Source organism: Sphaeramia orbicularis, chromosome 1 (genome assembly GCF_902148855.1).
Source record: "Sphaeramia orbicularis chromosome 1, fSphaOr1.1, whole genome shotgun sequence".
NCBI classification, from domain to species: Eukaryota; Metazoa; Chordata; class Actinopteri; order Kurtiformes; family Apogonidae; genus Sphaeramia; species Sphaeramia orbicularis.
The window spans coordinates 55,959,115-56,090,396 of NC_043957.1; the positions used below are offsets into that span (position 1 = coordinate 55,959,115).

Sequence of the window (131,282 nt, forward strand, 5' to 3'; positions counted from 1 at the left end):
CTGTGTTTTGAAGTAGATCTTGTAGCTCTGACACAAATATTCCTTTTGAGTCAAACCCATTCTCTCATTAATTCTTGAATTTCACATTTTGACCCAAGGCGGTGTCTTGGAAAGTTCAGCCAACCAGCATTTTTGACTTGATTTTTCTTTATCGGTGACTCTCATGTGGTAAAATTTCATTACTTTTATTCTGGAAGCATTTTCCTTGTAGACCAGTGATATTGGTCTGTCTATTAGGGATGTAATGATACCACTTTTTTCCAGACTGAGTACCAGTACTTACATTTGAGTACTTGCCGATACCAAGTACCGATACGAGTACTTAATAATCCCATTCCAGATTAAATTTTGGTGGGGATCAGGGGTGGGGGGGCCACTGATCTGCATTGGCGGAGGTCTGCGCTCTACGAGTGCTTTTCTAGAAAAGACAGCGCAGACCTCCGCCAATGCAGATCAGTGCCCCCACCCCTGATCACCACCAAAATGTAATCATTTGTTCCTTGTGCTAGTATCAACATTTCCTGAAATTTTCATCCTTAATCCGTCCATAACTTTTTGAGTTATCTTGCACACAGACAGACATGGGGGGGTTGCTTGTCTTATATCGTTGTGTTTACAGTTTGCCTTCAGTAGGCTTACAGTCCTTATGTTGACAGTGTTACTAATTAAAGTTCCTTATTTTAATTTAGTCGTCTTCTGCTTCTTTGTGTTGAATCATATTTTGAATATGATAAGAATTTATGTTCATGTACAGTATATATCCTGTGTATATCAATGCTCTTATTTCATATATCGGCCAATATATCGAGTATCGGCCGTTATATCGGATATTGACCGATATATCTGATATCGACTTTTTTTTGCCCCCAGTATCGGAATCGGCATCGGCCCCAAAAATCCCATATCGGTCGGGCTCTAGCCTAAACATCCAGATAAATATGCACGATACTTTACATACAGAAGGTTTGATGATTTTCAAATTGAAATAAACCCATAGTTCAATGTAATGGTACGTTTCATTTGGTTGCTTGTTGATTGTGTCAAATCCCCTTTATTAAAATCACATTTAAGGTTACTTGTAGCTATTTTACTAGAGTGAAATGGTATGATATTAACATCTACCAGTAAATGCCACATACATGAAACTATATGCTTTTATTAATTTACTACTTACAGAGGCGTGAAACAATATCATATTACCTATCTTTATATTCAGTTGTGTTATTTATTTATTTTTTTTCTGTCTCTTACAGGTTTAATTTACTAGAAAACAGATTCTTATTTACACATCCGCATATAAAAAGCATCAATTTACAGGCTGTGGATTTAATTGAATTAATTCAATTTAACTGAATCACAAAGTGGATTAAATTTGCAAAGAAACTTTTCAAATCCATTAAACTTGCAATGAAAGTTACCACTAGAATTTAGGGTATAGATGAGTTTCTTTACACGTGAATGGGGAAGTCAGGTTCTATCACAAATTTTCACTCTAGACACAAATATGCCAAGTAAATATAGATGTGCATCAGTCTTTCAACTTCAGATTGGACATCCCAGGATGCATTTTAATGGAAAATCTGAACATGGCCATAGTAGTTTGTAGTTTGTTTTTTTTTTACTAAGATGCATGTTGTAATTGTACATGAGGTTAAAAATTAAAGTGACATCTACCAAATTGCTCAACCTGTGAGATGTAATTGTAAAACATTTGCTAAAATTCTAATAGGCTGAGTAGAGATGTTTATAGAGTCAGTGACTTCATCCCTAAAACTAAACGTTTTCACTTCTAAAGGCATTCACCCCATTGTTGATACAGAAACATTCTTTGTTCAGCTCGACGCAGCACAGATTCTAATGGTTATTTTCAGACAATGCATGACATAAAAAACTGTCGTTACCCTTCAGCTGACAAGCATAGCTGTAAAGAGAGTCACCGGTGGATTGATTGGTATTCGGGCCACATACTGCACATGCGATATGTAGTAATGCTGAACTGCACATAAAAGCACAACACATGATTTAGCTGAACCTACTCCCTGCAGCAGAGCTGGTAAAGAGTTTATGTCAAGATAATCCCTTGTGCGGTTTTGAATATGAAAGCCAATACTTTCCAACCCAGAACTAAAGAGGTTTGTTAATGATATCATACATATACAGAAAGCTCTGGCATCAGGGTTATTTTATTAGTTATGGATGGATGTAACCTGTTGTATGTTTTTATAACAGGTGTTTCTTTTTGTCCGTCAAACAACTTTTCACACCAGAAGTCAGCCGTCTCAGAGTGAATGACCAAAGAGCACCTAGAGATCACCCATGTTGGAACAGAGGCAAAGGAATGTAAGGTCACCGAGGTCAGGTACATGAGGGGCTGTTCACTGTTTACATCATAATCTGGAGCTGACTTGTCCTCAGTTGATTTTCTCCGTGTCTGATCATCTGATCTGGATGTTTGAAACTGTGGGTGTACAGACTTTTTCCTCTTTTTCTAAGGTTGAAGTTCTGATGCCCTGTTTCTTATCTGCAATGAAAAGGAGCAAAGATGTAAGCAAACTGTATATAAGAAGTAGAAGTAGCCACCAGGCCTGTAACGGTACACAAAAAAGAAAAGAGCTATAAGAATCATGTATAATGTTAATTTCAGGGAACATACAAATGAGTTTGTTAAATCAGGATTGTTTAAGTTTAAAGAGTTGGTTGAATTAAGGACATAGCTGATTGTGTTTAGAGCAAGAAACAGACTTTTGCCTGCAAACTTGCAGAGATTATTTGTTTTAGTATCACAGGATGAAGAACATAGAAGGAGGTTTAATTTTAAACAGCAAAGGGTGCGGACTAACGTGAAGAAAATGTGTATTTCTGTTGTGGGTGTCAGGATGTGGAATTCTTTGGCAGTGGAAGAGAAGAGCTACACAAATATTTTTCAGTTGAAGAGGTTGTATAGGGAAAGAATAGAGAAGCTTTATGAAAGCATGTAATGACATAATTCAATTTATGGATGTTGGATTTATTTTATTTGCATTGACTATCAGGTAAACCGTTTACTGTAATAACTGTAATGGCAATGTATCTGATGTAAGCAGATGTTTCAAGAAAGGGGCAGGTATTAGAAGTTTTCTTCATCCTGCTCCTTTCCAATCATTTAGATTGGAATGAATGAATAAAATGAAATGAAATAAAATAAAATGAAAATTTTCGGTTCGGTACATTTTCGGTTTTGAAAGCCACGGTTCGTTTTTTTTTTCAGTTTGGTACGGGAAGAAAGAAAACCCCTCAAAATGTCTGTAATACATTTATGAATTTTGAACAGTTTTCCCCCAATTTTTGGAAATAACAGAATATAGAAAAACTGGAATAATATAATTCTGCTGCTATTAATCAAATATAAAATAAAATAAATTATTAATATTGCTAATGTATTGCACTTTTCCCTGACACGTAGTTTTGAACAAACAACAAAAATCTAATCACAGTTCTGTCAGTTCACATTCTGCATGAAAATAACAAAAAAAATTCCACATGAAGTGCAACATTAACAAGAGGACAAACTAGTATTCTGTTTAAACAAACTGAAGAGCAACACTGACAACAAAATTAACCAAATTGTTTATTTTAGGACAGAGAACAAACTGCTTAGGCCACTTTGTGTACTTGTGTGTGTGTGTGTGTGTGTGTGTGCAGGGTGCGATTTGTCAAAAACACAGAGGAGGGGATGGTTTGTTGTTTTCTTTTTTGTTTTAGTTGGTCGGAGCTGGGGGGGGGGGGGGGGGGGGGCATAACTAATGTAACTAACGCTGGTGTGAAACGAAAGTGAAACTTTACATACTTTCAACGTCCAACTCCTGGGTTTTATTCCTCTATTATACAGTGTGTGTGAGAGAGAGAGAGACAGACAGACAGAGCTAGTGTAAGTGTTTTAGAACTACCGTAGTTCCTAGGGGCCAAACAATGTCCGTCTTATCAGCGTCTCTTTCCTCGTCTGTCACCGGGACCTTAAGTGATCTCAAACAGGACTGTAATGATGGTGGAGGGTCTTCAGTCTCTTCCTTCCAGGTTCACATCATATTTGTTTTTTTTTTAACCTTATATCAGCTGCTTTTTCATATTTCGGGTCAATGTGCGCTCCTTCAATATGTCTGTGTGAAACTTGCATGGATTTAAAGTTCCGCATTGAACAACATCTTTTGTTCCTTTTTCTTTTTCTCCACATACTGTGCCGTTTCAGTACAGCTGTGTACCGAACCGAACAGGTGTGTACTGAAACGGTTTGGTTCAGTTCGGTATGTGTACTGTTACAGGCCTAGTAGCCACCGTGACATCAGCCACTGATTCTTTAACAGTTATTTTGATGCCGTTAATTTGCATTCTGGTCATTACCGTGTTAGAATTTCCCATATTTCAGCATGAGGAGTTATGTGTGAATGATGGTAAACGCAACCAAACAAGTAAAATGTCAATCACACGTGCCAATCATAGCTCAACATGCACACCTCAAAAACTGTTCTTTAACCTGTGATCATGGGAACAGAGAAAAAAACAAAAATAGAGATCAACCAGATTATTAGAGGTCCAAATAAAACAAAGGAGACCAAAGTGATAAAAAAAAAAAAAACAGTTTTTAGAGACTAGGTAAGTGTAAGTTTTTGGAAACCAAGGTTTTTTTGGAGCCACCCCCATTGGCCATCAGCATTATTGCAACTTTAAGATACTTCTGCATGGCTTTCATTCTAAGACCCCTCCCCCTTTGTACACAATACACATAAGAAATACAAAATGAAAATAATGTGAAAGGTGCAACATGACAAAATCCTGTAAAAAAGCATAAAACAAGGGCATTTCAAGACCTGGACATTGTCACATTTACAGCAGTGAAGAAGTCATGTAGTCACCTCTGAGGCTCCATGATAACATTAAAAGGTATCTGATATGATGAGACATTTGTTGGAGGAATGTTCATTTCTGTCTCTGAGGTTTATGTGGTAAATCAAACATAAACCCATCCCTCTTTCTGTGGTTTTGTAATTTTTTTAAGGCGATTTGAAGCCCTCACATGCAAGATAAAAATACACTGTAAAAAATGACAGTAGAATTAACATCAAAAAGTTGTAAAATTGCAGCATAAAAAAACTGTGTGACAATACAATGCAAAGTTGTTTATTTGAAAATATTTTTGTGTTAACGATTAAATCAAATATAGCTGTAGTTTTTACAGGAAGAGTATGTGAACAAAACCAGATCTGTATGTAGAAATTATATATTTCTATTGTTTTTAGAAAATAAAGCTGTAAATTGAAAAACAATGTGGTGCTGTTTAAATTGTAAGACCATAATGTTGAAATAATGGCCAATTTGCTTTTTTTTTTTTTTTTTATAAAAAAGTTATAAAAAAGTAAACATTTAACAATTTAACATTTTAAACTTGTAAATTAATGGGTTGGTAGAGTTGGTGGAGTGACTCTTCTAATAACCAATGAATCCTGGCTCCTACTGTCCATATGTCAAAGTGTCCATGGAAGACACTGAACCCTAAATTGCTCCCAGTAGGACCTGGTGGCTTTGGAAAGTGCTTTGAACACCATGAAGGAGTATGAAATGGGCTAAATAAGTGCAGTCCATTTACTGTTCAAAATGTTAAATCAACATGTTACTCCATAAACATGTTTACAGTTGGATGTGTTTTTTACAGTGTTGTTCTGGTAACCACAGCTGCCAGTTTTTTTCCGTAAAAACAACAGGAGTTTTTTTTTACAGTGTACATGGCTGCAGTTTGTTTTGAAGTACATTTTTTAAAAGTTTTTGATGGATAAGAATGTGAGCCCAGCCCCCGATAACTGATGGTTAGTTAACAGCCCTGCCAACGCCCCTGGAGCCTGACATTTATCTAATTCAAATTGTTTCCTGCCTCTCCACGTCGCCCTCATGTCGTGCGACAGCGACATCTTCTCAGCTCTCAGAAAGAGCAACACGACAACTCAGAACAGGTTCGGTTGCATTCCCCATTTGCAGTCATAGCAGAAATGATCAGACGGTTAGAACACAGCGGCCTGCAACGCCCTGATAGGAGGTAACGATATTATTAATCGCTGTCAACAACACCTTCGTCAGCAGCCACATCCAGATGGGAGGGGAAGTGTAATGTCTGTGTGGTGTGGCATACTTTGTGTATGAGTGTACGTTTAATTATTAAAAGAAGCATTCCCTCTTCCCTGCTTTACTGCCCTATGGTGAATACAGGGCATTTCCTCTTATACCTTTCCCACTCTGTATTTCTATCTACACTGTAAAAAAAAAGGGTTTTGGGGCTTTGTAAATACAAACTATGGAAATCAGTTATATTGTTATCAACAGTAATAGTTAGCCAGTGAAATCTGTTCTGACTGGTTCAATTCTACCTATTTGTTAACAGTAACAATTGCTAATTAAAATAATAGAATTAAATCTACCCCATAATATTGTAATGTGTTGGAGGAGCAGCTGGGGGGAGTTGCCCAGCATGCATTGGGACAAACTAGTTGGGACAGTTTTAATGTGTTTTACAGTGTTCTGAGTTGATAAGAAGTGTTCTTTTTATATACAGCACAGTTATGGTATTTGACTGTTTTTATTAGTGTTTTTGTTGAAAGAATATTTCTGTTGAGTTGCATGTTCCTGCACCATGAGCTAAGGTGCTTCTTTGTTTCATATTCTCTGTAATGGTGTTCAATTAATGATGGGACTTTTGGCTTTTTGAAGGGAGCTGTTCAATCAGGAGCCGTTCTAAAGACTGGCTCTTTTAAGTTTTTTGCATTATTTTGGAACACCAATGTTTTAATGACTAAATAGGATACCTGTGATGATTGACATTCCATTTTAAAGGTGTTTAACTGGCGCGGCAGTTAATATTGTCGTACCATAAAAAGAATAGTTAGTTCAAATGTGCAGGCTAAATACTTGAAATGAGAGGTGACATTAGACAAATGATGGAATTTGACAAAAAATATCACGGTACATTATGTGGACTAGTCTGTAGCCTAAAAATGAAGAAGAAAATAAAACATTTTCTTATGAAATAACATTTTATTCTCCTCAAAACAAGAACAATAAATGTGTGTAAACATACAGAAAAAATTGCACAAAACTCAACAGTGATTAGTCAGTGCAGTTACTTAATTACCTGAACTATAGTGCAGTTCTCAAGTTGCATGCCCATCTTTTCTTTCTGAAAAGTGCATCCAAATACTCCTCCTTTTTCTTTGGCTCATTACTCACAGGTGGTCACTCACTCACTCTCAAACTTTTCTATGCTCACCTCAAGCTTCAAACTGTTGTTTTTTTTGCTAACTTCTTGCCATGAGACATGTGCAGTGCACTCTTTTTTTTCTGCTGGAACATTCTCCTCCTGCCCAATGCCTCCTCAGTGACACTAAATTGACAAGCAATCGGACACTCCCTCCTTAAAAAAAAAAATAAATAAAAAGAACGGCTCTTTACAAAGACTCGGTTCCCATCATTCATTTCAAAGAGCCGTTCAAAAGATTTGATTCGTTCGTGAACTTCACATCACTCGTGATTTGCTGGACGTATAGAAGAGAAACTGCAACAAAAGTGTTGATCTCATCATGCTAGTATTGATCCAATACCAATACACACACACCTTAGTATTGATACTATCAATATTTAGATTGATCCTCCCTGCCTTAAATTAAGTAGATGAACTTATTCCTATTAACAATTGAGAGTTATTATTACTCTCTTTTTAGGAGTAATTTGTTGTATTGGGATATGTTGGGTAGATTTTACCTCATTTCTTTTAGTGTGTTATAGCTGTTAAATTTAGCCACATTTTACTCAAAATATGGGGTAAAATCTACCCAACCAAAATGAGTGCAAATTGTTACCTCACTTTAATTGAATAGATTCTAAAGGTTTGTTTTTACAGTGTCCACATCTTTTCCAACCACAATGATGACTGAAAACCACAAACTGTCAGCAAAACCACATGAGAAAGGCAGCTGGCTGCTCCTCCTCTATTTTTTTCCCCAGAGAAAAGAATACAAGTCTAGACAGACACGTTGTTTGTACAGTGATTGTAACAGACTGAAGTACAGATCGCCTCATATGCATTAATAATCCCCATATCCTGCCTCTCAGCGAAGCACATGTTTACCAAGCAGAGGAGTCACCTGGTATGCAAATCCTGTCATATATTATTTGCACAGTCACCACAGTGTGTCTTTGAAGGCAAAGTACACAGAAGCATGTCTTCAAACCCTAGTTAAAGACCACAGTGTAATGAAAAAGTTCATTGATTCCACCAGTGAACATTGGGAGGTTAGGCTTATGGTAGGTTGTGTTTTACCATTTGTTAAATAGAATAGAATAGAATAGAATAGAATAGAATAGAATTGTCAGGCCTTAAGTTTTGGCATCCTTGTTTAACTATGAGTTATTTAGAAAATATCAACAACTGTTCTTCAATTTCCGACAGAAAAAGGCGGGGATAATCTGCAAAGCGAGGGTAAACACTGTCACTGCCAAAACCTTTTGCCATGATCATAGATATTGGCCACGCACTTGTTCTGATTTGGCTTTAATCCTCGCTAAAAATCCTAGCTCTAAAGAGGACGTATTGAAAGGTTCTAAAACAGGGGTCTCAAACATGTGGCCCGGGGGCCAAATGCGGCCCGCCAAAGGTTCCAATCCGGCCTGTGGGATGAATTTGCAAAGTGCAAAAATTCCACAGTCAAAGCTGTTGAACTCATTTTAGTTCAGGCTCCACATACAGACCAATATGATCTACAGTCAAATAATAACAGTAGAATAACCTACAAGAAATAATGACTCCATATTTTCTTCTCAGTTATATGTGACAAAAATATTACATTATGTCTATAAATAATGACAACTTCGAATTTTCGTCTTTGTTTTAGAGCAAAAAAACCCATTAAATTATGAAAATATTTACATTTACAAACTGTCCTGTAACAATATAATGTGAATAACCTGAACAAATATGAACAACCTGAAATGTCTAAAGAATATTAAGCACAATTTTAACTCTTTTCTGCCTGTTACTAAGTGTTTAGTGTCTTTGTAGATCTGATCCATAATGCACATGTAGAAATGATAAGTTGAGGAATAATTGTTAAAATTGCACTGATTTTTCTTAAGAAATTTCAGTTTTTTCAGGTTATTCACATCTTTTTTGATTGAATAGTTTATAAAAGTAAATATTTTCATAATTTAATGGGTTTTTTTTTGCACTAAAACAGAGACAAAAATTTGGAGTTGTCATTATTTATAGGTTATTATGCTATTATTTTACTGGTCGGGCCCACTTTAGATCAAATCGGGCTGAATGTGGCCCCTGAAAGAAAATGAGTTTTGGAGCTCTGTTCTAAAAGATGAAGAACAGAGAGATGAGAGGGGTCAAATGTGATGATGGACAATCTTCAATTTAGAAGGAGCACAAGAGTTTGCTTCGCACACCAAAAGCCAGTGGAAATATCCTTGAATACAGTTGACGCTTGAGTATAGAGTAAGTTAAAAGTTAATCAGAAATTTGCATGAGCACCAGTCTGTCACATCATAAAATACAGCAGCATCTTAAAAGCGGAACTACGTAACGTTTTTACCTTAATGAAACAGCTTCAAAATAATTGTGATGGTCAAATGGCATGGTAGGGGGAGAATGGAAGTGCTCTGCTTGCTCACTAGGGTCTCTTGGGCCAAATCTCTGCCACCATCCTGGTGGCCTAGATCTCGTCTCTCACGAGGAACGTCACGGTTTACAGCACTACAATACAAACACACCCCCAGCCAGGTATCGCTGGCTAGCTGTAAACACAAGTCAGCCATGCTTTCATTTCACAGACGTTTACCATAACAGAGCCAGCAGGGAAAAGGAAGAGGTGGCCGTTGACAGAAGGTGAAAGAAGAAAAAGAGAGTGAGTGACCAAACGAGGAACAAGACAAGAGTCTGCCTTGGTTGAGGTTTACAGAATGGAGAGAGCTGACAGAAAAAGAAGTATGTAAAACGGATGCAGACTTGGTGTTGTTGCTGTTGCACCTGCAAGTATCGCTCAGATAAATTCTCTGTACTCTATGTCAGGGGTGTCAAATTTAATTTAGTTCAGCTCCACATTCAGCTAAATTTGATCTGCAGTGGGCCAAACCAGTAAAATAATAACATAATAATATTTAAATAATGTCAACTCCAAATTTTTCTCTGTGTTTTAGAGCGAAAAAAGTAAATTTGCATTATGAAAAGGTTTACATCTACAAACTATCCTTTCAAAAGATATGAAATGACATGAACAAACTGAAAAAATAAGTGTAATTTTAACAATATTATACCTCAGTTTATCATTTACACATGTACATTATAACGTACAGATCACAGTGGATCTACAAATACACAAAACATTTTATAACAGGCAGAATATTATTAAGACATTTCAGGTTGTTCATATTTGTTCAGGTTATTAACATTGTTTGTGAAATTATACTTTGGTTTAGTGTAAATACATGAAAATATTTACATTTACAAAGAGACAAATTTGAAGTTGTCATTATTTATGTTATTATGATAGTATTTGACTGGTCCTGCCCACTTGAGATTGAATTGGTCTGAATGTGGAACCTGAACTAAAAGGATTGTTAATATCTTCAGTATAATTTTTGCTGGATTAGACCCTTTGGTGGGCCGGATTTGGACCCAGGCCGCATATTTGACACCTGTGCTCTATGTATTCCAACGTATTTGATCACTATTTTTCGCCTTCTTGTTGCGGGCTTTATTGAAAACAGTTGCACGTGGTCAGTGGGTTAAGTTTGGATTTTACACCAGTGAATATGTACTCTAATCTTGTAGAGTTCCACTTTAAATGAATAAAAGATGGCTGGCATATCCCATGTTGCTAGATGCCAGTTTCCTCTTCTTATCTCTTCTAAACTTATTCTTTTGAATTTGTGGTAGGAGGGTCGAGGAGTTAAAGCAAGGATCAGAGGAGCTACAACTTGAGAACTGATGTGATTGTGTGCTACTCTACACAGTCACGAGGCACTTATCCTGCAGTACAGTCATATTGCCACAGTTGGCACTGTTTGAAAAGTTACATTCTTCAATCAATCAGTCAGGTTTTTTCCAACCCAGTCTCGTATCAAAATATGAAATACCTATGCTTGTCCACAGTACAAAACGTATCAGTCTCACAATTAAGGCCTGAAAATTCTAACATGTTCACGTTTTTTTTATCCTATTCTTTTCCATTGGCCTGCGTCCGAGTCATGTGACTTTCAAGATTCAGGCCGTAAGTACAAAAAACATGGTGGACATTTTTCTCAAATTTAGTGAAAAAAATCAATATTTTGAGTTATTTTCTGCATAAAAATGCATTTTGGTTACATTTCTAGTGAGAAATATATATTTGATTTTCATAACATTCTCTCAGTGAATGTACATAATCACTCGCTTGCTCGTTGTTCTGAAGATTTTCCAGATGTCGCCAGAATAACGTGAAACTGTTCTGTAGTTAAGTTGGTAAGGACGCCGCTATCACTTAGCATAGCCGTGGCCGCACATTTCGCTCCGTCTGACGGATCAAACCCTCCCTCGCCTGCTGCATGTGTTGTATCTACAGGCCAGTGGAAAAGAATAGGATAAAAACGTGAACATGTTACAATTTTCCGGCTCTAAATGTGAGACTGATACATTTTGTACTATGGACAAACTTAGTTATTTCACATTTTGATATAAGACTGGGTTGGTTTTTTCATATAGCGCCACATCATAACAAAAGTTATCTCACGACATTTTACGTTTAGAGCTGGTCTAAACCAGACTCTTAAACCAGGAATACTCTCTGGCAGTTGTGAGAAAAAACTTCCCTTTAAAAGGCAGAAACCTTGAGCAGACCCCGACTCTTGGTGGATGGTTATCTACCTTGACCAGCTGGAGTTAAAGAGAGAGAGTTAAAAGATGAGAGAGAGAGTCAGAGACATTGGTTAGATTAAAATACATTAATGGCTAAAACTTTAGTGTGGCTCAGTGCCACTCCCTGCCCATTACATGAGGAATTTTCTAGGTTACAGTTTATTTTTGATAGTGGGCTATTTGATTTGAACCTTTAAATATTCAAGGGCCTTAAATGCCACACCCCTAGTTGACCCAAACATACTTACATTACATATCATAACACCTAAAATATTTTCATTATATCTCAGATTTCCGCTGTCTTCTGGTTGTGGTATGCATGTGAAAATCCACACATAAAGTGTCCGGTGCTGAAAAACAATATGTAGCCAAAATAACCAAGGAATTGTGCAAGGCACATACAAATATTTAGAAAATGGAGCTTTTAACCCAGACAGTGAGACACTACTATGCAAGAGGGTTATTTCACAATGGTCATGTGACTTCATAGCGGTGTAAAAGGCCAGTGATTTCACATAAATTATAGCTGTGTAACCTGTCATTAAAGCACCACTGGAACACACACAACTCCAGAGTGTGTCCGCATGAACATTCTCTGCACAGTTTGTGTTGCTGGCTGTTTGAAAGCAGCTCAGTAATCCAGGATCAGAGAGTACAAAGGGCCTCAGAGTGTTGGTGATGTAAGCACTGTGTCCAGTGCCTACCCTGCTGCTCGCTCCCAAACACTACCTGGGGGGCGCGAGAGGTGGGAAAGGGAGGACCTTCCCTGTCTTGGCTGATCCCAGAGGATAACATCAGGACAGCATCAGGGTAAATGAAGGTGGTCAGCTGATGACCTGAGACACGGGACACCAGGGAATAGGAGAAAACCCTGACCACTGCATGGTAGAGGAATGTGGCTAAGCTGTGGGGAGTGGTGGACTGGCTCTGTGTGACGAGGCAAACAGACCGAGGGACTTTTGCCTGTTATTGTACTTTCTTGGACGGCCACACTGCCTCAGGTGAGTATCACTAGGTAAACATTTACCTAGTCAACACCTCTTCTGGTGTGTGATCTCAAGGGGTGTCTAACTCTCACTTTATGTGTGTCTGTTCTGCATAAAACATAGTAAGTTTGTCAGTCAGTTAGCGCCGTCTGTAAAATTTGTGACTACTGCAGCTTCTGTCATCTCATTTGCCTGCATGAAAATCTCAGCTGGCTGTGCACACTCAGGTTTCCATGAGCATGCTGCAGAACTCCGGTCAAACCATGGAGGGCCTGAATGCCCGTCTGAAGGGCTTCTTGGAACAGGTGAAACGGCTGCAGGAGACCAACATGCGACTGGAGGCTCAGATCGCCGACTGGGCTGACAGGACCAGCTCACGCTCCCAGGACTGGACCCAGCAGGAGCAGATGGTGAAGGAGCTCCGTGCACAGGTCAGGATCATTTTTATTGGATTTTGAGCTTTATGGTTTGTGGACAAAGGGCATGGTTTGAACTGCAGTAAAATTTCCATTTTGACTTAGTGATTATGCCTATTTCAATGTTCATTTGGCTGTTAGAGAACAGCAACAGGTGTGTGAAGTCAAACAGTGTGACTACAGTCAACAAACAGTCAAGGACTTAGACCCACATGCACCATCATGTGAACTGCATGGATTATATGTTCTGTTAAAGAGCCAGTCTTTACAGCCAGTAGTTGGTTTAAATAACTCTTTCAGTCATGTAAGCTCCTGTGAAATCAAATATGATCTTCAAGTGTTTTTATTTGATACACACATCATCACATGGAACTACACATCACACAATCACACTTTGTGATGGCTCGGAAAATGTTTACTATTTATGTGTCCAATGATACGCTTTCTTAATTTTTTCCCGTTTATGAGCTAGCAAGCAGTTATAGAAAGTAGAAAGCCCTATTTGCATCATGACAGCATTTACTGCGGTGGCCCAGAGGTACAACAGCCCCAAAAAATATCCACTATAAGAAAAAAAAGAACAGTCCAAAAAATTATCCACTACAAGAAAGAAAGAGAACAGCCCAAAAAATTATCCACTACAAGAAAGAAAGAGAACAGCCCAAAAAATTATCCACTACAAGAAAGAAAGAGAACAGCCCAAAAAATTATCCACTACAAGAAAGAAAGAGAACAGCCCAAAAAATTATCCATTTAAGAAAAAAATGTGAGCAGCCCAAAAAATTATCCACTATAAGAAAAAAAAGAGAACAGCCCCAAAATGTATCCACTATATGAAAAAAAAGAGAACAGTCCAAAAAATTATCCACTATAAGAAAAAAATCCCCATCATCCACCTTTTCAATTAGGGGGCACTGTTTACCCGAAAGGTCACTTGCTTCAAAATTAAGGCCACCACAAAAAAACAAAAGCATAGGCTGAAAAATTTTAAGGCCTTCAGCTAATGTGGCTAGTGCTAACAAAGTAACCCACCGGCAGTGGAGTTTGTTGCGCTAAAAATAAAGTTATTTTAAAAATATATAGTGGATAATTTTTTGGGCTGTTGTCTTTTTTTCTTATAGTGGATAATTTTTTGGGCTGTTGTCTTTTTTTTCTTATAGTGGATAATTTTTTTGGGCTGTTGTCTTTTTTTTCTTATAGTGGATAATTTTTTGGGCTGTTGTCTTTTTTTTCTTATAGTGGATAATTTTTTGGGCTGTTGTCTTTTTTTTTCTTATACTGGATAATTTTTTTGGGCTGTTGTCTTTTTTTTCTTACAGTGGATAATTTTTTGGGCTGTACTCTTTTTTTTCTTATAGTGGATAATTTTTGGGGGAGTTCTCTTTTTTTATAGTGGATAATTTTTGGGGCTAGTGGATAATTTTTTGGGCTGTTGCACCTCTGGGCCACCGTAATTTACACATATGAAGTGTGTTGTAATAAAGCAAAACTTTACATACCAAGAAAGTCATGGCTTGTGGCAAAGATATAAAGAAACATCTAGTTTAGTGTTCAACAGCCCAATGGACAGCATCTTTCATCCCACGTGACATCTTCAGTGATTCTAAACAGATCATGGACAGTGACAGTTATGATGACGTTACCTCTGTGACTTTCAGCTGTGTAGGCTTCATATTTTTATAATTTCACAGTTTGATACTTCATCAATGTTACAACAAACTGTGACGTTCTTTACTTGTAAAAATATCTCTCAAACTGACAAACATGATGTAAATGATGTCAGAATTCAAAAAGTATCAAAAAATGACCTGTCTCTTATCACTGACTTAATACAACCCTTTTTCTGAAATGAGGTCCCATGGGATGAAACCACAAGGGGTGGGGCTTTGCCTCTACAGGATAACATCTTGGTCTTTTCAGGATGTGAGCTTGGTACTTGGTACCATGTTTTAATGTTACTATTTAATGAGGTTGCTTACACCTTCCAAATGTTTACACCTGTAAGATTACATTTTGAACAACAGTGTTGAGTTGCCAGGACATGGAATGTTTACTTCTGGTAACTGGTAAATGCAGGTTGACAATAATGTACTTAGTAGCACACTGAGAGGGGCCAGCTGAGGTGGCTCGGGCATTTGTTTCGGATGCCTCCTGGATGCCTCCCTGGGGAGGTGTTCCGGGCATGTCCCACCGGGACGAGACCTCGGGGAAGACCTAGGACACGTTGGAGAGACTATGTCTCTCGGCTGGCCTGGGGACGCCTCGGGGTCCCCCCGGAAGAGCTGGAGGAGGAGTCTGGGAGAGGGAAGTCTGGGCATCCCTGCTTAGACTGTTGCCCCCGCAACCCGGCCCCGGAAGAAGCAGAAGATATTGGATGGATGGATGGTACTCAGTAGCATCAGTTTTCATAGTGATCATTGTTAGATACCATTGCATAGTGATCGTGCATCTTTCCACCTTTTTACAGTATAATTAAACAAGACAAACTCAAGCATGGGGCACTTTTGTTCACTTCAGAAAAAACTAAAGCTGAAGGACAGTGAAAGTCAGACAAAAGGTCGTACATTCCTCAATTCCGCATTTATCTCTAGCAGGTTAGACTACTGTAATGGCCTTCTCACTGGACTCTCTAAACGACCTGTAAGACAGCTGCAGTCCATCAAGAACGCGGAACTTGGGTCCTGACTAGAACCAGGAAGTACGACCATATTAGTCCTGTGCTCAGGTCTGTGCACTGGCTTCCTGTGGCTCAGAGAATAGACTTTAAAACAGCTCTACTTGTTTATAAGTCTGTCCATGGTCTAGCACCAAAGTACATCTGTGACATGTTGGTCCCATATGAACCATCTCAGACCCTGAGAACCTCAGGAACAGGTCTTTTGCTGGTGCCCAGAGTCAGGACTAAACAGGGTGAGGCTGCGTTTCAGTTCTGTGCAGCTAAACTCTGGAACAGTCTTCCTGATGATGTGAGACAGACCTCTACTGTGACAGTGTTTAAGTCCAGGCTGAAAACAGCTGTTCAACTGTGCATACAACAACTGAAAGAGTTCTATCTGCACTCTCCTCTTTTACTTTGTTTTAATTGATTATTATTTATGTTTTATTGATTATGTTTTAATGGTAATTGTGTGTTTTTAACCTGTCTCTTTTCCATTTCTGTAAAGCACTGTGAAATGCCCTGTGTATGAATTGTGCTATACAAATAAATCTGCCTTGCCAAGTTTGATTTCCTGAAGCTCCAAGGAGAAGATGATTCTTTCCATTACAATGATTTCAGAGATGATATCACACCAGTCTTCCATGGATGGAGTTGTCTGGTACTCAGATTGTACAAACAGTGAGCTATTAAAGTGACAGGTAACAGAGTAGAACTGTGTCATTAGAGCTGGACTGGAGCCACAGAGACTGAGTGAAAATGCAGGATGCCTGTCTTACACACCGCACGAACGTGGAGATCTTTATCTGTACTTTCTGTACTTTAAGGGCCATTCCGCTCCGTTGACCATTAACACCAACTGGAATGGTGATCTCACATGACCAGTCTCTGTGATTTCTAACTGCTGTTTCACTTGTAAGTCTCTTTATGCGTAGGTGTCGCTGACAATTTAATGACTCCTCTGTTTTTCGTTGCCAAGCTTGTTGCACAGCGCATCATCCAGCGGATGTTTGGCTGTTGTTCCCATGACTATGACAGGCAGAAGAGCAGACTCTGCAACTTTCATTGTTCACTGATCCAGAAAATGTTTTCATTTCAGTCCGGTGGATTACTTTGTAAGTAAAGTAAAGTAAAGTAAATTTTATTTATAGAGCACTTTTCACAGACAGAGTCACAAAGTGCTTTATCAATTCAAATCAGAATCAAATTAAGTTTACAGAGACCCAACAGAATCCTTCAGGAGCAAACACTTGTGATTGGTGACAGTGGCGAGGAAAAACTTCCCTTTAACGGCAGAAACCTCGAGCAGACCCAGACTCCTGAAGGATGGCTGTCTGCCTTGACCAGCTGGGGTTAAAGAGAGAGAGAGAGAGTAAAGGAGGAGAAAAGAGAGAGCGATAGAGATATAGAGAGACTGGGGGGGGGGGGGGGGGGATGACACATGGAGTACGTTATGATGAATACATAGAGTGTAATCAGTCTGTGGTGGTCCTGGGTCAGGTGGGAGACTAAAAAGCCTTTGCTATTTGTCTTCCTAATAACTGCTTCATATTACTATATTCACATTTACAACACAGACACAAGAAAAATAATCAGGTGCTGAGACTCTAACGGCATGAGTAGACCAGTCATCTTTCAGGGTTTTAAACTTAAGGAGATGTAATGAAAGGCTGAGATAAGCATATTATCATGTTTAGGTGCTGGATGTTGTGGAATATTCCATGTTGTCTTGAGTTTTCCTCCAACATGGGTGTGTCTTGTTCTGCATATGGCAAAACAAAGGAACAGGGTGTGTACGTAGCCATAATGTACCAGTAAACAAGCTTTGTACGATCTATTCTTCAAAAGTCAAAGGTTCTTGAAGTTTTGCCAATAACTAATCACTCAGTGTCACATGACATCAGAAATGTAGTTTTTTTCTGTGTTAGTTCTTTTCAAATGAATGCTGACTAGAAATACAGTAGTGTGCTGTTTGGGCCTAAATATGTTTTCTATACTCCATATAAACATGTCTAGATATTTGTGGAAAATAGCACTAATTGACATTTTTGGAACAAACAAGACAGAGAGGAGAGAACATAGACCATTTTCTCTGTTCTAAACTCTAAAAAAGTTCTATATCTTTTTTTATATAAATCAGATCAGATTAAATGAAATCACCTCAATCCAAGTTAATTTCAGTGAAAAAAAAAAAAAAATTTAGATACTTAATTTCAGTGCAAAAAAAAAATCTGATACTTAATTTCAGTGCAAAAACAATTCAGATACTTAACTTAAGTGCAAAAAAATTCAGTGCTAGAAATGCAATGGCTTTCATAATTCAAAATCTGATGAAACAGATTTACTTCTATATTATACACACACAGTACCTAATATACAGTAACTCATTTCAAGGAAAATGTTTTCGTCATAAGGAAGAGAAGACTTGTTAGAACATGCAAATCTGACATTTATATTTGTCAAGAGGAAATTGTGGAAAGACTGGATTTGAATAGAAATGCCTGCTCTCATTTATTAGGTTTAATGGGGCAGTGGGGACACTGGTTTTGTGAGATGTAACATATGAAAGAGGACAAATGTGGTAGTGACATTAGTAGTAAATATAGTGAAGTTGTTGGTTTCAGCGTAACAGCAGTTTTACAAGTTAGGTTTTAGATCTTTCCAAGGCAGAGATTTTGTCAATACTGTGCTAGATATCATGATACTGAATAAGCCACTTAAAGCCTGAAGTATTCTGACTTTGTTCGAAGTTTCAACCACATTTCTACAGCACAGCATTTTGACGTAATGTGGCTCTAACAATGTCTTCCATTTGGAATTTTGCTTAGTTGTTTTCGTGTTTCATTTTCATTGTTAGTCAAATTGCTAAGAAGCATCATAGCACACTATTCCTGAATTTTTCAGGCGTTTTGCGTTGTTTCTTCAAATTTGTATGAAGGAAATGAAAAAGTGTTCTGAATATTATCATGTTTTATAAAAACTCAACTCAGGCTCCTATTTTACCTTTAATAGAAATGTGACCATAAAACTAAAAAAAAGCTGAAAATGTGCATGTTGTTGAAAATTCTGTGATGTGATCTCATGTTACTTTATTGCATACTCTACATTCATGTGTGTTTTTGCCAGGTTGGTAAACTACTGATGGAGAATGCCCAGCTGGCATTACAGTCTGACAGCATGAAGTCCAAAGCTGCTGCCATCCAGGCCAGGTCAGCTGCATTTCCTGTCATTTTCCTGAAAATTCTCATGTACATCACTTGAAAATCAATAAAGTGTATACCTTATTAATTAGTGTTTTAGTCTTAACCCTTTCATGCATTAATTGTGAGAACCTTTGTCAAGATTTTTTTCTTCAGTGTTTTTATTCCTCCTTAGGCATGAAAAAAATGCGATCGAGTTTTTTTTTTCCTGTGGAGTTACAAAAATATCCATACATTTAATTTTTGAAGTAAAGAAACATGTTTAAAACCCAATATCAGAGAGTGATATGAAAACAATGAAATAAAAACATGTTTAATGCTGCTAATCTGATGTCTTCTCACATTTTAACTCTTTCAGTGCCATGGGCCGATTAAATCGGCTTTACGAATACAACCTTTAAAGTGCCACGGGCCGATCAGATCGGCTTTGGAGAACACGCCATATTTGTGTACAAACAAACCATCCACCCCCATTTCTTTCTCACATTTCGATGACGTTCTTTCAAATCTTCTTGCAAATTACGATCAATAATGAATCGGCTGCGTCCGGTGCGTTTTGAATCTAAGTAGCAATCGGTCGGATGTTACCGAGCGGTTTTTGACCAAGGAAGAGCTCGTGTTTCGTTTTCTGCTTGGGAAATTTCATGAATGAATTTATGAATGAAATCATATGCAAATTAGATGGTCATTTTGTAGTAATATCGTAAACACAGCGATCTGTCAAAACAGTCCCATCTGCTAGAAAATGAGTTCTGATGACGATTCAGACTTCGATTATAAAAACGACGCGAAATACTGAAGAATGGCCAAATTCTGTGGCACTTTTAAGGCTTATTAGCCCCTTAACTGTCTGGCACCGAAAGAGTTAACATATTCTAATGCTATTAATTCCTCACTTCATTGAGATAATGTGCAAAAAAAAACCCTTCTTGTCTAATAAATAACAATTGATTTACACTCAAACATGTTAGTGCAGGTCAGGTTTATCAAGAACAGCAAAGTAACAGTAATGGTCTGAATGTCAGTGTATGAGATGATGCGTAAGTGTTCACTGTGTTGGCTGATATGGAACTAAAACAACAAAACCCATTAATATACAAGAGAACAGCTGGAGAAGAACTGTCCACTGGAGTGACCACTGTGCATGAAAGGGTTAAAGTCATAACCTAGATGTTGCGTCATACTTTTAATATACATGTGTTCATAGAGGCTGTATTTATAATACTGAAATAGTGAGTCATGCCAGCTTAGACTGTGGTAACATCAGTGCAGACCCATAAAACACTAATATTCTAAGTATGTGTTGAATACATGTCACACACTTCCTGTTTTCATCTCGGTGCAATGGTTTTTCCAGTCCTGTGTTATCTAACTCAGGCCAGTTCCTGCTCCTGTGAGCCAACCTACATACAAATCCAGGCCAGGCTTTGTGCCACGTCAGCACTTTCACTTATGTATTGATGCAGAGTGACACTGAGCCCCCCCCCCCCCCACCTCTAACCACCCCCCCACCACCTACACCTCAGTACTCACTGACACACACATTCTGCCATCAGATAGATCCATTAACCACTGAAGGACAGCTGAAACAAACACACCTGTTCTATTCTTAGCTCCACCTGAGTGTGACTGTGAGACTCAAAACTTATGACACATTTAGGATGTTGCCATGGTCTTTTTTTGTCCCTTTTACCTTGATTTGTACTTTCTGCAGCACACCACCAAACAGTTGTGTCCTCACAGCTACAGTGTTAGCATCACTAAAGTCTGTAGCAGGGGTGTCAAACTCATTTTGGTTCAGGGGCCACATTCAGTCAATGTGATGTCAAATGGGCCGGACCAGTGAAATAATGGACATAATAACCTGTAAAATAATAATCCAGAAGTTTGTCATAATTTTAGTGTGAAAAAGTACAATTATTATAAAAATGTGAATAACCTGAACAATCATGTACAACTAGGGATGTAAACAATTAATCGACTAATGATTAATTGTTGATAAGAATTTGCTCGATTAAATTATTAATTGTCGGTTAATTGCCCTTGTCCACCTGTCCACACCTGTCCGAAGGCTGCCGGTTTGTCCGCGCAGTTACGCCACAGTTGGGATAGCCGGACATGGAACCGGATCATGGCGTTGATGAGTTAGAATGTCTTTATGGTGTCACGGTCTGTGCTGGTGGGACCGGTGGGACCGCCGGCTCCTCCCTCTCCACATCATCACCTCATCACCCATGATCTGACTCACCTGTTGAGCGTTGCGCAGCTGCAGCACATCACCAGGGAGTCTATTTAAGGCTTGGTGCTGCAGCTGCGCGACGCTGCTCCATCTCATCATCTTCAACCGATCCATAACCTGGACCTTTACCCACTCGGACTCTGACTCAGGTTTTATATGTTTCCTTGTTAAAGTTATTTATGTTAATAAATTCGTCGATCTCCCTTCAGCACTGAGCATTTGAGTCCTCTCCTTTCCACCACCGTAACATATGGACATGGTGGAGCCAAACACAGACCGGCCCCTCTGTTTGTGGGAGCGGCACACCCCCGACTAAATACACGCACAAATGTGGGGTGGGTATGAGAACGTTTTCCCTGGAGGTCGGTCTAGTCCATGGTCAGTCAGACAGAAGTTGAAAACATCCCCCAGGCTCCTGGTTCAGCCCACAGGTATGTAATGCGTTTGCTAAGCTTCAGGAGGTGGAGAAAAGATAAATGAGTGAAAAGTTTCACTTTTACTTCTGCGGGGGCATGGACTGCACCGCCACGCTCCCCTATAGTATTATAAGTAGGACGGAAAGTGATGCACACACATGCGCGATTACCATCCAACATGCACGAATCCCCCATGCAGTACTGCGTGGATGTGGCTGAGTAACACCCCACCACCACCACTGGTGAAACGCACACTCGTGAACCCCCCCATTACACACCGCCACGTCACCAGATGAATCCCACAGGAAACACTGACTGTATCCAATGGTCCAATAAATCAGTCATTTAGGAATATGACGTGCTTTTATCATGAAGTACTGAAACAATATTTAGCTTTTATTCTTGTTGACCGTATTAAAAAAGAAATTCAGGTTCTCAGGAAAATCGCCACTTATCAATTAATCGTTAATCGATTGATAAGGTCAACCAACTAATGATTAATGAATTAATCGATAATCTGCATTCCTATGTACAACCTAAAATTACGTAAGAAAATAAGGGGAATTTCAGTCTCAGTTTATTATTAACCCAACTTACAGATCATAGTGGAGCTACAAATGCATAAAACGTTTTGGATCAAGCAGTGTATTGATAAAATTACACATGTTTTTCTTAAGCAATTCCAGATTCTACATATTTGTTTTGGTTATTTATATTTTACTGTGAAAGGATCGCTCAGGAGATCTTCACCTCCCACCTCTGACAGAGCTTTGACCACATCCTGAGGGAGGCCGGGGACATAGAGTCTGAACAGACCATGTTCAGCTCCTCCTCCAGTGCAGCTGTGCAGGATTGTGGCCTCAAGGTCGCTGCTGCTTGTTGTGGCAGCAATCCCCGAACCTGTTGGTGGAAACTAGCGGTAAAGGGTGCCGTCAAGCTGAAGAAGGAGTCCTATAGAGCCTGGCTGGCACTGGGGAGTCCTCATAATTTAATATTAGCTTTTTCACATATAAACCAAGAACAAAATTTGGAATTGACAGTATTTATAAGTTATTTACTGGTATATCACTTGAGATTACATTTGGCTGTATGTGGCGAGTTCGACACCCTTGACGTATAATGTTTTCAATGGACCAGAGTGCACTCTGTGTTGGGCCAGTTTTGGCCCACGGGCCGTATGTTTGGTACCCCTGGTGTATAGCATGTCGGGATGTAACAGTTAGTGGTATAACGATAAACTGCGGTAAAATTGCCAATGATTAGTATTACCGTTTAAATTCTAATTATCATGATAACCGTGTTTGATTACCAAAATTCCAGAGAAAACGCCTGTGTAAAGATCTGCTTTTATGTCAAATATTTGAGTATAGTTTTAATTTATTAAAATTTTAATTATGTATACCTAATATTTGGAACCAATATTCACTTTTAAAGTCTTTGAAAAGACTCATTAAGCATCTTTGTGTTATTTATGCATTACAGTATATCAATTTTTCAAATCGGATTTTTTTTTTTTTTTTTTTTGTCATTTTGTGTTGATATAGTAGGTTAAAGTGAAAAAAAAAAATAGACAGATGATATAGATGAAGTTGTGCTGAAAAAAAAGATACCAAACATGGGTATAGTAAACATTTGTTTATATAGTATATAAAGGCAAAATCAAAAGTACTGAAAAACGGCCAAAATAGGCTCAGACCACTAAGGGTTAATATTTGAATGTTTCTGCAACAGAAAGTACATTATGCCTGTTATTTTATTTTTTATTTTTTTAATACAACTTGGTTAAATTATTTCAGTGTGTGTATTAGTACTTTCTGAACATTTTCAGCACAATTTCAATAATACCGTGATAATAATGATAACCATGAAAATTTTGGTCACAATAACTGTGATATGAAGTTTTCATATCGTTACATCCCCAATAGCATGTGATGTGTTTTTGTTTATATGAGGTTGAAGGCTGTGGTTATGATGAACTATTAAAAGTCCAAGAAGCTTTCAAGTGCAGAAATGGAATATAATATTCAAAATTATGTTTTCAACTGCGTGTATGAAAATGAGATTGTACAGTGTTTTTTTTTTTTTTTTTTTTTTTTTTTTATGTAGAGTCAGTTGGTTATATTTACAGACAGAACAGATCACCATTCAAAGTCCAAAATGTTTCTACAGTAGCTCCAAATAGCCTTCCTTTTCTTCTATCTTCCATTTGATACCAGTGTGAAGAAGAATTCCTTGACCAGACTTAACAATAGATTTAATATCTAAAAACACCAAAATGGGCAAAACAAAGTCCAGAGAATTCTTCCTTTTTGATGCCACTGTAGGTGTTGGTGTGGTATTCAGGTGGTGGTGGTCTGCAACTTTAACACTAGATGTCACCAAATATCACACACTGGACCTTTCACGACTTTCTCCCTTTTATGCATTTATGAAGGTGTTTCTGGCATCACGTATCCTAATGTTCCCTGTTGATGCTGTAGGTGTGAGACAGAGGAGAGGAACACAAGACGTCTGGAGCAGCAGGTGGCGCTGCTCAGAGAGTCCAAGAAGAAGGTGGAGCAGAGCAGTATGACGTTACAGACAGAGCTGAGCCACTCCATGACTGAGCTGCAAGGGCTGCATCAGGAGTTTGAGGTCAGTAAATGTCCTGCATATGCCTTCTTTCATCAGCCTGTTCAACACTCAAGTCCTATGAGACTATGTCGGCACTAGATACTAACGTCATGTGTTCTCTGCAAACATTTGATACTGAACATGCAACTACAGCATTTATGTTAAACTGGGTTCATGCTCAAAATATCACCAAGCATGTGAATTCTAGCTTGTAGTTAATGAAACCTTATGCCCTCATTGGGCATTTTTGTATGTTTTCTCAACTTTTTTTCATTTGGTGATCATATTGGCTGTGTTGCAGCTTGTAATAATAATAATAATAATTATTATTATTATTATTATAATAATAATCATCATCATCATCATCATACTATTATAATGGACATTGTGTGTCCGGTGCGTGTCCTGTGTTTGTCCCGTGTTTGTTCGATTGATGTCCCAATGTTGCAGCACAGGACGGCGTTTGTACGGGTTTCTCTCAGCCTTCACAGGCCCGATCGCTGCCAAACTCGTCAAATGAATAGAAACATTACCTGGCTATCTACTAGGCACAATTCTATGTCCGTTTTCAAATGTTGAGAAGTATTCTGGACGATTTTATCCATCCTGGCTCGCTCAGCCAGGCACGAGAAATGTAACATTCGCGGACGACTCGAGTCTTTTGAATGGCTCTTTTAAGTGAACAATAAGAACCGATTCTTTGTGAGCTGTTCTTATATTCAAATTGCCCACACTGCCTTCATGTGTACCCCATGAGTCTGAGTTGTCCGCGCTGCCTTCACCTGAACGACTAATGACATCTCCGAGTTTGAGTTGTCCCAGCACACCCCATTTACCTGAACGCAGCTATGTGCGCAGCTAATTTAGGAGAGGACTTACACTATATTGCCAAAAGTATTCCCTCACCTGCCTTGACTCGCATATGAATTTCAGTGCCATCCCATTCCTAGTCTATGGGTTCAATATGACGTGGCTCCACCCTTTGCAGCTATAACAGCTTCAGCTCTTCTGGGAAGGCTGTCCACAAGGTTTAGGAGTGTGTTCATGGGAATTTTGGACCATTCTTCCAGAAGCGCATTTGTGAGGTCACACACTGATGTTGGACAGAAGGCCTGGCTCTCAGTCTGCGCTCTAATTCATCCCAAAGGTGTTCTATGGGGTTGAGGTCAGGACTGTGTGCAGGCCAGTCCAGTTCATCCACACCAGACTCTGTCATCCATGTCCAAATGGACCTTGCTTTGTGCACTGGTGCACAGTCATGTTGGAAGAGGAAGGGGCCAGCTCCAAACTGTTCCCACAAAGTTGGGAGCATGGAATTGTCCAAAATGTCTTGGTCTGCTGAAGCATTCACAGTTCCTTTCACTGGAACTAAGGGGCCCAGCCCAGCTCCTGAAAAACAACCCCACACCATAATCCCCCCTCCACCAAACTTTACACTTGGCACAATGCGGTCCCACAAGTATCGTTCTCTTGGCGACCACCAAACCCAGACCCGTCCATCAGATTGCCAGATGGAGAAGCATGATTAGTCACTCCAGAGAAGGCGCCTCCACTGCTCTAGAGTCCAGTGGCGGCGTGCTTTACACCACTGCATCCACCGCTTTGCATTGCACTTGGTGATGTATGGCCTGGATACGGCTGCTCGGCCATGGAAACCCATTCCATGAAGCTCTCTGTGCACTGTTCTGGAGCTAATCTGAAGGCCACATGAAGATTGGAGGTCTGTAGCGATTGACTCTGCAGAAAGTTGGCCACCTCTTCGCATTCTGCACCTCAGCATCTGCTGACCCCGCTCCGTCAGTTTACGTGGCCTACCACCGCGTGGCTGAGTTGCTGTCGTTCCCAAACACTTCCACTTTCTTATAATCCAGCTGACAGTTGACTGTGGAATATTTAGGAGCCAGGAAATTTCACGACTGGATTTGTTGCACAGGTGGCATCCTATCACAGTTCCACGCTGGAATTCACTGAGCTCCTGAGAGCGACCCATTCTGTCACAAATGTTTGTAAAAGCAGTCTGCATGCCTAGGTGCTGGATTTTCTACACCTGTGGCCATGGAAGTGACTGGAACACCTGATTCTGATTATTTGGATGGGTGAGCCAATACTTTTGGCAATATAGTGTATATGTGCAGAACAAATAACAGCTGATTCTCTTTTATATTTCCTGCCTGTCTTTCTGCACTTTAATTTTTGTATTTTGCTGCTGTAAACACCGCAATTTCACCATTCAATAAAGTCGTATCTTATCTTAAAAAACTAATACTAGCTTCTTTCTTTAGCATGTTCCACCATTTTCAGACTGTCCTTTGGTCCAGCCGTATGCCTCCTCTGTCTCCTCTCCTCGTTTTCTCCTTTCTGCTGACTTCTCTGTATCTTCATAATTGCTTCTTTTGTATGTGTGCTTTTTCCTCTACATGCACACATATCGCCCATTTACTGATTCATCTTTTTCTCTCACCTCTGCATTGCGTGTACTGTCTCACAACTCCTGCTACAGATACACACAGACACACACACACACACACACACACAACACTTTTTGTAAATTTCCATGTTGAATTCAAGACTATTTTTCTTCAAAACTTTCATCTTTTTTTTTTTTGTCTTGGTACTCCCTTGTTTTTCTCCTCTTACCATCTTTTTTATGTATTCGTGCCTGTCTATCTCCTTCCTTCTCCCCCTCCCTCCCCCTCCTGCTCCCTCTGGTTGGCTGTTTGCAGGCAGCCCGGGCTCTGCAGCGGCAGCGGGCCGAGTCTTGCGATGCTCTGTTAGCGACAGACACAGCAGCAGCAGCAGCAGCATCAGGACCAGGAGGAGGGGTGGAGGAGGATGGCACAGGGATGGAGCTCACCCGGCTCCTCGACCGAATCAGAGCGCAGTGCGACCAGAGCAGACTTCCCAGCCCGAGCGAGAGACGCCTCAGCCTGGGGAACTTCCCGACTCCACTGGTCGGTTCTGTCGGGCCTGGCCGATCTGGAGCCGGAGGAGGAGGAGCAGCAGCGTCCAGAGCAAACGGAGGAGCTCTGGCTGAGGTACGCAGCAGCATCCCTTCTGTTTTTGTCTCCGGAGCCTCTTCACTCTGCCGTCCTCTGTTAGCCTTTTGGCCCTCCGCCAGACCGACACACCCTCAACACCACCTCCAGGCCTTGTAAACACAACACACTCATATTTATGATTAAGTGGACTTACATGGCTGTTAAGACTTAAGACTTACTCTCCATTTCTCTTTCTGTGTTGCAGGTTGTTACATGTATTTGTTTACATGCCTGTGCCTCATTCTCTTTCGATTCACTCTCTTTGCCCGTTCATGTCTCCACTCACTGCTACACAATATTACAGTACAGTATTTCAGCAGTTACTATACTGATCTCCGATTCTCATCAATTATTTATAAGCTGAATTACAACCCTCAACAAGCATTCTCATCTGTTGTCCCAACCTTTTTTTCTATTACTATTTTCGATTGTTACTTCAGTATACAACAGTATAAAACTTGTGTTAATATGGGTTGGTGGTGGTGGTGTGTGTGTGTGTGTGTGGGGGGGGGTGAAATCATGCAGTCTACATAAGTGATCTTTATTTCCCTTAACGTTCCACCCTGCACAATGACTTTGGTCTGGGCTGCAGGCTGCCATGGTGCTAAAAACCTCCCATAAATCACAGCCAGTTGTATGAAATGCTGTGGTTTTTGACAGACCCACTGTGTTTGTCCTAGTTGAAAGGTTGCATAATAATAAGTATGTCATCTGATTCAGATCTAGAATACTTTATCGTGTGTGTATGTGTGTGTGTGTGTGTGTGTGTGTGAGTGTGTGTGTGTGAGAGAGACAGAGAGAGAGAGAGAGAGAGAGAGAGAGAGAGAGCAATGTGTGTAATTAGAATTATTTTATGTTGATGTTGATGTTTATGTTCAGTCATAAGATGGAGAAAATTATTATACAGTGGTGTAGTTTAACCAAGATATAGCATGTATGGTGGATAACAGTAGAAAATTACACATGGAGGGTATGTGAGTTCTCTGATAACAAACCATAGTTAACCCTGTAAAGCCTGAACCATTAAGTCATTGACAGAAAATTCCAGTTCTTTGAAACTGGAGCCTTTATTGGTCTGTCTGAACATCCCAAACCTTTTTTTTTTTTTTTTTTACCTCTGTCAAGGAGGTTATGTTTTTGCCAGCGTTGGTTTGTCTGTCTGTCTGTCCGTGTTCAAAATAACTTGAAAAGTTATAGACAGATTTGGATGAAAATTTCAGGAAATGTTGATACTGGCACAAGGAACAAATGATTAAATTTTGGTGGTGATCGGGGGGGTGGGGGGGGTGACTGCCTTGGCGGAGGTCTGTGCTCTCCGAGTGCTTTTCTAGTCTTGAACTATGTTATTGTCTTATTGTAGCTCTAACCACAACCTTTCCCAATCCTAACCAAGCAGTTTTTGCATCTAAACCAAAGCGAACCTTATCCATGACATCATCAAAGCCTTAATACTGGAATTAGGTAGAATTTGTACAAACTCAACCAACGGTATTTTGTACATGTTGTTCTGAGAGTGAGCACTAATCAGCCTTTTCTGTCATTTTTCTATGAGGACACATTGTCAATAATGACAGAAAGCACCTGCAAATACTTACTAAAATGACTGTTGAGGTGCATCTCGAGGTGAGGAGGATTTTTTAAAAAAATAGTCACTATCATATTCTGTTTTATTTTTACTGATTTATGTGGCTTAAGGAAACACTTTGCTGTTGAATTAGTAATGAAAACAATGGAGTTGCATCTTGAAATTTCAGATCAAGATTTAAAATATAATGGAGAAACAAAATATTCATTTTTACCTCCGCCAAGGAGGTTATGTTTTTGCTGGCGTTGGTTCGTCTGTCTGTCTGTCCGTGTGTGAGATAACTCAAAAAGTTATGGATGGATTTGGATGAAAATTTCAGGAAATGTTGATACTGACACAAGGAACAAATGATAAAATTTTGGTGGTGATTGGGGGGGGCTTTTCTAGTTTCTAATATCAACCTCCATGTATGAGTTTCTATTTTGTATCAAATTTGACACATCGGGTCTCAATGCTCAAATATTATTATTTTTGGAAAAGATAAAAACATAATATAACACAAACATGTCTAACAAATTGGTAATTCCTTTTCAAAATTGGCAAAGTTCTGCCTCCTTCGTCATTAATGACAGTCTTGTAGTGTCACTGGAAAGGCCTCTAGTGGACAAATTCCTCCCCCCCGGTGGATTATCTGTGTATTGCATGTATCTAATTGTATACATCAGGTTTTTCAAGACAAAAAATATCACAGTGATCATGTAGAGCAGGGGTCTCAAACTCATTTTCTTTCAGGAGCCACATTCAGCCCGATTTGATGTCAAGTGGGCCGGACCAGTAAATTAATAATATAATAACCTATAAAGAATGACAACTCCAAATTTTTGTCTGTTTTAGTGCAGAAAAAAACCCACTAAATTATGAAAATGCTTACTTTTATTAACCATCCAAAGAAAAAAGCTATGAATAACCTGAAAAAACTGAAATTTCTCAAGAAAAGTAAGTGTAATTTTAACAATATTCTGCCTCAACTTATCATTTCTACATGTGCATTATGGATCAGATCTACAAAGACACTAAACACTGAGGAACAGGCAGAAAACTGTTAAAATTGTGCTTAATTTTCTTTAGACATTTCAGGTTGTTCATATTTGTTCAGATTATTCACATTTTATTGTTACAGGATAGTTAGCAAATGCAAATATTTTCCTAATTTAATGATATTTTTTGCGCTTTGAAGTTGTCATTATTTATAGGCGTAATGTAATATTATTTTTTTCACATCAAATCGAGACGAAAATATGGAGTCATTCTTTTTTGTCGGTTCTTCTGCTGTTATTATTTGACTGTAGATCATATTGGTCTGTATGTGGAACCTGAACTAAAATGAGTTCCACAGCCTTGACTGTGGAATTTTTGCACTTTGCAAATTCATCCCATGGGCCGAATTGGAACCTTTGGAGGGCCGCATTTGGCCCCCAGGCCCCATGTTTGAGACCCCTGATGTAGAGGGCTTCAAAACTCATGTATCAAATATGATACGTTTGGTGTTATAGGGTTAAAATGGGACCAGAGGACCCAAAAATGATAAACCACCATGGCCTACAGGGGTTGGACAAAATAATGGAAACACCTTAAAAAATCAACAAAATATAATTTAATATGGTGTAGGTCCGCCTTTTGCGGCAATTACAGCCTCAATTCTCCGAGGTATTGATTCATACAACTTGTGAATTGTTTCCAAAGGAATTTTAAGCCATTCTTCAGTTAGAATACCCTCCAACTCTTTTAGAGACAATGGCGGTGGAAATCGATGTCTTACTTGAATCTGTAAAACTGACCATAAATGCTCAATAATGTTGAGGTCTGGGGACTGTGCCGGCCATACGAGATGCTCAACTTCATTAGAATGTTCCTCATGCCATTCTTTAACAATTCTAGCTGTATGGATTGCGGCATTATCATCTTGAGGTGAAGGTGTTTCCATTATTTTGTCCAACCCCTGTAATTCATAACAGCTATAAAACTGTGAAGAAATCCAAATTTGTGCATAAATAAACATTGCGATAGCTCCTAAATCACAGACGGCCCGGCCAGAAAAAGTCCCAAACGCTAATACTTGAAGCTGCAGGAGACTTTTGTCACCAAGTTTTCATGAAATCTGTAAAACCTCAGTCATAGCCTAAGTATCACAAATCTGTAAGTCTGTCTGTGATTATTCACCTGAATCTCTTCCCTCATGGTGAACAATGTCGAAGTGTACTCCACCATAAACAAACCATTTGTTTACAAACAGAGCCGGTAGGCGGCTGCACGAACCTCCGCTTCCCACAATGCATGTCGCGACAAAACTCTGAAGATGCCCACATTACCTGCTGGCTCTGTTTGTAAACAAATGGTTTGTTTATGGTGTTGTACACTTCGAAATTGTTCACCGTAATGCAAGAGATTCAGGTGAGTAATTACGAAAAGACTTACAGACTCATGATACTTAGGATATGACTGAGGTTTTACAGGTTTGATGAAAAATTGGTGACGAAAGTCTCCCGCACCTTTAACCTGTAGCTTTCATTCTAGCGTGCATTTTTGCCCTTGCCTCATTTGGCCTAACTGACCTTCATCATTACCATTCATGACACATAACGTTGCTGAACCCGGACCTGATGAACTAACTCACAGGTGTCAAACATGCGGCTCGGGGGCCAAATCCAGCCCGCCAAAGGGTCCAATCTGGCCCGCGGGATGAATTTGTGAAATGCAAAAATTACACTGAAGATATGAACAATCAGTGGTGTCAAAATCATTTTAATTCAGGTTCCACATACAGACACATACAGTCCAATTAGATTTCAAGTGGGTCAGACCAGTAAAATATTATCATAATAACCTATAGATAATTACAACCCCAAATTTTCTCTTTGTTTTTTGGTATACAAAAGTTAAATGACATGAAAATGTTTACATTACCAAACTATACTTTTACAAAAATGTGAATAACCTGAACAAATATGAACAAACGGAAATGTCTTAAGAAAAGTAAATGCAATTTTACCAATATTCTGCCTGTTACTAAATGTTTTGTGCGATTGTAATGCACATGTGTAAATGATAAACTGATAAAACGAGGCAGAATATTGATAAAAATGCACTTGTTTTTCTTAAGACAGTTCAAGTTGTTCATGTTATTCAAATTTTTAAGGAAACTTTGTAGATGTAAATATTATCATAATGTAATTCTACTTTTTCCACTGTTATTATTTTACTGGTCCGGCCCACTTCAGGTCATATTGGGGTGAATGTGGCTCCTGAACTAACATGAGTTTGACACCCCTGAACTAACTGAACCAACCTCAGATCATAACACTGCTCCCACAGACTTGTACTGTAGACATTAGGCATGATGGGTAATCACTTCATCCACCTCTCTCCTCACTGTGATGCGCCCATCACTCTGGAACAGGATCGACCTGGACTCATCAGACCACATGACCTTTTTCCACTGAAACACAGTCCAATCTTTATGCTCCCTATCAAACTGATGGTTGTTTAAGAAATGAGAAGCTACTGCATTAGAAAGGGTTAAAGAATTTGTTGTAGCTGAAACATTAATCCAGTGTTTTTCAACCTAGGGGTCAGGACCCCACATGGGGTCGCCTGGGATTCAAATGGGGTCACCCGAAATTTCTAGTAATTGAAAATATAAAAAAGGAAAAAACCTGTAAAAAATATACATATGGTGAGTTGACAGAGACAATCCCAATCCATAAAGACATGACAAACTGTGAAGCTGAAACTGAAGCACTGTGGTTCTGTTTATCTGTCAAATGTTCATTGTGGTCAGTTTCAGATGCTGCAGCTCTTTCATAATTCATAGTTTGAGTTCTTGTTTCTTCAGTATTAACTGTCAGCCTTGTAAATCACAGCTGGACTGACTGTACATATCCTGGCCAAGGAAAATCAAATTCTCCCTTTGTGCAGTAATCTACACCTGGATTTACTGCTTCCGTCCATAATAATATACATTATATAGACTAAATGTCATCTAAAATTAATGTTTATTTGCAACATAGTATAGCAAACTATTACATGATCAAAAACTAATTAATTTTAGCAAAAAAGACAGCTCTGTTTTGAATGTCTGGGGTCACCAGAAATTTGTGATGTTAAAATGGGGTCAGGAGTAAAAAGAGGTTGGGAACCATTGCATTAATTGCTTCAGTAATAATTCAATGGAAGGATATGAACTATTTGAGTTAAATCCAGGTGGACTGTTTTTAATTCTGGGGTAATGTATGTTGAATCTGGAAAAAAAGCCATGTTGAAACATAATTAAAGGGACCTTTTCGAGTTATCTTACACTGTTTGAGCCTTTGTTTTGCTTTATGAAAGCCTCTAGAAATGACTGAGATGGAAAGATAAATGGGCAACATCAGTCTCAATAAATATGCCAAATAAATGTCTAAAATATCAGCTGTTGACAAAAGTAATGGTAAAAGTCATATTTTCCTTACTTTGGACATCCTACTTTTAAAATACATAGTACAATGATCTAAAAGCTACAGAGAACACTGACTGTATGTTCTTAGTGGCTCTTACAGCAGGGAATTCCCAAACCTTTTAAGACTCAAAAAGTGAAATTTGTTGTTTCATCAGGACCAAAATATACAAAAACTGTCATCATGAAATGCCATAACTTATTGTCAAATAGTAAAACACTAAATACCATCTGAGATAAACAGACCAGTAGGGCAAAAAAGAAAAAATTACCTCTATTTGAACCAGGCAGATATGCAAACAATTATTCAGATCCTTTACGATTGTAAAAGTAGAACTACTCAATGACAAGTCAAAGCCTTAGGATTATTAGTAAAACAGAAAAAAATGTATAAAACTATAAAAGTGTACTAGTATTAGTACATTAGTATTAGTAGTGTAGTAAAGGTATTCCCCTCAGTGCGATAATACTGTAGAGGTGTACAGTAGCATGAAATATCTATATTTTGGGAAAGCCTAAAGTACAAGTATGTCATACTTGTACTCCAGCACAGTACTTGGGTAAGTAAACATTCCAACCCTGGATTTAGGTAAATTAACTTACATATCATTGCATTTCTAATCAGAGCCGAAATGATTCATCGATTAATCGACTTGAATCAATAAAGAAAATTATTTGATTGCAGTTCTCCTGAACTGAAAGTTTGTTTCCTTAATTTTGCTGCTGTTAAACATCAGTTACACTGTTGTTTTTCACACAGATGCTTATTGTGACGCATATGTCGACAGAATTAACGCAAACAACATGGTGCTTTTCTACACTGGAAGCTTCACTTAGTGCTTTAAACTCACACAGACACAAAAAATATTTGTCTTTATTTTTTCAGTTGTATGTTAGTTCCATCTTAAGTTGTTAGTCAGTTGGATCCAAATGTGTTGAAGACTGCGGTGCACATATTGTTTGTAGATGTCATTTGACTTGTTTGTTGTTGTTTATATCTATAGATATTTTTAATATACTTTTATACTGTTGTTGCCTCTGCCAGGAGGTATTGTGATCGCTTTGCTTTGTGGGTTTGCGTGTTTGTTTGTTAGCGGGATAACTCAAAAAGTTATGGACGGATTTTCATGAAATTTTCAGGAAATGTTGATACTGGCACAAGGAAGAAATTATTAAATTTTGGTGGCGATCGAGGGGGCGTGACAGATCTGTCTTGGCGGAGGTCTGTGCTCTCCGAGTGCTTTTTCTTGTTGTTATTGTTACTTCTATATAGATATTTTTATACATCCTTTTACTTTTATACTTTTAGTGGTTGTTGTTTCAGCTGGTTCTGGAATACACGACAGGTTGTTTGTCATTGTCAGACATTTTTTTCACATTTTTACAGTTTTTTTGCCTATTTATAATGATTTAATCAAATGGAAGAAAATATTCAATAGAGTAGTACAGTGGTTCCCAACCTTTTTTGGCTCATGACCCCATTTTAACATCACAAATTTCTGGCGACCCCAGACATTCAAAATGGAGAATTTTTTTTTTTTTTTTTGTGCAAATTAATTTATTTTTGATCATGTAATAGTTTGCTATACTATGTTGCAAATAAACATTAATTTTAGACAACATTTAGTCTATATAATGTATATTATTATGGACAGAAGCAGTAAATCCAGGTGTAGATTACTGCACAAAGTGAGAATTTGATTTTCCTTGGTCAGGATATGTACAGTCAGTCCAGCTGTGATTTACAAAGCTGACAACTAATACTGAAGAAACAAGAACTCAAACTATGAATTATGAAAGAGCTGCAGCATCTGAAACTGACCACAATGAACATTTGACAGATAAACAGAACCACAGTGCTTCAGTTTCAGCTTCACAGTTTGTCTTTTATGTGTTGAGATTGTCTTTCTCAACTCACCATATGTTTTTTATTTGTAAAGTTTTTATTTTTTTTTATTTTTATCAATTACTAGAAATTTCAGGTGACCCCATTTGAATTCCAGGTGACTCCACATGGGATCCCGACCCCAAGGTTGAATACTATTTCTTAACAATAATTCTTTTTAAATAATGTTGTACCTGAGAGTGAGAAAAATTACACAGATAAGATCTTACATAACTTTTGTTTTAACTGTCATAATATTATCATAATTGTGCTGAGACAGCTTCAGCGCTTCGTTGCACTTGAAGGGGAGGGTGGGACAGTGGGTGTGAAGCGCTGAACAGCTGTGCAGTGTGTACACACAGCTGGAAAAGCTGTGTGTACACAGCAGCCAGGGTGTGGGCTCCGCTGTCTGTTTACTTAATGTGAAATGCACACCAACAGCACAACCTTTGACTGTTTCTCCTTTGACATCGAGCCAGAGGGAAAGATCATTCAGCCACAAGGTGTTTGAGGAAGAAAGCGGATTAGACCAGTTTCACATCAGCCCTGTTTTATAACAATCATGAAACCTGAGAGTTTAGATGCCATCAGCAAATGCACAGTAACACATTTACACGTATTTATCACAGCTACAAAAAAAATCTTGGCAATTTGGAGTTCTTTCTAAATTATTTGTTTATTAGCTGATCTGAATCTGACTTCTCCTACACATGTGAGACTACTACTTATTGTCACCAAGGTTATCGTTTACGAAAACTAACGAAATGACGAAAACTAGAATTGAAAAAACATTTTCGTTAACTGAAACAAATAAAAACTATAAGTAAAAGGAAAAAAATGATAACTAACTGAAACTGTATTGTGTACTTACAAAACTAACTAAAACGTATAAAAATTATGGATAAAATTTCCTTAGTTTTCGTCTTTGTCAATGTCGGATTTATACAAAAGCGATTTATTTCGCTCTAGCAATTTTAGCTGCTGGCACCATATGATATTTTAGGGTCCGTCACTTGTGTTCACTTGTGGTTTCCAGTCGTCTTCTGGTCCCCACTCTACCTGAAATCATGGAGACTAAAGTTGGGAGAAAGCAGCAGAGTCCTGTCTGGGATTTATTTGAATACGACGGTGAAAAAGATAAAAGATATAAAAAAACTAAAACTAAACTAAAACTTTTTTTTTAAATAAAATAAATAAATAAATAAATTTAAAAAAATAAATAAAACTAAGCATTTAGAAAAAAAAGAAAAACTAATAAAAACTAGCAAACCTGCTCTAAAAACTACTTAAAACTAACTGAATTAGAGAAAGAAAAGTCAAAACTAAATACAACTAAACTATAATGAAAAATCCAAAACTATTAGAACCTTGATTGTCACTCGTGTTTGCAGCAAACCGTTTCCATTACGGAATCAGCCCAGATATCATATGTTCTCCCCCAATGGTGGTTTGGGTATATCTGAGACATACATAGTCAGGACACTAAAAATAATGTCGTGGCATCAATTAAACCATCTCCTGAGACCGAAAAATCTGTTTCATTACTATTGACCATTTTTCATCCTGTTGTCACAAATTTGCATCATACCCAAATTTCCACCTATTTTATGTACTATAGTCAAATTAATTATCTCCACTTAATTTACCATCCGCCTGAAAGCAAAAACACAAATAATTTATTTATTTTCTTAAATATACTTGTATATAAATTCAGGCGGTATGGGGATAAAATGTGTCATAGATTCTATTGTATTACTGGTGGTGAAATAGAAAGTGTAAGTGATTCTGTATTAAATAAATAGATGTTTTGTTTTAATTCAATACATCTATATGGTGACACAGTACATAGACCATGTATGAGTGTTATGCTGTTCCTTAAACTAGTGCTGAAATAATAAAATCTTGTAATAAACAGTAAAAGTAGATAGTAACAATATAGAACATTAATATATATACATATTTAACACATGAAGAAACAGCACTACTGTTGTGGCAGTTTCCAAATGAATTTTCTCTCTATTTAACCTTTCTATAGTGATTTACCACCATTTATTATGATATTATCCTCTGTATTTTACATATTTGTTTTCATTGAAAATTAGGTATTTTCCTATATTTAATTTGCTGATCATGTACATCAGTTCATAAAAGCTTGGAATAAAGTTGAGGGTTATATTAGGAAGAGAGAAAACTGAAGAAAAAGTGACTCTTTTTTTTAGCAAAATATCAATAACTGAACAAAAAAACAAGCATCTCCATCCACTGGTATTTTTCAAACTCCATGGGTTTTACTGGTGAATACAAGATGTCAGTGTTTCCATGGTAACTACAGAGCCTCTGAACGTCCAAATGGGTCATATCTGATGACCATAAAAAGATGACAGACTGCATTTTACACCAATTGTTTACATGTAGGGATGTAACGATATGAAAATTTCATATCACGGTTATTGTGACCAAAATTATCACAGTTCTCATTATCATTGCGGTATTGTTGAAATTGTGCTCAAAATGTTCAAAAACTACAAATACACACACTGAAATAATTTAACCAAGTTGTATTTTCAAAACAAAACAAAACAAATAACATAATAGGCACAATGTACCTTCTGTTGCAGAAACATTCAAATATTAACCCTTAGTGGTCTGAGCCTATTTTGGCCGTTTTTCAGTATTTTTGATTTTGCCTTTATATACTATATAAACAAATGTTCACTATACCCATGTTTGGTATCTTTTTTTTCAGCATAACTTCATTTATATCATCTGCATATTATTTTTTCACTTTAACCTACTATAGCAACATAAAAGGACAGAAAACACAAAAAAAATATTTGAAATCCAATTTGAAAAATGTATATAATTTATTGCGTAAATAACACAAAGATGCTTAATGAACCTTTTCAAAGGCTTTAAAAGTGAATATTGGTTCCAAATATTAGGTATATAAAATTAAAATTGTAATAAATTGAAGCTATATTCAAATATCTGACATAAAAGCAGATCTTTACATAGGCGTTTTCTCCGGAAAAGTGCGGTAATCAAACACGGTTATCATGATAATTAGAATTTAAACTATAATACTAACCGTCCGCAATTTTACCGCAGTTTATCGTTATACCGGTAATCGTTACATCCCTATTCACATGTAATGATCAGGTTAGTGGATCAACAGTTTTAAACAGTTTATATTAGTAGATGCTTTTGGTTGCCATTGGTTGTTTGGGTCTTTGAGGATCAAGTAAATAAATAAATCAGAGCTGCAATCATTAATGTCTTCCCAAAAGTACCATGTACTTTAGGTTTAATATCCAGTGTGTGTAATAACCTCTTAGCCTATGTGATATGGGCTCTTGTGTTTGGGCAAGTTACCTGGCTGACAGGGTAATGATGGTGACGATGGTGACGATGGTGATGGTGGTGATGATGGTGGTGGTGTTGGGCTTCTTCTACCTGTGTGTGATAGGCTTCATCTCTCATGCAGGAGGAGGCAGCATGGGCGCAGGTGAGCCTCGGGGGGGCAGCCCTACGGGAGGCACGGGCCGAGCTTGCTGAGGCCAGGAAACAGTGGCATTCCCTGCAGGTGGAGATCGAGACCCTTCATGCACTGGTAAGAAATCATGCACACACATTACAACTCACAAGGCATGTAGTGATCAGCTACTAATTATCCAGCCTGCAAATACCAAACACAAATGTATTTCCTGTTGCATCGTGGTAATGATTGACTAGAAATGTACCGTCAGTCTGAAATGGCTAAAGTGACCAAAAAGAGACACTCTGGAGGAGTTACTCAGGCTATATATTTATGTGGTTGTTTAGTTTTTATCTTCATTTTCTTCAGTTTGGTTTGGTTTTTAACTAGACACAGTAAAATATGAATGTTTTTCACTATAATTCATAATCCTTTTTAATTTTCAATCTAAGCAAACAAAAAAGAGACAATAGGGAAAACTGCCATTGCCAGTGGGAGTGATTTATGTTCAGTGCAGTGATTTGTTTTAGACAAAGAATGATTTGTACTTTCCCGTCAGAGTCTCCATAAGTCTCCAATAACACCAGAAAGAGTTGATTTTCTGTTGAAGTTGAAGTTTTTTGATAAAGAGTCTCTAGAGGGGTCTGAAAAATCACTAAATATACCAACAAAGTGGCTAAGTTGGAAACATTGACTTGTACAGCTTGGCAGACAGAGTGGGTTTTTCATTTTGTGTCATTTAGAGAGAAAATGTGAGTGTTTTAGCGTTTGAGTCACTTTTCAAAAGTTGTTAAAAGTTTCCAAACAAATCTTAAAAGTTGCTAAATTTGTTGTTAGGTCCTTTTTGGAAAAAAGTTGTTAGGGTAGTCTGAAAAGTTAAATCTAGCAGCAAAAGTGTTAAGTTGGCATCAGTGCTTATAGGTCCATTACTGGCACCAAATGGACTTCAGCAGTCCAACTGTAGTTTCATGTTTAAGAACTGAGTTTACAGCATTGATTTGATTTCCTGACATTTTGCTTGTTGGGTGCAGAAGATGCCCAATTCTTATGGGGTTACTAGACAGATGAGAAACCAGAAACTGGTCAAAAATGTATTCTCATTATAAATTCACAAAACACAAGAAGGAAAAACAACCTCAAACAGGTTAATATGCGAAAAATAATGGCAGAAATTAGAGCAGTTCTCATGAGACTGTGGATGGAAGCCAATAACTTTGGGTCCTTCTTTTCTTACCTTTCTTAGTATTTATTTATGTGCCAAATATATGGTAGCTGAAGGACCTAGTTTTTATCATACCTGTGTGTGGTTGGTATTTTTACCTCCACCAGGAGGTATTGTGATCACTTTGCTTTGTGTGTTTGTTTGTTTGTTTGTTAGCAACTTTACGGGAAAACTATTCCAACCATTTTTACCAAACTGTACCCACAGATAGGCCTAGGCCCTGGGACAAACCCATTAAATTTTGGGCCAAGTAGGCCAAAGTTCAAGGTCACAGCAAGGTAACAACATCTCAAATTTTCCTCTCTCATCATTGAGCAATTTTCGAAAATTCATCAAAAATTCAAAACGACTCCAATTAGCCTCCAATTTGATCCACCTGTAGCTTAGAACAATATATTGTATCTGGCACAAAATTGTCCACATCCACTGTGGAATGTGGACTCTGTGGACATTTCAATTCAACATTGAAAATCCCATTTACCACACATTTTTTTATTATAACTCAACAACTGTTAATGGAATTGAATATAATTTGACAGACACATGACTGGTACCAAGCTTCAACTTTTTCCACTGTATGGAACAACCTTGAAACTGCTTAATTTAAGAAGAAATAGTCGATCCACATATGCACACTGTTCAGGGTGCTTGGCGGAGGTTTGCGTTCTCTGAACACTTGGTTTTATTGTGGTATCACTGCTTTAATATTTGTTTATCTGGTCTCTGTATTATATAATATTGTTTTTCATGTATGTGAATCCTTGGGCTCCAGGAGAAAGGCCTGGAGAGCTCTTTGCAGAACACCCAGCGGATGTACTCCAGCCAGCTGCAGGACCTCTCCCAGGTGATCGCCGGACTGGAGAGCGAGCTGGAGCATGTGAGGTGCGGTCTGGCCACGCAGCGCCAACGCCACAGCCAGCTGCTCAACACCAAGATGAGACTAGAGCGAGAGATCTCCACTTACCGACGTCTGCTGGAGCGTGAAGAGGGCAGGTAAAGGCAGCAAGAGGAATGGAAATATTAAGAACCAGGAACCTGTGTAAAAAAAAAAAAAACTGGCCAGGTGTAATTTTTGTGGTTTTATTGACAAGCAGGACAGTAACATTTCATTTGAACGAGCATTCATCTTCCATAACTTATTATAAAGATGATGTCTATAGAGGGTATGCACGTGATGTCACCGCTAGCAAAAATCACCTCGGTTCCGCCCACTGAGTGGCAAAAAGAGGGAGATGAGTGACAGCGTTGGCTTCAATACTGTCTAAAGTGAAGAACAATATTTAATAAAAAATGGGGCAGAGCTGTTGTGAGATTGATTGTATTTTCAGGTTCTTAAAGCAGTGGGAGCTATCGTTTTACAGACACCGAAAGACAAAGAAAAGAGAAGGAGATGGATCCACAAATCCAGGAAACCAAACCTAGATCTGTGGATCCTGTTTGGTGTCAGCTAACATTCATTTATGCTGTATTTTTGGGTCCAATCAGACCTGAAATGACGTATTGTTTTGGCTAACGTTCCTTCTTAGTGCAGCTCTTGGTTTCATGATCAGATCTTTCATGGTTTTCATCTTCATTTTGTGATTCTGAACCTTGTGCTCCTACATGATTAGTAAACTAACTGAAACTGAGGACAACCTAGTTTTTCAAATACGGGGGAACTGGAGAATAAAGCTACGACGGAGTATTAGGACCACATGAGAAAATAAACACACTTGTCACTACAAGTATAAAGTCATAAAATATCGATTTAAAACCCGTAATTTTATGAGAATAAAGTTGAATATATAAAAAATCACAATGTTATGAGAATAAAGTTTTTAAAAAACCCTCATAATTTAACAAAAATGTCATACATTTATGAGATTAAAGTCGTCATATTCCAACAGTAAAGCCATAATATTACAAGAATAATGTGTTAATTTAAAAACAGGTGGTAAAATATCATAATTTCCCAGAATCCAGTGGTGCCCTGCTGGTCCACAGCAGTAGTATCTGTGTTGGATAAAGGACTGGATCTGAACTAGACTCAGTAAATCTGCTCAGTCCCAGTAGATCATGCATATATTCACTGGGGTCAGTCCACGGTCTGCTGGAAATGACCTTTGGATCAGCTGGTTCTGGGCCCTAGTTTTGGACCCTTTGGATCAGGTGGTTCTGGGCCCTAGTTTTGGACCCTTTGGATCAGCTGGTTCTGGGCCCTAGTTTTGGACCCTTTGGATCAGCTGGTTCTGGGCCCTAGTTTTGGACCCTGGTTGTCAGTCCTGATGAAACCATGTATATTAGTTTCAGGTCCAAATAGCGCTGATCCCCTCCCCCCTGGTTCAGGTCTGGATCCTCCATTTGTGTCCACATGTCAGTGTTCATGGACCACTTGTTCTTTGGTAGCTCGTACAGATCCATGTCCAGTCCAACTGTCCTTCATTTAATTTCAGATTTCCCATTTTCCCTTTTCTCTGGCTGTGTTTACTGCTATACTCCATCATGTTGAGCAGGTTGGTTTAAGACACTCAGTCTGACTGAGAGGGGCGTGGTCTGGGGGGGAAGTGACGTATGTGCGTACCCTCTTATTCCTGGTATACAGATGGTCCAGGTGATACATCGAAATAAACTTCACTTCTTCATAAAAGCATCCCACTGGGGTACGCTCGGACAGACTAGGACACTTTTTCATAGATGGCACCACTGATGGAGACAAATAGCCATAATATTACTTTACCACCATAACCAAATTATAGAATAGATCCATAAAAGGACAAGTGGGCATTTGGAGAGAATATAAATGTAGGGTGTAATTCACAAAGTTCCTTCAATCTGTACTTCTAAGTAGAGCTGCAGCTATTGATGATTTTTGTAATCAATTAATCTATTGATTATTTTCTTCAATTTGATTGAACCATTATTTCAATAGATGAAAAAATGGTAAAAAATTACATCTGAAAATGACAAACATCTTGTCCTTTATTCCAGAACCACCTGAAACAACCGCAAAATGTGTAAAAGTAAAAGTAAATATGAAAATATATAGAAATAACAACAATAACAACTAAAAATATCTATAGATATAAACAACAACAAACAAGTAAAATGACATCTACAAACTAGAAGCACTCGGAGAGCGCAGACCTCCGCCAAGGCTGATCAGTGGCCCCCCCCATGGGAACCCCACGCCAAGGAGGTTATGTTTTTACCAGGGTTTGTTTGTTTGTCTGTCTGTTTGTCTGTCTGTCTGTTAGTGTGCAACATAACTCAAAATGTTATGGACAGATTTTGATGAAATTTTCAGGGTTTGTTGGAAATGGGCCCCCCCGTGGGCCCCCCCACCCCCAATCACCACCAAAATTTAATCATTTCTTCCTTATCCCATTTCCAACAAACCCTGAAAATTTCATCAAAATCTGTCCATAACTTTTTGAGTTATGTTGCACACTAACGGACAGACAAACAGACAGACAGACAAACAAACAAACAAACAAACAAACCCTGGCAAAAACATAACCTCCTTGGCGGAGGTAACAATATGTGCACTGTGGTCTTCAACACATTTGGATCCAACTTACAAACAACTTAAGATGGAACTAACATACAAATGAAAAAACATAAGTGCAAATATTTTTAATGTTTGTGTAAAAGGTTAAAAGTTTAAAGAAGTAAGTGATGATTCCAGTGAAGAAAAGTGAGCATATAGACATCTTCTGCCTTTTTGTCCTCATCTCTTCTGAACTATGCTTCATGTTGTTTGTGTTGATCCTGGTTTCAAGTGTGTCACAATAAGCATCCGTGTGAAACACAACAGAGGAACTAATGTTCAGTGAAATTAAGTAAACGAAGGTTCAATTCAGGAAAATTGTTACTTCTAAGCAAATAGTATCATGGTGCATCAGTGCCATTTGCATGAAGCTGTTTCTAATAAAAAAAAAAAAAAAAAAAAAAGAATATTTATATAATTGATTTAAAGACCAGCACAAATTTCCAGATTAACATCTGTTGAAACTCACTCTCTGTATTTTTTATTTATATTATGGGTTTTTTTTTGTTTTGTTTTGTCTTTTTCAAATCTTTGAGTTTATGGGTCTCAAATTATATTTAATTTATGTCTAATTATATCAGGTCTGAGGTTTATCTGACACTCTCAGCTTCTTAAATGTCTGACAGTACTCTCACAGATCAGAGTGCTTTATTTCAGACTTCTCCTCATAAACCTGGGATTTCTAAAAGTCTATCAGTTGCAAGACCTACAATATTAATGATCAGCTGATCCTGACTGATGTGTTCTAAAAGAAGTTCCTGCTGCTGTGTTGCATGGTCCAAAATTAAATTCAGCTGCTGTTTGACACTGTTGTTAGCAGTAGAGGTGTAAGAAAATATGGGTTCTGCAATATATCGCAATATTTCATTTCACAATACTGTATCGATATTAAAAAGTACTGTATCGATATTTTTAGGTAGTTATTCAAATGCAGATATGGTGGAGGTTAATTTTTGTTTTTTTGTTTTTCTTTTTTGTATATATATTTTATTTATTATTATTTAACACTCTTTTATTAAATAATGTTAGTTCCTTTGTTGGAATTGCACAAAAATACTGTTCTGATGTTAATTATGAACTAATGGAATATGAACATTTGAACAGGATCTTAAACTAAATTTAAGTTTTCTGACATAGGGAAATTTTGTGATATAGCATTAGATCCTGTTGTGATCCAATAAAAATGTGTTTAGTATTTGTGCAGATTTCTGGTGTAATTCAATTCTTCAAGGAAATAATCATTTAAAAAAAAGAAACAAACAAAAATTGGCTTTTTAACAGTATCATGATATATTGTGATATATCGTATCGTGATCCTAGCATTGTGATTTGTATCGTATGGCAGATTCTTGCCAGTACACACCCCTAGTGAGTACCAAACAAATTATCAGTACTAATATATTTGCCAAAGCCTGGATACATTTGATGACACCTCAACATTATGAAGTTTCAGACCGGCCTGAATTACATGTATAGCTGAAGCCTATTTAGAGGACATTCAGTAGATAGCAGAATCTGATTAAAGACAAGGAATTTGATGGTTTTGCGCTCTGTAATTTTCACTGTGAAGAGGTCTGTGTGTATGGAGAAAATCCGAACAAGGTCAAATTCCACACTGAACGTTAATTTGCACTAGCATGTCATTAGAGCAGAGTCTGTTGTGAATAGATCCTTAAAATGAAGCAGATTGCTGACATAAATATGGCAAAATACTGGGCGCTGTTACCAGGTGCATTTTATTGTGGATTTAAGCCCGGAATTTGTATTTACTAAAATGCTTTAATTACAATGTACTTAAATTATTTAAGTTTTGGGACATTACTATAAAATGTTAAGTCTATTCTACTAATTTGTAGACATAGTTGAAAGTATGAAAAAGTTTCAGTTGAATGGACTTAAATCACTAAGTTTTAGTCATGACCACACCTTTTTATCTCCACATTGCATTGTGGGTATTGGGCATGTTGTTGAAAATGTGTTCTTTTTCTGTGCAGGGGTTCAGCAGGGTTGTGGTGTTAGTGTTAATTTGGACTTGATGTGTGCATGGTAATGTTTATCGGCCTTTTTGTGTTTGTTTTTGTATTTTTGTAGAGCTGCACCATGAGTCAGAGCCAGAGGAAAAACTATGGTTTACTGTTCGTCTCAGATTGTTCTTGTACAATGAAAATCTTGATGCCTTGCCAAATTGAAAGCACATTCTATACTGGTAAATTACATCAAGTTAACTTCCTGCTAAACTTCCATCCACACCACAATGTATAAAGTTGAATAATTATACTAAGCAGTTTACATTGCAAAAGATTTTAATTTTATTCAACTTGGAATTGAGCAAAATGAACTGATGATATTAAATCTAATGATTATACAAAACAATTGACATTGCAACAAATTTTAAGGTAAATTAACTTGGCATTTAGTGTTTGTACTTAAAATAGCAATTCCATTCAAATCAAACATTTAAGTTTAATACACTCAAGTTTTCATTACTCATTACTTAATTTTTTTAAGGCAACAAATTACCTGAGATTTTTTAAGTAAACTCAATTTATCCGGTCTTACAGTGTATGTGTTTGGTTTCATATCTCAGACCTCATACGACACACATTCTTTTTAGCTATAAGTTACTGAGGTCCTTTGATTGTTTTACTCTTTACAGTAACCATATTGACACAGTTTTAAAAAAAAAAAGGGAATTAGCTTTAGTCTACATACACTAGACATGATATTATATCCTACGATGTTATATAACATCAGCTGACCAGTTGTATATGGTAACACATTGTAATCCCTGATTATCAAAATGTCTGGATTTGTTGCATGTTGTGTGTTATCATGCTTGGTTGAGGAAGTATGATGTGAAATACATAATTTGGGTCGACACGGTGGTGCAGTGGTTAGCACTCGTGCCTCACAGCAAGAAGGTCCTGGGTTCTATTCCAACACCAGTCGATGGGGGTGGAACTTTTCTGTGTGGAGTTTGCATGTTCTCCCCGTGTCTGTGTGGGTTCTGTCCGGGCACTCCAGCTTCCTCCCACCATCCAAAGACATGCACCGATAGGTTAATCCACAGGTGTCAAACATGAGGCCCGGGGGCCAAATCCAGCCCGCCAAAGGGTTCAATCTGGCCCCTGGGATGAATTTGTGAAACACAAAAATTACACTGAAGATATTAACAATCAAGGATGTTAAAATCATTTTAGGTCAATTCAATCTAAAGTGGATCAGACTAGTAAAATATTATTATAATAACCTATAAATAATGAAAACTGCACATTTTCCTTTTTGTTTTAGTGTAAAAAAGTAAAATTAGAAAAAAAGTTACATTTACAGAATATCCTTTTACATAAAATATGAATATCCTGAACAAATATGAACAATCTGAAATGTCTTAAGATAAGTATGTGGAATTTCATACAGTATTCTTAAATCTTTAAGTTGTGATGCACATGTATAAATGATCAACTTAGGCGTAATATTTACCTCGACCAAGGAGGTTATGCTTTTGCCAGGGTTTGTTTGTTTGTCTGTTTGTCTGTCCGTTAGTGTGCAACATAACTCAAAAAGTTATGGACAGATTTTGATGAAATTTTCAGGGTTTGTTGGGAATGGGATAAGGAAGAAATGATTAACTTTTGGGGGTGATCCGGAAGAAATCCTGGATTCTGGGTCACTTTGAAATTTTCGTTAACATTGTGATAAATGGGGCCAAAATTTTCGTTTCCCAATATCTCGCTTAATTATTGACCAAAACTCATGAAATTTCACTCAGGAATTGACAATGGGGTCCTCTATCACATTTCAAAGGCTGATCCGGATCTGATCCAGGAGGCGGATTTTATCTCAATTTATATAAAAAATGGGGGTGCCCTTACTTTTTGGCCTACTGTGCCTTTAATATTAAAGGTAGAAATTTCTGACAAGCGCCATCGTGTAGCTCAGTCAGTTCCGCATCGGGAGTATGCCACCGGATTTCATGTAGCTTTAATACTTAAGGAGCTAGATCCAGAAGAAAACCGCCATTATGAGAAATGTGATTTTCGTGAATAACTACTGAACTAATAAGGACATAATTATGAATCCAGTTGCTAATGGTATGTTTTCATGGTCAAGGAATCTTAAAATATAGGTCAAATAAATATGGGACTAATATTTATGGTGGAAATCACAATATGGGGGAATTGTGCAAATCTCATGCAATTTGACTCAGGGATTTACAATGGGGTGTTCTATCAAATGGCAAAGACTGATCCGGATCTTTCAAAAAGTTATGGACAGATTTGGATGAAAATTTCAGGAAATATTGATACTGGCACAAGGAACAAATGATTACATTTTGGTGGTGATCGGGGGGGGGGGGGGGGGCACTGACCTGCCTTGGCGGAGGTCTGCGCTCTGAGTGCTTTTCTAGTGTTAACATTGCACTGTTTTTAAGAAGAACAGAATTTTCAGGTTGTTCATATTTGTTCATGTTATGTTCAAGTACGATTCATAGGTGTAAACATTTTCATTACAGAATTTAACTTTTTTCACTCAAAAACATAGAGAAAACTTTGGAGTCGACATTGTTTATAAGTTCTTATCCTATTATTTATATTATTTTACTGGTCTGGCCCACTTCAGACCATATTAGGCTGTATGTGGCCCCTGAACTAGAATGACTTTGACACCCCTGGTTAATCTAAATTGCCCATAGGTGTGAATGTGAGAGTGACTGTCTCTATTTGTCAGCCCTGTGATGAACTGGCGTCATGTCCAAGGTGTACCCCGCCCTCACCTGCAAGGATAGGAATAGGCTCCAGCGACCCCCTTGACCCTAGTGAGAATAAAGCAGGTTCAGAAAATGAATGAATGAATGAATGAATACACCATTTGATTGTGGTGGGAAGTAAGAAAGGCATCATGACTGCTACAAGTCATAAATACCCAATAGTTTCATGCTTTTGTAAAATCATGAATGTAAACAGAAACTAAAAAGGGAAAAAAAAAACCTTTCAAACACAAATATTTGAATATAGCCTGCATTCAAAAGGTAGATTTTACACACAAACACTCTCATTCACTGATGTGAATATGGCAGACATCTCTTCCTCAGCACTTGACGACAAAGTACACAAATCTAGCTTAATGTTAATTATTGTCTTTATACATCTGTCAAACATCTAATTTCCTGTGCTTACTTTTCAGTTTAGTCTAAGCCTAGTATTCTGTCATGGATTATGTGGAATTTATTTGGATCGAAACTGAAAATGACACTATAATTGCAGATTGAGAAATGCCCCAGGGAGTGACATGTAATATAATAGTGGATGGTAAACACTCACAGACTCCAACACCTTTCCTGTGTATTTTTCCAATTTTGAGCTTCTTTATTATTAGAGAATATTTTGTTCCTTTGACACAGTGGTTCTCAATCTTTTTCTGTCGCGCCCCCCTTTGGAGCATGAAAAATTTCCAAGCCCCCCTCAACCCCAACAACATTGTACCTGTAGTGCAATTATAACTTTTATTGAAAGAAACATCAGTATCGTTAGAATACTTTTTGCTTTTCCTTGAATCATTTGTTGTGCAAATTAAAAATAACTTCGATTTTTGATTGAACAATATAAATGACCTCAACAAAACAGCTCCCTGAGACATTATTTTTCCAGTTAAAAATAGGAAATGTGTAATTATCTTACAACTATGACAATAAGGTACATTTTTTTGTAGAACAACAAACAAATTTTGGTAACAAAGATGAACATTTTAACAATATCAGTGGTTGCCATGAGCCTGTTTCCGTTGCACATCTCAGAACATTAAAGTGCAATCTGTACAAACTGTGCAAAACCAGAAACATTGCACATTTTTCTTCTCCAGTCCAATCCTTGCCCATTGTCCAAACCTAAACTCTTAGTCTAGTCTAGTGACAGATCACTATGGCAGTAGATTTGTTTCTTGTATGTCCCTAAAATGGTTCCAGGGTGCTCCAACGCTAAAACGTTAGTTCCACCTGATACATGTTCTAACCTGAAGAAAAAAAAACAAAACACCTAGGAATGATCCCATGCCCCCCCTGGAAAGCCTTTGCGCCCCCCCGGTGTTTGAGAAACACTGCTTTGACATGACCTTAAATTAAGTTAATTTGAGTCCTGAACTTCTAATCTTACATCAAGCTCCTTTACAATGTAACTCCTTTGCTGATTCAACCATATCATTTTGATTTAATAGTGGGATGGCAGCTCACTTTTATGACTCTAGTGCTGACAGAGTTGCGTGCTGCCTTCAGTTTTCCTCACTCCTTTACTGTCCTGATGCTTTTCATTCAGATGATTTGGCTTTGACTGATGCCATTGATGCAAGGACAGCCTTGGCAGCTGATATTTGTATTGTTTGTTCATGTTTGAGAAAGGTGGTGGCAGAATGGGAAGCAAACTCAGACTCAAAGGGCTGTTTCAGGAGAGCATCCTCTTACGGTGCCAAAGAAACTGGACCAGCAGCAAACAAAAAAACACACAAAGATTTTGAAATTGAGGATCTCTTCAAATTAACTGAACAAAATATAATGTATATGCTGAAGATTCAGTGCACAATACACTGAATGTCATTAAAGTTTATCAAAGAGTCATTACAGATGTTTAAAGGGTTACTTCAGACTTTTTTTTAAAGTGGGGTTGTATTAGCTTCTTCCCCAATATTCCCTTAATCCAGTGTTTTTCAACCTTGGGGTCAGGATCCCACGTGGGGTCGCCTGGAATTCAAATGGGGTCGCCTGAAATTTCTAGTAATTGATCAAAATAAAAACTAGAAAAGCACTCAGAGAGCGCAGACCTCCGCCAAGGCTGATCAGTGCCCCCCCCCCCCCCCCCCCCCCGTGGGCCCCCCCCACACCAAGGAGGTTATGTTTTTGCCAGGGTTTGTTTGTTTGTTTGTCTGTCTGTTTGTCTGTCCGTTAGTGTGCAACATAACTCAAAAAGTTATGGACAGATTTGGATGAAATTTTCAGGGTTTGTTGGAAATGGGCCCCCCCGTGGGCCCCCCCACCCCCGATCACCACCAAAATTTAATCATTTCTTCCTTATCCCATTTCCAACAAACCCTGAAAATTTCATCCAAATCTGTCCATAACTTTTTGAGTTATGTTGCACACTAACGGACAGACAAACAGACAGACAAACAAACAAACAAACAAACAAACCCTGGCAAAAACATAACCTCCTTGGCGGAGGTAATAAAAACTTACTAATAAAAAAATATATGGTGAGTTGAGAGAGACGATCACAATCCATAACAGACATGACGAACTCTGAGTCTGAAACTGCAGCACTGTGGTTCTGTTTATCTGTCAAATGTTCACTGTGGTCAGTTTCAGATGCTGCAGCTCTTTCATAATTCATAGTTTCAGTTCTTGTTTGTTCAGTATTAATTGTCAGCCTTGTAAATCCAAGCTGGACTGACTGTACATATCCTGACCAAGGAAAATCAAATTCTCCCTTTGTGCAGTAATCTACACCTGGATTTTCTGCCTCCATCCACAATAATATACATTATATAGACTAAATGTCATCTAACATTAACATTTATTTGCAACATAGTATAGAAAACTATTACATGATCAAAAACAAATTCATGCGGCCCGGGGGCCAAAACTGGCTTGCCAAAGGTCCCAGTCTGGCCCGTGAGACGAATTTACAAAGTGCAAAATGCCAAAATTACCCAGAAGATATTAACAGTCAAGGGCATCAAACTGAAACATAACAGCATAATAACCTAGAAATAATGACTCCAAATGTTCTTCTTGGTTTAATGTGAGAAAAATAATATGATATCATGCCTCTAAATAATGGCAACACCATTTTTTTTCTCTTTGATTTATTGCAAAGAACATTAAACTGTGATATCCTTTAACAATGAAATGTCAATAACCTGAACAAATATGAAAAACCTGGAATGTCTAAAGAAAAATAAGTGCAATTTTAACAATATTCTGCCTGTTTTGTGTCTTGGTAGATCTGATCTGTACTGCGCATGTAGAAATCATAAGTTGAGGCATAATACTGATAAAATTGTACTTATTTTTCTTCTGAAATTTCAGTTTTTTCCAGTTATTCACATCTTTTTTGTTTCGGATAGAAATAGTTTCATCATTTAATGTTATTTTTTGCATCTAAAAAGTTTGGAGTTGTCATTATTTATAGGCTATTATGCTATTATTTGACTGGTCCGGCCCACTGGAGGTCAAATTGGGCTGAATGTGGCCTCTGAAAAAAAATGAGTTTGACACCCCTGTTCTAAAATATATGTTCCATTCACTTTACATATGTTTTTTTGTTGTTGTTGTATTTTTTATATTTACTCCTTGGCTTATTTATTTATTTATTTTGTCACTTACAGGTAAAGAACCAAATATGGTAACCTCATTGATTTTTGTTTTCTACATAACAACAAAACATTATGAAAAATGTCACAAAAGTAATTAAGTCTCGTTATGACCTCCAATAACACACTAAGGTTGAAATTTTGAATTTCCGAGTATTTCTATGAGTGACCCATAAAGGGTTAATATTTGTTGAACTTTAATATTTTTTCAACTTGCTTTGTCAGATAGCCAAAGTGAGACCTGTTATAACCCCTTTAGCCCTGTCGGCCCACCTGCCGGCTGAAAAAATTATATTAATATTCATCTATTATAAAAATATAATAAATCAGGACAATGAATGTTTTTTTCAACTTTTGCTCAAAGTTCAGACCCTAATGTTAATAAAACTAAAAGTGTATTTTAGTGCAAACTTTAATATTCAAACATGATTTTTAATCTTTGTGGGGTGAAATTTACGCTATTAAAAATCTCCGACACAAACAATTAATTTATGCATATCATCGTCAATCCAACTGAAAAAAAAAAACAGGCGAGGATAAAAAATTCTAATTTCTCTTTTAGTTTGTTACAGTTTACTCAGGCATAATAATAGATACAATATTTTAGACAATGGGAATAGATTCTGTGAGGTCTCTAAATGTCCATAGACACCAAGAACATCCATATGAACCTTATTATTATGAAATGTAATTCTTCATTTACTTTGGGTATGTCTGTTTAGGCGTTTTTCCCCTGAAAATATGGCCAGGGTTAAACAGGTTAATGCTCTCTTCAAAACCACCTGATACCTTTGTCAAATACAGTACTTGTACCTCACAGAGCATGGGAGTTTCTAGTCTGCTGGGGCTTCATCGATTTGATTGTTTTAGTTATTCCATGCAGTAGCAAAAAAATACATGACTGAAGCAGAAATAGGAAAGGTCTGTCTGACAACAAGGTAAAGCAGTGAAAACATTCTAAATATAGTGTGCACCTAAACACAGAGAGATTTTTATGTCGATGTGTCTTTGGCACATATATAAATACTCCCAGACATTTTTACTTAATAGATTTTTTAATCTTCAGCAACTTCTGTCTGCAAACTGACTATTATGTACTGCAGGTAACACACTGACTGGGTTTAAGTACGTCATACAGTCCATTCAGATTCTGTCAGTGGAGCTTATCATTGTAGATAACCATCGCTCAACACACTGCCATGTGAACTGCTGTAGCACCCACTCCTTTGTTTAGGACTACGGGTTTTTGTGTTGTCTTTCGCCCCTTTCTTAAATCACCCATACCACACTGTACAGTCTTAGAAGATCCTGACAACTTGTCACAGCTAGTTGAAATTATTTGATAATTGCTATACTATTTACTAGGGATGTAATGATTACCAGTATAACGATAAACAGCAGTAAAATTGCAGACGTTTAGTATTACCATTTAAATTCTAATTATCATGATAACCGTGTTTAACTACCACACTTTTAGGGGAAAAAACGCTTATGTACAGCTATGCTTTTATGTCAAATGTTTGACTAGTTTTAATTTTTTACAATTTTGATTTTCTATACCTAATATTCGGAACCAATATTCACTTTTAAAGTCTTTGAAAAGGTTCGTTAAGCATCTTTGGGCTATTTATGCAATAAAGTATATATATTTTTCAAATCGGATTTTGTATTTACCTCCGCCAAGGAGGTTATGTTTTTGCCAGGGTTTGTTTGTCTGTCTGTTTGTCTGTCCGTTAGTGTGCAACATAACTCAAAAAGTTTTGGACAGATTTTGATGAAATTTTCAGGGTTTGTTGGAAATGGGATAAGGAAGAAATGATTAATTTTTGGGGGTGATTCGGAAGAAATCCTGGATTCTGGATCACTTTGAAATTTTCGTTAACATTGTGGTAAATGGGGCCAAAATTTTCGTTTCCCAATATCTTGCTTAATTATTGACCAAAACTCATGAAATTTAACTCAGGAATTGACAATGGGGTCCTCTATCACATTTCAAAGGCTGATCCGGATCTGATCCAGAAGGCGGATTTTATTTTAAAAAATAAATGTAGGATTTGTATCACCGATTATGTGGGGAATTTTTGCGCTTGGCGGAGGTCTGTGCTCTCCGAGTGCTTTTCTAGTTTTTTTGTGTTTTCATAGGCAGATGATATAGATGAAGTTGTGTTGAAAAAAAAAGATACCAGACATGGGTATGGTAAACATTTCTGTATATAGTATATAAAGGCAAAATCAAAAGACCTGAAAAACGGCCAAAATGGACTCAGACCACTAAGGGTTAATACTTGAATGTTTCTGCAACAGAAAGTGCATTGTGCCTATTATTTTATTTGTTTTTTTTTGTTTGTTTTTTTTAATACAGCTTGGTTAAATTATTTCAGTGTGTGTATTAGTACTTTCTGAACATTTTGAGCACAATTTCAATAATACCACGATAATAATGATAACGGTGATAATTTTGGTCACAATAACCGTGATATGAAATTTTCATATCGTTACATCCATATTATCTACTAGTAGAACTGGTTTTAGGTCCGATCCCACCCAGCAGTTCCAGCCAAGGATGGTCCAGGCTTCACAGCTATTAAAGCATATTTGACAGACAGAACATCACAAACAATGCAGAAGATTAAGAGTTTAGTTTGTGAAGGAATTCCAGTGATGGAAAAAAGGTGACTCAGTGTTATCTGATGTGGGGTTGTACTCAACAGTACTATTGTCAAGGGATAATGGAGGTGGGGTCGGACGCCACCGCCCTGACAGAGGTGGTCGGTTGGACCCAGAGATATTTAGCTAGTGATGTTAACTTGAGGATTTAGGAAAATAAGTTTATCTGTGACATTTCACCATCTTATGTTTAAAGGTGCAGGAGACTTTTGTGAGCAATTTTTCATCAGATCTGTCAAACCTCAGTCATAGTCTAAGTATCACGAATCTGTAAGTCTTTCTGTGATTACTCACCGGAATCTCTTGCATTATGGTGAACAATTTCGAAGTGCCATCCACTATAAACAAAATGTGTGTTTACGTTCAGAGCCAGAAGGGAACCACCTGTAATGTATAATATTTAACCACTGCTGAAGCACTTCTGGTTAGATGCAAACTCCATTTTGTTGCTTTGTACTTGTGACATGTGCAATGACAATAAAGTTGAATCTAATCTAATCTAATCTAATCTAATCAATTATTGGTAGCTGCAGCCCTAAAATAAAGCATTTTACATTTTTCATATCAAGTCTGTTATAAAACCACTAGTTCTATATTTTTACCTTTTCAGTTTTTATTCTTTTCACATTCAGTAAACTTTTAAACCAGATTGAAGACCGTTGTACATCCTTGTGTCCACAGGTACATGAGCCGTAACGGGCAGCCGATGACTCTGCTGCCCTGGAAGCCTCCTGTGGTGGAAGTGAAGGAGAACGGCTTTGAGAACGGCCTCAGTGACCCTGCCCTCACTCCGGACGAACCCAAGTCAGAGCCACTGCCTGAAATACCTTCACTTCTCCCATCAGACAACGGGCTAAAGAAGAGTTATGTACTGCACAGACAGCAGAGCCTGGTGATCCTCACAGGTAACACATACGACAAGGTTCAAGGTCTGAGTGGCATTTTAGTGACATTAACGGCAAAAATTCAGGTTCTTGGTTATGGACTGAAAATATATCAATTTAGGGTCAAATTTTCCCAGGAATCTGAATCTGAAATCATTTATGAACAATCTTTTGTGGTTTTCTAATCACTGAGCCTTTATTGACACAAGGCTGAAACAAAAAAATATGAGGCGGATCCTTTTACCTCCGCTGCTTTGTCTTTATGGACTTGAGTCGCCTGAGTGTGATATGCTTTCTTCTGTTCGTCTGTGAGCTTTGAATCTTCCCCAGGAGGCCTTCCTCCACCCCTGGATGGCTTTGGTCTGGGCATCTTAGCCCTATTCAGTCAGTCTGAAATTAAAAACTAGAAAAGCACTCGGAGAGCGCAGACCTCCGCCAAGCGCGAAAATTCCCCACATAATCGGTGATACAAATCCTACATTTATTTTTTAAAATAAAATCCGCCTTCTGGATCAGATCCGGATCAGCCTTTGAAATGTGATAGAGGACCCCATTGTCAATTCCTGAGTGAAATTTCATGAGTTTTGGTCAATAATTAAGCGAGATATTGGGAAACGAAAATTTTGGCCCCATTTACCACAATGTTAACGAAAATTTCAAAGTGATCCAGAATCCAGGATTTCTTCCGGATCACCCCCAAAAGTTAATCATTTCTTCCTTATCCCATTTCCAACAAACCCTGAAAATTTCATCAAAATCTGTCCATAACTTTTTGAGTTATGTTGCACACTAACAGACAGACAAACAAACAGACAGACAAACAAACCCTGGCAAAAACATAACCTCCTTGGCGGAGGTAAAAATACATCAATCAGGCAATTTTTTATTTTTTATTTTTTTGGTGGTGCAGTGGTTAGCACTCGTGCCGCACAGCAAGAAGGTCCTGGGTTCGATTCCAACACCAGTCGACGGTGGGTGGGACCTTTCTGTGTGGAGTTTGCATGTTCTCCCCGTGTCTGCGTGGGTTCTCTCCGGGTACTCCGGCTTCCTCCCACCATCCAAACACATGCACTGATAGGTTAATTGGTTAATCTAAATTGCCTATAGGTGTGAATGTGAGAGTGATTGTTTGTCTCTATATGTTCAGCCCTGTGATGAACTGGCAACTTGTCCAGGGTGTACCCCGCCTTCGCCTCTATGTAGCTGGGATAGACTCCAAGCGACCCCCGTGACCCTAGTGAGGATAAAGCGGGTTCAGAAAATGAATGAATGAATATCAATTAGGCATTACTCCATAACATGTGTAAGAGTTGTTTTATTAGTTTAACTCAGTGTTTCCCGGGGGGGTGCGGAGGCGTGCCAGGGGGGGCATGGGATCTCTCCTGAGTGGTTGTTTTTTTTTCTCCTTCAGGTTAGAACGTGTAGCAGGTGGAACTAATATGGAGCACCCTGGACTCATTTTAGGGACGTACAACAAACAAATCCACTGCCATGGTGATCTGTCACTAGACCAAGAGTTTAGGTTTGGAGAATGGACAAGGATTTGACTGGAAAAGAAATATGTGCGATGTTTGTGTTTTTGCACAGTTTGTACAGTTTGCACTTTAATGTTCTGAGATGTGCAATACAAACAGGCTCATTGCAGCCACTGATATTGTTAAAATGTCCGTCTTTATTACCAAAATTTGTTTGTTGTTCTAAAAAAAGTAACTTTATTGTCATAGTTGTAAGATAATTGCGCATTTCCAATTTTTATTTGGAAAAATATTGTCTCGGAGCAGTCTTGTTAAGTTTATTTGTATTGTTCAAGCAAAAATCTAAGTTACTTTTAAGTTGAACGACAAATTATTCAAGGAAAAGCAAAAAGTAATGTGACAATATTGACGTTTCTTTCAATAAAAGTTATAATTGCACCACTGTTACAATGTTGCTGGGGTTGGGGGGGCCTGGAGATTTTTCATCCTCCAAAGGGGGGCCCGACAGAAAAAGATTGAGAACTGCTGGTTTAACTATAAACTGATATATAGAAGTCTTCCTGAAATGATTCTGGCTGGTTAACCCTTTCAAGCATTAATTATGAGAACCTTAATCAAGATTTTTTTTCCTGAGTGTTTTTATTCCTCTTTAGGCATGAAAAAAAAACAATGTGATTGAATTTTTTTTTTTAAATCAACCTGTTTTTCATGGAGTTACAAAAATGTCCACTCAGCTACACCATGAATTTTATTTTTGAAGCAAAGAAACATGTATTTAAAATCGAATATCATAAAGTGATATGAAAACAGTGAAATGAAACCACGTTTAATGCAGCTAATCTGATGTTTTCTCACATTTGAACATATTCTAATACTAGTTATTACTCACTTCATGGAGATTATATGCAAAAAATAAATATAAAAAATTGATTTCCACTCAAGAACCAACCAAGAACAGCAAAGTTACAATAATGGAATGAATTGCAGTTTATGAGATGATGCATAAGTGTCCACTGTGTTGGTTGATATGGAACTAAAACAACAAAACCCATAAATATACAAGATTAAAGCTGCAGCGTAACTGTCCACTGTAGTGACCTCTATGCATGAAAGGGTTAAGTTGGCTTCACCATTGACAGAGTGAGTCAAAATCGAACAAATTGGTGGGCAGTTTCAAAAACGAATATGAAAATTTGGTTGTAAAAAAAAAACTTGATCTCACGTTAGGAAAGTAAATGGGCCTAAATAATATAAACTAATTGTAGCCCATGTAGGTGGGCAGAATTGATTACATTTTGGAGGCTAGATATTGAAAATTGAGTGAATGCAAGTTTTTTTTTTACAATGGTAGGTATTTTTTTCACAAACTAAAAACTGATGGGGGTAGGGTTAGTAAAAGTAATGATTTGACTGATTTAATATTAGAATAGACTTAATTGTTGGGTAATGTTTTGTTCACAACAGAAAAAGAAAGAGAATGGTGTATAATACATACAGATTTATGATAATATCAACTCTACATAAAGAATTATACGTCAAATTCTTACCTAGAAGCCCAAAAAATCCAAACTAAATTGTCCCAGGACGTCTTCTGAGGAACCGGCTGATCTGACGTCATTGACTTTGAACTGAAATCACTGAAACTGATCGTCATTCAAAAGGCCAGACCATAAGCTCTTCTTCTAAGGTTAAAAGTAAGCAAGTTCAATGAAAATGTGCAAGCAGCAACATGATTTATATGGGTTTTCAAATTATTTGTCACTGAAAAAGGGTCATTTTCAGCAAACGTCATGCAAAAAGTCACACAAGGACAAGTGATACACATTTTTTGATATTATATTCTGAAACTACACAATTTTTTTCCCAATAAATTCAACACAAGACACAGCATGAAAGGTATACATTTATTCCACAATATTTTTTTTCACAATAATGATACTCAAAGTTTCAACCTTGTCATACATACATAAACACCTGCCACTCACAGTCAGATCTGATTCTGATGGATTTAACGTCTCCTTACAGAACCACAGCAGGATAAAGATTTGCCGATCTCCACAGTGAAGACACAGGAGATTCTTCAGGGCAACGTTGTGCGTGAGAGTGCAGAGGGTCACGGCACCATTGAGTAAGTATTGATCATTTTACCCCCCATTGACCTGTGCTCAGCACCTCTGGCTCAGTCTGAAATGGAGGCATTTTGTTGGAGCAAGCACTAACAGCATCGCTTTAGTGTCCTGTGCCAAATTATGCTTCGGTAACCATGAAACAACAACGTTTCTTGCTGCCTTACCCACCCACTGTGTAAGATTTAGAGGGATGTAGAAGAATCCAAATGCAGAAATGTAAAATATAGTAATCATTATTATGATTCCAGTAGTGTGTAACAAGGTTATAATAGTTTTGGATTTTTCATTATAACACTGGGTTACAAAAAAATGTTTTTTGCAAGTAGTCGAGGTTTTTTCAACTGAATTAGGACCATTTTGCACCGCTAAATCCAAAAATGACATGTCAGGTCAGGTTTTTTTGCTAATTTGATTTTGAAAAATTTGATCTTCTCACAAAATATAATGATTAATACCAAAATAAGATTGGTAAGCACACTTTATGAAACTTGTGACTTGATTCCTGTTAGGTACAATGGTGTATTCACCGCAGATGTAGCAGAATACGTCAAGTTTATTTTTGCAAGATCTTCTAGTCCAAGCCATTTCATTCACCTGTAATATTAAAAAAAAACATTAATCATAAATTGGCAAAAGTAAAATCTTCAGAACTCGTTTATTGCAAGAAATATGAAAGAATGTTGTATCATATGATGTGAAAATGCCCATAAATGTAAGCAAAAATGTTAAAAAGCCAATATGTAGCATAGTTCAGAAAGTTGACCTGATCGAGCAAAATGAATGTGATTTTTGGATTCAGCACACTAAAATTATCCTAAATCAGCTCAAAAAACTTCAACAATAAATTTGTTGTTGACCAGTGTAGTTTAGTTTTGACTTTCTTTTCTCTAATTCAGTTAGTTTTAATTCATTTTTAGAGCAGGTTTGGTAGTTTTTATTAGTTTTCGTTACTTTCTAAATGCTTAGTTTTTGTTTAGTTCTAGTTTTTTTTATAACTTTTCTCTTCTTCTCCATTGTATCCTACTATATAATGCATGCTCTGCGTCCCGTCGATGTTGCAGCACAGGAGGGCGTTTGTACGGGTTTTCCTCAGCCTTCACAGGCCTCGCCAAATGAATAGAAACATTTCCTGACTATCTACAAGGCACAATTTCATGCCCGTATTCAAATGTTGTGAGGTAGGCCGGGCGATTTTAGCCTCTCTCTACTTTGAATTCTTCATCCCTGCCACCATACTCCATTTTCGGAAGTGGTTCTACTGCCGTTCGTGAAATTTCTACTGCTAGCAGATGATGCTACAATGTGAAGGCTGCAGTTCACTACCACTGTATGAATTTCATTAAAATAATACATGAATTATTATATGAGACTCTACGTACTGACAGTTAATTGCTAAAAATAATAATTACAACAATACTATTTTCATGAAACAGATTACTGACAACTGTACCCAGTGAGTTTCAGCCCTAGAAGATATTAGATGTTAGTTGTGTGCATAACCTACACTTTGGGTCTTCTATGTACCAGACAAAGAGTATCCAGTAATACAAACACCAAGAGGAGTTCATCAGCCTGAGAGGAGCAGGGGACAGGCACACCATGTTATAGGCATTAGAAAGTCAATAACGAACACACCAAACAGCTTAATAGAAACAATTAAAGTGTTAACACTGCAACAGTCAATATATGACAAATCACTATGTCAGTGAATCACTGTTTAATGCAAAAATTATACTAATTAGTAGAAGTAGTTTGAAAAACCTGAAATTGTAAACTCACAAATCTGTCTAATTATTTCTATAAAATTTGCTTATACTTATCTCTATGAACAATTTTGTTGAAGAATGCAAATACTTTAGAGTATTTCACTGCATATACTATAAACTGATAGAACTGAAATAAGCAAACTGTCTAAATGCATAACTGTGTCTTGAAAATATTCCTTAAATATCCACTCCCAAATAATGTGAACAAATCATCATCATGACATTTTTTTTTTTTTTTACAAAATTGCTGCTGCTCTTACTGTGTCCATTTACAATAATGTATCGGCACTTTTCACACACAATGGCACCACGGGTACAATGCCACGAGTTCAGATAAATCCCAGACAGGACTCTGCTGCTTTCTCCCAACTTTAGTCTCCATGTTTCCAGGTAGAGTGGGGACCAGAAGACGACTGGAAACCACAAGCAATGAGAAGTGACAGACCCTTAAATATCATATGGTGCTGGCAGCTAAAATTGCTAGAGGGAAATAAATCGATTTCGTATCAGTCCGACATTGACAAAGACGAAAACGAAGGGAATTTTATCCATAATTTTTATACATTTTAGTTAGTTTTGTAAGCACACAATACAGTTTTAGTTAGTTATCTTTTTTCTTTTAATTCTAGTTTTTATTTATTTCAGTTCACGAAAATGTTTTTACAATTCTAGTTTTCGTCATGTTGTTAGTTTTGGTTAACAGTAATAACCTTGGTGTGTAATCCTATCATAATGAGAATTGTGATTCCATGACCTTAGAACTGTCTTTCCCAGACTTAAGGTCAAGTGCCAAAGTGGGTTGCAGAGTGGGAGTGTGCATTTTGAACTCACTAAAAAGCCTCAATCGTAAACATAGAACAAAATGGCATATTGACACAAAAATAACATAAAATACAAGGCAAAAACAACGTAAAAGACATAAGAGGATGAGTGTTACATTAAAGACAAAACAATGATGAGAAGGACTTAAAAGAAACAAGACAAAAACAGTGTAAGATGTAACAAGATGAACACTACGTAAAAGATGCAATATAAATGATGTAACATGACAAAAATGATGAGACATTAAATAAAAATGACGTAAAACAAAAATGACGTAAACCCACAATACGGGATGTTACGATATGAAAATTTCACATCACAGTTATTGTGACCAAAATTATCGTGGTTATCATTATCGTGATGTTATTGAAATTGTGCTCAAAATGTTCAGAAAGTACTAAAACACACACTGAAATAATTTAACCAAGTTGTATTTAATAAATAAATAAATAAATAAATAAAATAATAGGCATAATGTACCTTCTGTTGGCAGAAACATTCAAATATTAACCCTTAGTGGGCTGAACCTATTTTGGCCATTTTTTAGTACTTTTGATTTTGCCTTTATTTACTACATACAGAAATGTTTACTATACCCGTGGTTGGTATCTTTTTTTTCAGCACAACTTCATCTATAACATCTGTCTATTATTTTTTCACTTTAACCTACTATATCAACACAAAAGGCCCCGAAAACAGACAAAAAAAAGAAAAAAAAAATCTGATTTGAAAAATGTATATACTTTATTACATAAATAACATAAAGTTGCTTAACGAATATTTTCAAAGACTTTAAAAGTGAATATTGGTTCCAAATATTAGGTATATAAAATTAAATTGTAACAAATTAAAAAATATACTCAAATATATGACATAAAGGCATAGCTTTACACAGGGTTTTTTCCCCTAAAAGTGCGTTAATCAAACACAGTTATCATGATAATTAGAATTTAAACGGTAATACTAGCAGTCTGCAATTTTACCACGGTTTATCGTTATACCAGTAATCGTTACATCCCTAACAGAGGCCACTGGGTTTTATAATACAGATAAGAACAAATGTTTCCCGTGGTTGGTATCTTTTGTTTCAGCACAACTTCATCTATATCATCTGCCTATTATTTTTTCACTTTAACCTATTATATCAACACAAAAGGCCCCGAAAAATCACAAAAAAAAGAAAAAAAAAAAAAAAAAAAATCTGATTTGAAAAATTGATATACTTTATTACATAAATAACACAAAGTTGCTTAACGAACCTTTTCAAAGACTTTAAAATTGAATATTGGTTCCAAATATTAGGTATATAAAATCAAAATTGTAACAAATTAAAAATATACTCAAATATATGACATAAAGGCATAGCTTTACATAGGGTTTTTTCCCCTAAAAGTGCGTTAATCAAACACAGTTATCATGATAATTAGAATTTAAACGGTAATACTAGCAGTCTGCAATTTTACCGCGGTTTATCGTTATACCGGTAATCGTTACATCCCTACCCGCAATGTCAATCACATGAAAGATTTTAACAAGATGAAAACAATATAAACAAAGAGACCCTCATTTTTATTTGACAGAACAGAACCTGGTTCTACATGTGTTAGCAGCTCTTTCATGTGTCTGTTTGTTGCTGCCTATAGCAGAAGTCGCTCAGTGGCGGACGTTCTTGTTGATGTTTTACTGTCCATCATTGATTTTCTGACAAGGATCCGAGGCGTTCAGTTGGATGCAGTCGTCAGCAACTTCACCCCCTATATTTCACTAAATATCACCCATTGAACCCTAGACTTGGCACCTGTTTTTAATTAGTCATTAGTTTGTAATGACACAATTATCCATGTCCTCCACACCCTGGTGACGTCTGGTTCAGCAGACATCATGTAAAGACTCAAAGGAATTACCGTCACATGTTCAACCTGCCATGAGCCTTACATCATTTAAGTTTCCCACGAGTTATTCATCATAGCACTACATGGGAATTGTGCTCCTTTAATGGGTTGTGTTTGATGTGGAAATTCCCGTCTGGCATGGAGGCTACAGGGTGTGGCATCTGTTATTGTTGGACAAGACTGGGTGGAATTCTTTGTTCATGCTTCAGGTGTTACCGGCCACAAAAACAGCGAAACACAGACCTGCGTGGCGTATAGTGACGGTGATGTTGCATAGAATTCTGTCCTGTGTACAGAAGCAGCCTGTGTGGGCCCCTCTCCTCTCTTAATTCATGATCTAATATTGTTTTTATTATTATTATTATTATTATTATTATTATTATCATTAGGGATGCATCGATCCGATACCAGTATCGGGCATCGGCTCCGATACTCAGTGTGTGTACTCGTATTCGTACTCGTAAAAGTAATCCGATACAAATGCACCGATACCACTTACGGCCGTGTGACATTCCCAGTTCAGTGCAGCAGGTACGAGGAGGAGGAATAATGTGTGTGGAGTGTGAAGAGTGTGGAGATTTAACCAAATAAACGACGGTGATAAAAATAACGCTGACTGCAAGTAACGTTACAGACACAGACAGATACGGACGCAGCGTTCTGTCCGTCCTCTGCGTACATTCCAGGTGTTTTCCAGGTGCTGGCGGATGAGTACCCAGACAGAGAATACCAGCGGAACTGTGGAGGTAGAGGATCTGTTCAAAGAGCCACTGTGTGAGTTAGAGAAAAACTACTGACACATTTAGGACAACTACCCAGGGCTGGGCCGGGGGTACGGAGCGGTGCAGACCACCGCCAGCGGAAGTGAAAACCAAACTTATGGCTCATTTCTGTTTTCTTTTCCTGCTGAAGCTAAGCTTTTAAACCTGACCTGCGAAAACGCTGCAATATTAGTATCACATCAGTGTTGCCTCTGTCATCTCCATGTTTGTTATTACTGACTTTCTTCTTCTCATAAAACTTTACTTTTCTTCGTGGTATTTGTCTAGTATGGTTAATTCAGAGCGGCGCCCCCTGGTGGATTAATTGACAAACGCTCATTCAAACACATTAAATGTCAGTAGCAGCACTTTGTTCCAGTCAGACTAATGACAACGACAATAAAGCACATTTACAAAAGGAACTAACAACTGGAATGGGATTATTAAGTACTTGTATTGGTACTCGGTATCAGCAAGTACTCAAATGTACAGGGTGGGGAAGCAAAATTTACAATATTTTGAGGCAGGGATTGAAAGACAGTGTATGACCAATTAGTTTATTGAAAGTCATGAGAATTTATTTGCCACAAGAAAATGTCCATAATAGAAGATGTTTTTATTCTATGTGTCCTCCTTCTTTCTCAATAACTGCCTTCACACGCTTCCTGAAACTTGCACAAATGTTCCTCAAATATTGGGGTGACAACTTCTCCCATTCTTCTTTAATAGTATCTTCCAGACTTTCTGGTAATAGTTTTGCTCATAGTCATTCTCTTCTTTCCATTAGAAACAGTCTTTATGGACACTCCAACTATTTTTGAAATCTCCTTTGGTGTGACGAGTACATTCAGCAAATCACACACTCTTTGACGTTTGCTTTCCTGATTACTCATATGGGTAAAAGTTTCTGAAAAGGTATGGATAATAGTGTTAGGTATGATTATGACATCAATATATGTTTGGTTTCAAAACAATTGACATAGTGCCTGCTGAGAAGAAACAACTAAATGTTCATTGTAAACTTTGCTTCCCCACCCTGTAAGTACTCGTACTCGTACTTGGTCTGGAAAAAAGTGGTATCAGTGCGTCCCTAGATAGGACACAATGAGCTACTTGTACATATAAAGTCATTTTTATGAGCTAATGTCAGCTGGGGCTCATTCATCAGTCATTGTGGGTGTTATATGCTGAAAATACAGTGTTGTCTCAGTTATCGACTGAAAATTCTATTTAATTATATCAGTCAGATTTTCATCCACTATTTTCAAATCTTGGTTTCTGTACTGCTCTGTATATAACCCCCACCCGTCTGTATCTGTATCTGGTTGGGTCTTGGTTTTGATTTGGACTCATTCTGCCGTGGTCTGGGACGTGACCTGGTCTCAATCCTCTGTGGCACAGGTGTCAAACATGCGGCCCGGGGACCAAATCTGGCCCGCGGGATAAAAGTGCAAAAATTAACCTGAACAGTCAAGGTTGTCAAAAATCCTTTTGGTTCAGGTTCCACATACAGACCAATGTGATCTCAAGTAAAAATAACACAATAACCCATAAATAATGACAAAGACAAATTTTCTTTGTGAAAAATTGTGGAAAAAATTTAAGTGGAAAAAAAACAAATAACATTACACTGTGAAAATATTTACATTTACAAAATTATTCTTTCACAGTAAAATGCAAATAAATACATACAGGGGTTGGACAAAATAATGGAAACACCTAACACTGTGGCATCACAGAAGGTGTTTCCATTATTTTGTCCAACCCCTGTATATAAAAACAAAGATGAACAACCCGAAATGTGCAATTGTAACAATATTCTGCCTGTTACTAAATGTTTGGTGCATTTATGGATCCACTGTGATCTGTAGTTGTGTTAATAATAACAGATGAAATATTGTAGAAATTGTTCAAATTTTAGTTCCAAACTCCAAAATTTTAACAATATTCTGCCTGTTACCAAATGTTTATGGAACACTGTGTGTAATGTACATGTATACATAATAAGTCAAGGCATAATATTGTTAAAATTGCACTAATTTTCAAATAAAATTTCTGCTTTTTCAGGTTATTCACATCTGTTTTGTAAAATGTAAATATTTTCATAATTTAATTGGGGGTTTTTTGAACTAAAACAAAATGAAAAACTTGGAATTGTCATTATTTATAGGTTATGAAGTCATTATTTTACTGGTCTGGCTTGAGATCAAACTGGGCTAAATATGGCCAGTGAACCAACATGAGTTTGACAGCCCTGCTCTGTGGACTTCATGATGTGGTCTAGACTAGTGCGTTTCTTCTTTTCCAGGCTTTTTGTGGGCCCTCTACCTCCCTGGTCTGGGTAGTTAGAATGCCAAAGTGTTGTGTTGTGCTTGTGTTGCAGATACTATGAGGCACTTTTTTGTTCACTTGGCTGAGTTTGTGTAAACAAAATGTCACTCAACAATTACTTGTGATGATTGTAATGTTGCTCTCGTATCACTCATCCAAACTACACTAATGCTAATAAATCAACGGAGTGCTACGCTTTAAGCACTAAATGACACAAAAGAAACAAACACAAGTGGTAGCAAAGAATTTAACAGACTAACACAATGGAACTGAATTTAGTCTATTTAGTCCCTTACTGTACTGAAGTATAAATGACTTACTTTACCACAATATTTTTATTTGATGCCACTTACAACTACTTATAACCGTGGTCATTAAAAATATATACATGATTTGATGCACTACTAAGCTATGAATAGTAAAGTAATATAAATATCATTAAATCAAATCTACATCAACTATAATTATAACATGTTCTCATGTAAATTTGGTAGAAATCTATCCATTATCCATCCATCAACAGTTTTGGATTTTTTTAAAATATCTTTTTCGTCTTCCATTTAAAAATTAGAGCTGGGGCTAGGGCAGGGGTCTGCAACCTTTATTATCAAAGAGCCATTTTGTCCCATCTTCTGCCAAAAAAAATAGTCTGGAGCCGCAAAAAATAACAGAGCTTATACACTTTTAAAAGTTTTAATCTTCTTTTACATTTTATCTGTTACAACCACTGAATACAACAAACAGAAGTGCAGTGTGGAATGGATTCTGGAGTATGATTACTCTAAAAGTACACAGTAAAAGTAGTACTAATAGTATATGAAGTACTAATACCAAATATACCAAATTCACGAGGTACTTATTGGAAAAAATAATTTTACTCATCATTGAATTTAGTCTTTAAGCCTATTTCAGACGAAAAAACAAAGACTTTTGGAGTTGGAAGGGATTTTTGAGTATGATTACTCCAAAAGTAAACAGTAAAAGTAGCTCATAGTATTTGTGCTGATAGTATATGAAGTACTAATACCAAATATACCAAATTCACGAGGTACTTACTGGAAAAATTAATTTTATTCATCATTGAATTTAGTCTTAAAAGCCTATTTCAGACAAAAAAACTAACACTTTTGTAGCTTGGAATGGATTCTGGAGTATGATTACTCTAAAAGTACACAGTAAAAGTATTTCATAGTATTTGTACTAATAGTATTTGAAGTACTAATACCAAATATACAAAATTTATGAGGTACTTATTGGAAAAAATTATTTCATTTATCATTGAATTTAGTCTTAAAGCCGATTTCAAACCAAAAAACTAACACTTTTGGAGTTTGGAAGGGATTTTTGAGTATGATTACTCTAAAGGTACATGGTAAAAGTAGTTCATAGTGTTTGTGCTAATAGTGGATGAAGTACTAATACCAAATATACCGAATTCATGAGGTACTTATGAGAAAAAATAATTTTATTCATCATTGAATTTAGTCTTTAAGCCTATTTCAGATGGAAAAAAACCACTTTTGGAGCTTGGAAGGGATTTTTGAGCATGATTACTCTAAAAGTACACAGTAAAAGTAGTTCATAGTATTTGTGCTAATAGTATATGAAGTACTAATACCAAATATACCAAATTCATGAGGTACTTATGGGAAAAAATAATTTGATTCATCAGTGAATTTAGTCTTAAAGCCTATTTAAGACGAAAACTAACACTTTTGGAGTTTGGAAGGGATTTTTGAGTAGGATTACTCCAAAAGTAAACAGTAAAAGTAGTTCATAGTATTTGTGCTAATAGTATTTGAAGTACTAATACCAAATACACCAAATTCATGAAGTACTTATGGGAAAAAAATAATTTGATTCATCAGTGAATTTAATCTTAAAGCCTATTTCAGACGAAAAAACAAACACTTTCGGAGCTTGGAAGGAATTTTTGAGTATGATTACTCTAAAAGTACACAGTAAAAGTAGTTCACAGTATTTGTGCTAGTAGTAGATGAAGTACTAATACCAAAGATACCAAATTCATGAGGTACTTATGGGAAAAAAATAACTTTATTCATCATTGAATTTAGTCTTAAAGCCTATTTCAGACAAAAAAACACACTTTAGTATCTTGGAAGGGAATCTGTTGTAGGATTACCCCAAAAGTACACAGTACTCATACTCATACAGTCGCTCTATGAAAAGTATCGCTATTTATGGAAATGATTCTCTTTAAAACTCAACACTGCCTCCACAGTTCCCAGTTGTTCTGCTCCATATTCTCCGTCTGGGTTCACATCTGCAAGCTCCCGGAAAACAGACAGAATTACATGAGTAATATTCAAAGGACGGACAGAACCCTCCATACGTATCCATCTGCGTCTTTAACGTAGAGCATAAATGAGCCCTTATGTTTGTTGTTGAAGGCACATTCGCTCCATGCAGCTCATCTACCGTAACTGTTGAATGAGTAGTGCACCAGAAAAACGCTAGCGGCTGGTTTGACCATGCAGAGGAGAATGGCGGCTGGTTTGACCGCAGTAAGGGGAGGAGCCACTACAAGGAGGATGAAGAGACGCATGAGGCTCTGGAGCCGCAGGTTGAACACCCCTGGGCTCGGGTTATATTTGAGCCATGCAATAATAATCAAACTGACCATTAGTTTAGGATGTGTTTCAGTCACATGTAAATTCATGAACTAGAAAATCTTACCTTTCAAATGAAGTCTGTTCCGTGCACTATGGCCTTACACTTCCATTACAGTCCAAACCCTAACCCCAGTTTTGTTAAGGTTGAATACATTTCACTGTGCGTTTTACGAAGTTGGATATTTTCTAAACTGTTTCCCACCAGGACAGAGAAGATCGACAAGGTGATCAAACAGTGGGAGGGCTCTTTCTTCAGAGGAAACCCCAAACTGAGGAAGAAGTCGGTGTCGCTGCGCTTTGACCTGCACATGGCGGCGGCCGACGAGGGCTGCGCCCAGACCAAACAGGACAGCCTCCCCGACGTGGAGGTTCGACTCATCATGAAGAGATCCCGCAGCATCCCAACAATCACACCTTAACTTCTGTCGCTGCTGGTTTCCACAGTCAGCGCTGGTGTCTCCTGTTGCAGCTGTTTGTAGTAATGCTGAAGTTACAGAAATATCATGTGTGCCATTAACATATTCAGTATTATCATCCTATTATGCTTAATAAGATTTCCACTTTACACTGAATGTAATGACTGAGATTTCTATCATTATAAGGATAACCGTCAGGCTTTTATAGTGTCAGAAAACCACATCAAAGGTAATCACACATTACAAAATGTATCTCATTTTATGATGTGTTTCTGTTATCAGCGCAGGTACAGAAGTGTCACGTGACAAAAGAATTTCCATTGATTATATGACTGCTTAAATACAGCGTTTAATTCTGATTAACACTCGTTACAGGAGTCAGACGGAAAGATGAACGGAGGTGTGGAGTCGTACATCACTGAACTACTGTGAACTCTGAATGGGTGGGCTTTTATTCGTAGATTTTGTGTAAATGCTTTGCACTGCAGACACATAACTGCACTTAGAAGAACATCAGCACTGATATCCTGACCAAGTGTGTTTGGAGGATCTTTTTTTGTCACATTTTGGTCTCTATACAGAAAAAAATAGACATGATTGCTACTTAAGCTAATAATGTAGGTGACATTTTACACTCCGTTACTCCACAAAACTGCTCACTGTGATCTTAAAAACAGTGAGGCTTGTCCTAACACTCACCACGCATCTCAGAGTATTCCCCGTCTCCACCACAGGAGGGCAGTAATTGTAAATAGTAAAACACTGCAGTGGGTCTTCAACTCATGTTGTGTAACGCAGGCCTTTGTTACACCGTTAGAGTTTTTATGCTAAGTTCTTGGTTGGCACCAAAGATATTTTAAAAAAATATATATAAATGAAATATGAACCATTGTGCATTGCATTTGGAGGCCTCGGAATATGTTGAAAATACTTAAAGACTATGCAGTTCTGTGGGGATTTTTTTTTTTTTGTCCTTTTTTTTGCTTTGCTTCAAGAAGCACGCTCTTCGTGTTGGGAGCTCTGTAACTTCGGAAGGAAGCATTCTGCTTTTATCTAATGATTTATCATTTATGGTAAAATAAAATATGAGCAGACTGTTAGGTGTGTGTTTTGTGTCAAATCTTTACCCTCAGTGGCTGTCAGTGATAAACCACAATGTCTGGCATAGATTGTTGTGATACTGAGGTATTTTCACACCTTCAACCATTCTGTCTCTCTGTTTCACGGTAGCTCAGTCATAAATGAAGTTCACCAGTGCAACATTTTTATTTTTTAACAAGTTGTTTTTTTTAATCATTATTAACATACAGGGGAAATGTGTACAGTGTAATGTAATAAATACATAATAAACTCTACAGATATAGAGTGAAATGTGAGGGATGACAGTATTTTAGTTGTTTACCAACCAACTTTTCTATAAAAAGCATTCATTTATTCTAGAAAAAAAGCTCCTATATCTGCTCAGTTTACAGATAAATCCTTCTGAAAATCAAGACAAACATGTTTTAACATAACACATAAGATGCTGTTTTCCAGTATTTGAATTAATTGGTTGAGAAGCTTCATGTATTTTCAGTTTTGTTTAAGCATTTTTACTTGATCTTGACTTAAAGTCTGTTCCAAGTCCAGCGTCCTGATATTTACAACAGTTTTTTTTCAGTTTTCCAGTACCATCTCATCCTACCAGGTGAGGTGTCCATCTCTGTGCCCTTATGGCTTGGCTATGGCTGCTCGAATAAACTCTATTACTTTGGCGCAGGGCTGCAGGGGATCGTACTCTGCAAAGACGTGGCAAACATTTTCCACTCCAGCCTCAATACCTTTAGCCACAAAGCCAAACATCCTGTTTGTGCAAAAGAAAGAAACTATCAGATTTAGGAGAGCGCTTAGTTATGAATCCACATGTAAGTGACTCATTTAAGTTGATTCACATACAGCACACTGCAGATCAAAATTTGAAGACCAGTTGAAAAATTGCATGAATTTACCTTCTGAAGATCCAACAGTGCAAAATATAAATTCATGCAATTTTTCAACTGGTCTTCAAATTTTGATCTGGAGTGTATCTTGTAAGACTTAAAATATCAAACAAGTCAAACACCTTACCTGGCATCAAAACTTGAACCTTTCACCCACCTGCAGGAATAAAAAAAAGACACAGTTCAGGATGAATCTGGTTTTGGAACATAATTAAGAGGAAGACAGCCAGACAGAGGATGAGTTATGACCACAGAGTTTTTGCATAAAATATGCATCCACAATGTGAAGGTCTAACAGAAAAACCAGACAAGACTGAGCACTGAAGCCATGACTGGGGTTATTCAGGGTCATTCCACAGTACAATAAAACATCTGTATTGTATATGTTCTTTAAAAACATTCATAAAATTATTTTCTATTTATTATCATTAATTGTTTGTTTATTTATTTTAAAATTATATTAAAAGTCTGAAAAAACCTTTTTGTTATTTAACCTGGTCGGCATTTTCTACAAAGAAATACTGTAAATGACAATATTTCTGTTTATAACTGTGTAGAAATGTTGTCAGTAGCCCCTAGAATAAGGCGTTCACTAAACAGACACCTTTAAATAGTCAAACCAAAGGGCTGTTGACTTTTGAATCAGTTACAATCCTCTACTTTTTCAACTGTTTACCAGAGCGGTGTGTAATTTAACCAATAGCACCACCCTCTGACAACATGGCACATATTCATTTGTCCCCTCTTTATCAGGGCTGTCAAATTCATGTTAGTTCAGTTCCACATTCAGCGACATTTGATCTGAAGTGGGCCGAACCAGTAAAATAATAACGTAATAGTATATAAATAAAGTCAACTTCAAACTTTTCTCTGTTTTAGAGCAAAAAAACGTAAATTTACATTATGAAAAGGTTTACATTTACAAACTATCCTTTCAAAAGATGTGAATAAAATGAACAAACTGAAAAAATAAGTGTAATTTTAACAATATTCTGCCTCAGTTTATCATTTACACATGTACATTATAACCTACGGATCACAGTGGACCTGCAAATACAGAAACATTTAATAACAGGTGGAGTCATGTTAAAATTGTACTTACTTCTCTTAAGACATTTCAGGTTGTTCATATTTGTTCAGGTTATTCACATTTTTTGTGAAATTATACTTTGTTTTAGAGTAAATACATGAAAATATTTACATTTACAAAGAGAAAAATTTGGAGTTGTCATTATTTCTATGTTATTATGGTAGTATTTTACCGATTTGACCCACTTGAGATTGAATTGGTCTGAGTGTGGAACTGGAATTAAAAGGATTGTTAATATCTTCAGTGTAATTTTTGCATTTGACAAATTCATCCCAAGGGCCGGACTGGACCCTTTGGCGGGTCGGATTTGTCCCCTGGGCCGCATGTTTGACACCTGTGCTCTATAAGTCTGTGGAAACACTTTGTATATATATATTTTTCCCCTTTGTGAAAATCTAGCAAGGAAAAAAAATTACCACATTTTTGTAAAAAAATCCATTATTTCTTCAGATGCTGTTCTGTCCATTTTTTCTGATGTGAAATTTCAAAATACATACATTAAATACATTAAATACAAATACATTAGGCACATTAAATGTCATGTATTTGTTCCTATGGGAGCTTTGCTAGTTTGATGCTTAAATACTTCATCATTAACCTAAATTTTGGGTGCTGAAATCACTCCATCAGTTTTTTAACCCTTTCATGCATAGCGGTCACTCCAGTGGACAGTTATTCTACAGCTGTTCTTTTGTATATTCATTAATATAAATATTGTTTTAGTTCCATATCAACCAACACAGTGGACACTTATGCATCATACTATACACTGACATTCATACAGTTATTGTAAATTGCTGTTCTTTATAAACCTAATCTGCAGTGATATGTTAAAGTGTAAAAAATTGCTTGATATCGTTATGTGACTGTAATTAACAGCTTTTTTTTTTTTTTTTTTTTAACAAAAAGGTGTTATTATTATTATTTTTTTGCATATTATCTCCATGAAGTCAGTGATAACTAGTATTAGAGTATGTTCAAATGTGACAAAACATCAGATTAGCTGCATTAAAAATGTTTTCACACAGTAGATCAGTAAATACATGTTTATTTGCTTCAAAAATTAAATGCATGACATCCAGCTGAGTGGATAGTTTTGCAACTTCATAAAAAGTAGGTTCAGATTTTTATTTTTTATTTTTTTCAATTGCACTGTTTTTTTAATGCCTAAAGAGGAATAAAAATACTCAGGGAAAAAAATATTGATTAATGTTCTCATAATTCATGCATGAAAGGGTTAAATTCACTATTAAATTCACTATTTACTAAGGAATGGAGGTGGTATGGACAGGCCATTAAAGGTAATGAAGTTTTGATAAAGAAAACAAAAACCTTCCTACATGGTGGTGAACTGTTGTGACTCACAGTGACACTTAATAAAATTAGGTCAACTTGAATCTGAGAGGGTGTCAGCTTCTGTGGTCCTGTGTCGTCCTGTGGTCTTGATGCAGCAGCTCAATCTCCCAGTAGAAGTGGGTGGAACTTTCCACTGACGATAACTCAACAAATGAAATAAAAGTCTATATATAACTTCCTATCAGCGGTCAATAGCTCAGTAGTAGAGGACTGTAACTGAGTCCAAAGTCAAGAGCCCACTGGTTGGACTGTTCATAGGTGTCTGTTTAGTGAGCGCCGTATTCTAGGGGCGACTGACAACATTTCTACACTGACATCTCTAAACATTTCCATGTTATAAGGCACTGGTGTCAAACATGCGGCCCGGGGGCCAAATCTGGCCCACAAAAGGGTCCAGTCTGGCCAGTAGGATGAATTTGTGAAATACAAAAATTACACAAGATATTAACAATCAAGGATGTTAAAATCATTTTAGGTCACATACAGACCAATGAGATATCAAGTGGGTCAGACCAGTAAAACACTATCATATTAAACTTATAGATAATGAAAACAGCAAATTTTCTCTTGGTTTTAGTGTAAAAACGTAAAATTACATGAAAATGTTTATAGGCAAGGCAAGGCACGTTTATTTCTATAGTACATTTCATGTACAAGATCTATATTTAAAAAAACTACTGTTTTACAAAAAATGTGAATAACCTGAAATGTCTTAAGATAAGTAAATGCAATTTTACCAATATGCTGCCTGTCATTGAATGTTTTGTGTATTTGTAAGTTGTATTGCACATGTGTAAATGATAAACTGATAAACTGAGGCAGAATATTGTTAAAATTGCAGTTGTTTTTCTTAAGACGTTTCCAGTTGTTCATGTTATTCAGATTTTTATGATGTTAACATTATCACAATTTAATTTTACTTTGTTCACTGTTATTATTTTACTGGTCCGGCCCACTGGAGATCATACTGGGATGAATCTGGCCCCTGAACTAACATGAGTTTGACACCCCTGTTATAAGCCATCAAAATATGAACCATTATAAGTACAGGCAAGTTTTTAATATTTCAAAAAATTTGAAAATCTAGATTTCTCTTTAGTTTAGAGACACAGATGTTTGCAGAAATTGCTAACAAAGACAACGAAGATGATGAAGACGACACTGGAGTCATGATCTATGGGCCACACTCTAACAGTAAAACTATTGGTTGAATTCACACCAAATTTGGTTTAAATTGCCAATGATCCAGAATAGATCTGATTACACTTTGGGAACAGTAGGTCAACGTTCACATTTTTTTAAATGAATTTTTTAAATCTTTTTTTTCCCCCAATTTACTTATAATGGGCAAAATTTCAAATGTCTGTAGCAGCAAAATTATTGGGTGAATTCACACCAAGTTTGGTTTATAGATTGGAAGTGATGCAGAATAGATGCCATTACATTTTGGGGAAAGTAGGTCAAAGTTTCCAATTTTTAGGAATTTTTAAAATGTTTTTTTTCTCCCATTTACGTGTAATGGGTGAAAATTCAGTTGTCCATAAAAACATCAATTTTGTTTCAATTTACTTCAGACTTGGCACATTTATAGAGGCAACTGATATAGTGACATCAGCACATGCATAGACATGATGGCATCAGCTGGATCGATGCTAAAATAAGCTACGATACGTGCAAAGGGGGGGGGGGGGGGGGTCTGTTGTGCCTGGCACCACTTTTTTATTATTCCTTTCCAGTTTCTCTTGAAATTTAACATCATGTGATGCTTCAGACTCACCGTCGACCATCTGGATCTTCTCCACTGTAACTGAGGAGCTGAGCAGGGTAATGGCGTCTAAAGAAGAGCCTGAGAAGACAGGATTCAGAAAGGTTTTTGCACAGAAACACCAAAACCCCCATCCACCACTCTGATGTTGCATGACTGTAAGTACAGAATCTCAGATGGATGTGTGGTTTTTTTCTTACTTCCTGTTGATATCAGTCAGCGTTACACCTTTTGAAGACACCTTCATGTTGACTATGGTTGGCGTGAAGGAGCCCGTGGTCGACTCTAGTGTTGAGGATACCGCCCTCTGCACTGCACAGGGGCCCGTCAGCATCTCAGTGGGAACCAGATTCAGATACAGGAAGTTGGCAGCTGTGATGAAAAGAAAATGTTAGAACACATCATTTAAATGTGACATTTGAATGGAACTATGTGTGTAGGGTTGGAATCAAGTTATACCTCATCCACCCAGGTCAACCCTGGCTGATCTGACATATTTTATAATTTTAACCATTATGTCCTCCTTGGGCATTTTATTATTTTTATTTTTATTCTTATTCTTATTCTGTATTTTTTTGTTATTTGGTGATAATTTTTCATTGTGTTGCAGCTTGTGGCATGAATTCGGGAAGAACTTTTCTTTCCAGTTAAATTTTTTGAAATCTTTTAACCTTTACATGTATTTTATAGTCTGTTGATGCATTTTGCACCCTCTGGACACATGGCAAATATGTACATGCACACAAAAACTGCAATAAATTCATCAGTGTTTGTTTTTGTAATAAATCTCTTGAATATCTTCAGCCCTGCTCAAAACTACCAAATATTCAATCATTGTCAGGATTTTAACCCTTTGAATACCAGTTCAATTATTTGAATAATGTAGTAAATTCACTTATTATATCAAAACAGAGAAAATGGAAAAAAAACAAAAAACAAAACAAAAACAAAACATGACTTTTTCACAAAATATATCATTAATTCTACATGAAAACAAGCATCCACAACCATTTTCATTTGTTAAAATACATGAGCCAATGCTGCAGAAATAATGTGTGTCATATGGCAAAAAGTGACAATAAAGCTGACTTTAAATTTGGACTTTGAATTATTTCACAGTATTGATATGATTAGTGGATCAAAAGTTCTTCAAAATTTTCGATCGGTAGATACTTTTGTCTTTATGGGTTCAAATCAGGATGCACTTTGAGGGCTTTTATCACACGATCTGAATGAGAACAAACTCAAAACTCTTGATTCTGGAAATGTTTTTGAGTTGATCAAAAGCTGTACTGGTATTTGCTCTGGTACGCCTGGGAAGGTCAGACTGGAGCGGATCAGCACACCAAGATTCAGACCTTGTCTTCTTACTGAGAAGATGATCAGATGCTGGACCTGCTGCTGTGGTCCTTCCTCTCTCCTGCCTTCATCGTCATCACTCACATATCCATATAGTTGTGATCGTGTTTATTAACCCTTTCATGCATAGGTCACTCCAGTGGACAGTTCTTCTCCAGCTGTTCTCTTGTATATTAATGAGTTTTGATGTTTTAGTTCCATATCAGCCAACACAGTGGACACTTACGCACCATCCCATACACTGACATTCAGACCATCACTGTAACTTTGCTGTTCTTGATAAACCTGATCTGCAGTCGCATGTTTAGTGTAAATCAATTGTTATTTGTTAGACAAGAAGGTTTTTTTTTGCATATTATCTCCATGAAGTGTGTAATTACTAGCATTAGAATATGTTACAATGTGAGAAGACATCAGATTAGCAGCATTAAACATGTTTTTATTTCATTGTTTTCATATCATTTTCTGATATTGGGTTTTAAACACGTTTCTTTACGTCAAAAATTAAATGCATGGATATTTTTGTAACTCCATAGAAAAAAAAAAACTTGATTGCATTGTTTTTTTTTTTCATGCCTAAGGAGGAATAAAAACACTGAAGAAAAAAATCTTGACTAAGGTTCTCACAATTCATGCATGAAAGGGTTAAATATTTCCATAGATGGCAGAGGTTTCTATTATTGTTTCTATTATTTGTTCTAACTGTTGTAGTAGTAAAACATCCACTGTTAATACTTGTATACAGGGTGGAGAAACAAAATTTACAATATTTTGAGGCAGGGATTGAAAGACAGTGTATGACCAATTAGTTTATTGAAAGTCATGAGAATTTATTTGCCACAAGAAAATGTCCATAATAGAAAATGTTTTTATTCTATGTGTCCTCCTTCTTTCTCAATAACTGCCTTCACACGCTTCCTGAAACTTGCGCAAGTGTTCCTCAAATATTGGGGTGACAACTTCTCCCATTCTTCTTTAATAGTATCTTCCAGACTTTCTGGTAATAGTTTTGCTCATAGTCATTCTCTTCTTTCCATTATAAACAGTCTTTATGGACACTCCAACTATTTTTGAAATCTCCTTTGGTGTGACGAGTGCATTCAGCAAATCACACACTCTTTGACGTTTGCTTTCCTGATTACTCATATGGGCAAAAGTTTCTGAAAAGGTATGGATAATAGTGTTAGGTATGATTATGACATCAATATATGTTTGGTTTCAAAACAACTGATGTAGTGCCTGCTGAGAAAAAAACAACTAAATGTTCATTGTAAACTTTGCTTCCCCACCCTGTAGATCAACTCATTTCAGATTAATTTTTAGTTGAAATGAAAGAGCACGACCCCTCCTGTAACATTCCGCTCTCATCATGTGCCTATATATGTCTGGATTTCCTACATACTTGTTCATTCTTGCCTCTCACACCCCCACCCCCCTCCACCCTCCACCCTCCACCTTCTTCCTCTTCTGTCTCCTCGTCGGCCAAGCCCTGGAACTGTTGCCAATCACCAACACAGTCTTTCCAACACCAGACAGTTCTTGCTTCAACATAATACTACACCCTTATACAACTGTGCAGATTTCATTGGGGATGTGGTCTTATCATGAAGTCTTGTGTAATCACATAAAGTCCCAGTGGTTTGATCATTAATTCATGGTGTGTTAAAGTCAATTCAGGACACATCTTGCACAATTTCATTGATTGTATCATCAGGAGTCATGTATTAGGTAAGTTTTGCCTATGCCTATGATTTCTTTCCTCAGCATTAAGCATTGGCTAAAGATATATTTAGTGTATTTTGTAATAATAAGTACTGCTTTTATTTTGAACTGCCAGAAGACAAGACAGATATTTACAGCAAGTCAGCGTCTTCACATGCACTTATGGTAAGATAAGTGGCAAAAAAACTCATCTTTGTTACTTATATAACGTGTTATTAATACTAATGGGTTACATGTGACGTATGTATAATGAGACAGAAAAACTTTTCTCTTCTTTGATTGTCACGTTGTTTACAGTTAAGGGTTATTTTGGAGGCCGGTCTAGTCTATGATTTTAACATAAAAGATGGTTATTGGGATCCAAGACCTCTGGGTTTATTTTTAACAGGCACAACAGTTGTTCTTTTTTTCTTTTTTTCTATTATTTGATTTTTTGTGTATTGTTTATCATTATTATTATTATTTTTCTATTGTTTGATTTTTATTTGTGTATTGTTTATTATTATTTTTATTTTTGTTTCATATGTTTTGTATTATGTCTGTGTCTGAAATAAACTAACCTAAACCTAAACCTAAACCGTTCACACTAATGTGTATATTTTGCACAACTGACATTTTCCACACATAAACAGCATCTTAGGATTGTTAAAATGCCTTTTCAAGAACAGACTGTTAAAAACTCCAGTGAAGCTGCACTTGAATCATCAGATCCAGGTATAAATTAGTGGATGACCTGCAGTAGATGGAGGTCAGCATGGATACCTGTGGGAGATGGACCAAATCCATAAGCCCAGCTAACACTTCCAGTAACTTAAGCTGCAAACTGGACTTCCTGTTCATCACAGTTTAAAGTCACCAACTATGGTTTGTCTGAGAGTTTGGACCAGTTTGTGGTTGCTTCTGCGTTGTTGTGTGGAGATGTTTTAAAAAACAAAAATCATGTAGACATTTTTAAAAACAGAGGAAAACGATATCAGTTTGGAAGAATACCCATGTTTGTGTGAACAGGACATAAAACACAGCTGTAATGGCAGGCCACCTAGATTTCTTTATGGTTTTTTTGCTATGAAAGTGTCAGAAAATGTCTTTTTTGCCAATTCTTTTGCACCTTTTTTTTTTCGGGAGGAACTTAACTTTTAATATCTGCCCATTAATTATCATTATTACATGTAATAAAGGTCTAAAATAGTGTGTTATAGGAAAAAATTAAAAAGCTGACTTTGATTTTGAGATTACAACAGTTTTACATGTGCTCAAATGTTTAGCTTATATGAAATATATATATACATACATACATACATACATATATAGTATAATTATCTACAAGTTATCAGCACAAAAACACACTTAGAATCTTGCTAAAACACTGCTAAAAGTAATAAAAATCTTCTGTGTCTTCCTTACCAACTCCATCCTGCTGCTCTCTACTCTGCCCCCCCCCCCCCAACCCCTCAGGTAAAGCATTACTGACAAAAATAACTTACAGTAGTAAAGAACAGTTGTAAATGTTCATGATAGCAGAAAATGAAGGTAAGAATATTACATATTTTATCATATTGACAATAACATTTTGATATTAATTGTCAGCAGTTTTCATCTGTTTTCCTATTTCAGTTCATTCAGTTTTTGAAGTGTGATATGTTGTAGTTGTTGCATTAAATGGTGTTCTTTCACATCTTAGCAGCTAAGAAAAGTACTCACCTGTTTTATTATTGTCATCAGACCCTGGCTTAGTGTTTGCCCTGTCTTCTGTTTTGTCCAGCTCTGTGGAGGGGAAGAACACATAGGGTTTTCATTTTATTTCATACAGAAAAAAACACATGCACAGTACAGTAACTATGCAGTTAGTTGGCTTACCTTGGGAGGAGAGCAATAACTTGCACGGTAAAGCATAAGCACAGATAGTATGTTGGTAAACCAGGGCAGATAGACTACCTGCACAAGTACAAAAACATGTTTTGGTTAGGCAAAACACAGGCAATAACTGACATATTTAATTGCAAATGTATTTTTCGAGTGACAGTGACATGTATTTTATCTATAATCATGTAGATGACAATAGTAGATGTTAAATGGTACCTAATATTTGATCTCTTTTATGTAAACTACACTGAACAAAAATATAAACGCACCACTTTTGTTTTTGCTCCCATTTTTCATGAGCTGAACTCAAAGATCTAAAACTTTTTCTATGTTCACAAAAGGCCTATTTCTCTCAAATATTGTTCATAAATTTGTCTAAATCTGTGTTAGTGAACACTTCTCCTTTGTCCTTTGCTGAGATAATCCATCCACCTCACAGGTGTGGCATATCAAGATGCTGATTAGACAGCAGGATTATTGCACAGGTGTGACTTAGGCTGGCCACAATAAAAGGCCACTCTAAAATGTGCACTTTTACTGTATTGGGTGGTCCAGGGGGGTCAGAAAACCAGTCAGTATTTGGTGTGACCACTATTTTCCTCGCACAGTCTTCTTCATGAATTCTCTGAAACAGCTTTGGAGATGGCTTATGGTAGAGAAATGAACATTCAGCTCACAGGCAAAAGCTCTGGTGGAGATTCCTGAAGTCAGCATGCCAATTGCATATTCCCTCAAAACTTGTGACATCTGTGGTATTGTGCTGTGTGATAAAACTGCACATTTTGGAGTGGCCTTTTATTGTGGCCAGCCTAAGGCACACCTGTGCAAAAATCCTGCTGTCTAATCAGCATCTTGATATGCCACACCTGTGAGGTGGATGGATTATCTCAGCAAAGAAGAAGTGTTCACTAACACAAATTTAGACAGATTTGTGAACAATATTTGAGAGAAATAAACCTTGTGTGTACACAGAAAAAGTTTGAGATCTTTGAGTTCAGCTCATGAAAAATGGGAGCAAAAACAAAAGTGGTGCGCTTATATTTTTGTTCAGTGTACATAACACTGGTCCATTAAAGAGTCAAGTCCAGTTTACCAACAACACCTCATCTTAATTACTGTACCACCAACACAGTGAATGAGAAGGTGAAACTCAACAAAAAAAATTGTCTTGATATTTAAATCAGGATATTAACATGTACTTCGCACCCAAATTTTAAATGACTTGATGTTTGAGGCAAACTGAGTAAAAACAAACACCGGATTTTTCAACGGCATGTTTTTGTCTCCATTTCAGTGGTAAAATTTTAATTAGCGCACCAGATATTTTTCACAAGATCTGGTACAAAACTACAATAAACCCTGATAGTGGCCATTTATAGACGAGCATATGCCCAATGAACTCATATGAACTGAAAAGCACCAGATCCACCCACTGCTCACCACCCACATCCCAAAAGATAAGACGTAGTTGATTCACTTGTACGTGCAGGACGTACACTCATGTGCACTGGGGGAATTCATCTAAAGATACAACTTATTTTGTGTAGGAAATTATCACTTACCAAAGTATGGTTCCTGAGAAGAGCCTTTAATACGTACACCTTTGGCTGATGATTCAATAAGAAAGTGCCTAACAAGATCTGAACTGCTTTCTCCTGTTTTGACAAAGAAATAAAGGCAAACATCAGAGAAAACAGTGTGAAGATGTCAGTCTGAGCTGTGGGAAACACTTTTATGTTTTATGGAAAATGAACAGAATGACAGAAAATGATGAAATTTTCTAGTCAACACAGAAAAAGAAAATAAAAAAAAATAGTTGTTGCTCTGTAGCGCAACATCATATTGAGGAAGACTTTTTGCTGATGCAGTGCGTATGTTTCATATCCTGCATTACAAATCATAAAAAGGGAAATTAGCACATGTAAACATAGACATTGTTTTGTGAGTGCGGTCCGTTTTCATCTGCGACATCTTACTGTTTCATAAACAGCTGGTTTTCTTTTCTGTTCACAGTGTATACTGTGGGTGGAAAAATGAAAATCCCTGTGTCTGGCTACAGTCATTAGATGTCTGCGGACATGTTCATTCACATCAGCACAGTCAGCTAAATGACTCATATTCTCTCAGTTGTTAGCTGCTAATAAACTACGCAACATTATCCCAGAGTTTATGGGATAATGTTGCACCAAGGTTGTAATAGTTTTGGATTTTTCATTATAGTTTAGTTTTATTTAGTTTTGACTTTTTCTCTCTAGTTCAGTTAGTTTGAATTCATGTTTAGAGCAGGTTTGCTAGTTTTCATTAGTTTTCGTTTTTTTCTAAATACTTAGTTTTAGTATTAATTTTAGTTTTGTCATATCTTTTCTATTCTTCTCCATCGTATTCTAATAAATCCCAGACAGGACTCTGCTGCTTTCTCCCAGCTTTAGTCTCCATGTTTCCAGGTAGAGTGGGGACAAGAAGACGACTGGAAACCACAAGTGACAAGAAGTGACAAACTGTTAAATATCATACAGTGCCAGCAGATAAAATTGCTTGAGGGAAATAAATCAATTTCATATCGGTCCAACATTGACAAAGACAAAAACTAAGGGAATTTTACCCATAATCTTTATAAGTTTTAGTTAGTTTTGTAAGCACACAAAACAGTTTCAGTTAGTTATCATTTTTTTCTTTTAATTATAGTTAATTATTTCAGTTGACGAAAATGTTTTTACAATTCTGGTTTTTGTCATTTCGTTAGTTTTCACTAACAATAATAACCTTGTGTTGCACATCCCACAAATTGTGGGATAATGTTGCTTCTAATTGTGTTGGATGTGGCATTTGGTTATAAATGACCATATCTTACATGATGATGATGATATAAACAACACCCTGCAACTGACAAATGTCTATTAAAAAGCAAAGTTGTGCAATAGTCCGAGTATTCACAAACAACACAAGTGTCTATTCCACAACACCCTCCCAGCAATTAAGTACATTTTTTTTTAACAACCTACTTGTAAAATTATATACAATATTTGAATTATAATTTATATAGATAAAATGTGCATGTATTCTGCTGATGGACTACATATCTGTTTGCTATCCTTCATACCTACTGTTGTGACTTTTTAACAACACAGACACATGGTCCAACACATACTCCACAATCACATAATTCAATTAAAATGCCAATATGCAGAGAGAAATCTCCAGGATGTTTTGATGGATCTGTTCAAAACTGCAGTAGGTTTGTTTTGTGTAGCATGACAGGCCTGTGAACGATCCTCCACCGAGTCAGATTACATGACTTCTGTGGTGGAAATAAGATCAGATCTACAAACTGATCAGGCAGGCCGGCTCTGTGGTCGGCATGAAGCTGGACTCTGTGGTGATGGATGCAGAGAAGAGAACATTCAAGAAATGACAGTCCATCATGGACGATGGCAGTCCCCCTCTGCACACTGTCATCAGAGCACACAGACGTCTGTTCAGCCACAGGCTACACCTCAGGACTAAAACAAACAACGAAAAACTCCTTTGTCCCCTGAGCCATCAAACTGTACAACTCTGCACTCCAGGGGAGGGGGAGGAGTAGCAGGAGGAGGAGGAGGAGGAGGAGTAGCAGGAGTAGCAGGAGGAGGAGGAGGAGGAGGAGGAGGAGTAGCAGGAGGAGGAGGAGGAGTAGCAGGAGGAGGAGGAGGAGGAGGAGGAGGAGTAGCAGGAGGAGGAGGAGGAGTAGCAGGAGGAGGAGTAGCAGGAGGAGGAGGAGGAGGAGGAGATGAGGAGGCGATAGAACAACTCTACCTCTGCTCAGTGGAACTGTGTAGTTCTGTGGTGCAATGTTGGATTTGTTGTTTATTGTTTATTGTAGTGTACAATGTTTGTTTGTTGTTGTCGGTAATTTAGGTTTGTTTTTTTGTTTTTTACCTCTGCTTATTATTATTATTATTATTATTATTATTATTATTATTATTATTATTATTATTATTATTAGCATTAGCATTAGCATTAGCATTATTATCAACATCATTTGATGTTGTGCTGCTACTGGAGCCATAAATTCCTGAGGGCTCTGCCTAAGGGATCAGTAAAGTTCTATCTAATGTAATGTAATGTAATCTAATCTAGTCTTACCTGGGTAGGCACTTGCAGAGAACACAGTGGGTGACTGGTCCACCTTCATGGCCAGACCAAAACTTCCTCTGTAGGAGGTGCTGTCGCGAATCACAAATGTTCCTGGTTCTTTGTCTTTTATCAGGACCTCGGCTAAAATGAATTAAACATCACAAATAAATCATTAAACAGAGTTGCTAATATCTCTTAGTGTTATACGAATGTGTGTTCATAATACAGAGGGGAAAATGTCTCTTTGAAATGTTACCTTCTGCTCTGCTGATATGTGGACGGAACCAGAACTTTGACGTGTCCATGACAAACTTCATCGAGGGCTGACTTGCATGAAATGGACCTGAAGCAGCCATGAAATTGGAAATTTGAGTCACATACTGTATGTTGAAAATGGGATGCAAACAAAATGGACGGAAGTGACTGAAACTCACTGTGAGAAGAAAATGCCTTTGAGAAGCCGGTGTGTGTTTGTGGTCCAGGAGATGGTCCAGGCTGGAGGAGGTGCAGGTCTGGCTGTGGTGCACCATTGACCAGAAGGATGGGAATGTCGGTCAAAGACCCAGACAGTGAAGCAGGACTGCTGTGGACGCCTTTACTGTGAAACTCCTGGAAATGTTCCTGCTTTGCTGCTGAGGTTTTGTCTGGACTGTACCTGGCATTTGTTCTAGACTCTTCGAGGATGGAACCGGACTCTGGAGAGTCGGCATCTTCACTGGCCAAGGACAGGTTACTAAACAGGAAGAACCGCAGCATGGTCTTAAGACACCACTTAAAGAGGAATGACTTCAGGACATATTACATTTTAAAAACTACTGTTAAAACCAGCAGTGTTAAAGTAAAAACAAAAATTAACAAACTAACTGCTGGTTAGTAAATCTGGCTGTGTGCGTCACAAAAATAAAATATGTACAATCTTTAGTAAACAGAGACTTTGTTATATCTGATGTCATGCATTCATTTATCCTACCCCCTTCACCTAAGATAATAGGTAAAAATAAACCCATACCTCAAAATAAATTAGAGTGCAGCTATCGATTACTTTTGTAATCAACTAATCTATCAAATATTTTATTTAGTTTGATTAAACAATTATTTGAATAGCCAAAAAAAATTTTGACTGTGTGAAGAACACATGGCTGAAAATGACAAACAGCTTGTCTTTTATTCTGGAACCAGCTAAAACAACAACCACAAACATATTAAAGTAAAAGGATACACTGTAAAAAAAAAAAAAAAAAAAATCTGGATTTTAACAGAATTTTTACTGTTTATTTTGTAGCTTTTTCCTGTATTTTTAAGATACAGGAAAATATCAATGAAATTACAAAAGCAGACTGTGATTTTACATGGCAAATGTAAAATAACATTAAAAAACTTTTACTGTGAATAACCAAAAAATTTAAATTTTTTAAAAGAATTTTTTTCTTTTTTCACAGAAAAATACAGTTAAAATACATTTGCAAATGTATCATAATTTCACAAATATTTCTTTTCTATTTATGAGATTAAACTGTTAATTTAAAGTTTAATATTGTAAAAAAAAAAAAAATAGTAAAACGAGGTAAATTACTGACAATTAACTGTAAAAGAAGTATTTGTTCTAGTTTAACAAGACTTGTTTGTTAATTGACAAATATTTTGTGTAATTACGGGAGGTTTCACAACAAAAACGTTGAATAAATGTAGTTTTGTGAATGTATAACATGTATAAGCACTGATAAACTATCCAAATACAGTTTTTATCAGTGGATTGTACAACTTATTCTCATTGAAAATTATATATACATATATATATGTGTGTGTGTGTGTGTGTGTGCATATATATATGTAATTTGATTGTATTAATATTCTTTATTAAACATTAAAAAGTAAAAAAAAAAAAAAAAAAAAAAAAAAAAGCTAAATCTGATGTAAAGTCAGGGCAAAAAACTATTAAAAAACTACTAATTATGGAAAATTACTGTATTTTTATGAGATGGTTATTTTACACTATATTTTCGGCACCTCTGCTGCCAGAATAATGCTGTTTTTTTTTACTTTTTTTTTTTTTTTTTTTTTTACAGTGTATATGAAAATATCTATATAGAAATAACAACAATAACAGTATTGAGAGTATATAGAAAAATATATATAGATACAAACAAGTCAAATGACATCTACAAACAAAATGTACACTTCAACACATTTGTATTCAACTTACTAATTTAGCAAAAACTTAAGATGGAACAAATTTTGTGATAATCCTGGTATCATGTGCATCACAATAAGCATCCGTGTGAAACACAACAATGGAAAACTGTATTTGAATATTTTTTGGGATTTGAGTTAAATGGTTAATCATTTTAGCTCTAAAATAAATACAATTAAAAGTACTTACGCACTCACGGATCCATTTAAAATGGACGTGAAATCAAAAACCAAAGTGTTAAATAAATAAATAAATAAAAAATAAAATAAAATAAAAAATAAATTAAAACATTTAAAAATAAAAAAATATCAAAATTTAAAAAAAAAAATAAAAATTTAAATAATAATAATAAAAAAAAAAAAAAATAATAATAATAAATACAATAAATAAATAATTTAAAAAAGAACAAACTGTAAAACTAAATATAAATTAAATCTGATAAAAAAAAATTTCCAAACTGCAATGTCATTAACATCAAATGATATTAATCTGTACCTGCCGAGGATGTAGCTGGTATCTGAGCACGTTGACGTGGACAGGAGCGAGGTAGCACTGTTTCTGTTGGAGTGAGTCAAGCGCAGGGAACCCTGGGAAATGGTTCCGTCCTGTTTTGGTCCAGGAATTCGTCGAGGTGCGCTTCCACATGGGAGCGGAGGAAGGGAGGAGGAAGGAGAGCCAGAGAAGACCAGTGTGCCATGGGGGCTGCAGCTGAGACTGCTGTGGGTGGGGATGGGAATGTTAGGGGACACAGACTGGACCACGGTGGGAGGGGGGCAGGGGGGACACCCTCTGGAGACCAGGACACAGCCAGACACGTCTTCATCTGGACGAGAAAATAAAAGCAAAGGCAGGAAATGTCATAAAGGAAGTGAAAGTGATCCGGTATGGAAGTAAATCTGTCTCGTCAGATTTTGAATTATTGAATTCGTACCACTGAAATTTTTTTTGCACTGAAATTAAGTATCTGAATTTTTTGTCTCTCAATTTTACTATGTTCATAAATTTAGAATTAAAAAAAAATTCAAATGCAAAAAATTCAGATGCAAAATATTCAGATGCAAAAAATTCAGATGCAAAAAAATCAAATGCAAAAAATTCAGATGCAAAAAATTCTGATGCAAGAAATTCAGATGCAAAAAATTTGGATGCAAAAAATTCAGATACAAAACATTCAGACACAAAAAATTCAGAAACAAAAAATTCAGACACAAAAAATTCAGATGCAAAATATTCAAATGCAAACAATTCAGCTGCAAAAAATTCAGGCGCGAAAAATTCAGATGCCAAAAATTCAGAAGCAAGAAATTCAGAAGCAAAAAATTCAGATGCAAAAAAATCAAATGCAAAAAATTCTGATGCAAAAAATTCAGTTGCAAAAAAATCAGTTGCAAAAAAATCAGAAGCAAGAATTTCAGAAGCAAAAAAATTCAGACGCAAAAAATTCTGATCACACATCCGGGACACTGAGGATAAGCAATGATTCTATCTCAAGTCGAACCGACAGCCAGCCAGTTGAGTTACGTTAGGTTGGTCATGTGACGCCGAAAAAATTCAGATAATTCATTTCAAATTTAAAAAAAATTCAGTGCTAAAAATTTAGTGTCTTTTATAATTCAGAATCTGATGATGCAGATTTACTTCCATAATCCAGTCAACAGAAAAAAAAAACCCAAAAACCTGTGCATGTTCTCTGACGTTGCTGACTTTGGTTTTGTGTTAGCAAAATGGGCTTGGGCTCCAAAAGTAAACACACAGCTGCCAAAACTCACATGACAAAGACGTTCACATTTCCCGTGCAGGTACCTACTTGCACCACACAGATTATTCCATCTCTAATGTCGAATAGTTCATTTCAGCTGTTGCCATGTTTCCAAATCACCCAGAGGAGTCTTGACTTGTTCTTCTGCATCACAGTCTGAGTGGAAAATATGCTGCGTGGTCGTCCATGACCAGGGGGGCACATCCTAGTTACATACTGACTAACTGGCTTATTCAGTTGGTCAAATTTGTTTCAGTTTTACAGAAGGAAGCGTGTATGTTGCAACAGTAATTTTCCTGCTTTAACCTTTGATCAGTGTGTCATTATACCTCCTCTCGTTGGCCTCACAAGCCCTGGCTCTGTAGTGTCATAAGCATACTGTTTTCAAAGAAAGGACAAGCTACAGGAAATCTATTTATACGCTTAGTTTCAAAGCATCAGTCAGTAAACACAACACTGTACTGGTGTTATTCTGACGGTGAGCTTCACTGTTTGTACCTTGGGTGTGGTACTATATTATCCCAGAGATGCTCAAGTAGTGCAGTTACTCCGTGACAAAATAAATATGAAAACTAACTTAAAAGATGGAGAGAGTGTGTGTGTGTGTGTGTGTGTGTGTGTGTGTGTGTGTGTGTGAAAACTAACAGAATGACAAAAACTACAATTGTAAAAACATTTTCGTTAACTGAAATAAATAAAAACTATAATTAAAAGAAAAAACAATAACTAATTGAAACTGTATTATATGTTTACAAAACTAACTAAAACATATAAAAATTTTGGATAAAATTCCCTTCATTTTCGTCTTTGTCAATGTCGGATTGATATAAAATGTATCAGAGACTGTAAACTGACCTTTGAACCTACATCTGATTAAAAAACAGATCCTGAAAAATCAGTTATCAGTCACAAAGAGGAGAGTGATGCTAATTGTCTCTCCTCTTCCAAATCCAAGCTATGGTTATTTTTAATTCATTCATTCATTTTCTGAACCCGCTTTATCCTCACTAGGGTCATGGGGGTCACTTGGAGCCTATCCAAGCTACATAAGGGCGAAGGCGGGGTACACCCTGGACAAGTCGCCAGTTCATGGCAGGGCTGAACATAAAGAGACAAACAATCACTGTCACACCTATGGGCAATTTAGATTAACCAATTAACGCATGTGTTTGGAAGCTGGAGTACCTGGAGAGAACCCACGCAGACAACATGCAAACTCCACACAGAAAGGTCCCACCCCCCGTCTACTGGTGTTGGAATCGAACCCAGGACCTTCTTGCTGTGAGGCACAAGTGCTAACCACTGCACTACCGTGTTGCCCGTGTCGTGGTTATTTTTATCACAGAGTTTTGTTGACTTCATTCTGATTGGTCAATAACAGCATTTTGTTGTGTGTTGTTACCTCCACCAAGAGGTATTGTCATGACTCTGCTTTGTGTGTTTGTTTGTTTGATTGTTAGCAACTTTATGGGAAAATTATTCCAACCATCCTCATCAAATTGTACCCACAGATAGGCCTAGGCCCTGGGATGAACCCATTAAATTTTGGGCCAATTAGGCCAAAGTTCAAGGTCACAGCAAGGTCACAAAATCTACAACTTTCCTATCTCTCATCACTGATCAATTTTTCAAAATTCATTTAAAAAATTCAAAATGATTCCGATTAGCCTCCAATTTGATCCACCTGTAGCTCATAACAATAACTTGTATCTGGCGCAAAATTGTCCACATCCACTGTGGAATGTGAACTCTGTGGACATTTCCATTTAACATTGAAAATCCCATTTACCACACATTTTTCATTATAACTCAACAAATACTGATTGGAATTGAATATAATTTGACAGACACATGACTGGTACCAAGCTTCAACTTTGTACGAAATATCGTTCGGCTCCATTTCTCTTCCGTTACGCTCTGTTGACTTTTGTTATTTTTTATGCACCATTTTCAAAAAATCGTAAAAAATGCAATTCGTGAAATATCATGAAATTTGTTTAGCACGTCCATAGTTTAAAAAGAAATAGCTGATCCACACATGCACACCATTTGGGGTGGTTTGCGTTCTCTGAATACGTGTTTTATCACAGAGTTTTGTTGGCTTCATTCTGATTGGTCAGTAACAGCATTGTTGTGTGTTATTTCTGTAACAGACTGTTGCTGTGCTCAAAGATTATTCTATTCAGTGGAAAAAATACAAATCAATCAAATGAAATCATTTCTGATCAACAAGTTTTCTTTAGTAAATATTCGTGTAATTAGTGGGATACTATAATCCCTACAACAGCCATTCTCTAAAATACTGACCTTTAAAATTCACTATTTATTTATGTATTTGTTTGTTTGCTCGTTTGTTTGTTTATTTTTACTGTACCTGCAGGACTGATGCATGAGGGGCTTCGGAGGGGTTCAAATGTTGGATCCAGTTCAAGGATGAGCTGGTTGAGATTTTCTAAGCAAACATCCAGATCTGGATCGCCATGGTTACCGCTGGGCTCATCCACTCTGGTCTCTTGCAGCTCATCCAGTCGTATTGTTTGGCCCACTCTCAGAACGTGCTTGGGTATCATGTGGTTCATGCCTTGAGGTGTAGGCATCATGTTAGGAGAGCTCAGCGTCCTCTGAGACCAGCAAAGACACACACACAAAGGGTACAGATCAGACACCCTGTCCTCAGGTTCTGCCTTTGTCACTACCATTGTCAGCTGTGTGCTCCCAGATGCTCGGATTCATAGAAAATGACGCACATTGTGGTGCTCTCACACGAGATAGATAAATAAATAATCAATAAATGACATGACAGCTGTTGTTATGGTTAGTAAATACAACATCCTGCACTTCCCTATGAGGCACATGTCAGAATATGTATCCCTGGCTGACCATAAGTGAAGTTTTTCTCAGAGCATGCCTTCTGATGAATACACACACATGCACTGGCTCACGTCTGGGGTCATATCAGCATTGGGAATCCACACTCATCAGAGCCTGGGTGTGTAATATGTGGCTCACATTGTGCCTCAGACGAGGTGTGGTCCACAGTGAGTCACCTGGGAGACCGTGGTTGCCATAGTTAAACAACTGTTTTCCAATAACAGCAGTGACAACAGTTAGTAGTGTTTTGTCAAGTAGATCTACTGCCGTTCAGTTCAATTTTTTTTTAATCAAGAGAGTAAGCCACTGAATTTCATTTAATGGAACCAAATTTTGTAATTACACTTTTGAGTTTATCATCCTTTTCATTGAATAAGTAACAGTATGCATTTGGAACATCTTCATATACCACAATTTACAGACACTGTTTGTCTGTGACAAAATCAGCATGAGTCTAAGTTTGATATGTTTAATACAAGACATTTCTCCAACACACAGATACAGAGATGTTTCTCCATGTACAGTGGACAAAGACAAAGCTTAAACTAAAAAGAAGTTCAGAATTTAGATTTTCCAAAACAATTCATGCATTTAATATGTTTACTGCAGCTCATACTCAGTGTGGGTTTATATCTGTCATTAAGTTAAAGAAAGAAAACCTTACCTTGTTTTCCTTTGGTTGGGATTCCACTGAGGAAATGCTGTGTTACTCTTGGACGGTTCACTGTTTTACTTCAACATTTCACAAGTTGCATTCTTTTATTAGTGGATCCCAGCCCTTTTCCCTGGAAGCCAATCAGCTGTGAGCATTACTAATCCCAGTGACGGCAGCTTATGAAGTCATCTACGCAATGGAGAGTTTATGGCTTGAGGGAAGATATTTTTCTTTCTAAAAGAATAAAAGCTCATGAGCTCACAGAGCTCATATCTCGTCCAAATGAGAGATGCAGGACTCGCCTATTGAGAGCAGGAGGAAATATTAACTCAGTAGTTCAGTGTTTTCCAACCTTGGGGTCGGGACCCCATGTGGGGTCACCTGGAATTCAAACGGGGTTGCCTGAAAATTCTAGTAATTATATTAATCACTAGAATTAATAATTCTAGTAAAAACCTTGCTAATAAAAAATATATGGTGAGTTGAGAGAGACAATCACAATTCATAAAAGACATGACAAACTGTGAAGCTGAAACTGAAGCACTGTGGTTCTGTTTATCTGTCAAATGATCAAGGAAAATCAAATTCTCACTTTGTGCAGTAATCTCAACCTGGCTCTTCTGCCTCCATCCATAATAATATATATTATATAGACTAAATGTTGTCTAAAATTATCGTTTATTTGCAAAATAGTATCGCAAACTATGACATGATCAAAAACAAATTAATTTTAGCAAAAAAATTTCTCTGTTTTGAATGTCTGGGGTTGCTAGAAATGTGTGATGTTAAAATGGGGTCACGAGCTGAAAATGGCTGGAAACTACTGCAGTAGTTCATGTAGCTGTGTTTGCAGTGCATTCAAAGTATCAGAAATGATGAAACAACAATATTTTCTAAATACTCTTACTCTTTATTTTACTCATTCTTTACACTGTATATCAGTATATGTGTGTGAGCTTATAACATTTATTCCAGTACAATGACAAACAATAAATTCTATTATATTCTATACTAGCTGTAGCATTATATGAGAAGTATTTTTACAGAAGTCACAGCCAGCATGCAGCATTCTCTGGAAATGCCTTTGTCTGCTCTTAATTCAAAGATTGTGCAAATGTTTTTGTCTCCCGCTTCAGTAAGTTAGCCTCATTTCTATCACTTACTTAAAAACAAACAAAAGAAATAAAAGAAAACATTTCATTTTGTTGCTTTGTTATAATTTATTGTAATGCATGTAATTCCAGCTTCAGCAGTCTTGATAATGCCTGTATGTTACCTGCATTTTTAACATGAACTTAAACGTAAACCAAATATGATGTTAAGAGTCCTCTGGTCTTAACTGTATGCTGGGTAAAATTGAAAATACCTCCTGTTTATTAGTTATTGATCTCTTTTTTAATTGGTTCTATCTTGTAGAAAGTGGAATACCTAATGACCAAAATATAGCACATACGTTTTTAAGTTAAAATAAGTGTTAGAACACATGAGTAATCAAAAAATGTAACTATAGAAGCAGTACATTTGAAGTCTCGTTCCAGTGAATGCAGAAGTTTTTTTCTGCAATGTTACAAATCCCAAGTCATACAGTAAAATAAGTGAACTGATGTTTTCAGTGTTCTACTTTCAAGTTCATTTGCACTTAAAATGTTAAAGTAACAGTGCTGTGATTATATTTGAACTGTATTCCCATATATTTATAGAAATACCAAAATACAGCAAAATGCAAAGAAAAAGCAAAGGCCTATTTTACATGACTTGTCTTGAACAGGGGTGTCAAACATATGGCTCACAGGCCAAAACTGGGCTGCCAAAGGGTCCACTCTGGACTGTGGGATGAATTTGTGAAATGCAAAAATTACACTAAAGATATTAACAGTCAATGATGTGAAAATTATTTTTGTTCAGGGGCCACATACAGACCAATATGATTTAAAGTGGATCGGACCAGAAAAAAATACTATCATAGTAGTCTATAATTAATGACAACTAAAAATTTTGTCTTTCTATTCATGGAAAAAGCAAAATTGCATGCAAATATTTAAATTCATAAACTCTACTTTCATAAAAAAATTGAATAACCTGAACAAATATGAACCACAACAAATATGAAATGTCTTAACAGATGTAAGTGCAATTATAACAATATTATGTCTGTTCCTAAATGTTTTCTGTGTTTGTAGATCCACTGTGATCTGTAAATTGGAATGTAAATGTGTAAATAAGAAATTGAGGCATAATATTGTTAAAATTGCATTTATTTTTCTTAACTTCCTAGGACCCCCTGTCCACATTTGTGGACAAGAGTTTCACAACTTTATTCAAACAAAAAAAAAAAGAAAAGAAAAGAAAAGAAAGAAAACTGTCCACCACAGAGGACATTCCATAAAAATTTTAAAAACTGCATCTGAAAAAACTGTTGCATCATGATGTTACCAATATAGGCACTTATTTAATAAAAAACATAAAAGCTTGTACTTTGCTGACATTTCCTGGGTCTGAGGAGGTTAAGAGACATTAGGTTGTTCATGTTATTCACATATTTTTAAAGGACAGTTTGTAGATGTAAACATTTTCATCTTGTAATTTCAGTTTTTCACTCTAAAACATGCAGAAAAGTTTGGAGTTGAAATCATTAATAGGTTATTATTTTACTGGTCCAGGCTATTTGACATCATACTGGGCTGAAAGTGGCCCCTGAACTAAAATGAGTTTGATAGCCCAGGTCTAGAATAAACTCAATTGAACAAAAACATCAAAAAGGCTTCAAAAACCACAAAACTATGAAATCTTATATGAAATCTTCTGCTATATACAAGTAAGAAGTATTGTGTGGTTTGAGATGGTCCTGCTGTCAGTCTATAAGTTGCTCAGTTGAATTTGGAAAATGTGAAAAGCTTATAGTCTGTAGCACAGAAGTGTCACGGAGAGAATGTGGTGGTGGTCTCGGTGTCGGTGGCTGCTGAGCTCCTCCTCCTGCCACAAGTATACCTGAAGAACCTCTCCTGGCTCATGCAGCCCAGATCCTTCAGCAGCTTTAGAAGGTCATGGCGAAACTTCACACCAATAAAAGCATAGACAAAGGGGTTCAGACAGCACCTCAAGAACGCCACACACTGGGTGATATCGGTGGCGTAAAGCAGATTGTTTTCATACTTGCAGTCACTGGTTCCACCTTTTGCTGTGACAAGCGTGGTCCAAAATAGGACCAGATTATAGGGCATCTGGCAGACTAAGAAGACCGCCACCACAACTAGAATCACCTTGATGGCCTTATTCCGTTCAAAGTTGCGAGCCTGGCAGAGGGTCTGGACAATGCTGCTGTAACAGAAGCTCATGACCAGCAGTGGAATGACAAAGGCCACCACGATCTGACTGGTTTGGATTTTCACACGGAGTGGGTCACTGTTGCTGGAGAAAGGGGTGCAGGTGTCGTTATTGACAGTGGTGTATTCCATTTCTGGGATGGAGAAGATGAGCGCCATCACCCAGATCACACCTGATGATATCTTGCTGAAAACCACCGCCTGGGAGCGATGGCGGTGAGCAGAGATGGCCTTAGCAATGGCGAAGTAGCGGTCCACGCTGATGGAGCAGAGGAGGAACATGCTGCTGTAGAAGCTGACCTTGTACACAGCATGGATGGCCTTGCACACGAATACACCCAGCACCCATTTAGCCATGGAGTTGGCCGCCCAGAAGGGGAGAGACAGAGCAAAGAGCAGGTCTGCAAAGGACAGGTTGAGCAGGTACACATCTGTCATGGTCTTCAGGCGCTGGAAGTAGAAGTAGGTCAGAATGACCAGTAGGTTTCCCACTAGCCCCATGAAGCAGATGGCGGAGTAGAAGGTGGGCATGAACCAGCCACGGAACTTACGGTTGCCTTCTTTTACACACAACCCTGGAAATGCACTGTAGTCCATAGTGTAGTTGTTGTAATCCATGTCATCAAAGTAGCTGGTAGTATTCTCAACTTCTTGAGACAGGCAGAACTGAAATCAAAGATGGATTCAGTTACTCAGTAACAGGAAGAAAGCATTCACATGTTGGAAGGCAAATGGCTTGTCACACTTTGACGCATTTTTATATGTTTTTTTTAACCTATAACCATCACATCTGTCCAGGAAATGTCTGCAATGTTTGAGGGGAAGATTGTGGTTAGCAGGTATACTGCATGGCCTAAAACACAGGTGTCAAACATGTGGCCCGGGGGCCAAATCCGGCCCGCCAAAGGGTCCAGTCTGGCCCTTGGGATGAAGTTGTAAAATGCAAAAATTACACTAAGATATTAACAATCCTTTTAGTTTAGGTTCCACATTCAGAACAATTCAATCTCAAGTGGGCAGGACCAGTCAAATACTATCATAATAACATATAAATAATGTCAACTTCAAATGTTTCTCTTTGTAAATGTAAATATTTTCATGTATTTACACTAAAACAAAGTACAGTTTCGCAAAAAATGTGGATAATGTTATGACCCTGGGTCATAATTTGTCCATTTATCTGTGTATGTATATGTTTTCTGTTTCGTGTGTGTGTTCTCCCCCTGTCCTGTAGGTGTGCTGTGCCCCTTTTGTGTCTGTTTGTGTTGCAGGATGCTGATTGGTGGAGCATGATTGCCCAGCCCCTTTAAAAATGGCCCTGGAGCTTCCGTTCATTCTCTCTCTTGCCTCCTGCCAGCTCTCAACCCTGTGTTCTGTGTGTGACCATCAGTCTTCATGTGTTGCTGTGACAATTTGATTGTATATAGTTGTAACTAGCATTTTTGGTAAATTGATCTTTTTCTGGTAGGGGAGGTCGGCTCTTTTGTTTTTCCTGTTTTCTCCTGTGTTTTGGTTAGGAAATTTAGGTAAGTTTTCTGTATTTTATTTCGTGCATTTATTTTTGATTAGGTAAATTAGTTGAACCAGAAGAGATTTTGTTTGTTGTTTTAGCCGCTCCCTCCCCTAACCCTCCTTTAGTTGCTTAAAAAATAAATATTGTGAATTTAGTTTCGACTGACATGTGTGTTTGGGAGCTGGGAGGGGACAAAATTGAGCATATTATGTTCGCCCTGGTGAACCCCTAGACCGGGGCGTAACAATAACCTGAAATGTCTTAAGAGAAGTAAGTACAATTTTAACAAAATTCTGCCTGTTACTCAGTGTTTTGTGTGTTTGTAGATCCACTGTGATCTGTAAGTTATAATATACCTGTGTAAATGATAAACTGAGGCAGAATATTGTTAAAATTATACTTTGAAAGGATACTTTGTAGATGTAAACCTTTTCATAATGTAAATTAACTTTTTTCGCTCTAAAGCATAGAGAAAAGTTTGGAGTTGACATTATTTATATATTATTATGTTATTATTTTACTGGTTCAGCCCACTTCAGATTAAATTTAGCTGAATGTGGAACCGAACTAAAATGAGTTTGACACCCCTGGCCTAAAACATAGTTTTACATTTCAGTAAGTATTTACAGCAATAGATGTATTGCATTTTTCTGTTTTCTTACCTGACAGTTCATCAACCACATCAGGGCAACAGACAGAAGTTGGTGGAAATCTGGGGGAAAAAGTCAGCTGTCTTAAAAAAGTACTACAATTATGTAACAGCATCTTATATAGTAAAGCATAGACATTTATTAGGTGTAGTATGCTGCATCCTACACATGTCCTAGTTTTTAAAGGCCACACTGTTGAGACAGTCCACTAGAAAGACAAAAAAAAAAAAAAACCTCTGCAATGAAAACCTTACCAATTACAGATACAACATATATTAACCCTCAAAGACCCAAACAACCACTGGAAACTAAAAGCATCTACTGATATAAAATGTGTAACACCTGTTGATCCACTAATCCTATCAATACATGTAAATAAGTGGTGTAAAATGTACTTTGTCATCTTTTCACGGTCATCAGATATGACCCATTTGGACATTAATTTGCATGCAAATATTTACATTCATAAACTATACTTTCATAAAAACGTGAAAAACCTGAACAAATATGAACCAAAACAAATATGAAATGTCTTAACATAAGTGAGTGCAATTGTAACAATATTATGTCTGTTATTAAATGTTTTATGTATTTGTAGATCCACTGTGATCTGTAAGTTGGAACATAAATGTGTGCATAATAAACTGAGGCATAATATTGTTAAAATTACACTTATTTTTCTTAAGAGACATTAGGTTGTTCATGTTATTCACATTTTTTTAAAGGACAGTTTGTAGATGTAAACATTTTCATCTTGTAATTTCACTTTTTCACTCTAAAACATGCAGAAAAGTTTGGAATTGAAATTATTTATTGGTTATTATTTTACTGGTCCAGGCTATTTGAGGTCATATTGGGCTGAAAGTGGCCACTGAACTAAAATGAGTTTGATAGCCCAGGTCTAGAATAAACTCAATCGAACAAAAACAACAAAAAGGCTTCAAAAACTACACAAAACTGTGAAATCTTTTATGAAATCTTCTGCTATATACAAGTAAGAAGTATTGTGCGGTTTGAGATGGTCCTTCTGTCAAAAAAACCTCTGCAATGAAAACCTTACCAATTACAGATACAGTATATATTATTTTAACCCTCAAAGACCCAAACAACTGCTGCAAACTAAAAGCATCTACTGATATAAAATGTTTAACACCTGTTGATTCACTAATCCTATCAATACATGTAAATAATTGGTGTAAAATGTACTTTGTCGTCTTTTCATGGTCATCAGATATGACCCATTTGGATGTTCAGAGGCTCCGTAGTGAACGTGGAAACACCGTCATCTTCTACAACATTGATTCACCAGTAAAACCCATGGAGTTTGACAAATGACAGTGGATGGAAACACTTGTTTTATGTTGTTATAGATAGCTTTGCTGAAAAAGTCACTTTTTCTTTACTTTTCTTCTGTTTTGATATAATAACTTATTAGACATTAATTTAAAGTAAATATAATAAACTTAAATCACTCTGGGTTTTCATGAATATCTACAAATCAGTGAAATAAATATAAGAAAAGGAGGACTAAGGTTCCTTTAGTCCAATGGCATATTTAAATGTCAAAGGTCAAAGGTCATGGCACCAACTGAAAGCCCATATGCGACTTCCTATCTATTACCAATAGTAATTATATCTTCAACTGTTTTGAAGTTACAGCACTTTGAATTTTTCCCATTATAAGCCAAGGGGGATTTTTTTAAATTTCAAAAATTCATAACAAATATTCAAAAATCAATATTTCCCAATCCTTTGAACAAATATGGTAGACTTTACCCTAAAGATGTTCCACAATAAATATCAAGGTTTTGAAGAGGAAGATTCTTGAATTGTTTACAGACGGACAACGGACGGACGACAACTGACACCAATAGTCCATCAGACCCTTCATGTCATTGGACTAGAAACATAATTTACACTGAGGATGATTTAATAAATGGTGATCACTTAAGAAAAGTTAAATAGAGAGAAAAAAATCATTTGGGAGCTGCCACAAAAGTAGCAGTGGATTAAAAGTAAAATGTACTGTCATTGTGCAGTAAAGCGGGCCTTGTCAGTGATATATATACATATGTTGTGGCGCTGATAGGGAGGGGTGAACATGACAAATTCATGGGGCCCGGTATTTGTGGGGGGCCCATAGAGCAGTGGAGGGGCCCCAGTGGGTACAGGTTAGAAGGCGTGAAAATGTTGTGTAAGATCCGCTGTATAAGAAAGGCAAAGAAGTCGGGAGTCGGACGTTGAAAGCATGTTAAGTTTTAGTTTTGTTTCACACTATCGTAAGTGACATTGTTTAGGGACCCCCCCCCCAGATTGAGAAGATAGATACCATAATTGGTAGTGGCGCCCCTGTACATATGCACTGGATCCACACTCATTCAAGTCTGTTACATTTTAGTGCTGTAGTTAACTGTAACAAAATTACAGATTGTTGGTAGTTTTAATTAAAATGCATCACATTCTATAAGATCATCATGTTTTTGAAAAGGGTTTCATGTTAAGAAGGAGGACAAATTTTTCAACCCATAAAGGAAACACAACCTTCAAAAAAACAGTAGTTCCACTGGAGATTGAGTAGAAGTTGCAGAAGCATTTTCAATCTGTACTAAAGTAATGAAGTATTTGAATAAAAGTAGTTTCACCATTACTGTGAAATCTTACTGAACCACATGAGGCAGTAATGTCGTAGTGGGTAAAAGTGGGCGTGTTCTTCTGTTACTAGCGTGACATTCAGTAATTTGCTAACCACATCAAAAGCATCTGCTGATCTAAAATGTTTAATACCTGTTGATCCACTAATCCTATCAATACATGTAAATAATTGGTATAAAATACAGTTCATCATCTTTTCATGGTCATCAGACATGACCCATTTGGACGTTCAGAGGCTCCGCAGTGCACGTGGAAACACCGTCATCTTCTACAACATTGATTCACCAGTAAAACCCATGCAGTTGGATCAAAAACAGTGGATGGACACACTTGTTTTTACATTCAGTTATTGATACCCTCACTGAAAAAGTCACTTTTTCTTGAATTTTCTCTATTTCTGATATAATATTCCTCAACTTTAATCTGAGCTTTAATGAGCATGTACATGATTAGTAAATTAAATACAGGAAAATACATGATTTTCACTGAAAAAACAGAAAAATGTAGAGGATAATATCAGAAGAAATGGTGATCTATCAATTAATAAAATAAATATAGAGAAAAAAAAACTATTTTGGACCTGCCACAGAAGTAACACTGGGTCTTTATGGGTTAAAATACTGAAAAACAACCTTTGTGTTCTTGCAGACAAAATATCAAGAGCTGCCTTTAGTCGAACTACAGAACCTGAACGTTGATTTAAAATCACGGAAATACTAAGTGATTATGGACCGTGCGTTTTTAAAAGTCATCCTTATTCCACTAATTAATGTGATCAATACCACAGCAGTTGAGAAAGCTACAGGAATTCAAGTGTAAACTTTGTTTTCAGTTTGTAAAAGCCAATAGGTTGTTATTGACTGACTATATTAAGCAGACTGACTCCTCAGCCTATAATCTCAAATCTTTTCCCATTGATTTGCTTTTGGAACTTCTTAACTTTGAATTATTCCTCTATAGATCTCCACATATGCTATCTTACAGTATGTGTGAGTCCTTTTAGGCATATGTAAAGCTCTGATTACACTGGTCAACAACAAATTTATGAAGTTTTTTGAGCTGATTTAGGATAATTTTGGTGTGCTGAATCCAAAAATCACATTAATTTTGCTCAGTCAGGTCAACTTTCTGAACTATGCTACATATTGGCTTTTTAACATTTTTGCTTACATTTATGGGCATTTTCACATCATATGATACAAAATTCTTTCATATTTCTTGCTATAAATGAGTTCTGAAGATTTTACTTCAGCCAATTTATGATTAATGTTTTTTTTTAATATTACAGGTGAATGAAATGGCTTGGACTAGAAGATCTTGCAAAAATAAGCCTGACGTATTCTGCTACATCTGCGGTGAATACACCATTGTACCTAACAGGAATCAAGTCACAAGTTTCATAAAGTGTGCTTACCAATCTTATTTTGGTATTAATTATTATATTTTGTGAGAAGATCAAATTTTTCAAAATCAAATTAGCAAAAAAAAACCTGACCTGATTGAGAAAAACAGATGTCATTTTTGGATTTAGCGGTGCAAAATGGTCCTAATTCTGTTGAAAAAACCTAGACAACTTGCAAAAGACATTTTTTTGTAACCCAGTGTAATGTACTTACGGCTGACAAAAGTCATCTTGGCTGAATGCAGCGCCCTGTCGTACTCTGCAGGTGAAGCCACTAAATGAAGACTTGTGTGTCTGTGTTTGATGGTGGTTTCCCCTCGCTGTACTAAAAACAATCCTGCTTGTCTGAAAGTTTTTTTTTCATGATTTCCCTCATCCCGCAATGATCATGTGAGTAGGCAAACCACAGACCTCTACATCTAAACCAGAAGTAGGTGTTCATACTCTATTGTGCTACAACCTTCAACACAGCACACATTTCAGATGAAACTGCACATATGATCACTAAATGTAATTATGAATGACACAAGTATTGATTAAAAAATGGATAACTGAGCAAAGTAACCAGTACATGAATCAATCAATCAAATAAATCTCAATCAACACAATGCTGTAGTCAATATTGGGTGCAAATTTTACATTTCAAGTTCTTATAGGTCTTCAGTCACACTGGAAGAAAAATCCGAGCCACGCTCTTTAAACATTAAAATGCCTTTATTAACATGGCACAGTCATATCTAGACCCAAAAAACACTTCGGCTTCAAGCCTTCATCAGGAAGTCAAAACCTTCTAATAGGTCTTTTTTTCTTTTCAAGACATTCCACTTCAGAAGCCTAATATTACGCATCTACCACTAGCAGAGCCACATTCTGTCAATACTGATCAGAGCTTTTGGCATCTATCTCTAATCTTCAGTCTGTCAGATGCAGACACCGATCAGTATCTACACACAGCAGACAGTGTAATCTGACAGCATCAGTCTTCTACTAGATCATATCATTTATTAGGTGTTAAAGTGAAATAATGTTTTTTCCTGTCTTGGATCCAATATAATGTAATATAATCAGAACAAGAAAAAAATGACTTCAGCATGCATAGGCTTTTAACCTCCTGAGACCCAGGAAATGTCAGCAAAGTCCAAGGTTGTTTTGTTTTTTTTTTTTTTTTTATTAAATAAGTGCCTATATTGGAAACATTATGATGCAACAGTTTTTTCAGATGCATATTTTAAATTTTTTATGGAATGTCCTTTGTGGTGAACAGTTTTCTTTTCTTTTTTTTTGTATAAAGTTATGAAACTCTTGTTCATAAATGAGGACAGAAAACCCATAGCTGGGTCTGAGGAGGTTAAAACATGACATTTCACAGTCAAATATTCCATTGAATTTCCACCAGCCTTTTGTTTTGTTTCCTTTGGTTCCTTAATTCCTTGTCATGGAGCCTTGTTGTGTAGGATGACTGAGGAGACTTTGCAGAACGACCATTTTGCCCATTAACGACCTTGCACATACTTCTTCTGCACACCTGTATCTTTGCGGTTTTGGTTTGTAGCTTTCACTTGAGGCTCTGCTAACCACACACAGTACAAAACATGCCAAGGTGCAATGTAGAGCATCTACGGTACGCTTCTGAAAACTAAAGTGCCACTGAATCTGATCACAATATTGTCAGTTGCTAAAACTGAAAGGATTCATTACATAAGAGGTTGTAAAGTTATCACCCATTCCTCTGCATGATTGTGCTAAACTCTATCAATAAGCAGCACAACACACGCGTGGAATGCTACCAATGTATCGAAAACAGGAAATAAGAACAGTTCTCTCTCATGTTAAACCACTTCCCTTACCTGCTCGAGTGCAAAGGACACAAGCCCTATGCAAGACTATGTGCTGCCTTTGCTTGTGCAGTGTAATGCAAAGGGAACCACTTATTAGAACACTGTAGTATTTATTGACTGCCGTCACATTTAAATTATGGCTTACATTTATAGATACGTAATTATGTTAATCTGTACGCAGTGGTAACAAGTGCGACTCACATACTATAGATGTACAAATGTGAGGTTCCTGTACTTTACTTGAGTGTTTCCATTTTATGTAACCTCTACTCCACTACATGTTAGACATAAATATTACATTTTCTACTCCACTGTTTGTTTGACATCTCTAGTTTCTTTTTACCCCGCCCCCCGAGGGTGAGGCAAAGGGTATTGTCTTTGGTTCAGTTTAATAATAAACTTTTAGTTTTATTTAGTTTTGACTTTTTTTCTCTAATTACCTCCGCCAAGGAGGTTATGTTTTTGCCAGGGTTTGTTTGTTTGTTTGTCTGTCCGTTAGTGTGCAACATAACTCAAAAAGTTATGGACAGATTTGTATGAAATTTTCAGGGTTTGTTGGAAATGGGATAAGGAAGAAATGATTAAATTTTGCTGGTGATCGGGGGTGGGGGGGCCCACGGGGGGGCCACTGATCAGCCTTGGCGGAGGTCTGCGCTCTCCGAGTGCTTCCAGTTTTGGTTTAGTTTTAGTATTCATTTTAGTTTTGTCGTATCTTTTCTCTTCTTCTCCGTCGTATTCAAATAAATCCCAGACAGGACTCTGCTGCTTTCTCCCAACTTTAGTCTCCATGGGGAGTGGGGACCAGAAGACAACTGGAAACCACAAGTAACAAGAAGTGACGGATCCTTAAATATCATAGCAGCTAAAATTGCTTGAGGGAAATAAATCGATTTCATATCAGTCCGACACTGACAAAGACGAAAATGAAGGGAATTTATCCAGAATTTTTATACGTTTTAGTTCGTTTTGTAAACACACAATACAGTTTCAGTTAGTTATCATTTTTTTCTTTTAATTATAGTTTTTATTTATTTTAGTAAACGAAAATGTTTTACAATTCTAGTTTTCGTCATTTCTTTAGTTTTCGTTAACGATAATAACCTTGGTGAGGGGTGGGGTTTGTTGTGCCTGGTATCACTTGTATTTTTACTGTATGCCCATATATTTTGTAGAAGTACCAAAACATAGCAAAATGCAAAGAAAAAGCAAAGGCCTGTTTTATATGACTTGTCTAATTATAGCTTGTCATGCTGTCCCTGTCCAGTGATAACCACGTATCTCCAAATGTGTTGTTATTCAGTGGGTAATAAACTGACAGATGAAGTGTTTATCCTTTGTGTTGAGTTCAAACTTGTTTCAAAGTTTAATTTCCTCCACTGAAACTGTTCTCTTTGATTTTCACACCAAGCTTATTTATTTATTTATTTATTTATTATTCAAATCTTAGCAAACTTGAGAAAATATCCATTCCCCTCATAAGGAAACCCTTTCATCTTTATCAATGTCTTGTTTTACGGTGGCCCAGAGGTGCAACAGCCCAAAAAATTATCCACTGTAAGAAAAAAAAAACATCATCCACCTTTTCAATTAAGGGGGCGCTGTTTACCCAAAAGGTCTCTAGCTTTAAAATTAAGGCCACCACAAAAAATAAAAGCACAGGCTGAAAATTTTTAAGGCCCTCAGCTAATGTGGCTAATGCTAACAAAGTAACCCACTGGAAGTGAAGGTTGGGGTGCTAAAAATAAAGTTATTCTAAATAAATAAATAAATAAATAAATAAATAAAATATTTTTGGGCTAGTATTTAATTTTTTGGGGCTGTTGTCTTTTTTTTTCTTGCAGTGGATAATTTTTTTGGGCTGTTGTCTTTTTCTTATAGTGGATAATTTTTTGGGCTGTTGTCTTTTTTTTCTTATAGTGGATAATTTTTTGGGCTGTTGTCTTTTTTTCTTATAGTGGATAATTTTTTGGGCAAGTGGATAAATTTTTGGGCTGTTGTCTTTTTTTCTTATAGTGGATAATTTTTTGGGCTGCTCTCTTTTTTTTTCTTATAGTGGATAATTTTTTGGGCTGTTGTCTTTTTTCTTATAGTGGATAATTTTTTGGGCTGTTGCCTTTTTTTCTTATAGTGGATAATTTTTTGGGCTGCTCTCTTTTTTTTCTTATAGTGGATAATTTTTTGGGCTGTTGTCTTTTTTCTTATAGAGGATAATTTTTTGGGCTGTTGCCTTTTTTTCTTATAGTGGATAATTTTTTGGGCTGTTGTCTTTTTTTCTTATAGTGAATAATTTTTTAGGCAGTTGTCTTTTTTTCTTATAGTGGATAATTTTTTGGGCTAGTGGATAATTTTTTAGGCTGTTGTCTTTTTTCTTATAGTAGATAATTTTTTGGGCTGTTGTCTTTTTTCTTATAGTGGATAATTTTTGGGGCTGTTGTCTTTTTTTCTTATAGTGAATAATTTTTTAGGCAGTTGTCTTTTTTTCTTATAGTGGATCATTTTTTGGGCTAGAGGATAATTTTTTAGGCTGTTGTCTTTTTTCTTATAGTAGATAATTTTTTGGGCTGTTGTCTTTTTTTTCTTATAGTGGGTAATTTTTTGGGCTGTTTTTTTTTTCTTATAGTGGATAATTTTTTGGGCTGTTGCACCTCTGGGCCACCGTATTGTTTGGCTCTTATTGTAAATAAACTCTACTTTCCATGTAAATAAACTCTAAAAACCCCTTGAATTAGTTGGAAAAATCCATCACACACAGTATATGGAAAAAGGACAGAACTTGTGAAGTTTTTTTGTTTGTTTTTTTTTAGATGTAGAGTTCTCACTGGGTAGAAACAACACAAACATGATAATGATGACTGACTTCAGGATGTTGAGCCTATTTTGCTTTTAATGCTTACATAAGTCAAGCCTTGACTTGTACTTCCAGTGCTAATTCACACTGAAAATCGGCATCAGTCTTTGATCCAACACTGACTGTTGTGGAATTGAGTTGGTTGACTTCACTATCTTAGTGGCCCATTTTGAGTGTGGTTGGAGTCGTTCATCCACCTCTGTGTGTTATTGTGTGTCAATGATCGTCACTTTGGAGAGGCCAGTTTTAGGGTAAAAAAGTTTATTGGTATAAATATGCAAAAGGAAATTCATTTTAAGACTGCATGTTCATGACGGTTCTTCAAGCTGTTTTACGACAACAAGAATCTCCATTTTTAAGCAAACCTCGTAACACTGAGTACACAATTACGATACGTTGAAAAGTTTACTGCTCGAAATTGCAATATTGATTCAAACACAGAAATGTTCTAAGCATACTGCTTTTGATTTGATTGACAGCTAGCAAACTTGAGAACACTGGTAGTAGAGCATTGTACAGCATTGATGATCATGTGATATACTTATGGGAGGACTGGGCCGGACCCCAGGACAACCAATACACAAGTATCATAATAAAACTGCTGATAATAAATAACAAAAGGGTCTACCACTACTAGTGACTACAAACTCCTGAGACAATACTGTCACTGTAATACTGATACAGAGAGTAAACAAATATTCGCCTGCCGAGGAGATGGTCACCCCACTCCACTTTTCACAAGTATGCCAACTCATTTTTAAAAACTGCAACATGCAAAAATAACAATAAAAGCAACAATGACACTACAATACAAAGAACAAAGTTAAATATAACACTGAACAATTTTTGTCTGGTGACAGCCTTTTTCTTAGGGCCAGTCTTCATTTGCGACTCTCTGGGGTCTGCCTTAGTGCTAGAGAGTGAGATGAAAGATATGTATCGATATGTGCTAACCATGGCCTGTATGGTTTCTTTCAGATAGCAATGAGGCCTGTGGAGGAAATATAGTGCTTTCACCTGGGCTTATGCGGGGCACTCAGCAGCACCCACTGATTTTAGACAGGACCATTGCCTTGTTGGCTTCAAGTGCTTTCATTTATTCGTATTCAGCGCGTGTCAGTGAGCCGCTGTGTTTTCAGACTCAACATCTTGATAAACATTGAGTCGTTTGAACACTACATGCTTCGACGATCTGAGATGATACTGTGCAATATATGTTATTAGAGGAGAATAGCAGAGGGCAGCAGATGGAATGACAGCCTTAGAGTTCAGAGCCTGTCAGCTGTTGGGAGTCAGTGGGCTGCTCTGGCCCTGCTGGGACCCTCCGATGGCTCGCTGGTGGGGGCGTCTTCTGTCTGAGCGGAGGTGGTTTCTGAGCCTGTGTTACTGTCGCTGGTTCCCTCCTCTATTGCCCCTTCTGGAACGCTCTCCTTGTCCTCTGATACCCCCTCCTCACTGCCTGGATGAGCCTCAGCTTCTTCTGAGGGCTTTGGTTTCCCTGAGTCAGTGAAACAGTGGGACAACGCTACATTAAACATACAGTTCCTAATGTCTGCCACTAGGGGATTTCAAGCAAAGCAATATACAAGACTCCATGACATCGTGGAGTAGTGTGGGTCATGGGTAGATTGTTGTTTTTACCACTATTGTTATTTACCCCTTAGAGCACAGGTGTCAAACATGCAGCCCGGGGGCCAAATCTGGCCCCCAGTCTGTCCCCAAATTCGGATGAATTTGTGAAATACAAAAATAACACTGAAGATATGAACAATCAAGGATGTTAAAACCATTCATTCATTCATTTTCTGAACCCGCTTTATCCTCACTAGGGTCACGGGGGTCGCTTGGAGCCTATCCCAGCTACATAGGGGCGAAGGTGGGGTACACCCTGGACAAGTCGCCAGTTCATCGCAGGGCTGACATTTAGACAAACAATCACTCTCACATTCACACCTATGGGCAATTTTAAATTAACCAATTAACCTATCAGTGCATGTCTTTGGATGGTGGGAGGAAGCCGGAGTACCCGGAGAGAACCCACGCAGACACGGGGAGAACATGCAAACTCCACACAGAAAGGTCCCCGTCGACTGGTGTTGGAATCGAACCCAGGACCTTCTTGCTGTGAGGCACGAGTGCTAACCACTGCACCACCGTGTCGCCCCGTGTCGTGGTTTTAAAATGTTAAAACCATTTTAGGTCAATTCAATCTAAAGCGGGTCAGACCAGCAAAACACTATCATAATAACCTGTAAGTAATGAAAACCACAAATTTCTCTCTTTGTTTTAGTGCAAAAAAGGTAAAATGACACAAAAATGTTTACATTTACAGACTGGTCTTTTACAAAAAAATTTCAATACCCTGAAATATCTTAAGAGAAGTCTGTAGAATTTTACCAATATTCTGCCTGTTACTAAATGTTTTGTGTATTTGTAGATCCACTGTGATCTGTAAGTTGTGATGCACATGTATAAAAGATAGACAGACAGACAGACAGACAGACAGACAGTGTAATATTGCAAAGTGTACTTATTTTTCTTAAGAATTTTCGGGTTGTTCGTATTTGTTCATGTTATGTTCAAATACAGTTCGTAGATGTAAACATTTTCATTATGGAATTTGACTTTGTTCACTCAAAAACAGAGAAAACTTTGGTGTCGACATTATTTATCAGTTCTGATCCTATTATTTATATTATTTCACTGGTCTGGCCCACTTTATAACATATTAGTCTGTATGTGGCCCCTGAACTCAAATGAGTTTGACACCCCTGCCTTAGAGACCTTAACGCCTGCTGGCAACCAAAAACAACTACTGATCTAAAATCCACTAATCCTGTCAGTCCATGTAAATAATCGGTGTAAAATGCAGTTTGTCATCTTTCATGGTCATCAGATATGACCCATTTGGATGTTACAAGGTTACGTAGTGAATATGGAAACACCATAATCGTCTACAATATTGATTCACCAGAAAAACCCATGGAGTTTGACAAATGACAGTGGTTGGAGACTCTTATTTTGATGTTCAGTTATTGATATCTTTGCTGAAAAAGCCACTTTTTCTAATAACCCTCAACTTTACTCTGACCTTTTATGAACATGTCTGTGTAGGTTCTCATTTGCCCAGGTCATCATTCTTCCTGGTAGTTATTCTCAGTTCAACTGGACAGGTTTATGAACATCTACATGATCAGCAAATTAAAAACAGGAAAATATCTGATTTTCACTGAAAAATGCAAAAACAGAGAATGATATTATAATAAATTGTGTTAAATCACATAAAGGTTAAATAGAGAAAAAAATCATTTGAGGGCTGCCATAAAAGTAGCACTGGGCCTATATAGGTTAAGAGAACTATTTAAGTCTTATTCACTTTATGTTTTCTGACGTATATTTGCCCTATTTCATTCTAATAAAAAAGGAAATAGGAAAAAATGCAAATAATGTTAGCTTATGCAATGTTTAATGTTAACACTTCACAAGAATTGACTGAACTAATATCTATCCTTTATTTACTCAGGTGCTATCCTCATTGAGATCAAAATCTCTTTTCCAAGAATGGACCTGATCAAGAGAGAAGTATAGACATATTTACAACAAAATAAGTGTGTGGTCCCAGTGATTTACTATGTACATCATAGAAAGCTGGGTCAATATTGAAAGGCATCAAAAAATTAACTCTTTGCTGGATTACTTGGTTCCAAAATAGTATGAAAATAATTTAAAAAGTGGAAAAAATAAGCAGAGCTTACGAATAGCCCTGCCCGGTCATACAACACTTTGCCCTTCCAGCTCACTGATACCCCACCTACCCAGGGATTAATTTTGAGTCTTAACTTTCAATATTGTCAAAAACTTTTTTTTAAAAATCTGTAAAAAAACAAAACAAAAACAAACAAACAAAAAAAAACAAAAACTGGGAGAAAGATACATGTAAAGAACATGCATGTGAAATTTGAATATAATCGGGTGAATAGTGTCCGAGAAATTAGTTGGACAAAAATCTCAGATGGATGGACAGAAGGAAGGAATTCCTGGTATATTTATACACCCCACACTCTGGGGAGTTGGGGCGGGGGTATGATAAATGCGTGTCAAAAAATACTGCTGTAACTCTGTTGTATAAAAAATTCTGTTAACACAGGTATGTTTCTCTTAAAGGTGCAGGAGACTTTTGTCACCAATTTTTCATCAGATCTATAAAACCTCAGTCATGGTCGCAAACGCGCAAGTGGAGCAAGCGGAGCTCTGCCTGGCAGCGGCAGCTGCAAGAAACACGACACGGAAATGGCTGGAGCTCCGCTTCCCTCCAGCCGTTTCCGCGTTTCAGCCGTTTCTGCATCGTGTTTGTTTCATCCATATAATATCATATAGTTGCGCTGCCACTGCCAGGCGGCTGTGCGAACCTCTGCTTCCCACAATGCACGTCGCCAAAATTCCGAAGATGCCCAAGTTACCTCCCAGCTCTGTTTGTAAACAAATTGTTTGTTTATGGTGGAGTACACTTTGAAATTGTTCACCGTAAGGGAAGAGTTTCAGGTGAGTAATCACAGAAAGACTTACGGATTCATGATACTTAGGCTATGACTGAGGTTTTACAGATCTGATGACAAATTGGTGACGAAAGTCTCCCGCAGCTGTAAGTGTTTCAATATATGTACAGGGTGGGGAAGCAAAATTTACAATGAACATGTAGTTGTTTTTTCTCAGCAGGCACTACGTCAGTTGTTTTGAAACCAAACATATATTGATGTCATAATCATACCTAACACTATTATCCATACCTTTTCAGAAACTTTTGCCCATACGAGTAATCAGGAAAGCAAACGTCAAAGAGTGTGTGATTTGCTGAATGCACTCGTCACACCACAGGAGATTTCAAAAATAGTTGGAGTGTCCATAAAGACTGTTTATAATGGAAAGAAGAGAATGACTATGAGCAAAACTATTACCAGAAAGTCTGGAAGATACTATTAAAGAAGAATGGGAGAAGTTGTCACCCCAATATTTGAGGAACACTTGCGCAAGTTTCAGGAAGCGTGTGAAGGCAGTTATTGAGAAAGAAGGAGGACACATAGAATAAAAACATTTTCTATTATGTCAGTTTTCTTGTGGCCAATAAATTCTCATGACTTTCAATAAACTAATTGGTCATACACTGTCCTTCAATCCCTGCCTCAAAATATTGTAAATTTTGCTTCCCCACCCTGTATGTATTTAAAAAACTCAAGCTGAATCTGTTAAATTAAGAAAAAAAGAACCTTTGTAAGAAGGGTGTGTCTTTTAAAGGTTAAATGTGAATAACTGTAATGGAAACATATTTAGTTTAATTGCATGTCTACATGTGTGGCACAAAAATGAGAATGTAGTTACCACTGAATTAATACAAGAGACCGTAATAAATGGCATTAAATGGAGAACAGAAATGAAACACCACCAGTATGAAGACCTGAAAACATAATTTTCCAAGCAAAATATTTGAAACAATGATATTTGATCCAGAGCAATGATTCAGCTCAGGTACCAGTCACTGTCAGGTTAAGGTTTTTGTAAAATATCCTTTATGCTTTATGAGCAGCTCAGCTCAGATAGTATGTTATTAAATAAATGATAACCCACTAGTACAGAGGCAAGCATAGCACTAGTGGATGAAAACACAAGCAAATTCAGATTTTGTTAACCGACATTTCTAAAAATTCAAGGAGAATTTGCAGTTCATTTAGATATAAACCTGCCTACTGCCCTTGAAGTTATCTGACATTTAAAAAAAGCATGATAAAAGCATGTGACTGTGCGAGAAAATATTTCCTTATTGAGGCAGACAGGATCAAGGCCACAGTTAAATGTCAGTGTGGCTCACCTGGTGTATCTGTGTGGTTGGATTCTGTGTCGTCACCATCCTTGTTGCTTCTTTCGCTGAGATTATTTTGCTGGGACTTGTTGCCGTGCGTTGCACAGATGTGTTTTTCTTCTTCAGCTAACACACAGGTGGGGGCTTCCCTGGCGCCTCGGTCTCCTGCATCCTTCTCACGTTCTGCCATCCGTTTGCGGGCTGCCTCTTCTGCTGCTGCTATCTCTGCAGATATCTTCTCCATGTCCACCTCTACTTTCATACAGCACAGCTAAGAAGTACAGTAATAAAACAAATGAGCGGTATGAGAACATGCAATAACATAAACATGCTGCATACATTTGTGTGTGTGTTTTTTCTTTTAATTCTTCACAGTTTTTCACTGGCTTGAAGTCATTTAAATAAATAACTAAATAAGATGAATGAATGAGCAAACAGTTCCTTTCCTTTTTATTTTCTGTCTTCAGAACGTCAGACAGTGGAGCTCTTTCAAGGGTAAATGGTGCCCCCTGATGTGAACAGTGGACAGTGCATTCACCACCACAGTGCTGCATCTCATTTCACTACAACAGTTGTTATGAGGCTACAAATTGTAAACGATGACAGCTATAAGATTTGCCAGAACATGTGGATGGAGTTAGCAGCAGCTGGTGGCTGTAAGGCAGGCGCAGGCTGGCACATAACCAGAAATCCACACTCAACAGTTAAACATGCAAAATGAAGCTTGCGTGCGAGTAAGTGATGACCAAGCCTGATGTAAAAGATGCTGTACCCTTTTGAGCTCGTTAGTGAAAGACTCTGTGGCTTCAATGAATTTTCTTTTCTTGTCCTGGTGGCGGTCTTCAATCTGAAGCAACTCTGCCTCCAACTTTCTCTGTTGCACAAGACACAGAGGCACCACAGTTATGATTCTAATACACAAATCAAAACAAGGGTAACACTTTCCATTCAAGTACACATACTCACTATTAAGCCAACCATGACCATTAAGTTTGACTTTGGTGTTTTAACACATTTCAGACCCAAACACAAGTCTGCTGAGTCTTTTTTTTCTCCAAATAAATCCAATGATCCTGAATAGAACAGTGCAACAAGATTTGGCTGACTCACAGGGAGGCTGTATGTTTCTAAACAAAGTGAGTTAATAATGATTTTTTAAAACAAATCTCATGATGTCAAATAATGTAATGATGATGGTAGTAATGTTGATGAATAACATCAGGGAAGGAAGGTGGGACGATAATAAAATGGAAAGTGGTGTTCTGGACCAAAATTTGTCACTTATTACCGGCACTGATTTCAGATTTCAGTTTTATTAAGTAATACAATTCAATTGAGACTTCAAACATGTTTTGATGTTAACTCTCAAAGACCCAAACAGCCACTGGAAACCAAAATCATCTACTGATCCAGAAAGAACCTGTTGATCCACTAATCCTATCAATACATGTAAATAATTGGTATAAAATGCAGTTCACATTAAACATGCAGTTCCTAATGTCTACCACTAGGGGATCTCAAGCAAAACAATATACAAGACTCCATGACATCGTGGAGTAGTGTGGGTCATCAGTAGGTTGTTGTTTTTCCCACTATTGTTATTTACCCCTTAGAGACCTAAACACCTGCTGGCAACCAAAAACTACTGATTTAAAATCCACTAATCCTATCAATACTTGTAAGTAATTGGTGTAAAATGCAGTTTGTCATCTTTTCATGGTCATCAGATATGACCCATTTGGACGTTCAGAGGCTCTGTAGTGAATGTGGAAACACTGTCATCTTCTACAACGCTGATTCACCAGTAAAACCCATGGAGTCTGATAAATGACAGTGGATGGACACACTTGGTTATGTTCACTTATTAGCTTTGCTGAAAAAGCCACTTTTTCTTCAGTTTTATCTGATTTTGACTCTCAATTTTAATCTGAGCTTTTATAATACCTGATTTTCACAGAAAAACAAAAAATACAGAGGGTAGTGTTATTATAAATGGTGACAGATCACTTAAGAAAGCTTTAATAGAGAGAAACTGATTTGGGAATTACCACTAAAGAGTGGCAGTTGTGTTGAGTACAATTAAGGCAGAATAACTATTTTCTTGGAGTATTACCACCTTTGGAAGCTCATACTGACTATATTAAGATTAGAACTCATGTACAGCAACTTTCTCACTATCAATACTCAGTAAGTGGGGGGTTATTGACAAAAAGTGGCCTCATAATAGAGGTATTATGGTACTACATTATACACTAGTTACTGGTGAATGTGTGCACCTTAATGTGAAGTGTTACCAAAACAAGCAATATAATATTCATGACCACACTGAGAGCCAAACACGGTGGTAATGTGGTCATACCTGGTGGACCATCAGAGACTGGACCTGCCGTTTGAGGACCTGCATGCGGGCAGTGGTAACAACAGAGCGCACATCTGGCACCACACTCTCACTGAGGATCTCACTGATCAGACGGTGGTTGCGTTGGAAACGGGTCGCGGCCGAGTGCTTTATGGAAAACCCATCGTCATAATCTGAAGACATGAAAATGTTTGAGTTCAGTGATATATTTTTATACACCTGGCAAACAATAGAGCTGTGGTACATGGCTGTTATCAACGAGTATGAAGGGTTTGAACAAACAATGACATAACTGATACAAACACTGCTGTATTGAGATATTGTAAACACCAGGAAGCTACTGCTCAATATTTATATAAAGCTAGAGTTAAGTATAGGCCATCATGTTAAAATGCATCCCTAGAGGGAATTACAACCTACAGTATGAGGACACAAGTTTCAAAATGTAGCCTGCAATTTTCACTGGCCAGGAAATTTTCTTCTTTGTCTTAAATGTATACTCCTTTGCCCTGCCAACACAGAATGATAGTGCAGCACACTAAAATCTAAACAGGTCATTTAAAGTGCCTTAACGCAATAATCACTTCTAATTACTTTTTTGCACACTCTGTGGTGTGAACTTATGTCTAAATGGATAAAACAGCATTTATTGAAGCAAAACACTTCAAGAAACAACACATTATTGCGTAGCATCTGCCCGTTATAACTGTATATACACTGTCTATGACAATATTTTTCCATTCTGCCTTGGCACCAATGTGGCAAAGGATGGTCTAAAATGCCTGTTTTATACCCAGCACTGGATTGTCAGTCTTAAAGATTTCACATTACATACAGTCTTTTCTGTGTTTTAGGTCTCATGTGTATATACAGTAGACTCAGTTATATTAAACATTTTAGATTTAGCGTGTGCAGTATAGGGGTTTCTCTACTGTTTTAAAGTTTAGGTGCAGAACCAAAGCCATTTTGGACGACACCTGAGCCAGAACAATCAATGTGTCATACATCAAAACGTACTACATATTTTTCTCACAGTTTGTCCTCAGTGGACTTCCTGTTGTGTTTTAAGGCTTTGGAATATTTGCTATCTTCTCTAGCTTGTGTGTTAATACACTGGTATAGAACCATTTTTTTTTTTTTACATTAAAAACTTTCCACTTGGAAAACGCTTTAACACAGATAGTACCTAAACCCCCTGAAATCCAAGTGAACCAATCTTGTAAACTGGATAAAAAAAAAAAAAAAAAAAAAAAAAAAAAAAAATATATATATATATATATATATATATATATATATATATATATATATACACACACACAAATGGTTCAATAAAACATTGAAAATGATTTTGCTAAAGAATGAAACAGTAGACAGTTCTTTTCTGTTTCTCATCACTGTTTCACAGTATCATTTATGTGGCACTCCCTTTTCAACCTGTTGTGGTGGTGCTTTTCTAAACCACAGTATGATGTAGGAGTGAATACCACCTGAACTGTTCAGAGGTGCATGCTTTGTTGAAACCTTCCAAAAGACATAAACTGATTTCATTTTGCTATAGTGAAGTTTCAATAGGCATTCAGACAACACAACAGGAAACCCACAGCTGCACCTATTTTTTAGGTTTATGAATTCACTAGTCATGTTATATTGTGTTGTAGCAATATTTTTCCAAACAATGCAGTCTTGTCCATCCACTGTATCATTGCATATTTTATATATATATATATATATATATATATATATATATATATATATATATATATATATGGCACAGTGTACAGGAACACCTGTATCGGGTGGCTCCAGCAGATATTTGGAACAACATCAGAGATCTCTGTCCAAAAGAGTGCAGTCCTTGGAACAGGTAAGATCCTGCGCAGAACCCTCAGGTTCCCCAGCCTATATATAACTCAAACTTTGAACAATTACTGTTCATTTATTTCTGCTGTTTAGATGGTATGTCATCCATACACCTTTCTCACATGTTTATATTAAAACAGAATATAACAGTTTAAAAATTTAGTTTTTGTTTTCTCTCTGAAACAGGTACATGATGTTTGTGGGAAACTGTACGGCAATGGCTTAAGGGAGAATGTCTATAAGTCTGTATTTATTAATCAAGTAAAACTCTATAAATATGTAGCCACCTGGAGAGCTAAATCTCATTTAATCTGAAATGTACGGGCAGTCTGTTGAGAACATAACCCACTGGGATACCAACTCAGACATTTTTATGGTCTAGGGTGTTTCTAAATAGCAATTGGCATTTTATCTGTAGTTTTCCTGTGCATCATTATGTTCCACTGTAAGCCAGCCAGACCCAAGACAAGCATCATTTCCTCATGGTGGGTGTAACTCAAATGTCGTCTTTTCACTTGTGCGTGTAATACGGGTGTGTGTGTGTATGTGTGTGTGTGGTTGAGTGTGTGCGTCAGCCTTTAAAACAACAAGGAAAAGAATGTAAATTTTGTAATTATGTTTAAACCAAAGCCAAGCATAAGTACAAAAAGGTAAACACTTGTTCAAAACAATGATTTTTTTTTTCCATTTTGCTGCTTAAAAACAGAAATGCCATTTCAAAGGTAAAATGTGTGTGGTTGAAGCAGTGAACGGGAGGAAAAACAATAACAGTCATTTGATGTGCGGATTTGCAACTCTGTGTGGTCATGCAACAATAATTCCAGCTCTTTCACAGTGTTCTAAATACTGGGAGACAAAGCATTTATCTGAGTGGCCTTACCATCTGGGTCCTCTGCTGGCTGAATACTCATGTAAGGCTCGCCCTTGTCCAATCTGGACTGGCGCTGGCGGCTCTCCTCTTCTAGAGCTGCCTCGGCACGGCTTTTTGCATTGACGTAGGCCAGGTAGGCTGGCGAGTTGTGATAGGCCTTCATGCTCTCATTATACTCAATCTACAGTGAAAGAGATGACAGGAATGACGAGGAAACAAAGAAGGCAACAGACAAGGCAAACACAACATGAGGACCCTCATTTCTATAAACTACGACAGGATAAGGAAAGAGGTTTACTCAGGACTGTTAGAAAGGAAGGACTGATGACTGGAGGGACCCACACCTGTTGGAGACACACCTACTGGTCACCCATGAGAAGAACCCCATACACACCCCTTGTAAAACAACCAACCTTCTCTGCTTCGTAGTCATTCAAATAATCCTGTTTCTCCTCATCAGTGAGGTCCCTCCACATGCCACCGATTATCTTCCCAATTTCCCATAGCTTCAGATCAGGATTGGAGGCTTTTACTTGATCCCAAACCTGGTGATGAGAACCAGACATGGGTGTGGGGTTGGGTTGGGTTGGAGGGGCTATAAGTGGTTATCTCTTTGCAGAGAGGTCACAAACCAGAGGAGGCCGTGTGCTTTAAGCTCCATCTCCAAGTTGATAAATCCCACTATGTGATGTGGACTGTCCTAAATAAGTCCTGGCTTAATTTGGCTTCACATCTACCTCATAAAACTACTATTAGTATCTGAAGCACAATATATGCCTTACTTACTCTGAGCTGATAGAATTTCTTAAAAGCAAAGTATCCCTTTTTTCCAACAGAGCACTTAATGATGCAAAAGGCAGCAATAACACACTTGGGACTTACCTTACGGCTGTATCTCATATATGGCATCAGAGGCTTATCGGGTGGCTTGGGTGGCTTTGGGATATTTATTCCAGAGGAATTCTGGTGGAAATAAATGAAAAAATAATCAGTGGTTAATGTTAAGTGAGATAATTATTATATGAAGTTCAGCAGCGTGGGTGGCATGTAAAACTAGAGGTGGTGTATGGTTCCATAATTGGATCTAAAACTATATGATGCACAAACTTTTTGCATCAAACCATTGAACTTCTTTTAATTAATGACAGTTTGAGGTCATACACACATCAGGAACCCCACAGAGTACAATGGAATAGCACCAACTAGGAAAAATACAGAAATATCACTTAAGCTGAGATTTGCCCACTGTAAGACATAATGCCATTATCAGAGTCAGCCAACCTTGCAGCTTGCATGCAGAGACTGAATTACTGCTCAGCAGCCAGAGCCATGCCGAGCAGGAAGTCTGTAATGCCATGGCAACACTGATGGCATGGGTTGCTTAACATGGCTGTCAGAAATGCAGACGTTGAAAGGCAGGTGGTATTTGAATACACACAGATGGACTCTTAGCCAGTCTGCACTGCGATGGAAGCGGCAGAGTGAGTTTGCAATGATACATACATCTTAGATTCAGTTTGAGGAACAACTTTGACTATTTGGCAGCATCTGCTCTTCAGTATAATTAAAATGCAAAAGAAAATACCATCTTAAATGCTTTGTACAAAGACAAGATGCTACTGATGCTTCTACAGTAACTCATTTTGACTTAGGATGCTAACTATTGGGATTTTGAGTGCTAATTTGAGGTGACCTTGTAGATTTGAATTTCTTGACCTAGGTCTGCCTGACATCTTTTGATGACCTTGTTTTCTCTATGGTGACATTCATACCGTTACCCGACTGTTGCTGCTTTGGCTCCCTCCCAGTCTGTAGTTGTTGTAGGCCAGATGGCTGTATGGGTTGTACCCCACAAACCCGGTAGTGTTGGGCATTTGCTGATGGAAACAAATGAGACAGAAACACGAATGAGAAATGACATAAAAGAAGGAAGGAGGGGAGTACCAGCAAAAAATCAAACAAACCAATGAAAAAAGCTGGGAAAATGCAAAAAGAAACACACTTGCATTCATGCTGTGGCTATAAGGAACTTATCTTTATAGAAGCAGCAGCACTTGCACATCAGTGTGACTTACAGGGATTGTGAATTCAACAAAACTGATTGTTTCTCACAAATGATCTTGGTAAGGGAAAAACTGTACCAAGCTAGAATTTCAATAATTTTCAAAAAGCCAGGTTTACTTGGGATGGCTGAATATTTTTGCATGCAACAATTAAAAATACTTACAGTTGTAGGGGCAGGGGGAGGGGGAGGGGCATAGGATGGCCTTTCTGTTACAAAAAAAAAAAAAAAAAAAAGCCCAGAAAACTCAAACATCAGTTTCTGTCCAATGGAACACAAGAGAACTTCTAATCCTTTAACTTAATCCATAAAAATAACATTCAGATGGAAATAATGTCTCCAAGAAGAATACTTGTTTAAATGTCAAGATAAGCAGTGACACAGTGGGCATTTATTACTGGGGTTCAGAATGATTAACACATGAAATAGGCAAACTATGATTCGATAACAGGTCTGATGTGAAGGCATTTTAATATCATTATTAACACAAATGTTCGCAATTCCTTACTTGACATCTTTGCAGTGAGAAGTCGGTATCAGTCTATTCCAGTCATTGGCTCTGTAATAAACACAGTTTTGGAGTAGGTGTTAGTGTTCCATATTTGATAGTGTTTGTCAGAGTGGTTCATTCATAGGACAAAACAAAGACATGCCGGTGGTGCGGCTCGGACAACAGGACAGGCTAATGCAGGCTAGGACACTGAGGCTACTGCCACTATGTACATGACGGACTGGAGACAGTGGGGGATACAAACAGGTCGAATGTGACATTTAGGAGTGGGATCAGCGTTCATTTTTCGGACGAACACATTTGGGGATAAAACGGTTATATTTTATAAGGTGAACAGCACTGGTAAATCACGCCAACACTGGCTGATTTTAACCACTGATCAGTTTACTCCTCTGCAACATCTAATGCAGTTATGCTAACGGTAGCTAACAGACAATTATTGAATCTTATTTTAGCTTGTTACGACGTGACGAGCTTCCCAATGGCTAGGTATACTTACTAAGCGAAAAGTGACTTCGTATAATTGTAATGTTGTCAAATAAATATTGGGCCACTTATATTTAGCTTGGCTCATCAACTTAATTAACGTTAGCTGGTGTAATTCAGCTAGCTACGTAGCATGAAGCTAGCTACCTCTGTGAAAAGAAAAATGGCATCTGATAGATATTATTAGCATGCAACGTCAAGTCAAACGAACACATCTTAGAGAGATGTCAGTTCCACACAGATTAGAAAGATGAATAGCAAACTAAATATACATATACTAAAGTACAGGCTATCAAACTCACCCCAAAACCTTTAGTCTCCACCACAGACTGCGTTGTGGCTTTGACAGGGAAGGCTAACAAGCACCTAGCGCAGAGAAAGTCCCCACAATAAACTGATGAAATGGGGTACACTGGTAAGATTCCTGTAGAATCTTCCAGAACTGCACCCCCACCCCTCTTCTCATTACAGCTGTGTCTTTGCTTCGATGCTGATGCTCATCGCACTGAGCTGTCAGTGCAGAGACTCCCACTCCATGTGCAGACAGGGGAGAGGACTGCAGAATGGGAAGAAAAGCCATTCAGAGGAAAGAAAAGGTGGCTATCATTCACTTTTATGCTTTAATTTGAACCACCATCGTACCTTTTCATGGAGCCTGTTTACACACACATACACACACATGCACACACACACAAACCTACAATGGAACTGGTACAATAACACTATAAATCAAAATATGCCATAATGGAAATATAGATCACCATACCATAAGTTGCTTTAATAACACTTCACAAGGCACCAAGCTTTAGAGAAGACCAAGGTTGCCCTATTCACTGCTCCCTTGTTGTTAGAACTGAAATACTTTGCATTCTTGCTCGCATTGTTTGAAAGCCGCCCAGGTCAATGGTTGTAATAGTGTGTTCCCTAAAGATAACAATCCAAAGCCTGCAGGATTTAGCCTATATCTCTGCCCATTCAACCTGAATAGGACTTGTTTTGGATTTGTTAATTGATTGTGTTCATTGTGACCCCGTTTCTTTCTGTTGACACTGCACACTTGAGAGCTTATTTTACTTCTGCTTGACCTGCATCTTGTATAATATGCATGTAGACACTGTTGTGATCTCACCTCCAGGTGTGGTGCTTTATCTTCTTTTTTGTTTGCTGTGCAACGGCAAGAACGGACAGGGAGCAGAGGCATGTGAGGTATGGGCAGGGCGTCATTTAAGGGTGGACACCTGTGATGGAGGACATCTGGAGGTAGGGTGGAGGTCACATGCCTCTTGTAAGCTACTGTGCAGCTTCCACGGACACTCTCATGCACAACACAGGGCCTCCCAGGCACAGCTGTGGGATTGTGGATGCCCAGGGGCATAACAGGACCTGTGACATTTTGAATCAATCAGAAGAAAACCAGTAAAGCTGTTCTTGTAACGCAGATTCATACCCAGTTCTTAAGCCTGTCGAGCTCTCCAAAATAGGCTCAGGCACTGGAACTAAGCAGACTTGAAAGTTTACTCTGGTGGTGGATGGCAGAGGTATTTTTAGAAACGGCTTCAGTCAGATTATTATGATGTATCATTCCATAGGTATTCCTCGGACAAATGCCTTGAGTATTATCATTAACCTGTCTGTTTAACTATTGATGGCCTCGTTATACACACACTACTGAAATCTGGGTGATTTAAACTGGTTTATAGTCTTAGACCAGTCTCGGTTTGGCTTTTAGATCAGTCTGATACAAGTTGGACAGTTTTATAACTAGAAAAGCACTCAGAGAGCACAGACCTCCACCAAGGCAGATCAGTGCCCCCCTCCGCCCCCGATCACCACCAAAATTTAATCATTTGTTCCTTGTACCAGTATCAACATTTCCCGAAATTTTCATCCAAATCCGTCCATAACTTTTTGAGTTATCTTGCACACGGACAGACAGACAGACAAACCAATGCCGGCAAAAACATAACCTCTTTTGCGGAGGTAATCATAAAATCTGATTTATCTTAAACCTAAAAAGATAGCAGTCCCTACCGCCATGTCATTTACACTGTTCAGTTGACAAACAGAGGAAAGTGTTGGTTCATTCATGTATTGTTTTTATATATATATTTGTTTTTTGTTGTGGTTTAATATGTGCAAGTACAAGGAGGAAGCACCACAACCTGCAGTGTATACTTTTTGTTGTCACATACAGTGCCTACAAAAAGTATTCACCGCTTGGATCTTTTCACTTTTTATTGCTGTTATAAAGGGAAACATGGTCAATGTAGTAATATAATTTGGCTTTTTTTTTTTTCTTTTGACAATTACCAAAAGAAAAAAAAGTCTTTAATGTCAAAGCAAAAACAAATTTCTACAAAGGGATGTCAATTAGATAAAAACTGATATTGAATCATAAGTGTAATAAGAAGTGATAATTTTAGGTAAATGTTCACAATAGATGTGTGTGAATGAGAGGGACTAACATGGAACAATGAAGTTACAGGGAGCAGAGATAAAGAAGGTGGAGGATTTTAGGTTCTTAGGGTCAACAGTCCAGAGCAGCGGTGAGCGTGGAAAAGAGGTAAAAAAAAAAAAAAAAAACATGTACAAGCAGGTTGGTATGGGTGGAGAAAAGCATCAGGTGTGTTGTGTGATAAAAGAGTGTCAGTAAGAATGAAAGGAAAGGTGTACAAGACAGTGGGGAGAGCAGCCATGTTGTATGGGTTAGAGCAGGGGTCTCAAACTCATTTTCTTTCAGGGGCCACATTCAGCCCAATTTGATCTGCAGTGGGCCGGACCAGTAAAATAATTGCATAATAACTGTGACAGCCCCGCACCTTTCTGAGCTCTAGGGGCACTGTCAGTTTTCTTTTCAGACGGAGATATCCTGATTAGTTGCACCTGTGACGGATGTGACACCTATTGAAGCAGTCCGACATGGATGATCACTCTCTCTCTCGGGTCTGCTCTGCTCGGCTGTGGTCTGGTCTGGTCTGATCTGGGTCTGCTCTCTGCCTGGTCTGGTCTGGTTCTGGTTCTGCCCTGCCCTGGTGCCCTGGTCCTCATACTCTTCTCAGCTGGCGTTTTGTTGAACTTTGTATTTTGGTTATTGTTAGTTTATTTAAGAAATCATTGTTCCATCTTTACCTCCTCTTCTGTATCCATTTTTGCCACAACCTCAGAGCCGGGTTGTGACATAACCGATAAATAACGACAACTCCAAATTTTTGTCTTTGTTTTAGTGCAAAAAAAAAAAAAAAACATTAAATGATGAAAATACTTACTTTTATAAACTATCCAAACAGAAAAGATGTGAATAACATGAAAAAACTGACATTTCTTAAGAAAAATACATGCAATTTTCTCAATATTATGCCTTAACTTGTCATTTATACATGTACATGATGGATCGAATCTACAAAGACACTGTTGTTTGTCCATCAGTCTCAATGACGATGGTGACTTAAGTCTTTGTGGGTCCTGGAGTGACTTGTCAGCCCTATTTTTGCCCTTAAGTATCTGCCACAAAGACACTAAACACAGAGTAACAGGTAGAAAATTGTTAAAACTGTACTTAATTTTCTTTAGACATTCCAGGTTGTTCAAATTTGTTCAGATTATTCCCATTTTATTATTATAGGATAGTTTGTAAATGTAAGTATTTTCATAATTTCATGTTATTTTTTGCACTAAAACAAAGACAAAAATTTGAAGTTGTCATTATTTATAGGCATAATGTAATATTTCACATCAAACTGAGAAGAAAATAGTCATTATTTGTTGTAGGTTTTTATACTATTATTTGACTGTAGATCATATTGGTCTGTATGTGGAACCTGAACTAAAATGAGTTCCACAGCCTTGACTGTTGAATTTTTTGCACTTTGCAAATTCATCCCACGGGCCGCATTGGAACCTTTGTTGGGCCGCATTTGGCCCCCAGACCGCATGTTTGAGACGCCTGGGTTAGAGACTGTGGCACTGAGGAAAAGACAGGAGACAGAGCTGGAGGTAGCAGAGGTTAAGATGCTGAGGTTCTCTTTGAGGGTGACCAGGATCAGGAATGAGTACATCAGAGGAATAGCGCAAATTAAATGTTTTGGAGAAAAAGTCAGAGGCCAGACTGAGATGGTTTGGACATGTCCAGAGAAGAGGTAGTGACTATATGGGTAGAAGGATGCTGAGGCTGGGAACTGCCAGGCAGAAGGTCTAGAGCAGGGGGGTCAAACTCATTTTGATTCAGGGGCCATATTTAGCCCAATTTGATCTTAAGCGGGCCAGACCAGTAAAATAATGACTTAATAACCTATAAAGAATGACAAATCCAAGTTTTTCTTTTTGTTTTAGTGCAAAAAAAATCCAATTAAATTATGAAAATATTTACATTTTACAAAAACAAATGTGAATAACCTGAAAAAACAGAAATTTCATTTGAAAAATTAGTGCAATTTTAACAATATTATACCTCGACTTATTATTTCTACATGTACATTACACACAGTGTTCCATAAACATTTGGAAACAGGCAGAATATTGTGAAAATTTTGGAGTTTGGAACTAAAATTTGATCAATTTCTACAATATTCCATCTCTTATTATTAACACAACTATAGATCACAGTGGATCCATAAATGCACCAAACATTTAGTAACAGGCAGAATATTGTTCAAATTGCACATTTCGGGTTGTTCATCTTTGTTTTTATATATGTACACTACCAGGCAAAAGTTTGGACTCACCTGTTTTTTCTTTATTTTTATGGCTATTTCCATTGTAGATTCTCACTGAAGGCATCAAAACGATGAATAAACACATATGGAATTATGTCGTTTAAAAAGGTGTGACAAAACTCAAAGCATGTTTTATATTTTTGATTCTTTAAAATAGCCACATTTTGCTTTTATTACTGGTTTGTGCATTCTTGGCATTCTCTCGATGAGCTTCATGAGGTAATCACCTGAAATGTTTCCCAAAAGTCTAGAAGGAGTTCCAAATGATGCTGAGCATTTGTTGGCCATCTGTGGTCCATATCATGTCATTTAAATAAGAAGGTGAGTCCAAACTTTTGCCTGGTAGTGTATTTATTTGCATTTTATTGTGAAAGAATAGTTTTGTAAATGTAAATATTTTCACAGTGTAATGTTATTTTTTTCACTTAAATTTTTCCCACAATTTTTCACAAAGAAAATTTGTAGTTGTCATTATTTAAGGGTTATTGTGTTGTTATTTTTACTGTAGATCACATTGGTCTGTATGTGGAACCTGAACCAAAATGATTTGGACAACCTTGACTGTTCAGGTTAATTTTTGCACTTTTATCCTGCGGGCCGGAATGGATCATTTGGCGAGCCAGATTTGGCCCCTGGGCCGCATGTTTGACACCTGTGGTGTAGAGGAAGACCCAAGACCAGATTTATGGATGCAGTGAAAGAGGACATGAAGGCAGTTGGTATGAGAGAAGAGGATGCAGAGGATAGGGTTAAATGGAGGAAGATGAGTTGCTGTGGCAACCCTGGGAGGGAACAGCTGAAAAGTAAAAGAAGAGAAGTTCGGTAAATGATCCCCTCCTTTAAGTCAGTGTTCAGTAGATGCACCTTTGGCCACAGTCAGACTACTGAGTCTGTGTGGATCATTCCAAATCAGGTTTGCACATCTGAATGCTGTAGTTTTACTCCATTCATCTTTGCAAAACTGTTAAAGCTCTGTTTGTTGCACCAAGGTTCTAATAGTTTTGGATTTTTCATTCTAGTTTAGTTTTATTTAGTTTTGATTTTTTTTCTCTAATTCAGTTAGTTTTAATTAGTTTTTAGAGCAGGTTTGCTAGTTTTTATTAGTTTTTGTTATTTTCTAAATGCTTAGTTTTAGTTTAGTTTTAGTTTCTTTATATCTTTTCTCTTCTTCTCTGTCGTCGTATTCATATAAATCCCAGACAGGACTCTGCTGCTTTCTCCCAACTTTAGTCTCCATGTTTCCAGGTAGAGTGGGGACCAGAAGACGACTGGAAATGACAAGTGACAAGAAGTGACGGACCGTTAAACATCATATGGTGCCAGCAGCTAAAATTGCTTGAGGGAAATAAATCGATTTTTTATCAATCCGACATTGACAAAGACGAAAACGAAGGGAATTTTATCCATAATTGTTATACATTTTAGTTAGTTTTATAAGCACACAATACAGTTTCAGTTAGTTATCTTTTTTTTCTTTTAATGATAGTTTTTATTTTTTTTTCAGTTAACAAAAATGTTTTTACAATTCTAGTTTTCATCATTTCGTTAGTTTTCGTTAACGATAATAACCCTGTGTTGCACAGGGGCAAAGCATGCACACTGTTTTTCAAGTATAGTCCAAACCGTCTCTAGGGTTGAGGTCTATTCCACAACATGCAGCATGTTGCCTTTAAACCATTTCTTTGTAGCTTTCACTGTATGCTTCAGGTCATTGTCTTGCAGGGAAATAAGTCTTCTCCCAGGTCATAGTTTAGTCATAACAGAGGGAAGCACATTGTCCTCCAGGATTTATGCATGTGTTGTGTTATTCATTTTACCTTCTGTTTTTACCAGTCATCTTGGACCTGCAACCGAAACGCTGCCACCACCACCAGGCTTCACAAAAGAGCTGGTTTGTCTGCGGTGTTGTGTGGTGTTTGGTATCTGTCAAACATAGCATGTAATCTGACTGACAAAAAACTCCATTTTGGTCTCATCAGACAATAGAACCTTCTTCCAGTTGACCCTGGAGTCTCTTACATACCTTTGGATGAACTCTAGTGGAGATTTCTTCAGCAGTGGCGTCCTCTTTTCCCTTCGATCTTGAAGCTTTTAATGGTGAACAACTAGGCAACAGTCGATCCTATGTCAGCTGCTTATGTTTTTACCCTGTTCAGAGTAGTTATAATGTCTTGTTGGCCTCCCTTCCTAGTCCCCTTCTTCACAGTCTCACAGTATATGGGAACAGCCAGCTCGAGGCAGATTTGTGGGACTACCAGCCCCAGTTGACTGGATCTCTATTTAAATTAGGTTCGTCACTTTCAAGTGGGTGAATATTTATCCAGTCAGTTATTTTATAATATTTACTGAACTGAAAATACTGTATAGAAATGTGTCACCAAGGTTATTATCATTAATGAAAACTAACGAAATGATGAAAACTAGAATTGTAAAAACATTTTCATTAACTGAAATAAATAAAAACTATAATTAAAAGAAAAAACCATAACTTACTGAAACTTTATTGTGTGTTTACAAAACTAACTAAAAGGAATAAAAATTATGGATAAAATTCCCTTCATTTTCATCTTTTGTCAATGTTGGATTGACATGAAATCAATTTATTTCGCTCTAGCAATTTTAGTTAGCAGCACCGTACGACACTTCACAGTCCGTCACTTCTCGTTTAGTCGTCTTCTGATCCCCACTCTACCAGGAAATATGGAAACTAAAGTTGGGAGAAAGCAGCAGAGTCCTGTCTGGGATTTATTTGAATACGATGGAGAAGAAGAGAAATGTTATATAAAAAAAAAACAACACCAAAACTAAAACTAATACTAAAACTAAGCATTTCGAAAAAAAAAAAACTAAAATTAATAAAAAACTAGCAAACCTGCTCTAAAAATGAATTAAAACTAACTGAATTAGAGAAAAAAAAGTAAAAACTAAATAAAACTAAACTATAATGAAAAATCCAAAACTATTAGAACCTTGGTTTTCACTTTGACATTAAAGACATTGTTTTTGTAAGTTCTTGTCAAAAGCCATTTTTTATTGACCATGATTTGATTCATAAAAGCAATAAAAGTGAAAATCATCCAAGCACCCCCTTGGATTTTTTTTTTTTTTTTTTTTTCATATATATATGTATAGATACTGTGTATATAAAGCAGTGAGGTGACTGTCAACTGTTTAGACCAAGGTAATTATCCTGATGAGTACTTCTAATGTCCTAAGCCTTGTACCACTAATGCTATGCAAGGTTCTAATAGTTTTGGATTTTTCATTATAGTTTAGTTTTATTTAGTTTTGACTTTTTTTTTCTCTAATTCAGTTAGTTTTAATTAATTTTTAGAGCAGGTTTGCCAGTTTTTATTAGTTTTTGTTATTTTCTAAATGCTTAGTTTTAGTTTCTTTATATCTTTTCTCTTCTTCACCATTGTATTCAAATAAATCCCAGACAGGACTCTGCTGCTTTCTCCCAACTTTAGTCTCCATGTTTCCAGGTAGAGCGGGGACCAGAAGACGACTGGAAACCACAAGTGACGAGAAGTGACGGACCGTTAAATATCAAATGTTACCAGCAGCTAAAACTGCTTGAGGGAAATAAATCGATTTTATATCAATCCGACATTTACAAAGACGAAAACGAAGGGAATTTTATCCATAATTTTTAGACGTTTTAGTTAGTTTTGTAAACACACAATACAGTTTCAGTTAGCTAGCATTTTTTTTTTCTTTTAATTATAGTTTTTATTGATTTCAGTTAACGAAAATGTTTTTACAATTCTAGTTTTCATCATTTCGTTAGTTTTCGTTAACGATGATAAGCTCGATGCTATGTCCAAACCTGATTTGTGGGCAGCAGACACAATGGAGACCAGGGATGTAGATTTTTTTCTAAAAGGGTATTTTCCACATATATTAAAAAAGAATGACCTTATACCCAAGAATTCAAACACAACTAAAACTAGTCAGACAATCCATGTGTTTGTGTTGGTCTGTGGCTCAGGTCATAGTGGGTGCAGCACACAGGGGGTGTAGTCTGTCATGAAGCGGAGCACAATGAATCCGGCTATACATGTAAGTTTTTTAAAGTGTTTTTTGTTAAATATATTGATTTTGCTACAACACTGCCACACATTTCTTCCAAAGCTCTCCATTTTTTAAAATTTGATTTGAGGTATTAAGTCTTTCTAAATTTCAGCTTGTAGTTAACCCATAAAGACCCGAACATCCACTGCCAACTGTAAGCATCTACTGATCTAAAATATTTAACAACCGTTGATCCACTAATCCTATCAATTCATGTAAATAATTCAAATAAAATGCAGTTTGTCATCTTTTCATGGTCATCAGATATAACCCATTTGGACATTCAGAGGCTCCGTAGTGAACATGACAACATCGTCATCTTCTACAGGGGTGTCAAACTCATTTTAGTTCAGGGGCCATATCCTCCTAATTTGATCTGAAGTGGGCTGAACCAGTAAATTAATAACATAATAATATATAAATAATGCCAACTAGGGCTGTGCAATTAATCGAAATTCAATTACGATTTCGATTATTAGACGCAACGATTACAAAAATTATGTAATCGAGAAAAAATGATTATTAATTTTGAGTTGTTTTAATTCACGCGCACGCAAGCTCCCATGAGCTGCTCTGCCCCGCCCCCCTCTAAGCTACAGCTGCCTGCTAGCCGGCAGGTCCGCCCCAAGAGGAAAGTTGTACCTAGCGGTCTGGACAAATGGCAGGAGAATCCCAGCAGAAGTGCTTGGTAAACAAAAAAGGCAAGTCAAATTCAATTGTATGGAATCACTTTGGGTTTGATGAAGAAGACGAAGAGCAAAAACACATCACGTGCAAAAAGTGTTTGGTAGTTGTGTCCGCACCGACCGCTAACACAACAAACCTTTGTAACCATCTAAAGTTTAACCACCGCCACCTTTATCATAATCTTATGAAAAACTAAAACACATAAAAACAACTTCGTCCGCAATGCAATCTTCAGTTTCCGAATCTCTTTACGCTGCAACTCCCGTATTAACCTAACCCTAACCCGTATAACCCTAACGTATGTATTCCAGATGGCTGATGTATACAGAAGGCCTGAACTGAAACCTTACGGCACGCCACTGAATTTACTATGTTTCATACTACATTGAACATACTTCAATTTATTATTTGCATTTTACGTGTTTTTTTTTTTTGTTTTTTTTTATTGCTACAGTTCTATGGCAAGTCTATAGCAGTTTAATTACAGTGCACTATTTATTTACAAAAGGAAACATACTTGAATTTACAGTACACTTATTTGCATTCAAAGATTTTTTTGTTTCGTACAAAAGTGAACATACTTTGCTTTAGTGGTTAAAAGCTTTATTTATGTTTAAAGAGTATATTTTACATTGTTTTGCAAGAAAAAAATAAACAACTTTAAGGTTAAAAAATAATCGTTTTTAATAATCGTGATTTCAATTATTGCTAAAATAATCCTGATTTTTTTTTTTTTCTATAATCAAGCAGCCCTAATGCCAACTACAAACATTTCAATGTGTTTTATGGTGAAAAAAGTAAAATTAGATTATGTAAACGTTTACATCTATAAACTGCCCTTTTAAAAATGTGAATAACATGAACAGCCATGAAAAAAACTGCAATATTATTAAGAAAAGTAAGTGCAATTTGAACTGTATTCTGCCTCTGCTTATCATTTGTAAATGTGCATTAAAACTTACAGATCACACTGGATCTGAAAATACACAAAATATTTTAGTAACTGGCAGAATATTAGTAAAATTACACTTACTTCTCTTGGGACATTTGTAATTTTTCCTATTTTTTGTGAAAGGCTAGTTTGTAAATGTACACATTTTCATGTAATTTAACTTTTTTA

General features: G+C 37.1%; 4 protein-coding genes across 10 annotated transcripts; 1 reads left to right on the top strand and 3 right to left on the bottom strand.

Annotated features, from left to right (window-relative positions):
• The first annotated feature begins 11,309 nt into the window (after positions 1-11,309).
• Positions 11,310-70,837, top strand: krt222 (keratin 222). Of its 2 annotated transcripts, none has more exons than XM_030145062.1 (10): positions 11,310-12,915; positions 13,110-13,331; positions 19,099-19,181; positions 24,308-24,461; positions 27,164-27,475; positions 38,865-38,990; positions 40,850-41,070; positions 55,310-55,533; positions 59,013-59,115; positions 69,527-70,837. In XM_030145062.1, the coding sequence occupies exons 2-10, from the start codon at positions 13,134-13,136 to the stop codon at positions 69,738-69,740; spliced, it is 1,635 nt and encodes a 544-aa protein (XP_030000922.1). In that variant the 5' UTR covers positions 11,310-12,915; positions 13,110-13,133; the 3' UTR covers positions 69,741-70,837. The 2 variants fall into 2 exon arrangements, with proteins under 2 accessions (XP_030000922.1, XP_030000915.1); XM_030145055.1 differs by having other exon boundaries at positions 11,312-12,915; positions 13,128-13,331.
• A 197-nt stretch (positions 70,838-71,034) lies between these two features.
• On the bottom strand, positions 71,035-92,550 carry LOC115426811 (tensin-4). Its single transcript, XM_030145046.1, has 13 exons — positions 92,470-92,550; positions 91,309-91,555; positions 87,671-87,998; positions 85,419-85,717; positions 85,241-85,327; positions 84,994-85,125; positions 82,434-82,526; positions 80,866-80,943; positions 80,710-80,772; positions 76,128-76,299; positions 75,940-76,008; positions 71,844-71,873; positions 71,035-71,580 (listed from the first exon to the last, which is right to left on the bottom strand). The coding sequence occupies exons 2-13, from the start codon at positions 91,532-91,534 to the stop codon at positions 71,448-71,450; spliced, it is 1,710 nt and encodes a 569-aa protein (XP_030000906.1). The 5' UTR covers positions 91,535-91,555; positions 92,470-92,550; the 3' UTR covers positions 71,035-71,447.
• A 2,506-nt stretch (positions 92,551-95,056) lies between these two features.
• On the bottom strand, positions 95,057-102,311 carry ccr7 (chemokine (C-C motif) receptor 7). Its single transcript, XM_030141484.1, has 3 exons — positions 102,215-102,311; positions 97,959-98,008; positions 95,057-96,449 (listed from the first exon to the last, which is right to left on the bottom strand). Exons 1-3 carry the CDS (start codon positions 102,228-102,230, stop codon positions 95,379-95,381), a joined length of 1,137 nt encoding a protein of 378 aa, XP_029997344.1. The 5' UTR covers positions 102,231-102,311; the 3' UTR covers positions 95,057-95,378.
• A 4,616-nt stretch (positions 102,312-106,927) lies between these two features.
• On the bottom strand, positions 106,928-121,267 carry LOC115425803 (SWI/SNF-related matrix-associated actin-dependent regulator of chromatin subfamily E member 1). 6 transcript variants are annotated; one of them, XM_030143572.1, is made up of 11 exons: positions 120,992-121,264; positions 120,201-120,251; positions 119,858-119,901; positions 119,409-119,507; positions 118,513-118,593; positions 118,044-118,175; positions 117,640-117,811; positions 114,900-115,072; positions 113,313-113,414; positions 112,550-112,811; positions 106,928-108,184 (listed from the first exon to the last, which is right to left on the bottom strand). In XM_030143572.1, exons 2-11 carry the CDS (start codon positions 120,205-120,207, stop codon positions 107,979-107,981), a joined length of 1,278 nt encoding a protein of 425 aa, XP_029999432.1. In that variant the 5' UTR covers positions 120,208-120,251; positions 120,992-121,264; the 3' UTR covers positions 106,928-107,978. The 6 variants fall into 6 exon arrangements, with proteins under 6 accessions (XP_029999432.1, XP_029999424.1, XP_029999469.1 ...); XM_030143564.1 differs by having other exon boundaries at positions 119,403-119,507; positions 120,992-121,263; XM_030143609.1 differs by lacking the exon at positions 118,044-118,175 and having other exon boundaries at positions 120,992-121,267.
• Positions 121,268-131,282: the final 10,015 nt, after the last annotated feature.

What these genes read in the sequence shown, in the direction of transcription:
- krt222 (XM_030145062.1), top strand. Translation starts at nt 13,134, where the DNA reads ATGAGCATGCTGCAGAACTCCGGTCAAACCATGGAGGGCCTGAATGCC. An exon ending in TGAAGGAGCTCCGTGCACAG is followed by an intron (nt 13,332 to 19,098) that starts GTCAGGATCATT and finishes TGTTTTTGCCAG; the next exon opens with GTTGGTAAACTACTGATGGA. An exon ending in CTGGAGCGTGAAGAGGGCAG is followed by an intron (nt 41,071 to 55,309) that starts GTAAAGGCAGCA and finishes TTGTGTCCACAG; the next exon opens with GTACATGAGCCGTAACGGGC.
- LOC115426811 (XM_030145046.1), bottom strand. Translation starts at nt 91,534, where the DNA reads ATGATGCCTACACCTCAAGGCATGAACCACATGATACCCAAGCACGTT. An exon ending in ACCAGCTACATCCTCGGCAG is followed by an intron (nt 85,718 to 87,670) that starts GTACAGATTAAT and finishes CTTCCTGTTTAG; the next exon opens with TAACCTGTCCTTGGCCAGTG. An exon ending in ACATATCAGCAGAGCAGAAG is followed by an intron (nt 85,126 to 85,240) that starts GTAACATTTCAA and finishes AATTCATTTTAG; the next exon opens with CCGAGGTCCTGATAAAAGAC.
- ccr7 (XM_030141484.1), bottom strand. An exon ending in TGTGGTTGATGAACTGTCAG is followed by an intron (nt 96,450 to 97,958) that starts GTAAGAAAACAG and finishes CTTTGATTTCAG; the next exon opens with TTCTGCCTGTCTCAAGAAGT.
- LOC115425803 (XM_030143564.1), bottom strand. An exon ending in CTCCCCCTGCCCCTACAACT is followed by an intron (nt 119,508 to 119,857) that starts GTAAGTATTTTT and finishes TGTTTCCATCAG; the next exon opens with CAAATGCCCAACACTACCGG. An exon ending in ATATGAGATACAGCCGTAAG is followed by an intron (nt 118,176 to 118,512) that starts GTAAGTCCCAAG and finishes TCTCATCACCAG; the next exon opens with GTTTGGGATCAAGTAAAAGC.